The sequence below is a fragment of the Vigna unguiculata genome, chromosome 11 (genome assembly GCF_037176805.1).
Source record: "Vigna unguiculata cultivar grain cowpea cultivar isolate G323 ecotype 2 chromosome 11, ASM3717680v1, whole genome shotgun sequence".
NCBI classification, from domain to species: Eukaryota; Viridiplantae; Streptophyta; class Magnoliopsida; order Fabales; family Fabaceae; genus Vigna; species Vigna unguiculata.
The window spans coordinates 3,670,641-3,776,155 of NC_140802.1; the positions used below are offsets into that span (position 1 = coordinate 3,670,641).

Sequence of the window (105,515 nt, forward strand, 5' to 3'; positions counted from 1 at the left end):
TTAAAAAAGAGATCAAATCAAAACCTAATTGATTATTTAGAAAGATAATTGACTGAAAGAAAAACATTACTTTGGAATATATTGTGTTGACAATAATCAATTATCGTCATGATGATAATCAATTATTACACAGTATAATCTATTAAAATATTCTTGAAATATTTTATAAATCTTTTGAAAAAAAAATTCAAATCTTTTGAGGTGGTATATATAAGTTTTATTTTTATTTTTCCTGAACTTAAATTCACACCTTTTCTAGCACACACATAATACAAGATCGATAATATCATGTCCACTATTTTCAAAACGATCTAGCTAGAAAAAGTCGTTTTCTCAGTCAAAATTTCGTAATTGTTTATGCATCTATTTTATATTGTACTGGGTTGAGTAAGTTAGATGTTATGAAAATATGTTATGATGTTGTCTTGATTTGGAATTTTAAAAGAAATAGTAGCATGACATGACGGAGTATACCGCTGAGCGGTTTGGAATTTTGATGAACGGATTATGAGAAATTGAAGAAGAAAAGGACTAAAACTTACCTCAACCATTGTTTTCACACCCTCTTTTATTTTATGTTCATAGGTTACAATTTGTTGTCTCTTTCTAGTTTCAGTTTGTGCTGTTTTTCAATCTTTTAGAATGTTCTTCGTGTTTTTTAAAGCTAATATTATTATGTTTTAACCCTCGGTAGATTGATTTTAAGTTTGTTTGATTTCTTATAAATTTAAATTTAAATTTTTATAAAACAATTTACAATCTTTATAAAAATATTATTTTCTAAAAATGTCTCTTTCCAACAAGTTTTCACACTTTATGAATAGAGATGGCAAATAAACTCGTGCCCGTGGGTATCACCCGAACCCGTCCCCGTTTTGACGGGAAATCCCCGCTTTGACTGGGTATGGGTATGGGTATAGGTAATACCCAAAATTTTCAACTGGGAATGAGGATGGGGATGGGGATATATATATACCCGCCCAAATACCCGTCTCCGCTTAAATTACTAAACTATTTATAATTTATTAAATAATCTAAAAAATATATATAAATAAATAATATATTTACACATAAAATATAATATAATATAATATAATATAATATAATATAATATAATATAATATAATATAGTATATATACATATAAATAAAATATACTTTTATATATATATATATATATATATATATATATATATATATATATATATATATATATTTACACATATACATGTACTATAATATAATATAATATAATATAATATAATATAATATAATATACATATAATATATATACATAATAATATAATATAATATATATAATATATACGTATAAAACAAATTAATCATTTAACTAGTGAGATCTTTTATAAACAAATTTATAACATTACAAATTTATAAAAATTTAAAAGAAATATATATATATATATATATATATATATATATATATATATAAGCATAAAATATCTATGCATATACATATAATATATATACATAATAATATAATATATATTATTATATTTATATTATTATATAATATAATATATACTTAAAATAAATATATATCTATAAAAGTATATATATATATATATATATATATATATATATATATATATATATAAATAAAGATATCCACACATATAATATATATACATAGTAATAATAATATAATATATAATATAATATAATATATATAAATAATTATATATATATATATATATATATATATATATATATATATATATAAACATAAGATATCCACACATATAATATATATATACACATAGTAATATAATATATAATATAATATAATATAATATAATATATATATATATATATATATATATATATATATATAACATATTTCTCATTCTCTTTGTTTTTTGTTATATAACATATTGGCAATTGCTTCAGTTTTAGATCCAAGGTACAAGATGGACATGTTAGAATATTATTTTTATAAATTGTATGGTAATGATTTTGATCTGAAACTTAGTAGGATTCGTCAAATGTGCTATGATTTGGTTTTGGAATATCAATCAAAAAAGAATGAAACTTCTTCTTATAGAGCTACATCATTGGAGTTGGGAAAGGATGTTGATAATGATGCGAATGAATTTTTAGAGTTTATAGCAAAAAAAAAAAAAATCTAGAACTACAGTTATGAAAACAGAGTTGGATTATTACTTGGAAGAAGATAATTTGCCGGTTACACAAGAATTTGATATCCTATCATGGTGGAAAACAAATGGGTTAAAGTTTTCAACCCTTCAAGCAATTGCAAGGGATGTTTTAGCTATTCCAATAACAACTGTAGCTTCTGAATCTGCTTTTAGTACTGGTGGTCAGATATTAACTTCTCACCGTAGTCGACTTCATCATATTACTATAGAGGCTTTGATGTGTACAAGAAGTTGGATATGGAACTCAAACCATCTAGGTAAGTTACTCAAATTTTTATTAATATTTTTTGTTAGTATTTTTTGTGAATTCTCATCTAATATTCTACATTTGGTGTTTGTAGGTGTTAAAAAATTAAAAGGAAAAGATGTTCTCATGAGTGAAAATGAATCTGATGAAGAAGGTACATTATATTCTAGTAATTAAAATTTTCAATTTCAATTATTATATCATATCTAATTTTTCATTTTTTTTCTATGTGTAGGTGGATCGAATGCAAATGAAACCACTGATCATTTGTAAAATTAATAAATATTTTGGTTATTATAAAATTTTAGTAATGTGTAATTTTTTAGCTTTTATATAATTATTTGAATTTTATTTAGTTGTTATTTGATACTTTAATTTGAGATTTATACTATTATAATATTTTTCTTAATATTTGACATCATGAAAATCAAAAAGAGTATGTTATTTTAATATTGAATATTTTGATAGTATCATGATTCCGTTGGTGTGATTTTTAAATTTTTTTTATAAAAAATATTTAATTGATATATGAAACAATAAAAAAATGGGTATGGGTATGGGTATGGGTATAAGAAAATACCCGTTACCCGGTGGGGATGGGGATGGGTCAAAAGTTGTATACCCGTTGGGTTTGGGGATGGGGATGGGAATGAATTTTTATTATGAGGATGGGGATGGGATCATGATACCCGTACCCGCCCCGCCCCGTTGCCATCCCTATTTATGAATAAATTCAATTATATATATATATATATATATATTAAAAGAAAAAAAAACGTATTAAGGCTTTAACTTTTATCCTCCTCACACAAATTCCGTCATTATTTTAATATAATAAGGAATTTTGGTTTTAGTATATGTAAGATATTTATTGATTTGTTATTTTTATAATATGTTGAACCTTGCTAAATAAATTTTAGCTAGCTCGAGAAATATAAAAGACGAAAGAATCATGACGGATTCAACACTGCCACTGTATAAATAAAAAGAATAACTAAAACGAAGAAAGAAGAAATTGTAATTAAGTTGAGAAAAACAAAAATGTAAAATAGAGATTGAAACTTCAATTCGTGTAAAGAGTCAACAAGAGCTATTGATTGAAGTTAAGCCATTGTGAAGAAAATATAGAAGTTTCTTGGGTTTCTTTATTCATAAAGAAAGAAAGCCACCGAAATAGACTAATTCACTAAAGGAAAATGATATTTTGTCATTATGATTCACTAAAGTATGTGGAAATTTCGTTCAAGTACAACAAAAAAGCAACTAAAGCTATACGGTCCACATGTTATCAAAGCCACGTTGTACTGTCGGAAACAATCAACAGCTGCTGCTTCCTCGCCGTCACTCCTTTACTGAAGTAAGCACTTCAAATTTTCACAATCCTTTCTTTTCTTTGATTTGGCCACTTTCCTTCCAATCATGCCAGTCCTTGAAACTCTTGGTGGTGCTCTTTTTGGTGCTGTTCTTCAAGTTCTATTTGCCAAGGTGGATTCTCATCAAGTTCTGGGCTACTTTCGTGGGAGAGATCTCGTTGAGAAGCTGCTGAAAGAGTTGAAGTGGAAGTTGATGGACGTCAATGCCGTGATTGATGATGCAGAACAAAAGCAGTTTAGTAATTCATTGGTCAAAGAATGGGTTGATGAGGTTAGGGACGCGTTGTATGATGCAGAGGATCTGTTGGAGCAAATAGATTATGAATTCTCCAAAACTGAGTTGAAAGCTGACTTCCAGACCAGTGCTAGCAAGGTACGCAGTTTTGAATCTGAGATGGAAAAAGTCCTAGAGAAACTAGAATCTCTTTGGAAAAGAAAGATTGTTCAAGATATCGAAGTTTCCAGTGGTGTTAGATCTGGGTTGGGTAACAAATTGTGGGAGAAAAAAGTTGAATCAACATCGTTGGTCGCTGAAGAGGTTATCTATGGAAGAGATGAGGACAAAGAAATGATATTTAGTTGGCTGACATCTAACCCCAATGATAATAAGCTGTCAATACTTTCTATAGTGGGTATGGGTGGGATGGGTAAGACCACACTAGCTCAACATATATTTAATGACCCAAAGATTAAGGAAGCTCGATTTGATGAAAAGGTTTGGGTTTGGGTTTCTGATGATTTTGATGTTTTGAAAGTATCAAAAGCAATTATTAGGGCTTTCACTAAATCAAAAGATGATAGTGAAGACCTGGAAATGGTTCATGGAAAATTGAAAGAAAAGTTGACTGGAAGGAAGTTTCTCCTCGTTCTGGATGATGTCTGGAACGAAGACAGAGACCAATGGAAATCATTGCAAACTCCTCTTAAGTATGGGGCTAAGGGAAGTAAAATTCTTGTCACAACACGCAGTAGCAAAGTAGCTTCTACCATGGAGTCAAACACTATACACCAACTAAAGCAATTACGAGAAAATCACAGTTGGAAAGTTTTTGCTAAACATGCAGTGCAAGATGATAACTCTAAGTTGAATTCTAAGATGAAGGAGATTGGCATGAAGATAGTTGAAAAGTGCAAAGGATTGCCTCTAGCCCTTGAAACGGTAGGATCTCTTTTACACTCAAAGTCAACTGTTTCAGATTGGGAAGGTGTATTCAGAAGCAACATATGGTATAGTAAAATCATTCCCACTTTGTTGTTGAGCTATTACCATCTCCCTTCTCATCTCAAGAGATGTTTCGCTTATTGTGCGTTATTCCCCAAAAACTATGAGTTTGAGAAGGAGAGCTTAATTCTGCTATGGATGGCTCAAAATTTTCTACATTGCTCTCAACAAAGTAAGTCTCAAGAAGTAGGTGAACAATACTTCAATGATCTGTTATCAAGGTCATTCTTTGAACAGTCAATTATATCTAATGAAACACGTTTTGTCATGCACGACTTTGTTAATGATTTGGCCAAATATGTTTCTGGTGAAGTGTGTTTCAGGTTGGGAGTTGATAAAACAGAACGAGTACCAAAGACAACCCGTCACTTTTCAACTATGGAGGATCCTTTTGAATATCGTGAGTTTAGGAGTTTATCCGATGCTAAAGGGCTACGGACATTTTTGACCATACATGGGTATTGTAGGATGTCAATACAAGATTTGATCTCCAACTTTAAGTTCTTGCGAGTCTTATCTTTGTCTTTCTGTCGTAACATAGAAGAGGTGCCTGACACTGTCGACAATCTTATACATCTTCGTTTATTAGACCTCTCAGGTACCAAAATAGAGAGACTTCCTGACACAACGTGCTCACTCTGTAACTTGAAAGTGTTAAAGCTGAACAATTGTTTATATTTGGTAGAGTTGCCATCGACTTTGCATGAACTCACCAATTTGCGCCTCCTTGAACTTATGGGAACTACTTTAAGAAAGGTTCCACTGCTTTTAGGAGAATTGAAGAATCTTCAACTATGGATGGGTAGTTTTGAGGTTGGCAACAATGTTAGTGAGTTCAACATTCAACAGCTAGAAGAACTTGATCTTCATGGAGAGCTCTCAATTAAAAATATTGAAAATATTGTGAATCCCTGTGATGCCTTGGTAGCGGATTTGAAGAATAAAACACATCTTGTAGGGCTACATTTAGAGCGGGATTTGAAGCGGAACATTGACGATTCAATAAAAGAAAGAGAAGTACTTGAGAATCTTCAACCTTCCAAACATTTGGAGAAGTTGAAAATCGATGGCTATTGTGGTACAGAATTTCCCAATTGGTTATCTGATAATTCCCTCTCAAATGTTGTGTCCTTAGTCTTGATGCGTTGTAAACATTGCCTATGGTTGCCTTCCCTTGGACATTTTACATTTCTTAAGGACTTGACAATTGACGGCCTTGATTCAATAGGAAGGATAGATGCTGATTTTTATGGGAATAGTGGTTCTGTATCTGCATGCTTGGAAACATTGAGCTTTACTGATATGAAGGAATGGGAAGAATGGCATTGCATACCAGGTGCTTTTCCAAATCTTCAAAGACTTACTGTGAAGAATTGCCCCAAGCTGAAAGGGCACTTGCCAGAGCAACTTTCTCATTTAATGGAACTAACTATTAAGCATTGCGACCAACTTGTGGGTTGGATTCCAAGGGCTGTAGAAATTGAAGATGTGAAGATGGAGCCATCATCAGTTGATATGATTGGGTCAGGCTTATCTGATACACCTCTTGAATACTTGATTATTACTTCTTGTCCGAGCATGAATATTCCCATAAACCATTGCTACCATTTCCTTGTAGAATTGGAGATCAGACATGGCTGTGACTCTCTCAAGACCTTCCCTCTAGATTTGTTCCCAAAACTCCGCAAGCTTATATTAGAAGAGTGTTGTAACCTACAAGTTATACCGCAGGAGCATCCTCATAGTCATTTGAAGCTTTTGGAAATTATAAAATGCTCTGAATTTGAATCATTTTCCAATGAAGGACTATTTGCACCTCAGCTAGAGTCCTTTCGGATTGTGGGACTGGAGAAATTGAAATCAATGCCTAAACGCATGTCTTCCCTACTTCCATCACTTAATAACTTGTTCATATTTGACTGTCCAGAAGTGGAGTTTTCTGAGGGATGTTTGCCATCAAATCTAAATGTGATGTTTCTCTTGAATTGCTTCAAACTTGTTGCCTCACTAAAGGGGGCTTGGGGAACCAACCCTTCACTAAAATCCTTGTATATTCATAAGGTGGATTTGGAGTGTTTTCCGGATGAAGGTTTGCTCCCACCCTCTCTTACTAAGCTAAGCATAGATAATTGTCCAAATCTTAAGAAACTGGACTACAAGGGTCTCTGTCACCTCTCCTCTCTTCAGAGATTGAGTCTTTATAATTGTCCAATACTCCAATGCTTGCCAGAGGAGGGCCTGCCCGAATCCATTTCAGAACTCGAAATTAAAGACTGTCCGTTGCTCAAATAGCCCTGCAACAAACAAGAAGGTGAAGACCGACAAAAAAATTGCTTACATTAAAACCATATGGGTTGATAACGAAAGTAAACATAAAAGACGAAGTAGAAGTTGGAAAATACTAAAGCACCAATTCTCATAAGCTTACATTGTCGACAGGTACCAATTCTCCACATTGTCTTTGAAGCATTTGAAATACGATCTTGTCTAGTGCAAATATTTTAGTCTCGAGTTCACCACTTTTTTCATACGCAATAACTGTTTGTCTTTTTAATGTCTTATTGTAGATATTCTCTTTTGAAGTTGGATGAGGATGCTTATGTTTAGTACATTCTTAAAGTCTTACAATCTGCATTGCTGTCATCTAATTACTGAACACTGTTTCTATGGAATTAGCTTGAAAGAGTAGTCAATCAAGAGCATTCAAGATTTTAAAATTGTTTGGACATAAGAGATCGTAGGATTTAAACTCACACTTGAATTCTTAACACAAGATCCACCATCTTGGTGAAAATCGATGTTGTCATGGACACTAACATGCTACAGCAAGTTGATCATGTTGTTCACGATTAAGGGAGGTGACGCTAATGATGTTGTTATGAGCATCTTCGGTTCGGTTGTTGAATTTTAATGGTGGAGGAGACCCATCCAAGAAGTGCATGAATAAGTTAGAAACAAATTTTGTTATTTTTTTAGTTTTTAGTTTTCACAGAGTTTTACATAATTCTGTATGTATTCTATTGACTATCAAATCCAATAAAAATAAGATTTACCAAAACTAAGATAAAAAGGGATTCTTGATGTAAAGCAGCGGAAGAAGAAGACATGAAAAAAGAGAAAAAAAAGAAGAGAACATCTTTATATAGCAAGAAGAAACTCTATATACTGAAAGAAGAGATAAAACCACCGTTTAGACAGAACAATAGCATGAGTATGCAGAAACAGAGTATACAGTTACACTAATCACGTAACATGAGTCATAAGATTCTAATAACTATGTTCCTGCTATTAAGCTTTGTTGGACCATTTTCTCATTAAAATTTAATTTTAAGCAGTAATTTACCAATAAATCAGGACCATTTTGTCGTTAAGCTATAATATCATTCAGGAATGAATTTGTATTTTTCACAGATTCGGGCACTAAAACGGAAAATTTTTTTTTCGTTTTTTAAAAGACTAAATTGATTGAAATTAAAGGACCAAATTGATGATTTACCAGCAAGAAAAAAAATAAAGGGATAGAATAGAACAATGAATGGAATAAAAATGAAATTATTAGAAATATTATGTTAGAAAGGATATTTTGGGTCTTTTCAATTTAGTATTTTATATTACACAGGGCTAACAATAAGCAAACTGTACAAAACTCTTTGGCATTCTCTCCTTCACACTTCACCGTCCTTCACACTTCACCGCTCCCCAGCAACCCCACTTCTCCGGTGAGTGCATCTGCATTTTTCATTTTTCTTTATCTTTTATTTTTTGTTTCATTTTCTGACAGAAGTCGTCATGATGTATGACGATTTCACTTTTTCAATATTGAAGTGGTTATGAATCATGATTTCACTTCACTTTTTCAGAATTGTAGTTTTTATGAATCAAGATTTCTCTTCACTTTTTAAGTATTGAAGTTTTTATGAATCACAATTTCACTTTTTTCTCTTTTGACTTACTGATTTACGTAATTTTTGTGGGCAAATATGTCCCACTCATGTAAAAAAAAAGGCAAAGGATTAAATACACATAATTGTGCAATTTTAGATTCCATGCCATTATTTACTCATAACCTGACCCCAAAATTGACTAACACCTCCAAATTTGCTTAAATATATATTAAAACGAGCAAAAGCGAGGAGGTAAAACGACAAACAACTTTGAATGCATATATCTTTTGCATTTGATTATGCAAACTTTTTAAATTTCAATAACTCTATCTTATATTTTTATATTTTTCTAGATTGTTCTAAAATTTTCATTTTTCTTTAATATTTATAGAAACGAGCATGTGTTTAAAATTGTTTATAAGCAGAAATTAATATTATTTGCTTTTTATTGGAAGTGATTTTATTTTAGTTTTAAATTGATTTTGAAACTAAACACAAATTATTTTGTATTGAAAAATCAATTATACGTTAATATGATGCACCACCAAACACACATTGTCGTTTCAACAAAATCAATTACTAATTACATGAACAATTCATTACACACGCGGAGAACATTTGAATGCACAAATCACCATATTAACTGTAATGAAGCTGGCGTGGGGAGTTAATCACTTGATAATTACAAACTTTATGAAAGTTAATTAGGGGACCAAATAAGACAGAAAATATTTATCAAGGACGAATATAGACGACAAAAATGAAAAGCCAAACACAAAATTAGGTAATTTATGCAATTTTCACGAAGAAAAAATCAATTAGTACAGATGCCGGAACCAACGGATTATAGATTTAGAAATACAAAAAGTACCGAAAAGTCAAATTAAAAATTAACACGCGAATTTGAATTTATCTGATATCGGTACTTAGAAATTGCATGTTGGTGATGTTGTTCTTGACGAGTGACCATTTTTTTTTAAAGTAAAACACCCAACACCTTTTCTTTTACAGAATATCTATGTTCAATTCAAACACTTTCATTAGAAAAATGTTCTAACAACATAAGAATGCTCCCTTCAGTAATCAAACAGTTACTCGCGTGTCGGATAAGTTAATTAGTTTAATTAGGCTAATTCAAACTTTATAAAGGTCTTGTTCCATACAATATTAATGACTTTTCTTATTTACAAATATATTTAAAAAATTGATTATTTTAATAACATTACGGTGACTTCAGTTATAAATTACACTAACCCTTTTCAATCGGTTTTAAAAAAATATTAAAACGTGAAATAATTGTTGTAAAAGTTAACATAAATCCGAAAAATTCTTAGCTCTAGGATAGTTATATTTTAAATAATTTTTTACTTCGTTAGATTTTATTTTAAATTCTTTTAATCTTTTAAATTTAAACCTATCTTTTAATTTCTTTAATTTGAAACTAATTATTTTTCTTTTGAAAGAAAAAATAAACATGTTAACATGAATTTCATGACAATTTACAACTAGACATATAAAAGCTAAATCTAAAACAGTTATTAAAAAATTAGAGGGAAAAGAAAACAAGCTTATCTACTATATATCTAAGAAATCTTTAGTATAGGTAAATTACTGAATTGGACATCTTAACTAACTGACACGTGTCTGAAATCGAGGGTATTTTGGTCTTTTGGATAATTTTTTTTTTCAGCTGAAGCTTTAATTGTTGATTGATGGTTGCTGACAGACGGAAGCTTCTGCATGAAGGCATTGCATTTGGCGGAGGTATTTGAATTTTTCTTCTTGCGTTAGGTTTGTTCAGAAACATATTGTGCTACTTTTTTCTTCTTCTTCAACATTTCATTGGATCTTCTTTCTTCTTCTTCATAGCAACGTAAGTTTCATTTTTTTTTTTGGTTGTTTATTTTCGTTGGTTGATGTTTGTTTCTTCTTCTTCTTCTTCTTCTTATTTTGCTTTCTTTTGCTTTCTTCTTCTTCTCCAGTTTATTTATATATCTTTGTGATTATTGTTGTTCAAAGTTTGCAGAACCTGTTTTGTTGTTCATACCGACGTAAGTTATAATTTTTTTTTGCCTTTTTTTTGTTGGTTGATGGTTGCTTCTTCTTCTTTTTCTTCTTATGCTTTCTTCTGCTTTCTTCTTCTTCTGCTGTTTATTTGATTTTTTTTTTGTTGTTGAAGGTTTGCAGAAGCATTTTAGTTCTTCATACCAACGTAAGCTTCCTTCTTGCTTTTTATTTTTATTTTTTTTTTCTTACGTTCGCTTTGTTCTAACACATTTTTACTTTATTTTTTCTTCTTCTTCGAGTGCATTGCATGTTCTTTGTTCTTCTTCATCTTTCTTCTTCTTCGTACCAAGAGTTATTTAAGTTATAAATTGTTTTGTTCGTCTTTTTATTTTCGTTGTATTTATTTTTTTATCGTTTTTTTTTTGTTGTTCTTCATTTTTTTTTGTTGTTCTTCGTACAACTTTGATTTTATGTTCTTCTTCTTTTTGGTTCATGTGTTTTTGTTATTTTTAAGTTGTATTTTTTTTTGTTGTAAAGCAGTTGACCTGTTATTTTTATGTATTAGATGGCAAGGAAATTTGATATGATCAAGGATATTGATGGAAAAAGGGAGACTTTGAAACTTGCTGTCCGAATTGTGGATCTGTGGTTTGTTGAGTCATGGGATTCAAAACGAAATATGGAGATGATTCTGACAGATCAAAAGGTAATGTATGATTGTATTGTCATTGTATCAGTGTATTTTGTATGTGTATGTATTTGATGGTTATGGATGGTTATGGTGGTCAGGGTGATGTTATCCCTGCTATGATTAAGAAGGAAGACATTGCTACGTGGGAAGACAAGCTAAAGGAAGGAGAAAGTTATATAATGCATAACTTCAAAATTCTCAACAACAGAGCTCAATATAGAGTTTGCGACCACCCTTATAAGCTATTGTTTATTGGAGCTACATCTGTTCGACGACAACCAATTGCCAGTATTCCTGCAAAAGTTTGGAAGTTCAAGAGTATAAAGGATATCATTGATGGAAAGTATTCTGCAGATTTGTTGGTTGGTAAGTTTTTCTCCTTGATTTATATTTGTTTTCTATTTTTTTGTTGTCTTTACTTACTGTTTTGTTTTTCCATTTTAGATGTCATTGGTGTGGTGGATAATGTGGAGGAGAAACCAAGTTCCAAAAATGTTGTGTTTGACCTAAAGGACTTGAGGTTCAATTGTTTGTTTTGAATTGTAATGGTGTTTTGAATGTCACAGATTAAGTTGATTATTTCATTTTAATGGTGTTTTGAATTTGTTTTTTTTTTTTGTATATTGTAGTGGTGCGTCAATCTGTTGTACTCTTTGGGATTCATATTGTTTGCGTTTGGTTAGTTATTGGAGGGATAGTCGTGAAACACCTTATCCGGCTATTATTCTTACTCAGGCAAAGATAAAGGCTGCCTCAGGTTTCATTGTATTTCGAGATGTTTGTTATATTGATTAGTCTACGTTAAATGGAAATTTATTTAAATTATTTTGTATATAGGTCCATGGCCGGTGTCATTGTCTAATTGTTGGAATGGATCGAAGTTGTTTATGGGAGATGATGTATCAGAACTGATTGAATTTAGGAAGGAATTTGCAAAGTAATAGTTTTATATAACGACTATCTTATTCTATAACTCTTTGTATTTCATAAGTACTAACTAATGTTTATTGTGTAGAACTACTGCTCATGAAACTTTCGAGGAGGGAAGCCAATATAGTGGATCATCCCAGATTAGTCATGTTGATAGGTTTATGTATAAAACTGTTGTTAAGAGTGTTTCACAGATCCTGACTGTGATAGAGGTAGTTTCGATTTTGTATACTTTTATAATCGATTTTTGTTATTATTAACCCTTCTTTTATTGTTGTAGGAGATTTCATGTGTTACTGTTGCACATACACTTAAATTTAACTTAGGAAATGATGGATGGAGTTACTTGGTTTGTAACTTATGCGCAAAAAGAACATATGAAGTTGGTTCTTTTAAGTGTTTGAATTGTGATGGTTATAATGAGTATCCAAAAATGAGGTTAGTAATAGTTGTATTGTCAAATTATGTTATTTGTCATTGAATATATGTTTTCAGATACAAGCATCTTATTTTTGATTAAATATATGTTTTCAGGTACAAGCTTGAAATTCAAGTGACTGATGGAAAAAAGGTTGCTAACTTCATGCTTTGGGACCAAGACTGCATCAATTTAATTGGTCTTTCTGCTGGTGACTTGCGAAAGAAAATGATCAAGGTTGTATATTTTTTCTTTTCCATTAATAATATAATAATGGCATAATAATACTCATTTGATTTCATCTTTGTTTTTTAAAATATATTAGGATGGTGAGGAGGATCCTAAGTGTTTTCCACAGGATCTAGACGTTCTTTTGGGTTGTACTTTGGCTTTCAAGGTCAAACCACAAGGAAATAACCGACCTGCTTCAGTAATGAGAGTTTCAACTGATCGTGAAATCATAGGACATATTAGTAGTCTTCTTGGACAAACTGAGGTCGTTATTTTAATCTTTGTGTACTGATTATGTGATGTATTTTGAGATGGAACTAAAGAAATCAAATTTTGCAGGTAATGGAAATTGTTGAAGCTAAGGAAAATTGTTCTGATCAATCAGAGCTTCGTAAGGACAAGTCGATAGTAAGTACTTATTAAATTGGTTGGTTTTATTAATTCCCATTTTCATGTATTATATGTTTTAATGTATATTGAGTTATGCAGGCAATTGAGGTTGGGAAACGTACGAGTGCCAGTGAATCTGATGTCCATACTCATACTGGGAGTTCTTTAGTAAGTATTTTAACGTAGGTATGATTTGTGGTGTAATCAAAATTTATAATTTTAAATGTTAAATTTTGCAGGCATTGGAACTTGCTGAATGTGGTGATAATGCAGCATGTGACTTATCTGCTGATACTGATAGTTCATTAGTAAGTATATAAGTACATAGATTTAGTGTCTTAATTTTACTGGACAGTTTAAAGATGTAATTTGACTAAACATATGATTCATTGCAGATGTGCCTTTCCAGGACTGATGATCTTGATCCGGATGTTGTTTTATGTGTGACGCCCAGAAAAGATCTTTACGCTACTAGTGACAATGAAGACATGCAGTATATTCCAGAAAATTTCATGGATTTTGATCTTTTGGAGGACCTGCCATTAGCCCAATTGTCAGCTACAAAGACAATGAAGATTATCAAGAAGGAGAAATGATATTTAATTTATGAAAGCTATGGAAATTATTGTAATTAATGTTGCTTAAGACTTTATGTTAGTTTCCTTAGAAATGTTTTGGGTCCTTCAAAGGATGCATTCGTGTTTCCTGTTTTGATAAATTGTACTGGGGAAACCTTCTTTGGTTTTTTAAAGAGTTTTGGTTGTGCTTACGTTGAACAAAGTTTGAACACTTTTCGTATATTAATATTAAACACTAAGGTCTATTATAAAAAAAATTGTAACCGTCCAGAGGTTTATGTATTTATAGTCAGAATTCAAAATTTTATGCATTGTTTTAAGTATACTACCATAATGAGAATTAAGGAAGACTACCATGACAACGTGTTATTAATATTCTTTTAAGTATGCTAGCATGATACGCGTTGATACATGTTCATTTTGTTACAATCGAACCTATGCATTCAGTTTAACATTTTCATATATTTTTTATAATATTATCTGGATTGATTAGACATGCATTTAATAAAGATACGTTAAAGTTTATAGAGTAGTAGGATATCATAATTCATTCAAGCAATGATCAAACCCGCATTTATTAAAGCCAAAGACGTGCAATAGTTAATGTTGATGGTACGATATTGTATTCTATTAAACTAGTACATTTGGTAATTGTTTCCTGCGCTACAAGCAATGTGCATGTAACTGTATAAAGCTGGCAGATTAGACACATTAGGATGAAAAGACTTGCATTTAAGAACCCGAAATCATGCTTCGCATTGACATGACTTTATAGTGGTGCTCATTTTGGCGGTAAAAATTTCACGAGTCATCTATCCAGTATCATTCAACTGCGAAAATCTTTAGATTAGTTTATGTTAACACAACCTTTAATGGTTAAGTAGATGAGAATTTGGTAAATCAAGTGTGTTCTAAAGGGTTAAAGCACAGCTTACTATTATTATTCATTAATTGGAATTGTTTCATTTATCTGTTCACAAAGCAGTATTATGAACTATATCTGTAATGTTTTCAAAATTTCGTGTAGAAGTTTTTCTATGATCTTCAAATATAACCTTTATATATTATGCAAATGTTGTTATTTCCGGAATAATTATCATTGTGTGTTGTGTTTAATGTAGAATGATGGCCGATGAAAATAGAATCTGCAGTTCAAGTGCAAGAATAAAAAGAAAACTCATAATGCAGGAGAAGAGGATGAAAGCTACATACAAGAATCAGAAGCGCGTTCAAAATAAAATGCCAGATTGTACCCCATTAGCAGATGTGACAACTTATTTTGTTAATCAAGATACGTTGCATATGGAATCACAACTTGGATCTTCTGATATTAGATTCAGGAATGTTCAAAGAAATGTTACACGCTCACGAAAGAAGCCTCAAAGTTTGCTTGACAAGTTTGAAGGCACTGTGAATAATATGACTAACATAAGTCAAGGGAACATACCAAGTCAATCATTTGTATTGGAAGATGTTCATGAACTAGAATCATATTCAGATGAGTCTGAATCGCTTGGTCAAACAATAGAAGGTAATCTTATTTTGAAATGAAATTAATAGTTAATCATTATTACTGATATGTTGATCATAATTAATTAAGCAGTCATTGATGAAGTAGATGATAGGAACCATCAAAGCATGGAGACTAATGCAAGATAAGTAATCTACGAAGTTTTTTATCAACATAATTGTTACGATATATGAGAACTTCAACTAATAATTATATTAATTTCCAAATTGTATGCAGATATAGGAGATCCGATCTATGTTTGTCAGCATTGCAATGCATATATGTGGTATCAAGAACGCATTGGCAAATCTCATCATATGATTAATCCGAACTTTCAACTATGTTGCTCAAATGGAAAAGTTGAATTGCCAATGTTGAAAAAACCCCCGGATGAGCTAAGTCAACTTTTATTTCAATCAGATTCAAAACAGAGCAGAAGTTATCAGAAGAATATCAGAACATACAACATGATGTTTGCATTTACATCACCTGGAGCAAAAATTGACAATAAATACAACAATGGAGGTGGTCCACCAAATTTGAGAATCCAAGGACAATCATGCCACAGAATTGGGAGTCTTCTTCCACCAATTGGACAACAGCCAAAGTTTGCTCAATTATATATTTATGATACTGAAAACGAGATACACAACAGAATTCAATCTCTAAGGTACAATTCATTCGTCTAAACAATTGTTATTATATTATGTAGCATGTTTGTATGGATCTGCTGAAACAATTGCCATATATGAATGTAGGAACAACAATGATATTGATGCTGAAATTGTTAGAACATTGACAAACATGCTAGATAAGTACAATGTCCATGCTAAATCTTTTCGTATGGCAAGGGACAAATATGCGGAGTAGCCATGTCATGATCTTAAATTGAAACTTATTGCTGATAGGCAAAACGATAGACGTATATACAACATCCCCACCGTTTCAGAGGTTGCTGCATTAATAGTAGGAGATGTTGACACTGTCCTAGGGATATTATTATGGAAAGCAGAACAGGAAAATTACAAAGAATAAACGAGTTGCACACAAGCTACTTGGGATATCAGTATCCGCTGCTGTTTCCCTATGGTGAAGATGGATATAGGCATGATAGTAGTCATCGTGATTCTTTGGCACTCAAACGTAACCGCTTAACAATTAGGGAATGGTTTTGTTTCAGAATTCAAACCCGACAATGTGAGCCAATGACCATTCTTAGATCAAGAAGATTATTCCAACAATTTGTTGTAGATGGATATACAATGATTGAGTCTAAAAGACTATCATTCATCAGAAACAATCAGTCCAAGCTGAGGGTTGAGAAATATAGTAACCTCTGCCAACCAAGCAATGAGAGCTACACAGAAGCTTCATAGAAAGGAAAACGTTTTGTGCTTCCATCTAGCTTTGTCGGTGGTAGGAGATTTATGGATCAATTATATTTTGATGGGATGGCAATATGTGGTCATGTAGGATTCCCATATCTTTTTGTAACTTTTACTTGCAATCCAAAATGGCCAGAGATTTGCAGAATATTGAACCCTTTAAAATTAACTCCTTCAGATAGGCCAGATATCATTGCAAGAGTTTTCAGAATCAAATTTGACCAACTATTGTCAGATTTAACAAAGAAGAACATATTGGGAAGGGTCATAGCATGTCTGTATACTTCATATACTTACTATTTATTTGTTTCATTTAATTGATTATTCTAATCATGTAACTGATGTATGATTGCAGACATGTATAGTATTGAATTCCAGAAACGTGGTTTGCCACATGCTCATTTGTTGTTATTTTTGCATCCATCAAGCAAGTACCCGACAGCCACGAATATTGACAAAGTAATCTCAGCTGAAATACCATGTGCCAAAGAAGATACAGAATTGTATAACTGCGTAAAAGAACATATGATTCACGGCCCATGTGGAATGTCTAAGATATCATCTCCATGCATGAAAAATGGATCATGTTCTCGATTTTATCCAAAGAAATTTGAAGATACTACAACAATTTCAGAAGATGGTTTTCCTCATTATCGCAGAAGAAACAATGGTCTTAGCATTGTGAAGAATGATATTGCACTAGACAATCGATTTGTGGTTCCTTACAATCCTACAATATTAGTCAAATATCAGGCTCATGTCAATGTAGAATGGTGCAACCGTTCTAATTCAATCAACTACTTATTTAAGTACATCAATAAGGGTTATGATAGAATTACTGCTGCCATTGTCTCTAATGAGAACCAAAGTTTTTTAACTGATATTCCAAGGGATGAAATCAAACAATATATTGATTGTAGATATATTTCTCCATGCGAAGCATGTTGGAGAATATTTTCATTTCCAATTCATGGAAGAAATCCAGCTGTTGAACGATTGTTTTTTCATCTACCAGGCGAGCAATCAGTGTACTTCAAGGATGATGATGACATTGATGATATCATGGCAAAACCGACAGTTAGGGAGTCCATGTTCACCAGTTGGATGGACTGCAACAAGAAATATTCAGATGCAAGGGAACTTACATATCCACAATTTTTTTCTAAGTATGTGTATAATAAGAATCAAAGGTGTTGGAAACCAAGGAAAAAGGGAAATACCATTGGAAGACTTATTTGGGTTCCCCCAGCAACTGGTGAACTTTTCTACCTAAGAAGGATGCTAACAATTGTTAAAGGTCCAATATCCTACATAGATTTGAGAACTGTTGAAAGCATAACTTATCCTACATTTAGAGAAGCATGTGAAGCTTCTGGATTTTTGGCAGATGATAGAGAATACATCGAAGCTATCAAGAAAGCCAATGAATGGGGATCTGGAAACTTCTTGAGGAGATTATTCGTAACTATGCTCATGTCAAATAGTATCAACAAACCTGAGGAGGTTTGGAAGAAAACATGGGAAATGTTTTCTGATGGAATTGTATATAATGAAAGAATTATTGCACGAAATCCAGGTGAAATAGTTTTTAACAATATTAATGTCAATTTTGAATATGAAACTATGTTAACTCATGTTATTTGTTGCAGCCCTCATCCTGAATTTTGAACTATTGAAAAATTTGACTTTGATTGAAATTGAGAAGCTTTTACAGAACAATAGGAGATCATTAAAGGAATTTCCGTCCATGCCTTATCCTAATGATTTTGCAGTAAATTACTGTGGCAACCGATTAGTGTATGCTGAACTTGATTATAACAAGGATGATGAACTACGTATCTTTGAATCAAATTTTAGCAGTATGACAGGTAAGTCATTTATTCCTAATATTTTTCCAACACAAGTCATTGCTATTTATCTAAATTATTATTGATATGCAGATGAACAAAGACATGTTTTCCAAAAGATTATAAATGCGGTGCATGATGAAAAAGGGGGCATGTTCTTTTTATATGGATATGGAGGAACTGGGAAAACATTTATGTGGAACACATTATCTTCTGCTCTTCGTTCTGAAGGAAAAATAGTTCTAACAGTTGCATCAAGTGGTATAGCGTCTTTGTTATTGCCTGGAGGTAGAACAACTCATTCAAAATTTAAAATTCCAGTTCCAACACTTGAACACTCTGTCTGCAACATTACAAAAGGTAGTGAACTATCAGATTTGATGAAATTGGCAAACCTCATAATTTGGGATGAAGCACCAATGGCACACAAGTTTTGTTTTGAGGCACTAGATCGAACTTTAAAAGATATCATGAAAGAACACAACAAATCAGATTTCGTTTTTGGTGGCAAAGTAATAGTATTTGGAGGGGATTTTAGACAAATTCTTCCTATTATCCCTCGAGGAAGCAGGTCTGATATTGTTCATGCAACAATCAACTCAAGCTATCTTTGGGAGCATTGCCAAATTCTAAACTTGACAAAAAACATGCGACTGTTACAGCAGGGATTGCACAGCTCTATTGTTGCTGAAATTGAAGAGTTTTCTTCCTGGATAATAAAAATTGGTGATGGTTCACTGAATGAACCTAATGACGGCTTAGTAGATATAGAAATCCCTCCAGAATTTCTAATCAAAAACTACAAAGACCCTATCCAAGCTATAATCAATAGCACTTATCCACAACTACACCAAAAATTCAATGATGAGATGTTTTTGATATCACGAGCTATTCTAGCCAGTCGAATTGAAACAGTGGATGAAATCAATAAATCTGTTCTGGATTCTATTCCAGGTGATGCTTAACTCATACTTATCATTTTTTCATACATCTGTCATATTTTATACGTCTAACAACTGTTACTCATAAAATTTAGGTGAAGTAAAAGAGTACCTCAGCGCAGACTATATTGATTCTTCAGATACCATGGACGTTGATGTATATGAAGGTATTACACCAGAGTTTTTAAATTCATTGAGGACATCGGGGTTACCAAATCATATTATAAAACTCAAAGTTGGGACCCCAATAATGCTTTTGAGAAATTTAGATCAATCTGAAGGGCTCTGTAATGGAAGTAGATTAGTAGTTACCAGACTAGCAAAGCATGTAATTAGTGCAAAAATTATAACTGGGAAAAACAAAGGAATAGAAGTTTACATCCCGCGTATGTCTATGTCTCCTTCTCAGTCACCATGGCCATTCAAGATGATTAGAAGACAATTCCCAATCATGCTATCTTATGCTATGACCATAAACAAATCTCAAGGTCAGTCTTTAGATTGTGTTGGATTGTATCTGCCTACACCAGTTTTCAGTCATGGTCAGTTATATGTTGCAACTTCCAGAGTTAAAAGCAAGTCTGGATTAAAGATTTTGATCCATGACACCGACAATAAGCCTTTGACTGCTACCACAAATGTAGTTTTTGAAGAAGTTTTCAACAATGTGTAATGAACGATTACATACCTGATCTTTTTTTGGCTAGCCATACATATGTCGAATAGTTACAGAGTAAGAATGCTTAACAGATATTCTTAAATATGATGTGTTGGCGTAATGTATAAGTTTATTGTCATAATAACTTGCAGTAATAAATGAATATGTGGTACTTTTATCTTATTCCTTGCATTTATCATGTCTGAACTGACAATTACATTATGGTAAATTCGTATTGGCCATAGTGCATTAAATATGCAAACTGCCATTGACCAACAACAAAACAAGAATTAATTATGTGCGCAGATAATATTCTGAAATAACTGCTAGGTTCATATAGCAACTCCTTATATAGAGTATTGTCTTGCAGCCATATAATTAGCCCAATTGATTCAGTATGTCTTACTTGACACACCACCTTAAATATGTAGTTAACCTCCCACAATTGTCAGTTTAATCATGTATTTAACCCCAACAAGACCTTGCAACGTCATACCAGCAGCCCAAGTAATACTGAATATTTAACTAAACACACTACCTTAATTATCAAACGCACCTCCCAGAACTCTGACATTATTAATCAAATATGCTGATGCAAATGAAGATCCGTTTTCTTTTATTAACAACTATCCATACTATATTAAATACATCAAATTTTGGACATTACATTTATTTATAAAATTGACTTTTTTAACATAAATAAGTAATATTATATAGAAACGAATATAGACATTATTTTGTTTTTTTATTAACGTAATATTAGAGTAAGAGTTATATTGTTATTTATGTTATTTATGAGTAGCAGTTATGAAAGTAAATAATGTTATTTATAAAATGATATTACCAATAAGAATACTAAGGTTTAAATATACTGTTATTAATTAACAAATAATTTCATATTTGGTAAAAACACTTTACATTTATTCAAAGTTTTCGCTAATTTGAATTTATATTAATTTAAATTTTAAACTTAATCAAAATATGAAGATAACGAAAGTTGAAACTTGGTATAATAATCCTAAGAGACGTGTACATATTTATCATTAAGTAGATATAGTCAATATAATAGTCAATATAAATAAGCAGTTTTATATCAACATTCCAAAATACATTAATGTTGATATATTAAATATGTAACATAAACTTAAACTATATATTCCAAAATTCATAAAAACGAAACTTAAACTAAGTGTTTGTAGGATGTACGTAATACTTTGACAGACAAAATATTCAAAGCATTACAATAACCTAATTCTTCAATATATGGATTACGCCCTTTTCTTCATCCTCCACAACAAATCTTATCTGATCACCAACAGCCAATCTGTTTTCTTTGCAAAACTTCTTCCAACCACAGGTCAAGTAACACTCATACGAACTTCTGCCCGTCCAACGTATCTTACAGTCCCAGAATTGAGATTGGTCATTCGTCAATCTGTAGCTCTTGCGACCCTTGATCAAGCATTCTTTTGCAAATTTGGAATCCAGATACTACATTCGAAAAAACATGTTAATGCATCATAGATAGGAATTCAAGTATGAAAGCAGGATTATATATATCTGTCTTACCAAAGAAGATGCTTTAACATCATAATTGCTTAATACTTTCTCAAAATCAAGAGCAGCAACTGGAACTTGGGTGTTTGCAGCACTGCCCGAATTTCTGTTATAATCCATTTCTACTCCTTCAGCCGAGAATATCCTATGAAGAAATACATTGTTTCCTACATAGTTTAAATGTAAGTAACACGGACCAGTCAACCCATAATATGGAATGTACCTACTAAAACCAAACAGGACCATCCTCAAATTCTCATCTTTATCGACATATATTTCAAACATCTTTGACAGGGGATCATACAACTTGATCGCGTAATGAAACGCAAGTTTATCCCGACAGAATATTTGAAAGTAATCTGGGACAGTAATCAACATCTAAGACAACAATCAAGACATGAACTATATTAGAATCAATGCCATAGAAATGCAACTGTAAATGTAATAACAATGGATTAATATAGCATACCGTCGTTGGGATAAACTGCACCCTAAACGCTTGGAAAAACCTTATTGAAGACAAAGGGTTACAACCAAGAGAAGTCTTTGCTGTACCAGGGTAGTCAAACTCCTTCCAGTCCAGATCAAAAAGCCTTATACGAAAAAATCGGTCTCCACAGTAAACAGTACACACATAATAAACATCGTTGACGTTATAAAAAGACCGAATGCTCTGGACACCACGAAACTGTCTCTGACCCAAAAGACCCTCCTCAAACTCTATATTTATGGTATTTCCTTTCGGATCGCTAAAGAAGTTGGTCCCCAGCAGTAGCATTTTACCCCATTGCTCATAAAAACCAACTTCGAACTCCAGACATTCCTAACATACACGAAAGCAGTAGCATTCATAAAAATGAAAACTTTCAACACAAATTTCTACAAATACTTCAACCACAACACCATCGTACAAAAAAACATTAACTTTACGCCAGAACCTAGGTATTCCTATCCAAAAAACGAAACTTTAAATAAACGAACGAAATAATGCACCAACCTCTGCGGGCTCCATGACAGTAACTGAGTTTTGGTAAAAGTTTGTGAAGCTCATGGCCTTTGATGAAGACATTTTAACGTTTGGAGGCTGCTGCAACTGCGACAGGGATAATGGATTCTTTCTTCTTTTCTGACCAAACACAGGGATGATGGTTTCTTTCTTCTTTCTGACCAAACACACGCACACTGATCCAACTTACCATTTAAAGCCGCAAAACGTTACAACTGAACGAAACAAAACCCCCTGACGAAACCAATCAACGTGCAAAAAAAATATCCCCACGACAAGACATGTAATAAGTTGGTTTTGCCGCCATCTTTTCGTATTCTGAGAGATATATTACATTTATTTTAATGATATTAAATTAGTAGTAAAAACGTTTACCATACCACTTTAATAATCTACTGGTAGGTTTAAACAAGAAACCAAAACACAAAACACAAAACAATTCACCAACATTGACCTTAAATTCAAATGAATTGTCAAATTAATAATTGAATAAGAGAATAATATTACAAATATAACAACACTAATATATAACTGTAATTAATTGTAGGAAATTATTTCAAAATTATATTTATTTAAAGAATATAATTATTACATATTGTTTATAACCATGTAAATATAAATATTAATTTCTTTTTAAAAAATAACTTTTAAATCTAACAAGAAAATCCAAAACAAATAAATTAACACCTGTTTTTTACTCTTTAATCTTCACCAAAACTCTAAACTTATTAGCACAAACAACATTCTATAATTAAATTTCTAAAAAAATTAAACTGAGATTTCGTAATTCAAACAAAATAACAATCTATATCATCACAAATAAATTATTCCAAATTACTCAAAAACATATAACATAGAACACATAATATATATCAATAATTAATTATACGTAAATGTATAATTACGTAATCATTAGATGAATTTGTTGTTTAAATATTTTAAAATTCACAACTAAACATCTATAACTTTTAAATGAAATTATTGATTTATTGATAATAATATTAAATCCGTTTTCTAAACAAAAATATTTAAAAACAAAAACACGACGGGTCTCATGCTAGTTCTATCAAAAGATCAACAACATATCCACATCAAATCATAAAATAATAAACAAATAATAATAAGCAACCTATGTCACTTGCAAATTGACATGTAAATTAGTCCTACATTGTCTCACCATAATCCTCTTCACTTTCTCAACCCTCCATGAAAATGCTTCTCTGATGAAGCACCAAAACTTCATGGGGATCAAAACAGAAATGTTGAAGAACCCTGTTAGGGTTAGTCTTAGCTTCATGCTCCTCCTTTTCATCACAACAAGTAGTGCTCAAGCACCAATTTACATGAACAGTTTTTGTGACAACTCAACACTTGTTAGCTCTTCATACAAAGCCAACGTTGACACCCTTTTCTCATGGCTAACCACAGACTCATACGAAAGCGATGGATACAACTACACCTCTGTAAATAGCAACAACCACAACAATGATGATGCTGTTTATGGATTGTACAGTTGCAGATACGACATCACAGGGTATTTTTGCAAGTTCTGCATCACCACTGCTGCGAATGAACTCTCTCGAAGGTGTTCCAACAGTGTAGGAGCTATCATATGGTATGACATATGCATCATCCGTTACACAAACCAAAGCTTCAGTGGCAAAGTTAGTTTATCGCCAATATGGAATACTACCGGAACCAGAAAAATCAAGGTAATGTTTCAGTATGGAACATGAAAACTCAGATATGTGGTATTTTAGTTAGCTTAAAAATCAAAATTTTATCCTGAGATTTGATCCAAACACAGGACTCATCAGAAGTTAAGAAAACTGAGGATTCTATGGAGAGTTTGATTAGAAAAGCAACGGTGGAGACGAAGAAGTTTTGGGCAGTGGATGAGTTTGATTGGGTTGAGAATGAGAAAAGATATGGTTGGGTGCAGTGTGACAGAGGTATTAAAAATGATCAGTGTGGTGAGTGCTTGCATGCATTGTTAGACATATTTCCACAGTGTTGTTCTACAAATGTACAGTGGGCAATTTTTGGTCCAAGTTGTAGCATCAGGATGGATGATCAAAATCTCTACCCGAATTCAGGTTAGGGTTTATAATTTTGATTCTCTGTTAAAATTTTGGTGTTATCTTTCTCGTCTTTAAGATTAGTTGATATGAATTTAGGTTTCTTCGAAATACTTTGATTTATACAGATTTTGAAAACATATCATAAAGACAAGAAAAAAGTCAGGAGAGAAACTGGATTTGATCATGTATTTTGAATTTTTTTTTTTAGCTAAAAGTAATTTAAAAAAGATAAAAACTATCTTTGAGTACATTTCACGTTTTATACTATTGTAGGCAACGGAGGTAAGTCAAGAAAGTTGATAATTTCTTTTAGTGTGTTGGGATCTGTAGCTCTACTATGTTTGAGTGTCTACTGCTTCTGGTACAGAAAAAGAGTCAGAAAAGGTAATTTTCTGCAATAACACTTGCTTGGTTTTTAAAATAGATTGCTTCCACATACTCAAATATGAACTCAGAAACTTGTCATTGTAGATGCGATGATGTTTGATGAGGAATCATTGAATGGAGATCTACCTACAATCCCATTAACCGCAGTTCTACATTGTACTAATAACTTTTCAGAAGCATCTAAGTTAGGGGAAGGTGGATTTGGCCCTGTTTACAAGGTATTAATGATTTGGACTTTGTAATATAGATTCTTTATATTTGGCATATTTCTATATATTCTAATTTGTTGCAAACTTTTATCAGGGAATTCTACCAGATGGAAGACAAATCGCAGTGAAAAGGCTCTCACAATTTTCTGGTCAGGGCTCACAGGAGTTCAGAAATGAAGTAATGTTTATAGCTAAATTGCAACATCGTAACCTTGTGAGACTTTTGGGGTGCTGTTTGGAGGAAAATGAGAAGATGCTTGTATATGAGTATATGTGTAATGCAAGCCTTGACTCTCACCTCTTTGGTGGTATGTTTTGCAGATACTTTTACTGAATAACATTTTTCATGAGTTTTTGTAGTTTTTTCTGCATTTTCTGAGCTCCATATTAATCATGGCCTATGGAAACCAATCAAGTAGAGGTGCTATTGGCTTTAAAGTTTTGATGTCAAACTGAATACATTGTTAAGTTAACTTTGATATGTAGTTTGTCTCTAGAATAAGAGCAAGAAATCAAGATCATAATAATAACAATACCAGAGAAAGTTGTGGGGCTAAGTTCATTTCTATTCATAATGTGAAACTGAATTCAAGTTATCTTAATGTAATTAAAAAATCATAAGATATCCTTAAGCAACCTCTTGAAAGTGGTTCAGTCATTAATTGTTTTTTTCTTTGCTTGCTGCTGTTTCTTTTCTTCTTTTTGAGATATCTTCTTTGTCTTGATGCTGTCAGATGAAGAGAAGAGAAAGCAACTTGATTGGAAACTAAGATTAAGCATTATCAATGGAATAGCAAAAGGTATTTTATATCTTCACGAGGACTCTCGACTCAGAGTAATTCACAGAGATCTCAAAGCTAGCAATGTTCTATTAGACAGTGAGATGAATCCCAAGATATCAGATTTTGGATTGGCCAGGGCATTTGAAATAGGACAGAACCAAGCAAAGACTAAACGAGTAGTGGGCACCTAGTGAGTTCTACTAATACCTACCATTGCTTTAAATAGTAGGATTTTTCTGATGCAGTTTTAACCACTTAACCATTTGAAAAATGAGATTTTTATTATGTATTTACTGTTCAATGTATAAGAGGAATAACAAAGTTGTATTGGTTCGCTGCAGTGGATACATGGCTCCAGAGTATGCTATGGAAGGATTATTTTCCGTGAAATCAGATGTTTTCGGCTTTGGAGTTATTGTGCTAGAAATCATTTGTGGAAGAAAGAACAGTGGATTCCATCTATCAGAACATGGTCAAAGTCTTCTTTTATATGTGAGTTTTCTCTCCTATTGTTCATGGATTCATCGAACCATACTAAGTAGAGCATAACAACACTCACAAATCAAAATTACATGCAGGCTTGGAACATATGGAGTGGGGGAAATTGTTTGGAATTGATGGACACAGCACTGATAAAATCCTTCATAGCCAGTGAAGTTGTCAAGTGCTTACACGTTGGTTTGCTTTGTGTTCAACAAGATTTAGCAGATAGACCAACCATGTCTACGGTTGTTCTAATGCTAGGAAGTGACACAATGGCCCTTCCAAAACCCAACCACCCTGCTTTTTCTGTTGGAAAATTGACCTCTAAAGAAAAATCAACTTTAAGAAGTTCCAACAATCTTTCTATTAATGATGTAACATTCTCAACCGTTTCAGCAAGATAATAGGGAGTGTTTTCCGTTATTGAAGAGTATTTATTCATTCCATTTAAACCCATAACATTAATAACAGACAAATTTGTAATATATTGTTAATTACTTTTGTTTGTCACTTAGGAATGCCAATTATTTGATGGTCTTACCAATTTGGTATATGTTTTTTTTTTTTTTCTTTCCCTTTCATTTCTCCTTCTTTTACCTAATGAAATTAACTACTTAAACATACATCATATGACAAAATTGAGTATATCATCACATGACAGAACCGAGTATATCATCATGATCACAATTAGGCACAGATTCACTTTGAACTAATTTAGGCACATGGATCCTAGAGCCACTAAAAAGCCAGTAAAATAGGGCAAAAAGTGAAGTTATCACGTTTGCAATTATGATCAAGCATATATGTAAACTTGACTCTACTGGTGCTTTTCGATTTTTCAAACAAATAAAGAATTGAGTGAAATATTTAAAGAGAAGACAAAGAATTTTAGAAAAAAGAGATCTTTTTATACGATGATTTGTTAAAAAATAAACTCGATTAATAAAAAATTTATTTATAATTTAAAATTTTATTAACAAAATAATTGAGCGTCGTTCTTAAAAAAAAATTATTATTCTTGAATTATTGTAGAGTAATGCTATCTTGACATCATAAAAATGTAAGAAACCATTTGACACAACTAATGTGTCAATTTTATTGTTTTTTAATGAAGCTCTAGTTTGCATCAAATTAAAAAGCTATAGGCGATTACTTGGGCTTTTAAGTTATCCGGTGATATAACTAAATTTGGCATATCAATTGCAATCAATTTTGTATGATAAAACATGTTTGAATGAGTTTGGTGTTTTTTGTGTTTCCGCAGAATTTTCTAGTGTATTAGTTGATTGTTTTTATATTTCAATATGTTGAATCATACTGCATGAACAAATTAATCTATTGTTTTTGCTTTTCAATCAATTAAAATGTTCTTGTAGCCCCCCTCCCCCTATATTGCTAGTTTCGAGTTTTTCAGAATATCTTATATGTTCTCCTTGTATCTTTGGAAACTTACAAAACACACTACGAATAAGCTCTTAAGAGGATTGAATATACACTCTCAGGAAGTCTATTTTGTTCATATTTTCATCATCATTTACAACTCAAATCACCATATTAACTATAATGAAGGAGTGTAGAGAGTTAATCACTTGGTAATGAGAAACGTATTGAAAGTTAGTTAGGACCAAATAAAAAATAGAAAATATTTGTCAAGAACAAATATTAGGAGTGACAAAACAGACATGCCCCGCTTGTTTTGACCTGGTCCACCTTGGTCCATCAAAAACAGGTTAGACTGAACTAGCCCGCCACAGAAAATCGGGTTAAGAATTGCAACCCGGCTCGTCACAGGTTAGGTTGGCGCATGCCACTTTTTTTTTATTTATAAAAATTGTTTGTATATATACTTATAAATTAATATTTAAAATATTTTAATTATATAAATATTTTTTAAGCTTTTAATTAATTAATTAATATTTTTTATTGAATAAATTAAAACAATGTTATATTTATATATTAAATTACTTTATTATAACTAATAATTAAAACTTTATTGTAAGTGTTAATGATTTAAATTATAATAATATTGTATATTTACCTCTATAAAAAAATATAATATAAAAAATCAACCCTTTTAATTTAAAAATAAAAAATTAAAGTAAAGTCAAATTTGAATTTTGAAGTACAAAAGTACCACAAAGTCATTATAAATAAACACGCGAATTTGAATTATCTGATCGGTGCTTAGAAAATGCATGTTGGTGATGTTTTTCTTGACGAGTGACAATTTCTTTTTAAAGGAAAACATACAATACCTTTTCTTCTTACAAAACATGAATGTTCAATTCAAACACTTTCATTAGAAAAATGTACTCACCACATAAGAATGTTCATTCAATCAAACAGTGCTCGCGTGTCGGACAAGTTAATTAGTTTAATTAGCCTAATTCAAACTTGAAAGGACTTTTGCATACAATAGTAACGACTTGTATTATTTAAAAACTTAATAAAATTTGTTATTGTAATAACATTACACTGACTTCAATTATAAATTACACCTGTCCCTTTTAAGTTTAAAAAAATATTAAAAAGTTTATCTTTATAAAACTAATTGTCAAAAGTCAACATAAATCCGAAAACTTCTTAGGAGTAGAGACTTATATTTTAAGTGTCTTCTTACTTCATTAATTTTATTTAAATTTTTTATCTTTTAAATTTAAACTTGTCATTCTATTTTCTTTAATTCCACAAAAAAAATATGTAAAGGTATTTCATTATAAGATCATAAAATCGAAATAATTTATCATATAACTAAGAATTTACAAACAAAATATTTAGCAGTGGTTGAGACAGAGAAACAAAAACTAAAACAATGTTTTTCAAATTTAGAGAAAAAAAAATACAAGCTTATCCTATCAAAAGATCAAGAACATATCCACATTAAATAATATAAATAAATAATAATAAAATAAAGATAAGCAACGTTATGTCACATGCAAATTGACTTGTAAATTAATCTTACCATAGTCTCACCATATATAATCGACTTAACTTTCTCAACCCTCCATGAAAATGCTTCTCTGATGAAGCACCAAAACTTCATGGGGATCACAACAGAAATGTTGAAGAACCCTATTAGGGTTAGTCTTAGCTTCATGCTCCTCCTTTTCATCACAACAAGTGCTCAAGCACCAATTTACATGAACAGTCATTGTGAGAACTCAACACTTGTTAGCTCTTCATACAAAGCCAACGTTGACACCCTTCTCTCATGGCTATCCACAGACTCATACAAAGGCGATGGATACAACTACACCTCTGTCAATAACAACAACCACAACAATGATGATGCTGTTTATGGATTGTACAGCTGCAGATTCGACATGACAGGGTACTTTTGCCAGTTCTGCGTCACCACTGCTGCGAATGAACTCTCTCGAAGGTGTTCCAACAGTGTAGGAGCTATCATATGGTATGACATATGCATCATCCGTTACTCAAACCAAAGTTTCAGTGGCAAAGTTATTTTATCTCCAATATGGAAGACTACCGGAACCACAAAAATCAAGGTATTTTTTCATTATGAAATATGGAAACTTATGAGATATGGTTAATATCTTCTGAAATACGGTTAATATCTTTTCTCGTTTATTACGTTTATGATTTTCTATTTTTCTATGTATTGAATATTTTTATATATTCGTTGCCTCCTTTTTGTAAATATAAAAATTCTTATTCTGGTACTTTCAATAAAGTATTTTTCTTATAATTTTCTATTATTTGTGTTTTATCAAACACTAACATGGTATCAGACACTAACATGATATCAGATGAAAAATACCTTTTGACATTACTTTTTCTTCCTCGTTTCTCTCCTAACAAGTTTTGCTTCTTCTTACCATTTATTTCTTCATCTTGGAGAAAATGATGCACTTAATGATATGTTTGTTTTTGTATATCTCTTTCTTGTTGATAATAATTATCAACAATAAAAAATAATATTCTCCAAGTTCTCGGCCTTCTCAAAGTTCTCGGACCAATCTCTTCTGTTCTCGAATCAACCTTTCTATTTCTCCTTCTCAAATCAATTCTCGAACTAATCTCTCCTATTTTCGGCCTTCTCAAGTTCTCAGTCTTTTCAAATTCTCGATCTTCTCAACTTCTCAATCTTTTCAAGCTCTCGACCTCCTCAAGTTCTCGGCCTTCACCTTTTCAAGTTGCTATTTCCAAATTGGTCTTTTCAATCCATACGCCCAGCTTGAGGCCGATGATAAAGATATGGTTAATATCTTTTGAGATACGGTTAATATCTTTTGTCACTTATTGCATTTATGATTTTCTATTTTTATGTATTTTTTGTTTTCTGTTTTTCTATGAGTTGAATATTTTTATATATTTGATGTCTGTTTTTTGTAAATATAAAAGCTTTCATTCTCATATTTTTAATAAAATATTTCTCTTCTAATTTTCTCTTACTTATGTTTTATCAAACACTAACATGATATAAAACACTAACAAATGAACTCTTTCAAAGTTGTTCCAACGGTGTAAGAGCCATCATATGGTATGACATATGCATCATCCGTTACTCAAACCAAAGTTTTAGTGGCAAAGTTATTTTATCTCCAATATGGAATACTACTGAACCAGAAAAATCAAGGTATTTTTTCACTATGAAATATGGAAACTCAGATAGCTTAAGGTAGATGGGTTTTTTTGTACATGACATCATTATGAAATATGCAAGGGCTTTTGAGGTTAAGAAGTTTGATTAATCACTTTCAGAAGTTTCGTTTACTTTTGACTATATGTTTCTTTATCAGTAAATTTCGAATTTAAAACTTTGAATAAGAGATTGAAGGATAGTTTCAATTCCTCAAATGATATAAACTATTATCGTTAGGGTTAAAAATTGATCTAAAATAAGCAAAGTGTACTTTATATAGTTTATGATTGAATAACAATATATAACTTGTTTACATTTTATTTACCTACATTCATTACAAGAGAAAAAATAGAATTATAGACCAATAAAATTTGTTGGTAATTATTCATATGTGTTAATAAATCAAAATTATTAATGATTTATTGATGGTTAAAAATCTGTTTATTGACAAATAGAGAAATTCATTAATAATCACTAACAAGCAAAATTCATAGGTAATTATTTGTCGGTAATTACATACGACTAAAATTCATTGATAATTATCTATCCGTAAGTATTTGTTGGAAATAACGTAATTTGATTGTCTTCTTCCTTTTGCTCTTCTTTTTTTTTTTTCTTTTCTGTTTCTTATTTTTCTTCATCCTCTTCTACTCCTCATTTTTCTCCTTCTTCTCCATTGTTTCATATGTCATCCTACTGCCACGTGACCCCTCGAGTCCTTATATCATCCATGTCCCTTATCAATAAGTGCTCGTAGACAAATATCTATCTGTAAGTTATTGACAAAAATGTTTGTCAATAATATAAATTGTAATCTACCGATGGACAATGTCGATGATTTTTACCGTTGGTAGTTATAATCACAAGTTACCAGTGAATTTGTTCTTTTGATAATACTAATTCTTATTTCGTAAAGGATCTTTTCGACAAATTTGGTATCAATAGAAGTATCTGTGAGTATATTAAAGTGTTAAATTCGTTGGAAATTTTTTTCCATAAATTTAAGTTTACTAATGGATTCATTGTCATGTAATAAGGTTTACTGCTGGAAAAATGTGTATCTTTTCATTCATCAAGACAACAATATATATATACACATTTACAAGGAACTGTTACCCTATTAAGGCCAACAGAATTGCAGCCACTAATCATGCCCCTAATTAGGCTAAATAATTAGACTAAAAATATCTCACAATATTTACACTCCTAGTATAGAAGAAATGATATCTCCTAAATATAATGGCTAACGACAATGATAATAAATAAGCATAATGACAATATCTCAATAATCTCAATATCCCCCCTCAAGTTGGAGCATGGAGATCTCGAATGCCTAACTTGCGAAGGAGGAACTCAAATTGTGTTTTTCCCAAGGCCTTTGTAAAAATGTCTGCTAGTTGTACCGTTGTTGGAACGTATGAGGGACAAATGATGCCAGCCGTCACCGCATTACGGACAAAATGACAATCAGCTTCAATATGTTTCGTTCTTTCATGAAAAACAGGATTTTGAGCTATATGTAATGCTGATTGACTATCACAATACAATCGCATCCCTGTAGAATGACTGACTCCCAAATCACCAAGTAACTGTTTGAGCCATTTTAACTCACATGTAGTTGCCGCCATAGAGCGATATTCAGCCTCTGCAGAAGAGCGAGAGACGGTTGATTGTTTCTTAGTTTTCCAGGACACGGGAGAAAGACCAAGAAGCACCACCCAGCCAGTCAAAGAACGTCTTGTAAGTGGGCAGCCCGCCCAATCCGAATCACACCATCCCTCTAGGTTCAGTTTACTATCAGACCGTAGTAGAATACCCTGCCCCGGATGTTTCTTCAAATATCTAATAACCCTTAAGGCTGCCTCCCAATGCTCTTCACGAGGTTGCTGCATAAACTGAGACAAAATGTGTACAGAGTAAGCAAGATCAGGTCTAGTGACAGACAAATAAATTAATCTTCCAATAAGTCGCCGATAGGGTTCCGGATCTACAAGCGGAGTACCAGAAGCCAAGGCTAGCTTATGGTGTTGTTCCATTGGAAAATCCGCCGGCTTGGCACCTAATAAACCAGCATCTTCAATGATTTCCAACGCATATTTTCGCTGGCAAAGATAAAACCCTTCGGGATTACGAGCAACTTCCAGCCCCAAAAAATACTTTAAGACGCCCAAGTCCTTCATATGAAAACAAGCACTTAAGTAAGCTTTAAAAATTTTCATGGCTGAAATATCATTCCCTGCAATAATTAAGTCATCCACATAGGCCAGAACATAGAGATGTATTTCGCCCCTGTGCAATGTAAATAAGGAGTAATCGGAATAAGATTGAACAAATCCATAACGCTTCAATGCCGTGGCCAACTTAGCAAACCAACAACGAGGAGCTTGTTTCAAGCCATACAATGACTTTTTCAACCTGCAAACCAAATTCGGGTCAGTGTTTGTAAATCCTGGAGGAACTTTCATGTACACCTCCTCAACCAAGTCACCATGGAGAAACGCGTTATGCACATCCATTTGATGTACTTCCCACTTTTTAATTGCCGCCACTGCCAAGAAAGTACGGACAGTCACCATTTTTGCCACCGGTGCAAATGTTTCATCATAGTCTATTCCCTCTCTCTGATGATGTCCGAATATAACAAGTCTGGCTTTCAAACGTTCTATGCTCCCATCTGAGTGATATTTTATTTTGTATACCCATTTACTTCCGAGTGCTTTCTTTCCGGGAGGGAGTTTCTGCAGCACCCATGTCTCATTCTCTTCCAAGGCTCGTATCTCGTTGGCCATTGCAGCGCGCCAACCAGAATCCTTTACGGCTTCCTTAAAATTCTTAGGTTCTTTCCCTGCTGTCACAGCTGCAACAAAATTTCGATGTCTAGCAGAAAATCGTTCACAATTGACAAAGTAAGTAATAGGGTAAGGAGTACCTGAGGCATGTTGTTGAGCAGGTGAACTTTCCGAGGACTTTACTTTTCGAGTGATATGAGTGACAAAATCCTTATATCTTGTCGATGGGATTTTGTTTCGCATCCCCCTTCCCATGTCTGTCTCCATATTGTCTTCCTCGGTCGCCACAGCCTCTTGCACCACCACAACTTCAGCCCCATCAACTCCGTGTGGAGATACTACCTCGCCATCCATACCACTCATACTTACATCCTCATCAGTTAACATAGTAGGTCCATCACAACTTCCACACAATCCCCCGTGGGGCTGTGACTGCTCTTCTTGCACCCCCTTGGATGCACCCCCTGGTGTAGGTAATGCAGCGGAAGTCTCCCATCCAATATCATCAACAACATGCTCAATATCATAAGTAATAGGAGGAGTATAAAGAGTGTTGTGTGGTGACACAGCAAACGGAAATGCATGTTCATAAAATTTCACGTCTCGAGAGACAAAGTATTCGTGGGATTCCAAATCATACAATTTCCAACCCTTTTTTCCATAGGGGTACCCCACAAATATACACTTGCGACTGCGACTTGCAAATTTATCCCCGTCACGGCGTTGATGATGCGCATAACATAAGCAACCAAAAACTCTCATGTTATCAAATTTAGGAGCTTTACCAAATAATTTTTCATAAGGTGTGAGATAATTAAGGACATTGGATGGGGTGCGATTAATTAAATAACATGCCGCTAACACACATTCACCCCAAAATTGTATGGATAAATTACCTTGAAATCGGAGCGCTCGTGCCACATTCATAATATGTTGATGTTTGCGTTCAACCCTCCCATTTTGTTGTGGAGTGCCCACACATGATGTTTCAAACACAATCCCATGCTTTAAAGAAAAATCACGCAAACAATGAAATTCGGTGCCATTGTCACTGCGTATTTTCTTGATTTTCTTATCAAATTGTCTATCAACAAAAGCAACAAAGTTCATAAACATAGACTCAACTTCATTTTTATTGCGTAACAAATAAATCCAAACTGCACGCGAATAATCATCAACAATTGTCAAGTAATATTGTGCCCCACATGATGAAGGAGTGCGATAAGGTCCCCATAAATCACAATGGACTAATTCAAACAGGCTACTGGCATTGTGCTCACTTAATGAAAAATGATCCCTATGCTGTTTAGCGCGTGGACAGACATCACAGATTGTGTTATTATTGCTTCGATAAAATTGGCTTACATGAGGAATGAATTTTAACACTTTTTCTGACGGATGACCCAAACGGTGATGCCACAAATCTATTGAGGAATCTCTGAATGTCAATGCATGAACCTTCGGAACACCCCGAAAAAAGTAAAGTCCATCAGTCCGTTCACCCGCTCCAATCAACATCCTCGTCCTCCGGTCCTGGATTACGCACAATGCATTAGTAAATTGAACTATACAATTGGAGGCATCTATTAATTGAGAGACAGAAATTAAGTTGCAATTTAATTGAGGCACAAAGAGAACATTATCAAGCTGCAAACCACCATCCAAAATCACACTACCCTCCTTCGTAGCAGTGGCATCTTTCCCATCCGGCAATCCCACCGGTATGTTTGTAATCTTTTTCACATTTATTAGACAAGATAAATTGCCTGTCACATGATGAGAGGCTCCCGTGTCAATAATCCAAGAAATTTTATTCATACCGTGAAGGCGATCCTTGGTTTTGGGAATATTCAAAGCGTCAAGAAGTTGTTGCCACTGTGCTGGAGTGATGCCTGATATTCCTGTTGACTCACCTAAGTTCGGTAGTGCATGAGACGGCCCACCTTTAGCACCGTAGCTATTGGTACCTGCTGTGGCTTTGTGGGCATGTACAGATGTGTTGTTTGTGCCCCTACCACGTCCTCCAGAACGGCTTGCTCCTTTCATTGGTCCATGACGACCCTGTCCACGACCACCCCGAGGACGGTCTCCCCACCAGTCGGGGAACCCATGAAGCTGAAAACACGAGCTTGCATCGTGGCCTTCTCTGTTGCAGTGAGTACAAAATTTGTCAGAATTGTCCACACGGTTAGATTTACCCCGTGCATCAGGTGTAACTCGAAAAGCCATGACATTGTCACTGTTCAGATGAGGTGAAGACTGTTCCCGCAGCAGCCTTTCATCCTGTATGACTCGCTGATAGGCTTGATCAATGGTTGGTAATGGATCTTGAGAAAGCAAATTTGAGCGTATCGTTGCATAAACACCATCTAGACCAATAAGAAAATGATGCAGGTAGTCTGCCGCACTTAAATCAGCCACTTGTTGGGCAATATTACACGTACATTGTCCACATTCGCAAGTCGGCTTTTTGACATAAGTCATAAGTTCATCCCATAAACGAGATAGACGACCAAAGTAGGCGGATACCTCTTCCCCTTTGCCTTGCTTGCATTCTCCCAAAGATGTCTTTAATTGGCATATACGAGTCCCGTTCACAACGCAAAAACGCTGCTTGAGATGTGTCCACAAGGATTGCGCATCATCATAATAGGAAAGAGTAGAGCGTAGTGATGGCTCGATAGTGTTGAGCAACCACGCTATGAGCATCGAATGCACTGCGATCCAGTCCTCCATTTTCTCAGGTGTGGTTGGTTTTGGGACTTTCCCTTCGACAAATCCGTATTTTCTCTTCGCTTGCAATGAGGTGCGAATTGCCCTCGCCCATTCATCATAATTCGGACCACGTAATTGAATTGGTGTAATCACGTTGCCTGGACTGTCACTGGGGCCTAGGAAAAATATCAAGTCGACTTTCTTCTCGCTATGTTTCTCGCCATTACCATTATTCTCAGCCATAATCTCTTATGGTACTGTAAGAAAAATGGTATTTTAATGCTCCCTAGGATTTTCCCTTGCTCTGATACCATAATAAGGTTTACTGCTGGAAAAATGTGTATCTTTTCATTCATCAAGACAACAATATATATATACACATTTACAAGGAACTGTTACCCTATTAAGGCCAACAGAATTGCAGCCACTAATCATGCCCCTAATTAGGCTAAATAATTAGACTAAAAATATCTCACAATATTTACACTCCTAGTATAGAAGAAATGATATCTCCTAAATATAATGGCTAACGACAATGATAATAAATAAGCATAATGACAATATCTCAATAATCTCAATATCATGAGTGATAATGTCATTAATTAAGAAAAATTTTGTAGAGTTCGACATTATAAATTACTTACAATTTTTACTGGTAGATGTTATCAAGAATCTATTACTGATGAATATTTCGTTGGTAATAAAAATTTTAGTTTATCGATGATTATTATCATCAAATCCATTACTAACGAATTCATTTTGTTACAAAATTTTTTGATAAATTTTGTATTAATAAAGATTTTTATGAATGAAATTCTATCAATAATTGAATATTTTCTTGTAATATTTCAGTCATTTACTTATATGTGTATGTCATTTGATGTGTTATTATAGTTAATTCATTTTTATTTGAGATTTCTTTAATTATTTTTGTTTTTTTTAAATATTCTCCGATAAAATTGTCATCATTAAAAAAAAGCTTTGATTAGGACTTTGTTTTACAATGTGATCAACTATTATTTTTAAGAAAGATATACTAAGAACTAACAAACTAATACGGGTTTATGATTCAATGACAATAAAACTTTTCGTACTGAAGCTGGTCTAGTCTTTTGAATTTTCTCTAAATTTAACATCCAAACCAATAATTTTTATGTGTGGTATTTTAGTTCACTTAAAAATCAAATTTCTATCTTAAATTTGGAGCCAAACACAGGACTCATCTGAAATTAAGAAAGCTGAGGATTCCATGAAGAGTTTGGTTAGAAAAGCAACTGTAGAGACGAAGACATTTTGGGCAGTGGATGAGTTTGATTGGGTTGAGAATGAGAAAAGATATGGTTGGGTGCAGTGTGACAGAGGTACTAAAAATGATCAGTGTGGTGAGTGTTTGCATGCATTGTTAGACATATTTCCACAGTGTTGTTCCACAAATGTACAGTGGGCAATTTTTGGTCCAAGCTGTGGCATGAGGATGGATGATCAGAAATTCTACCAGAGTTCAGGTAAGGGTTTATTTGGAATTATTTGTATAAGTATTGATATGAAAAATAAATAAATTGTTGTTTTATGAGCTAAAATTAATTTATACAAGATCAAAACTACCTTTTAAAAAAAAAATATATGACTGAAACTTCTTCACATTTAGAGTTTTCCATTATATATATGAGGCTACACATAATTATAAAACGATTCTTTAAAGCATTAGAGGAAAAAATAGCATTTATATCTTTTTAGTATAATTTAGTCTTAATTTTGGTCTAGATTATCTGTTAAAAGTATTTTTTATTTATGAGTAGGAACAGATATAATTAAATAGGGCAATAGATTATCCAAACTTATATACATAATAAATACATGTAAAAAAAACAAAGAAAACTATTCAGGTTAACAAAAACAAAACATAGTGTAGGTATACTATAGTTAATACATTTTCATTATGCCTTCAAGGTGTTTGGTAAAATGTGTAAATAAGAGGAACTTTAAAATGATCGAAGAAATGCTTAAAGAAGAGTAGCTTTAGAATATTATATTTACAAATTTGTTATTATGTTCTGGAATGCATTTTTGCGGGTTCCAATCTCTAAAAGGAATCAAGCTATATGAAAACTAATCCAGTTTAGTATTATTGACAACCTGCAATTCAAAAGTTGTTCAATTTTGTGATTGTTATCAATGAAATTGTGCTTGTGTGGGTTTACAACTATGAGACGAACTAGTTTAGGTGAAGTGTATCACATCTGTTTTGTAGATACTTTCTAAATTATTCTGTAGTAAGGTATTCAGAGGGTTTCTTTTTGTGATCCAGCAATGTACGCACCCCTGTATCTTTGTTCTGTATATTTGCTATCTAGTTGATGTGATATAAGTTACGACAAAAGAATGGATTTTGCCAATATTGTGATTATATTTTCAGATGTATCATGTTTGAAGTAGCACCTTCAATATTAATTTCATCATCTGTCTATTTCAGGTTTAGGTAAGAACCAATCTTGATAGAATTATACTGCATGTGTTAGCATTATGCATTATTGTTAGATTCCCTTTTCTGTTTCCGTATTGTGCTTGTAGCCAATTATTGGCATCAGCACTTGTGCATAAAAACGTTCTATGGAAGGAATACATATCAGAGAGAAGCATTTTCTATAGAATTTTAGTGTAGAGAAGATAGGATTATTTATTAGTGTTGTTATCTGTAGCCTTCAAGCATGTCATTGGAATTTATCAATTTTTAGAGATGTTTATGTACATATTCCCTTATGGAATGCAAGATAAGCGTACTTTAGAAATCATTTACTGAGAAGCAACTCATCACTGTAGCTTTTACTCTGTGTTAAGAACATTCTTAGTGTTTAGATTTAGAGAGAATTCTCATTCTATTGAATTGAGAAGAAGTTATGTATACAGAAAGAAAGACAGGGCTATATATAGCTCTGTAAAAACTGCCTAGCGGAAAGAGAAAAAAAAAACTGCACTTGAAGAAAATAACTGCAATAACAGCAAGTTTAACTGTTACTAACCAAAACAGAAAATTCAAGAGAAAATATCTAGCAATAACAATACCCATAAAATGTGACACTGAGACTATATTTCTTCTCTTCCATTGCTATACCTAATCTGCAAACCTATCAGATTTACTTTTGTTGCTGTTATAATAATCATAAGCACTTTATTCTGGCTTTGAGTATATTTATCTTTTCTTTTTATTAGCAGAATGTGAATCTGACTTACATGTAAACTGTTAATAATATAATTATTTATGTTTTATACTGTTGTAGGCAATGAAAGTACTAGTAAGTCAAGAAAGTTGATCATTTCCTGTGTGTCGGGGTCTGTAGCTCTACTATGCTTCGGTGTCTACTGCTTCTGGTACAGGAAAAGAGTCAGAAAAGGCAATTTGCTACAATAACACTTGGTTGACTTTTTAAAATAGATTGCTTTAACATACTCAAATATGGACTCAAAAACTTGTCATTGTAGATAAGATGATATTTGAAGAGGAAACATTGAATGGAGATCTGCCTTCTATCCCATTAATCGCAGTTCTACATAGTACTAATAACTTTTCAGAAGCATCTAAATTAGGGGAAGGTGGATTTGGCCCTGTTTACAAGGTATTAATGATTTGGAATTTGTAACATAGATTCTTTACACTTGGCATATTTCTATATATTCTAATTTGTTGCAAACTTTTATCAGGGAATTCTACCAGATGGAAGACAAATTGCAGTGAAAAGGCTCTCGCAATTTTCTGGTCAGGGCTCACAGGAGTTCAGGAATGAAGTAATGTTTATAGCTAAATTGCAACATCGTAACCTTGTGAGACTTTTGGGGTGCTGCTTGGAGCAAAATGAGAAGATACTTATATACGAGTATATGTGTAATGCGAGCCTCGACTTTCACCTCTTTGGTGGTATGTTTTCCAGATAGTTTTAGTGAATAACATTTTTCATTAGTGTGGAACTTATTGAATATCATTGTTTAGCTAATATATCATATAGTAGATGATTTTAGTATCTAGTTCTTCTACTTTGAAACTGGGTCAAATAAATAAACACTCTCCCTTTTTTTTTCTCCTTCCATGCTAAGTCTAATAATTACTATTTGGTTTTTGCTGAGTCTAAAAGTATTTCGTTTCTTTGCGTACTGCTTTTTCTGTTCTTGAGACACCTTTTTTGTCTTGCTGTTGTCAGATGATGAGAAGAGAAAACAACTTGATTGGAAACTAAGATTAGGCATTGTCAATGGAATAGCAAAAGGTATTTTATATCTTCATGAGGATTCTCGACTCAAAGTGATTCATAGAGATCTCAAAGCTAGCAATGTTCTATTAGACAGTGAGATGAATCCCAAGATATCAGATTTTGGATTGGCAAGGGCCTTTGAAATAGGACAGAACCAAGCAAAGACTAAACGAGTAGTGGGCACCTAGTGAGTTCTACTAATACCTACCATTGCTTTAAATAATAGGATTTTTCTGATTCAGTTAACCACTTAAACATTTGAAAAATGGGATTTTTGTGATGTATCAATTGTTTAATGTATAAGAGGAATAACAAAGTTGTATTACTTTCCTGCAGTGGATACATGGCGCCAGAGTATGCTATGGATGGATTATTTTCCGTGAAATCAGATGTTTTCAGCTTTGGAGTTATTGTACTAGAAATCATTTGTGGAAGAAAGAACAGTGGATTCCATCTATCAGAACATGGTCAAAGTCTTCTTTTATATGTGAGTTTTCTCTCCTATTGTTGAAGGAATCATTGAACCATACTAAATAGAGCTTAATAACATTCACAAAACACAATTACGTGCAGGCTTGGAACATATGGTGTGCAGGAAAATATTTGGAATTGATGGATCCAGCACTGATAAAATCCTTCACAGCCAGTGAAGTTGTGAAGTGCTTACACATTGGTTTGCTGTGTGTTCAACAAGATTTAGCAGATAGACCAACCATGTCTACGGTTGTTCTAATGCTAGGAAGTGACACAATGGCCCTTCCAAAACCAAACCACCCTGCATTTTCTATTGGAAAATTGACCTCTAACGAAGCATCAACTTTAAGAAGTTCTGACAATCTTTCTATTAATGATGTAACATTCTCAAGCGTTTTAGCAAGATAATAGGGAGTGTTTTCCGTTATTGAGGAGTATGTATTCATTCCATTTAAAACCATAACATTAATAACACAGACACATAACGTATCCTTAATTACCTTTTGCTTGTCACTTAGGAATACCATTTATTTGATGACATGTTATCAAGGTCTTCACGAAGTGAACATGTCATGGTCTTACTAATTTAGTATCTGCCTTTTTTTTTTCCTTCCCCATTCCTTTTTCCTTTTCATTTTTTTTACCTAATGAAATAACTACCTACACATACATAATATTAGAACCGAGTATATCACTATGATCATAACTAAATATAAATTCACTTTAAATTATTTTGAGGCACATGAGGCACATGGATCCTAGAGTACATGCACCTCAAAACGCTTAAATCCTTCTAAAATAGTATAAAAAGTGATCTTATCATTTTTCAATTTTGATCAAGCATATATGTAAAGTTCTTTAGTGTGAAAGTTTTAGAGAGTTGGTAATTTATTATGAAATGAAACTATTAACAATAATTCTATTTATATATTGACTTTTTATTAATAAAATAATCAAATGTTATTTTTAAAGCAATTGTTACTCTTAAACTATTATTTTGGTCTTACACATGTTAACTTAGTTAAAACATTTTAACATGAATTAAACTCATACTTCATCAAATTAATGTAAAATAAAAAACACTTAAATAATGTGAATTGAACTAACTTTATGTTAATAGAAATATTTGAGTTTCCTTTGTAGTTTTATTTAAATAGACACTAGAATTGATTAAGCAATAATAATAATAATAATAATAATAATAATAATAATAATAATAATAATTATTATTATTATTATTATTATTATTAAAATTATTGATATTATTATTATTACTATTAAAATAATAATAATTATTATTATTATTATTGTTGTTGTTATTATTATTATACATTTTTTTACATTACGTCAAAATTATCAATAAACAGCATCTTCTAGGGGTACCTTATGATGCACCGATACTTCAACTTGGATCACATATCTGTATCTGACACATACCGTATCTGATATTTTAGGATACTTTATCGATACTTATCAATGAAGTATCTAATTTATAAAATTGTAGTAAAGAAAATCTTTGAATAATGACTCTAGTGACAAAAAATAATTAGTCATTGTACAGTGACCAAATTGACAGTTAAAATGGTTTCAAAAAATTATAATTAGTCTCTAAATTGATAATTATAATAGTTTCAATTAGGAATTGGTTTCTAAATTAACTACTAGGTTTTGGCCACTAAAATATTTGGTTTATAATTTAGAAATTTGGATTCACACAATGACATCATATAATTATTATATTTTTTAATAATTATTATACAATTTTCAATATTCATATATCATGTATCTATCTTATTATTAAATATATCTATGTATCGAATAGGTGTCATATCTGATACATGTACGGTATCTATGCATCATAGAAAGTACGTAATCAAATTAGTGCTCTAAATAAAAACACACAAAACCAAAAGACAACATTTCATAAAATAAACACAATAAAAATGACTACACATAGCACTTTGTCACTAAGGCGGTATTTATATTTGATTTATATTTTTTAAAAATTGATAATTTTAGGTAAACTAATAGAGAACTTTTGTAGATTTAAGTGTAAGTAAACAAGAGTTGTCTCTTAAACAAAGCTCCATTTTACCGACCCCGCCCAATCCATTTTTGACGTACTATACATAGGTCGGGAGTAAATTGATCGAATTGATCTATTTTACCATTCCTGACAAGCCAATCCAGCTCGGTATTTGATGGCCTTATCACTTGCAAATAACACAAACGCTTCCTATCAGCAGAAGTTCTATTATACTTTTCAAAACTTAAGGATTTAGCGTTGTTATGTATTTCTCTTGGCATGAACAAACTCATTTAGCTATTGCCACAAAAGAATAATTAAGAGTTTATTTAGTGGGTGTTTGCTTATGTGTTTTACAATGGACCTTTTTCATCTGTCTAATTGATACATCTTATAAGAGATTTGATAGTACAAAACTTAGATAAAGTTTCGTTTTACTGATCTTGGTTATGCAAACCTTTGTAAGAAACCAATATCTAAGTTTTGCCCATTTGAAAATATTGAGTTAAAGAAATTTAGGAGAAGAACCATGCAGTGAAAACAGGAAATCGCCTTTGGGAACATAGTGTTATGGTCTAAGTGCACTAACATAAAAAGTCCTTATAACGTCTGTTGTTTTCAGTATTTTACGTTTGCAAAAATACTAATATTATATATGGTAACATTAAAATTAACGTTAACGGTCTGAAAAAAAAAATTAACGTTACCTAACGTTAGAAAATAAAAGATTATTATATATATATATATATATAATATTATATTAATAACTAATGATAATATAATATTATTAAATTAATAAATAAAATAAAATAATTTGTTTTTAAAGTAAATTGAAATAAATAGAAAAATAATTGTTAGTGATTTAAAAGAAATAACTATTAAAATAATTTTATGAAAGATATGTAAAAATAAATGTTGATTTATAAAAAGTAAATAAATAATAATTATGTAAAGTATAAATTAAAAATAAATAATCGTTGAAAAAAAAATTCTCTGATATCTGATGATAACATAATATATAACTTTAGATATTTATTATTTTTTTGTTATATTTTATTAAAATTTTTATTTCTTCTCTATTGTAGGGTCACAGTCTGACACATGGATTTTGAATTTCGAAATCTAATGCCAAATCTCAACTTCAACGTCGTTTCTCCTCATCGTTCCAAATCTCTTTCGTTCGTCATTTGTCCTCATCTTCTCCGCACGCCGCCACTCCATTGTTTCCTAGCCTCCGTCGTGGATCTGCTCAGTGCCGCCGCTGATCAGCTTCCTGCCGCTGATGTGTTCTTCACCGCCTCTGATGTGTTCTTCACCGTCCCTGACGTGTTCTTCACCGCCGCTGGTCTGGCACAGCAGCAAACTAGGTTAGCGGCTTTTTATATTTTAAAATATATTTTATATTTCTCGGCCCCTCATGTGCTCTTCACCGCCGCTCTGTACTGAACTGTGAAAAATAAGAAACTTAGCACTCTCGAGCTAAGGACCTCGTTGTTGCAACCTGTGTGTTTTCAATGTTTTGGTAGGATTGCACACATTAACAACCCTCTGTGTCTGTTTCCAATGTCCCAACTGGAAATTAAGTAAACTAGCTGGTTGTTAATAATGTCTACAATATCGTTGTTGCAAAGTGACGTTATTCTCCTCATTCTGCTTCTGAAATGAATTGGAAAAAGACAAGGGTGATTTCAAAAGCACACAATAGCCATGGATGGTGAATTTTGAAAATTACGCCAAGTATGGGAAGTTCTTATAGAAGATCATTGCTTGGAGGAGGTGTTTCTGAAAGCACTCTCATTTTTTATGAAAATTATAAAAAAGTTTTTACTGTTGATGCTGTCCTATTGGTCTCTCTCATTCCTTGTACCTTGATGGTTGATAGGATGTTTTGGGTAAATCAATCCAGTTAGTTTTTGACAAAATTCCTTCTCCAATTCATGAAAAAAATTTTGAATCAAACAGGGGTGAATCTTCTCTTATGTATAATGAAACATACCATTAGAGTAAAGTAAATTATTGGATTGGATGTAAGCATGTTTCTGTGATGAATACGATTGAGACTAAAGGTAATTTTTCCGTTAGCTAGATTTGTGTCACAAGAAAGTGAGGCAAGAAGTGTCTTCGTGTAGAATAGTAAAAGGGCCCGAGATTGTTTAATCTGTGGCAAGTTGCCTACAGTACACTTCATTCCAATGAGGCTAGACAAAAGTGGAGTAGTTGCTCCCCACTATGCATTTTAATAACATAAGAGTGAAAAAACACTTAAACCGGTCAATTTAAGGCAGAAAAAGTTTCAGATTAGAAGAAACACTTAGATACTGTACTTGAAATTGTAGGACGGGTAGATTGAAACAGAAACTCATCGGATGTAATATATTTACATTGTCTTCCACTTTTACTTAGTAGACCAATCCTTTTCAAGCTCACTATGATCTTTAAATTTCTTATGAGTTGAACCATAAGACATATAAAGCTTTTAGAGTCTGATCCGTTTAATCTAATCCAAAGCTTGCTATCCGCAAGCTTCCCCTTGGATTTTTGTGTTTGTTTGCTTCTACTTGCTGGTTTTGCAGTGACTCTGCTGCACAACCGAATAAAAGTGGCATGGTGCCACCTCCAAAGCAACCAAGCAACACTACCTAATTTCAATGGTGTCTGTTCTGTGTAGAATAAATAACAACTGTATCACTATTTTCTCTTGAGAGTCCATTAGTTATATTTATGGTTTCATGTTTTCCATTTATAAATGTCTGAAAGTGCAAATACTGTTACATCTTAATCGATAAAATGTTGGTAACTTGTTATAATTTTACACTGCACATAATTTTTTTCAAAACATTATTATAAATTATTATATTATTTATTGCGTATCTTAATATTTACTTTTATTAATTTATGCAATATATGTAATAAACTTTCTTCTCTAATTATTTTGTTTGAATTTTAATCCTTTTTTTTTCTATGTTTTGATAGGTTTTTTGACATTTTAATGAGAAAACCAAAGTCATGGACAAGATTTGGATGTATCAACCAAGATCTTTTGGCCGGTACTTAGATGGTTTAAACAAGTTTCTCGACTTTGCATTTAGTAATGCAACAAAAGGTGATCAAATTTCATGTTTGTACAAGAATTGTAACAAGTGTAGTTAGAGTAATCGAGCAGAAGTGTATGAACACTTAATTTTGATTGCAGGGAACAAATAATCTTGATTTGATTAAATATATAAATAATCTTCGTAATGTTTTGTATCTTGATTGCAGGGAACAAAGGGCAAATGGGAACGTTGTTGGACTAGTGAGTTTGGGCATGAGATCTCTAGTAGCTTTGCGTATCATGTAAATCTCAGTGCGAAAGGATATCGTTCTCTAATATATAGGTGAAATTGTTTTGAAAAGTAATATATGTAGTTTCATATACTTTGTTTTGAAAAGTTATATATATTTTTGTGTTTGAAGATTGTGAAGGATGTTTGGTGTTTTGTAGGCAGTGAAGATCATGATGCAGTTGTTCCTTTCATGTTGACTCAAGCATGGATCAGAGCTCTGAATTACTCCATTGTACAAGATTGGAGGCCATGGCGCTTCTAAAAGACCAAGTTGCAGGGTGAGAATCAAACATTAGCGTTAATTAATATGATAAATGGTTACTGATTTTAGATGCAAAACTATATAGCAGGTCGGTCTTTAATATGAATTCGTATGTTTGAGATTAAAGATTAGGGAGATTTGAGGCTAGTGTAAGTTGGAAAATTTTATATTTTCAATTTAAAATATTAAAATAATTTTATTTATATATTATTTATCTTATTGATTTTTATTCATTTTCAATTTATTTTAAGTTTTAATAATTTATTTTTTAGGTGTGAATTTCTTGACATTAATAGACCCACTTTCTTGTTTTGAGTGAAATAATCTTTTAATCAAAAAAGAGAACTCTTACTAAGGGTGATGATGTACAACATTTTATCTTATCTAATCCTAGTATAGATATCTATCAAAAAAAACCGAAAAGAATATATAGAAACACACATGCATACTCTCTTCCTACAATTGTTGTATTATGCATTTTTGAAGGGCCGACTTTTAATAAAAATCTATTTGTGTATTTATGCATACATGTTCTGATAATACTTTACACCAACCACCTGTATAGTATGATATATCCTAAATATAACCAAGAGTGAAGTTATGAGTTTGGTGAAATTAATATTGTATACACTTAAAAAGCAATCTTTACTTCTTTTTTTTTATTGTAAACAGTATTTACTATTATACTAACGGAAAAAAAAGTTATAGAAAAGGTGATACACCTTTTTTTTTTTTTTTCCTCTCACGGTAAATTAAAATGAAATCCAAACCTTTCCACCCTATTAGAGTGTTTTACTTCATATAAAGAACATATCATCTCGCTAATATTTGTGAATAATTTGTATTCCACGCAGATACACAAGAACATACTCAAATCAAATGACATTTGCAACTGTAATAGCAGCATCCATTTTTGATATTTTAACTGTTCTTTCCTTATATTACAATGTTACATGAAATTTAAATAAAATTAATAGAATTATATTTTTCTTATTAAGATTGTATTTTTTTGTTATATTAAAAATAAAATATATAAATATTTATTCTACTAAACCAAATATTTATCTATTATAAGTTATTAATCATATCATAATTGCTTATAGGGTTGAGCACACACAGCACTTGAGTACAAGCCTGATGAAGGTTATGCCATATTTCGCAGGTGGATAGCTAGTAAGCCTTTGTAACTCAACCATAATAAATGTGTCGAGATGTAATATAGTTATCACGAATAAAATATGTTTGTGGCAAGTAGTCAAGGTATCATTTTAAATAGGCATATGTGGCAAACAGTAAAGGTATCATTTTTTTGTTATCATTGATATATTTTTTCTAGCTGTTTCTGAATTGCTATAATGTTAATTCAAATATGTTTTGGCTGGGTTACTTTATTACTTTGTATTTGTTTGTAATTGTAATTTGTTGAGAACATCTTTTTTAATTGTGGCATATTTTATTGTTGATGCCTAGCATGTCATGATGCTAATTAGCTACTTGTTTGTGTCCTATAAAAGGGTCCTAAATATTGGATTTACATGGTATTGTGGTGGCTGTCTAAAACTTACAAATCTAATATGGATGTATTGTGTTCTTTTAGAAAACTTACTATATTAAGATCTTTATTATTCTTTAATCACTTTCAGTCAATAAGAAACCTGAGCATTTAAATTTAACTAGAAAGAGGGAAAGGTTGGTTTACACATGTTTTTTTTTTCTTTTGTTGCATTTATAACTTTTTATTTGTATATCTGTCACATTTTGCCGATGCTAACCTTGTTTTGTGAAATCTGTTTTGTGAAATCTCTTTTTCTTCCAAGTAAATGACATCTCCTAGTCAAGATGATGATCTTCCTCCTGAGGAAGCAAACCGGAAGAAAGGTGTAGTGATTATGAGGAAAATTATTCGAGCTAGAAGTGAAGGTAAAAATTTAAATGAAATGTACATATTTTATGCTTTGGTATCTTAGATATGTTACTTTCTTGAAAATTAATATGTACTTATTCATATATTATTATGCTTCACGGAATGCCAAAGGTCAACCAATTGAACACGGAGACACAAAATTGATTAGTTATCTTGGATCCATTGTTCAATCTAATGTTCCTATAATGTGTGATAATTAGAAAGATTCGACTTTGAGTTCCTATAAGGACATTTTTCGGAATGATATACAAGTAAAATATACTAATTATATTTACTTATGTCAAAAGTGTGTGTTATGGTTAGCATACTTCTTCTAATATATTATTTTTTGACAACTAACTTTTAATGTTGGTACATCTTTCCACATTATGTATTAAAGGTGGAACGTAAGTTGCTTATGAATTTTAGAACTAACTTTGCTAATACTTATCTAAAGGATGAGAATGAAAATTATTTAGATCATCCTCTTACTCAACTTTGTGATAAGTATACATCAATGATTAGTGAAGATATTTGAAGAAAGTTTGTTGCAAAACGTATGAATACAAGTTTCTAGGTAATCTATAATATTCAAATACAACCTATTTATTCTTTAATTCCTCTACTTATAATTTGTTTACTATCTTTTTATATAGAAAAAACCCTAAAAAATAAGGAAAAAGTATTACACTCTAATTGTCATTATAGGGGCTAAAGTAACATGTATGCACGCCTAGAACAAAAAATGGCAAGTCTATATATAAATAAATAATATACAACTTGTTGATATTGATTTCTAACTAGTATGATTGTTTTTTTTTAAGAATTAGATAAAGAAATTGGGATCAAATGTTAGTAGTGTTTTGTGTCAAGAATTGTGGAAGCATGCTCGTGTGAGCAAGGTCGGGCAAAATGAAAATTAAGATGTTCAACAAGTTTGGAACAAATGTGTAAGTAATATATAATAATTATATATGTGTGTATGATATGAGAATAAGTGTGATAGTTTTTATTATTTTAGGTAATATTATCACAAACTATACATTCAAAAGAGATGAGTAATGCTTATTTAGACATTCTTGCTCAAGCATTGTCTCCTAGAGTATGTTGGTCATTATGTCTCTTAGAGTATGTTGGTCGTGTTAGGGCAATGAAATTTGGAATTAATCACAAATTATTTTCCACCCAAAAAGCATTATACATACTAAGAAGCTCAAATGAAACATATGACAAAAATGAATGGTATAGATAGAGATTAATATTATTTCACTTTAGAAAAATGACACATCAAATAATATATAACAATTTGATATTGGTGTCAATAGTGACAAAAAGAATTGCACAATTTCATCAAATAGTTTTATTGAGGTAATTAACTTTTCTACATAAACTTCAATATTAGTTTAATTTGATTATTTTAAATTTGTTATAACTTTTCATATTTACTCACATTAGATTTTCTCTTATAATTAGATTTTAAATATTAGATTTAATATTAGTGTAACTTGCTTACTTTAAATTTGTAATAACTCTTTACATTCAGTTTAAATATTTTATCTTAAAATTATATTTTATAGCGTAGGGGTTCTCAAGTTATAAATTATTTGTATCATCACCAGTACTTTGCTTTGCTTGGTTGGCCGTAGGAAATTGCATAAAAGTGATACATTGCATGGTAGATCTATATGTAATGATGAACATGTAAAAGTTAGTCTAGATATTCTTGTGGAGCCAAATGTGTTGTTGCATATACCTAATGTTGATGATGACACAATGACAATAGAAACAATAGATACATTTTCTTTGTCCAATCAATCTAGTACATGTTGATATGATATGTTTATAATATTAATTCATAATTATTTATGAAAATATTTTATCTTATATAACTTGTTTAATTGACAATGTTTTAGGATTTCACTCTATCTAAAAAGAAAAAAAAAACAATAATACAAATGAATATATGACTCCTAAAAGAAAATGCCAAGGAAAAATGGCTATTCAACATAGTGCTTGTAAAGTGATTCATCCCAATCTTTTTGAATGGTGCAACTATTGTCTTCATACATGAAATTAAAGCATACAAAGTTATTTTTCCCAATACAAAATGGAAAAAAAAAAGCATATTTGGACTAGATGAACAATAAGAAATCATTAATGCATGAATTAGTGGAGAAATTATTGAGTATGCATGGCTAAGTACAACTATAATTTTTACATATATTAGGTACAATATACTATTTATTAATAACTTTAATCTTTGATTAATAGCTATAATGATATTAGTTTTATAGAACAACTAATTTTCTTCCATAACATACTTATATCAAACTTTTATTAAGTCAAATCATAAAGAATTCTTCTTTTCGTCACCTCAAATAATAACACAACTAAGAACGTAAGAGAGAATGCAAAAATTACTCGGTATTTTTTTGATAATGGGGTGGTGGAAAGTTTGTTGATAATGGGTTGACTAATAAGTTTCTTTATCAATCACCCCATTATGAACTAAAATACTAACTAATTTTTGCATTTTCTCTTTCATTGATAGTTCATGTTTGGGTGATAAAAAGAACTCTTTATGATTTGGCTTAATGAAAGTTTGGTATAGGTACCTTATGAAAGGAAAATTAGTTGTTCTATATTAGTAATATCATAAGGGCTACTAATCAAATATAAGCTAATGATAAAAAGTATTATATTGTACCTTATATATATAAAAATTGTAGTTGCACCTAGTCATGCTTAATTAATAACTTCTCCCAAGATAACTAATGAATTTTGTCCCACTGGGTTCAATTGGTTGACTATTTGCATTCCATGAAACCTAATAATTTGAATAAGTTCATGTGTAAACCAACATTTTCCTCTTTCTAGTCAAATTTAAATGCTTATGTTTCTTATTGACACAAAATGATGGATTTGTCCAAATCCCTTCATCATGGTCATCTCTCCTATACAAGATATCATCTTTTATTGGATCATCATATGATATCTCATACAAAAGACTGTCATTGTGTAAAATATACAATTGAGCTTGTTCCTAATCTTTCCTTGACATGGTCACTATTGTATTTCCGGTAATCACTTCTCGGGTGGTTCTAGCCAAGTGTTGAGATTTGGAAGTCCTATAAAATTTAAAATAATAATGTTTATGATTGTTAAATGAAAGTAAAAAAAGTGACGGTGTCATACTATTATGGTCCCACTTCATATGCCCTTTATAATATTTTAAACATGAAGCATAAAATAAAAAAAGGGGGTGGAAGTAAAATTTCAATGTGCATGTACTCATTTAAAGTTCAAATGACTCTAAGCCAAATTTTAGTTTGTCCCTTGTACTAGGATTTTCATAGTATTTACAGGGGATCCGTCGACTTGGGCTTTCTATAGAAATAAATTAGATATTTTGTCCTGAGTCGTATGATCGGAGTAACTATTTTACAGGGTAGCATGTAAATTTATGTTTTAAGTTCATTATGCCTTTAAGGTGTTTGGTAAAATGTTTATATAAGACGAACTTTAAAGAAGAGTAACTTTAGAATACATTGATCAGTGGTTTTTATTCTTTATGTATATGTATAGAAATAATAATATTTTGGTAGATTCTTGAGATGTGAGTGGATTTATTACATTGATTTTGTATTATTTGATACTTAAACTGTCGGGTTATATATGCACTCAGGTCATGTCTGAGTGTAGGTTTGCTCAGGTTTTTCTTCGAGATATTTACAAATTTGTTATTATGTTCTGGAATGCATTTTTCTGGAGCTTCCAATCTCGAAAAAGAAACAAGCCTAAGAAAACTAATCCAGTTTAGTATTATTGAGAACCTGCAATGCAAAAGTTGATGTAGGGTTGTTGTAGGTTTAAAGTTTTTAAAATTAGAAGGCTCTGGATAACTAGGTGACTTCCTTGTTCTGGTGGAAACAGTTGTCTTGTATGTTTATTAGAAGTTAAAACCATAGTTGATTTCAGTGCGACTGTCTCCTATATTAAGAATGTTCTTAGATATGCCATTATCTAACTTAACTTTACCTTTTTGGAAGATCTTAACTTCTTTGCAACCTCACATTATTTTTGTTGTGGAAAGACCTTCCATGGTTGTGCTTTACTTTCAAAATCTTCAATATCAGAGTATTCAGTTTCACATATATGACAAATCAATGTCTTTAACTTCAATTTCATTGTCTTCATCACCTTGAACATGTGATAGTCTTCCCAATTTACTATCTATCACCTTTTCCTTTCCCTTTCCCTTTTTCTTTTCAATTTTTTTGGCTTATTGAAATTAACTACTAGTTCATCTACATCAATAAAGCCATCATCACTTGCTATAGGTCTCTGCTCCTCACTGTCATCAAACACAACAGGGTTGTCTTCATCCTCCTCATCACTGCTACCTTTTCTAACTATTTCATCCTCATCACTATTAGCCTCTCCAACTACTTCAACACCTCCCACATTTAAAATAACACCATTTGGATTTCTATTCTTCATAGAAAAACTTGAACTTTGCATTTTCTAATAAATATATGAACTAAATTGATATTCAGATAATTACTTGACATGTGTTATCATACTGACTTGACGCGTGACATGTGTTATAAATAATTTTTAAAAATAAAATTAAAAATAAATAAAAAAATAAAGAGCTGACACATGACACATGTTAACGTTGTACTAACGAATTAGATTTAATTGTTATGTATTTTAAAAAATATGGATTTAATTGAGACTAAAAAAATTTGAATATTTATTTAAAATTTTAATATAAAAACATAAATCAATGAAGTATTTAGAAAGTAAAAATAAAAGCAAATAGATCATTTCATAATTCTATGTGAAAGGTATGGAGTTGCACGAAGAAACTGCTTATACTTCCAAAGAAAAAAAAGAGACAGAAAAAAGACATGTTTAAAAAATAATACTATTTTAATTCTTCAACGAACGGTCCACCCATATATCCACAAAAAATTTTAAACACCACACAACAAACACACACATGACACAAACATTAAATCAAGTAAATAATAAACTTACATAAAATAGTTAAAGTTTTACTCACTTGGACCACCATAGTGGGTGGACCCCAATATAAAAAAATAAAAGATAAATTAAAAGTATTTAATTTTTGCCGTGAAAATAAATTTTTTTATATTTAATTTTTTTAAAACATGAATGTATACAGTTATTTTAGTTTAATTATGTTAAAATTTTTGACATGTTAAACTCGTTTTTCTCAAATATTAAAATGAGAATATATTAAACAGTGTAAACAATTTAAATACTAATATAAAATATATATGATAAATCAAATAAATTTAACGTATTTAAATTAAAAAGACTATCTATTTATTTTTAAAATTCAAAAATTGAAATATATCAAAATTTTGAATTTCAATTTTACTCTCAACTAAAACATACTTGACAAAACAAAATTATGAGAAATCAAGTACAGAATTTGATAATTTATTTGAGGATAAAAAATTATTTAAACTTCTCCAAATAAAAAAGTCCGTAAATTTATTTTGTAGACCAAAACTAAAAGACACTATAATTTAGTCGGAAAAAGTTATTTTGATGAATGTTAATTACAAGGGCTGTGAATTTAGAAATACAAAACGTACCAAAAAGGTCAAATTAGAACAACACGCGAATTTGACTCATCTGATCGGTGCTTAGAAAAATGTGTGTTGCTGATATTTTTTACTTGACCAGTGCAAATTTGTTAAAGTAAACGCCCAATAGTCTCTCTTCCTTTTAAGCTACAATCCAACACAGCATTCAAATCAAACACTCTCATTAGGAAAATGTAAATGCATCACACATGAAGAATGATCCATTCAATAATCAAGCCGTTGGTCGCGTGTCAGATAAGTTAATTAATTTAATTACACTAATTCAAACTTGACAAGTCTTGTTTACACACAATAATACAAAAGTTTATTATTTTAATACCACTACACTGACTTCAACTATAAATTAAACTGATCCTTACGAATCGTTTGAAAAGTACTACATAGTCTATCTTTATACAAATGTTTGTTCCAAATGTTAGGATAACAATGTTTTATAAAATCCCAAAACTCTTCGGTGTTATATTTTTATTAAAAAAAATATTTTTTAACAATTAAATTTTGACAACTTTCTTTTATAATTTAAGATGGTATTTTTTAACTAATTTTTCATTTTCTTATATTCTAAATTCACTTAAAAGATATCACCTCGTATTGTAAGAAAAAGTTGCCAAAATATTATTATCCTCTTAATATCTCTAATTGTTAAAAAACAAAGGATTAAATATGTTTTTGGTCCTTTAACTTTCCGTCAATTTTGGAATTAGTCCATTTCAAAACTTTGGACCAATTTAGTCATTCATCTTTTAAAATACGTGAATTTAGTTCTTTTAATCAAATTTTGTTGGATTTATTTGATGTTTTGTACGCATCTTAGAATTGTATTTGAGTTGTTTATGCTATTTGACACATTTTTGCTTTAATGTTAAGATCAAATATTATTATGAAACGTATTTGAAATGTCAAATAAATTTAACAAAATTTGATTAAAAATTTACGTATATCAAAAGATGACAGACTAAATTGATTCAAAGTTTTAAAATTAACTAATTTCAAAATTCACTAAAAGTTAAGGACAAAAAACTTATCACATCAAAAGATTAACAACGTATTCAAATAAAATAATAATATAATAATAATAATCAACTAATGTCATTAGCAAATTGACTTGTAAATTAATCATACCACTGTCTCACCTTCACTTTATGAACCTTGTCCACAGAAGTCTTCATGATATAACCAAACTAATATAACAGATATATAATAATATATAACAGTTTTTCTGCTATATATCAGTTCTTGCTTTTTCTTACACTTCTCTGATACAGCACCAAAGCTTGATGAGGATCAAAACAGAGACATTCACGAGCCCTATTAGGGTTAGTCTTAGTTTCACGTTCCTCCTTTTCACCACAGCAAGTGGTCAACCACCGATTTACATGTACAATTTTTGTGAGAATTCAACTCTTGTTAGCTCTTCATACAGAAACAACGTTGAAAGCCTTCTCTCATGGGTAACCACAGACTCATTCAAAAGCGATGGATACAACTTCACCACCGTAAATAGCAACAGCCACAACAATGATGATGATGTCTATGGGTTGTACAGCTGCAGATACGACATGACAGGGTATTTTTGCCAGTTCTGCATCACCACTGCTGCCAGTGAACTCTCTCGGAGGTGTCCCAACGCTGTAAGAGCTATCATATGGTATGATATATGCATCATCCGTTACTCAAACCAAAGTTTCAATGCCAAAGTTAGTTTAACCCCAACATGGAATATTACAGGACCCAGAATAATCAAGGTAATTTTTCAGTATAAGGAATATGAAAATTCAGATAGCTTAAGATAGATGGTTTTTTTTTTTTTTTTTTTTTTCTAAACATGATTATTGTGTAGTATACAAGGGTTTTTAAGGTAAAGAAGTCTGATTAATCACTTTTCTATATAAAAGCTTTTTTTTTTTCTTTTAATACTACTAAAAAAATATCACATTTTCTGTTAATTTTGTTTTAAAAATTCTTTTGTAGAAAATATTTGTAAATTGTTATGAAAAAAAATTTGCAGAAAATTGCTGTCAATTTTTTTTTTAAATATTTTGTATAAAACAGTTTTCATAACAAATTTTGTAAGCAATATTTACGAATTTTATAATTTTTTAAAAAATATTTTGTATAAAACAGTTTTCACAACAAATTTTGTAAATAATACTTACGAATTTTATAATTTTGTAGGAAATAATACTCACGAAAAAATTACTTGCTAATTAAGATTTTTAACAAAATTAACAGGAAAAAATCTTCTTACAAATTTTTTTAACAAATTTGCAAGAAAAATTTCATGTTATATAATAATTTTTAGTAATGTAAATGTAATTGTGTTTCTTTATCTGCATAGTTCAAAGTCTGAAGTTTTTTGGCTTTTTAGAAATCCTTTATATTTTTTAACATTTTGAGGTTGTGATATTTTAATTCACTTAAAAATCAAATTTGTATCTTAAATGTGTGCATCCAAATACAGCATTCATCCGAATCTAGGAAAGCTGTGGATTCTATGAATGATTTGATATGGAAAGCAACGGTAGAGACGAAGAAGTTTTGGGCAGTGGAAGAGTTTGATTGGGTTGAGAATGAGAAAAGATATGGTTGGGTGCAGTGTGATAGGGATATTAAAAATGATGAATGTGGTGATTGTCTGCATGCATTATTAGACATATTTCCAGATTGTTGTTCAACACATGCACAGTGGGCAATTTTTGGTCCAAGTTGTGGCATCAGGATGGATGATGAGAAGTTCTACCAGACTTCAGGTTAGGGTTTATTTTCAATTTTGTTATATTGTTTAAAACTATCTTTTAGAAAGAAATAAGGTAGACATTTAGATTTTAATTTTGGTCTTTTAGGTTATTTGTGTAAAGTGATCCCAAAGGAAAAACACTAATTTTATTTTAGTTTTAGGAGAAATTATATATCTAACTGTAATATTTTAGCTAGTTCATGGAATATGATAAATTTTTATTTTATATATCTACAATTGGTAATAACAAATTAATAATTTAAAATTTAAAATTTATATTATAATTAAAATTCATAAAAAATATTTGTTTTTATAAAAATTAAATTTAAAATTTATGTTAAATAATTATTCTCATATAAGATTTTATTTGTGTGTGTACTATACAAAGAGAATTGGTTGTTGCAATGTTTTGGTAGAATCTTGGGATGTGAGTGGATTTATTACAGAAGATATTATGTGCGTAGTTCGAAACTCAAACAGATTGGTAATGAAGAGGGTAACCTTGATTACCTTTTATATGTCACGGCTGATTCTAATGTTTTATTCCTTACTAATATATGGTTTTTCCTTTAATGTAATGGACAGATTAAACTTGACGCACCAAATCTTATAGCTTGTGCGTTGATGGAACTGATATGTCGTGAATAATTTTTTTTTTCTATTATGTTAATTCTTTTCATTAATGAGTTCATCTTCATTGGTGTCCTTTAATAATATTTGGAAGTGTAATATGAATTCTTTTTATGCCATAATTAATTCTTTTTATAGCTGTCCTGTTTATTTGGACTCTGTTGAATGTATATGGCAGTTAAATTGTGAAGTAGAACTTTTGATAATGTATATTTATCTTTTCTTTCTATTTGCAGAATATGAATCTGAATAATGTGTAAAAGATTAAAAATATATCTGTTCATCTTTTATACCATACCAGGCAATGGAGGTTCTACTAAGTCAAGAAACTTGATCATTTCCTTTAGTGTGTTGGGGTCTGTAGTTCTACTATGCTTCAGTGTCTACTGTTTCTGGTACAGGAAAAGAGTAAGAAGAGGTAATTTGCTGCACTAAGTAACATTTGCTTGATTTTTTAAAAAGATTGCTTTGAGGTACTCAAATATGAACTCAAAAACTTGTCATTGTAGATAAGATGATGTTTGATGAGGAAAAATTGAATGGAGATCTGCCTATAATCCCATTAATCGCAGTTCTGCATAGTACTAATAACTTTTCAGAAGAATCTAAATTAGGGGAAGGTGGATTTGGCCCTGTATACAAGGTATTAATGATTTTTATGACAGACTCTTTTTACATTTGGCATTTTTCTATGTATTCTCATTTGTTGAAACTTTTTTCAGGGAATTCTACCAGATGGAAGGCAAATTGCAGTGAAAAGGCTCTCAAAATTTTCTGGTCAGGGCTCACAGGAGTTCAAGAATGAAGTAATGTTTATAGCCAAATTGCAACATCGTAACCTCGTGAGACTTTTGGGATGCTGCTTAGAGGAAAATGAGAATATACTTGTATATGAGTATATGTGTAATGCAAGCCTTGACTCTCATCTCTTTGGTGGTATGTTTTACATATAGTTTTAGTGAATAACATTTTTCATGAGTTTTTGTAGTTTTTACTGCATTTTCTTAGCTCCAAATTAATCATGGTCTATGGAAATTAATCAAGTCGGGGGCTATTGGCTTTAAATTGTTAATGTGGAACTGAGTACAGTGTATATTATTTTATTTGTTAGCTTATAAGACATCTGCTATATGATTTTTGTAACTGGTGTTTTCTTAAGACTAAGAGCAAGAACTCATGATGATAATAATACCAGAGAAAGTTATGGGGTAAAGTTCATTTCTATTCATTAGGTGAAACTGAATTCAGGTTATCTTACTGTAATCAATAATGATAAGATTTCCTAAGGGGAAATAGGGAACCTCTTGAAAATGGTTGATATAAATAGTAATTCTGTTGTTTTTCCTTCCATGCTATGTCCAATAATAACTATTTTGGTATTTGCTGAGCTCTTAAGTTTTTTTTTTTCTCTTTGCATGCTGCTCTTTCTTTTTTGAGATATCTTATTTTTCTTGATGTTGTCAGGCATGGAGAAGAGAAAGCAACTTGATTGGAAACTAAGATTAAGCATTATCAATGGAATAGCAAAAGGTATTTTATATCTTCATGAAGACTCTCGACTCAAAGTAATTCACAGAGATCTCAAAGGTAGCAATGTTCTATTAGACCATGAGATGAATCCCAAAATATCAGATTTTGGATTGGCCAGGGCCTTTGAAATAGGACAGAACCAAGCAAATACAAAACGAGTAGTGGGCACCTAGTGAGTTCTACTAATACCTACCACTGCTTCAAATAATAGGATTTTTCTGATGCAGTTTTAACCTCTTAACCATTTGAAAAATGAGATTTTTGTTATGTATTGATCATTCAATGTATAAGAGGAGTAACAAAGTTGTATTGCTTCCCTGCAGTGGATACATGGCTCCGGAGTATGCCATGGAAGGATTATTTTCCGTGAAATCTGATGTTTTCAGCTTTGGAGTTATTGTCCTAGAAATCATTTGTGGAAGAAAGAACAGTGGATTCCATCGATCAGAACATGGCCAAAGTCTTCTTTTATATGTGAGTTTTCTCTCATATTGATCCATGAGTTAATGAACCATACTAACTAGTGCTTAACACCATTAACAAATCACAATTACATGCAGGCTTGGAACATATGGTGTGAAGGAAGATGTTTGGAATTGATGGATCCAGCACTGATAAAATCCTTCATAGCCAGTGACGTTGTGAAGTGCATACACGTTGGTTTGCTTTGTGTTCAACAAGATGCAGCAGATAGACCAACCATGTCTACGGTTGTTCTGATGCTAGGAAGTGACACAATGACCCTTCCAAAACCCAATCACCCTGCATATTCTGTTGGAAGATTGACCTCTGATGATGCATCAACTTCAAGAAGTTCCAAGAATCTTTCTATTAATGATGTAACATTCTCAACCGTTTTAGCAAGATAATAGGGAATATTTTCCGTTAGTCAGGAGTATGTATTCATTGTATTTAAGACCAGAGCACTTGATGTTTTTAAGACGAGAGAAACTGTGACATTAAGAATATTGATCATAAAAGGAGTAGGTTATGCATATAAGATAGAAAAAAATGTTCATTTCATCATTCCTTTACATGGTCCTGAGGTTGATCCTTTATAAAATCAATCTTGAATTCTTATAACTCAACATATAAAACAAAAATTGCACTGACATGACCATTATGATGCACAGATATTTCAAATTAAGTTACGTATTCGTGTTCGACACGCATTTGTGTCTGATACTCTAGAATACTTTCTCGATACTTATCAATGAAGTATCTAATGTATGAAATCGTAATAAATTACAAGAAAATCTTTGAATAATGACCAATTTTAGTGACAAGAAATAATTAGTCACTATAAGGACCAATTTAGGTACCAATTTATAAACTAAACATATTATTGTCAACTAAAATAGTTCAAAAAATTATAATTGATCTCTAAATTGGTAACTAAGATAGTTTCTCTTATAAATTGGTTACTAACATTAACTACCAAGGTTTTAATTTGGATTCACACAATAACAATATATATTTATTATGTTTTTAATAATTATTGTACACTTTTCAATATTCATATATTATATATTTATTATGTATCATATCCTATTATTTTAAAAATAAATGTATCGAAGTATCGGATACGTGTCGTATCCGATACACGTCGTATCCGATACACGTATCATATCCGTGCATCATAATCGTTAGCTATTAAAATGCCTTGTGGAGCAATATTTATATTTTAGAAATTTTAATTTAATATTACACGTGTTGTTTCCATGGTGTTGTGTCTAATTAAGTTATTGAGTTGGATGGATAGTGTTAAGAGATTTTTGCGTATGCATGTTTGAACTAGTTTCTTGGTAAACCTCTTCTAAGAAAAATGAATAAATTATCTTCCTTATAAATTAAAAATAATTTATGTATGTTATATTTAACTTAATATTCAAATTTAAAAAAATTAAGTTATATGATTAAACTTTTACAAATTGACATATGTGTAAAATATTTCTAATTTATGAAAAGTTATTTTACTTTTTTTCCTCAATCTTTTACTCCGAATTATAGAAGAGTTTCTTCAAACAATTTTTCAAGTTCAAATCCTAAACGTGGCTAAATATCCAAAACCAAAGTTTTGTTGTTAATAATGATCCTATTATGCTCAAACAAGATTAACTTTCATAAAAATACATATATAGTAGCTTTATTATATCAGTTTATCCTCACGCTATGTTTGGATAAAAAAAATTTAGGTCACTTATGTCAATCAAAATAATAGTTATAGGTTGAAAAGGACCTCAATCAATTTCAAAGGATTTTCTTTAGGAACTTCAAAAAAAAAATCTTGATAAATTTTAACCAAAAAACATATGACTAAAATAACTTACAAAATAATATATATTATTTAATTGTTAAATTATTTTAATATCGAAATGATTTTTTGCCTTGGTAATAACTGAAATAAAAAATTAAAATTTTATAAATTTAAATTATCTCATTCAAACAAAATATTTAGAATTTTAATCTTTTCAGAATTATTAAAATTCCCATCCAATAAAAGGGGTAAGAGTTTTTGCAAATATTGTATTAAAGTTGAACTGAGTTTTGTTTTTTTCTCTCCTTTTTCATGTTTCTTTTCTTATTTATTTGTTCTAGATGTGAGTCTTTCAGGGCGAAGAAATTGCCTCTGCACGTTATTTAGGATCAAAAACAGTTTAGTTAGAAATATGGCCATTTCTTCCTGTACCTCCTTTTTTTTCCTTCTGCACCTCCATAAAATATCTCAATAAACAAAATGAAAAATATTAAAAGTTGTTAATGTGTGTGACTCTTATATTATATCCAACTCAAAATCTTTAAAAATATAGTTTTTTATCATAAAAAATAAATTTATTAAATAACAACAATTAAGTTATCCCAACTCATACACATAGTAATATGTAGAAAAATAAAATAAACGTAGTAATATAACTCATCTCCTCTATTCTGAAAAAAAAAAAAATCTTATTGTCATGGTATCAGACATCAATCTCATTAAGACTAAACTTTATATTTTAATTTATATTCTACAACAATCCAATAACATATTCAGATCTAGACTCTACATATGTGTATTAGTGGAAGGGTCTCTATTATTTTTGGTTCCATCCCACATCTTTAGAAGATGATGTATTTGCGGGTTTTTTCTTTCTTTTCTTCATGTCACTAAATATTCTCATTTTTATGTAATGTGATACTTTAAAACTTTAAAATAATAGGTATATTGGTCACTCTCAATTTTTCTTCAACTGATCCATTTTGTTTGATGGGTAACTTCATATTTACATCTATATTGTCATAAGTAGCATTCAGATATGCTTGAAATATTTTCTAATCATAATTAAGTTTCAACAATAATATACATTAATATTTGATGAAATAAGTTGTTGCAAATTAATAAAAAAAGAACAGAAATACTATTTATGGTAGTGTGTTTAAGTTTTGTCCAACATATGAATAAGGAAAAGTGAATAACACCCCCACCTTCTCTCGTGGATTTCAGAGTAATAGAATAGTAGAGTTGGAGTATTTACAAATTGGCCGCCACACGTTGAACCAATTAGAAAAGCTTTTATATTAATATAATTTTCATATTTAAGCTAGTGCATAGTTTTGAAATTTCTCTTGAAAGAAAAAATCACAGTTGACTTTCCTTACATTCTTTTTGGTATATGATGAAACCAGATCGCACTTTCTGTATCATTTTTTTTTTCATAATCAAATGCACTGCTGGCTACATGTTCGAGCCAGCTGTTGACTTTCCTCACAGTTGACTTTCCTTATATTCTGTTTGGTATGATGAAACCAGTTCGCACTTTCTGTCATTTTCATGAAACAAGAAAATTCCTTGCGTCACTCAAAAACTTAGCAACTATTCCATGATGGTGACACAAACATGCATTGGTTTCTTCTTATTGCTAAGTTGGGGAACACTAGTTAGAAAGGCACAAACACAGATATTTGTGGGAAGTAATTGCCAAAACACCTCCCAAGAGCCTCTCAGCAGTGCATACCAAGCCAATCTTGATAAGATCCTCGCATGGATGCCTTCTGATGCAGCCACAAGCAGAGGCTATAACCACACCAGAATAGGCATCAACACTCCAGTGTATGGCCAATATGATTGCCGTGGTGATGTTGCTGAAAGCTTTTGCCATTTCTGTGTCTCCCTCGCAGCCAGAGAAGCCCCTAAACGCTGCCCCAATAGGGTTTCTGCTGTAGTGTGGTATGAGTACTGCATGCTAAGGTACTCTAATGAGAGCTTTTTTGGGAAAATTCTCACACACCCGACATGGCATGGGTTTGGACCAAAAAATGTATCCAACATGGAAGAGGTTCGTAGAGGTGAAGGTTTTGTGAAAAGTATGATCACTAAAGCAACTAAGGAAACCAACCAGTTGTACTATTTGGGTGGCTTCAATTTGAGTTCCACTCAGAAAAGGTATGGCATGGTGCACTGTGGCAGAGATCTCTCAAATGAAGGGTGCAGACAGTGTTTGGAGTTTTTATTAGCACAAATTCACAAATGTTGCGAGCAAAAAATAGGATGGTTTATTTGGTCTGGAACTTGTATGATAAGGTATGATGATCAAATGTTCTACCGTCTTAGCAACCAAACATCTTCACTTTCTCCGTCAAATGATGAAAAAGGTGAATCTAAACACTGTAAATTTGTAATAATACTTTTTTGTCTATTTTTTACGTAAGATTACAAAGATCGGTTATTCTCCTTTTAATATTGTCACAGATAAACAAAGGGCTTATAGGAGGTCAAAAATCTTAATCATTAGCAGCAGTGTTATGGGGTCAGTACTAATTCTATGTTTGAGCGTTTATTGCATCTGGTACAGGAGAAGAGTTAGAAAAGGTAGTTTCCTGCTATTACGCATGCCATAATTTGTATGAAAACTTGTTTAAAAGGCTATTTTGTTCAAATATGAACTCACAAACTTCTCTTTGTAGATGGGTTTCGTCTATCTTCGTTTCACAAAATTCAAACAGAGGATTCATGGACCACAGACCTTCCTATAATCCCATTAACCACAATTCTGCAGAGCACTGATAACTTTTCAGAAGCATGTAAATTAGGGGAAGGAGGATTTGGCACTGTTTACAAGGTTTTAATGACTTGAATTTATGATATAGATTTTTTCTCCTTTTCAGCTTTTATTTATTGCAAACTTTTATCAGGGAGTTCTAGCAGATGGAACTCAAATTGCAGTCAAAAGGCTCTCAAAGTTTTCAGGTCAAGGCTCGGAGGAGTTTAATAACGAAGTCCTGTTCATAGCTAACTTGCAACATCGCAATCTGGTTAGACTTTTGGCATGTTGCTTGGACGAAAATGAAAACATACTAGTATATGAGTATTTGCCGAATAAAAGTTTAGACTTTCACCTCTTTGGTATGTTTTCTCACGATTTCAGTGCTCAATTGTTTTTCTGCAATTTTTAGTTGAAAATTAGTCTTGGCTAACAAGTGAAGTGGTGCTACTATGAGCTCTGAAGTTGTTTTCTTCTTTCATAACAAGAAACTAAGTTATCTTTAGGAAAAGCTAAATAGTTATTTGGTATCTGCTATATCTATACCCAAATATGTTTTCCTGTTCCAATCACTTCAGTGTCCTTGTTTTGTCAGATGATGAGAAGAGAAAGCAGTTTGATTGGAAACTAAGATTAAGGATTATCAATGGAATAGCAAGAGGTATTTTATATCTTCATGAGGATTCTAGAGTCACAGTAATTCATAGAGATCTCAAAGCTAGCAATGTTCTATTAGACCATGACATGAATCCCAAAATATCGGATTTTGGATTGGCAAGGGCATTTGAAATAGGACAGAAGCAGGCAAATACAAAACGAGTAATGGGCACTTAGTGAGTTCTACCCATTCCTAACATTTCTTTCAATAGTAGGATTTTTCTAATGCAATTAGAAGTTATTTGAAAAATGAAATTCCTGTTATATTCTGTATAAGGAACTGAAAAAGTTGTGTTGATTTCCTTTAGTGGATACATGGCTCTGTTAGGAATCCAAGTGTGATTCTAAGTCCCACATTGGCTAGAAATGAGAAAGTAGAGCACTATATAAGAATAAAGACCCATAAACCCATTGCCTTAAGGTTTTGGGTTGAGAGTGGTGTCAGTGTCTTATGTGGTTAGGCTCAGATCTCATTGGTGTTGTTCTCCCCAGTGAAACCCCCTCCTTGTAAAACCTAACAAGTGGTATCAGAGCCGATGGTTAAAATCGGTTCAGACGAGTGCATGTCCCTGTATCGAAAGTCTTCCTGGCAAAGAGTTCCAGGTAAGCGTGTCCCGTTAAGATGAACGGCGGTACGAGAAGGGGTACTCGTGGTTGGGAATGCTTCCGCTGGAGGGGGAGTGTACCAATGTGGTTGAAGGGACTCACCCTTGAGGGGGAGATTGTTAGGAATCCAAGTGTGATTCTAAGTCCCACATTGGCTAGAAATGAGAAAGTAGAGCACTATATAAGAATAAAGACCCATAAACCCATTGCCTTAAGGTTTTGGGTTGAGAGTGGTGTCAGTGTCTTATGTGGTTAGGCTCAGATCTCATTGGTGTTGTTCTCCCCAGTGAAACCCCCTCCTTGTAAAACCTAACAAGTGGTATCAGAGCCTGGTTGGGCTATATTTACTTGCTTGAATGATGGAGGCAAATGCAAAGATGGTTGCTTTGAATGGTACAAATTATCATTTGTGGAAGGGCAAGATGAAAGATTTATTATTTGTCAAGAAATTGCATCTTCCGGTCTTTGCTACACAGAAGCCAGATTCTATGTCTGAAGAAGAATGGGACTTTGAGCACCAACAGGTATGTGGTTTTATTCGGCAATATGTTGAAGATAATGTTTATAATCATATTGCTAATGAGACACATGCCAGAGCTTTGTGGGAGAAGATTGAGTCTTTGTATGCTTCTAAGTCGGGCAATAATAAATTGTATTTGTTAAATTGCTTGATGAATTTGAGGTACAGGGAGAATTCTTCTATTTCTGATCACTTAAATGAGTTTCAAGGGCTCCTAGATCAATTGTCAGGAATGGGCATAAAGTTTGATGACGAAGTTATGGGATTATGGTTGCTTAATACTCTACCAGAGTCTTGGGAGGTATTTCGGGTTTCAATTACGAACTCTGCCTCGAATGGTGTTGTTTCTTTTCAGATGGCAAAGAGCGGTGCTCTTAATGAAGAGATGAGAAGGAAGGCACATGGTTCTTCATCTCAGTCTGAGATGCTTGTTACAGAAGCTAGGGGGAGAAGTCAGAAAAAGGAACATAAAGGTGGTAGAGAGAAGAGTAGGAGCAAGTCCAAGTCAAGATACAAGAATTTAGAGTGCCATTTTTGTCATAAAACTGGACACATTCAGAAATACTGTTTTAAGTGGAAAAAGGAGAACAAAGACAAGAAGGGCAAACAGAGAGAGAATGATCATGATGATGATGATCGTGTCACTACTGCTACAGATGGTGATCTTGTTCTTCTTCGTGACTTTGAGTCCGTTAATCTTGTATCTGATGAGAGCATGTGGATTATTGATAGTGGTGCTACACTGCATGTTACACCTAGGAAGGAGTTCTTCACATCTTACACTTCTGGTGATTTTGGAGTGTTGAAGATGGGTAATGATGGTGAGTCTAAAGTGATTGGTGTTGGTGATGTTTGCCTGCAAACCAACATGGGAGTGCAGTTGTTGCTTAAAGGAGTCAAACATGCTCCGGATGTCCGTTTTAATTTAATCTCTGTGCAGTTGCTTGATGATTGTGGTTATGACAATCACTTTGGTTCTAGTAAATGGAAGCTCACTAAAGGTAACTTGGTTATGGCCAGAGGGGAGAAACAATCTAAATTGTATTGGACTAAAGCTTTGGTTGCTAAAGACAGTGTGAATGCTATGTATATGGAGGCATCTTTGTGGCACCGGAGGCTTGGTCATATAAGTGAGAAAGGGCTTAACTGCTTAGCTAAAAAGGATGTGCTTATGGGATTGAGAAATGCAGAATTGGAGAAATGTTCTCATTGCATGGCTGGTAAACAAACCAGAGTATCTTTTAAGAAGCATCCACCCTCAAGGAAGTCAGAATTACTTGAATTGGTGCATTCTGACGTTTGTGGCCCATTAAAGGTAAAGTCATTTAGTGGTGCAGTTTACTTTGTTACTTTTATTGATGATTGTTCCAGGAAGCTATGGGTCTATGCTCTTCAGCGGAAAGGTCAAGTACTTGAAAAGTTCAAGGAATTTCATGCTATGGTTGAGAGGCAATCAGGCAAGAAGCTGAAATGCATCCGTAGTGATAATGGTGGTGAGTACCGTGGACCTTTTGATGTTTATTGCAGGCAGCATGGTATTAGACACGAGAAGACTCCTCCTAAAACTCCTCAGTTGAATGGTCTAGCGGAGAGGATGAACAGGACCTTGGCTGAAAGGGTTACATGTATGCTTTCAGAAGCAAAGTTGCCTAAGCACTTTTGGGGAGAGGCATTGCTTGCAGCTGTGCATGTTATTAATCTCAGTCCCGCAGTTGCTTTGAATACTGAGGTGCCAGACAAAATTTGGTTTGGTAAGAATGTTAGCTATGATCATTTGCGTGTCTTTGGTTGCAGGGCATTTGTTCATGTTCCTAAGGATGAAAGATCCAAGTTAGATAAAAAGACAAGGCAATGTATCTTTATTGGCTATGGTGAGGATGAATTTGGCTACAGGTTTTATGATCCTGTTGAGAAGAAGCTTGTTAGAAGTCGTGATGTACAATTCATGGAAGACCAGACCATTGAAGACATTGATAAGGTGGAGAAGACCACACCCGAGAAAGATAGTAATCTCACTGATGGTAATCCGATGAGGTTGCCCGCTCACAATTTGGAGAATGTTGAAACGGAAGCTCAAGACAATGAGCAACATGGTGATGTTGATGATCAACAGTTTGGAAGTGGAGTAGAGGTTCCAATTGATGATGCTCAAGAGGAACATGATGATGATGACGATCTTGGTGATATACCTGAATCACCTCAAGTCCAACTCAGGAGGTCTAATAGACAAAAACAACCTTCTACAAGGTATTCCTGTGATGAGTACATAACCTTGACTGACGGTGGAGAACCTGAGTGTTTTGAAGAGGCTTTGGATAGTGAAGAGAAGAAACAGTGGCTGGATGCAATGCAAGATGAGATGAAATCTTTGCATGATAATCACACTTACGACTTGGTGAAATTGCCTAAGGGCAAAAGGGCATTGGAAACTAGGTGGATTTTCAGGGTGAAACAAGATTCAAATTCTACACTTCCAAGGTACAAGGCCAGATTAGTGGTGAAAGGTTTCAGACAGAAAAAGGGTGTTGATTTCAATGAGATTTTCTCACCTGTGGTGAAAATGTCATCCATCAGAACTGTGCTAAGTTTAGCTGCTACTCTTGATTTGGAGGTTGAGCAGATGGATGTGAAGACAGCTTTCCTTCATGGTAATTTGGAGGAAGAGATATACATGAAGCAACCTGATGGTTTTCTTGTTAAAGGCAAGGAAGAATATGTGTGTAGACTAAGGAAGAGTCTATACGGTTTGAAGCAGGCTCCAAGGCAGTGGTATAAGAAGTTTGAGTCTTTTATGTGTGAGCAGGGTTACATGAAGACTACTTCTGATCATTGTGTCTTTGTTAAAAGTTTTTCTAATGATGACTTTATTATCCTGTTATTATATGTTGATGACATGCTTATTGTTGGAAAAGATATTTCCAAAATTGACAGGTTAAAGAAGACACTTGGCGAGTCTTTTGCCATGAAAGACTTGGGAGCTGCTAAAAGGATTCTTGGCATACATATCTCACGTGATAGGAGAGAAAAGAAGATTTATCTATCACAAGAGCAATACATTAGGAAGGTGTTGCAGAGATTCCAGATGGAAAATGCTAAAGCTGTGAGTACTCCTCTTGCTACTCATTTTAAACTGAGTGTTAAACAGAGTCCTTCAAATGAAGTTGAGAAGACCAATATGAGTAGAGTTCCTTATGCATCTGCGGTGGGCAGTTTGATGTATGCGATGGTGTGTACAAGACCAGATATTGCACATGCTGTTGGTACAGTTAGTCGATTTTTGTCAAACCCAGGTAGAGAGCATTGGAATGCTGTGAAATGGATTTTGAGGTATCTTCATGGTACAGTTGATATGAAGCTTTGTTTTGGAGGTGATAAACCTACTTTGATGGGTTACTCAGACTCAGATTTGGCTGGGGATATTGATTCCAGAAAGTCCACTTCGGGCTATTTGATAAAGTTTGCAGGGGGAGCTGTGGCTTGGCAATCAAGACTACAAAGGTGTGTAGCGTTGTCTACTACAGAAGCAGAGTTCATTGCTATTACTGAAGCATGCAAGGAGGTGTTATGGTTGAAGAAATTCTTGCAGGAGCTTGGTTTTAGGCAAGATAACTATTCATTGTTTGTTGATAGCCAAAGTGCTATCCATCTTGGTAAGAATCCAACTTTTCATTCTAGATCCAAACATATTGATGTGAGGTATCATTGGATACGTGATGCTTTGGATGCTAAGTTGTTGGAGTTGAAAAAGGTTCATACAGATGATAATGGTGCTGATATGATGACTAAAGCATTGCCAAGAGGAAAGTTTGAAGTTTGTTGTGAGATCGCCGGTTTGGCGGTTATCTCCACATAGTTGTGAGGGGGAGATTTGTTGGGTATTGGGCTCCCTTCCTATGTGGAGAAAAGGCCCAAAATTTGAGAAGCCCATGTCTCACTTAAACCTAGTGGAGAGGAGGCTATAAAATAAAGAGAGAGGCAGAACAATAGAGTCAGAATACACTGAAAGCCCTAACACATAGAGGGAGAGGTAGAGGGAAAATTCTGTTCACGTTTTTCATAGAGCTGTCGCAGTAAATTCGGCGCTGCGGATTCGTTCACCGTTGGATCGGGCTGAAATTTTTACAGCAGGTTCGGAACTCATTGCTCTTCATTCTGACCGGTCGGATCTTTGATACGAGGTCTGAGTTGGGAGATATTAATTTCGCACTGCAGCAGTGATTTGTAGAGGTTTTCCTCTCTTGTTCTTCTCTATTTGAAAGCTTTGTTGCTTTGTTATTTGGTTGGGTGTTGGCACTAATCTGTGCTATTGATTAAGACTCTTTTGTACTCTTGTTGATCATAGTGAAGCTATTTCTTTGGTCTGGACGACTCGTGGTTTTTACCCTTGATTTGAGGGGTTTTCCACGTTAAAAATCTTGGTGCCTTTATTTGTGCTTTTGGTGGTTTATTATTGCTGCTCTTTGATTATTGCTCCTCATAGATTCTTGCAAGTTAGGGGAAATTATATCCGCTGCATTCTCTGGTATATTGTTTGTTATTGTTTTCCCCATCAGGCTCCAGAGTATGTTATGCAAGGAGTGTTTTCAGTGAAATCTGATGTTTTCAGCTTTGGAGTTCTTGTTCTAGAGATCATTTATGGGAGAAAGAACAGTGGATTGTCAGAACATGGTCAAACTCTTCTTTTATATGTGAGTCTTTCACCCTTATTGGTCATCAAATTATTCAACAAATCTTAATAAGTTTAACATTGTTCATAAAATTGCACATACTTGCAGGCTTGGAGAACATGGAGCGCAGGAAAATGTTTGGAAATGATTGATCCAATGCTTGAAAATTCCTTCATAGGCAGTGAAGTTGAGAGGTGTATACACATTGGTTTGTTGTGTGTTCAAGAAGATGCTAAGGATAGACCAACAATGTCTCATCTGGTTTTAATGCTGGCAAGTGATACAATGGTTCTTCCAAAACCCAAACACCCTGCATTTTCAGTTGGAATAGTCGCCTCTGAAGAAGTGTACACATCAAAAAGTTCCAAGGATGTTTCTAAAAATGATCTAACAGTCTCTATTTCTTTGCCAAGGTGAAGAACTATTGCATAAAGGATTTGCCAATTCGCAAATGTGACAAAGTAAAGTTGTATTTATCATTCATTTATAAATAAATTATCTATTAAATTTATATATATATATATATATATATATATGCAAAATAATGATAATGTGGATATTTAGTATATGTGTATATTTATATTTAAAATCCTCCTGATGAATTAAAGTTTTAGTTAAAAAAAAAATCATAAAGAAATGTAAATACACTGTATATACAATTATACGCTGTTTTTAGATGAGTAGTGAAAAAAGATTAATACATATAATATAACTGCATAATAGGTGCATTACAATATGCACGTTTAAACAATTAAGTTATGTGATTAAACTTCTACAAAATATATATAAAATAATCTTAACTTATTAAAATTTATTTTATATTTTTGTTCTTCACTCCTAGTTATAAAAGAGTTTCTTCAAACACATTTACTATATCTATATATTCCTTCTAGTATCAAACTTTGATCAATAAGATTCATTTTATGTTTTCCTTTTCACACTTCACATCTTCCACCGCATATCTCTAAACCTCACAGTTGGATTATATTTGTCAAGAATTTTTTTCTCTGACATCACAAAATGACAATCAAAATAATAATATAGTTGATATTAATTGAAAGAGACCTCAATCAATGTCAAGAGTGTTTTTTATTTCACTTCCATAATTTTTCATGCACATCTCTTCATTTTTAAATTTAATTTTTTTTTATTTTAAAAGTATTGAAATGTATAATTCAGAAATATTCTTAGGTACATGATCCAGAAAATAAAAAATTATATTTTGAATTACACGTAAAATAAAAAATACATTTTAAATTATAATTCAAATATAAATTTTACATTCCACATTTTAAATTATACAGTCCGAAACATGAAATAAAATAAAATACATTTCTACGATTTTAAATATATCAAATCAAATCAAGGAATAGGAGAAGAACCTCAAAGATGCGGAGACAAAGAAGGAGATGAATGAGAATGCTCTCGGAGGAGGAGGTGGAGGAAGGACTTCCATGAAGGTGGAATCAGAACCTTTAGAATTCATCATATACCTTTGGATTTCAGACATGAGAGTCAATTTTTACAGCAAAGGAATGAACGATTGTGCTTACTAAGATAGTTGATCGAAAACTTACCATTTCTTCTTTTCGGAAATAAATAGAACACGCATTCCGCTTAGTGTAAATGAATAAAACGTCCTTGCATCTGAGATGAAAGACCGCTCAATCACAATCTCGCATTGAGAGAAGAAGATGGAGTTAGAGGAAGAAGAAGGAGCGCCAATGAATGTGAAGGGGCAGTGGAACAAAAGGGAGAGAAAGGCGCAATGCTAGAGGAGGAAGAAGTTAGAGATAACAACACAAGAACAAAATTGTTTTTTCACTTTACCTGTGGGGGGCAGCTAGAAATTATGGAGGTGTAGGAAGCATTGGCCCAATGCTAATGAACTTTATATGAACTTCAACAAAAATTGTCTTGATAAATTTTAACTAAAAAATAGTCTTACCTAACATTAACTCAAAAAAATTAAAAAAATGATATTTTGCAATTATTAAATTATGTTAATCTTAAAATATTTTTTTATGTTTGGTAATAATCGAAATATTTTGGGTTAAATATATCTTTATCTTTCAATTTTCAGTAAAAAATTGAAATTAATTTCTCTTTAAAATTATTAAAATTTCCTTCCAATAAAAAAATACGAGTTTTATTTGAATTTCGGATTGTTCATCTGTTACTTTGTGAGAGAAGCATGAATTTAAGAATCCTTAGGAGTATTCTCTCTTCTTCATTTTTTTATTAATAATGAGTTTACCTAAGTTTTGTTTTTTCTCTTCTGCGTTCTATCTACCGTAGAATTGTTAATTGAAGTAGACTTGACTTGAATTTTTCTAGGGTTTATAAGTCATTTACAGTGTTGTCAATTTTGAATCAGTGTCTATAATGATTGAACACGCAATCCAACGTGATTTGCTTCTACCTACGGATAAATATCGTAATATTTGATTTTAAAAGAATGGTTGCAATAATATTTGATTTTAAAAGAATGGTTGCAAGAATATTATTTAAGGAATATTTGTTGTACAATATTATAAATTAAGAAATTGTATGACTTGACCCATTTTAAATCCTCTTAAAATGTATTGTACATAAATTTTGATGCACTATTTTTCTATTATATTCGTAGAAGACACATTCCAACTTCTACAAACAATAGAAATTTAAATTATCCTTTTGGCTTTCAGAAAAAAGATGTTTTAAATTAAAAAAAAAACTTATTTGTTATAAATGAGATTTTTATTTTATATATTATACTAAATATTATTATGTACTTTTGACATCTCAATTACAGACATTGCAAAGCAAAAAAAAAAAAATATTTTCACTTTCAAAATTTTATTAATAAAGGGAAAAGAAAGATATCAAAAACCACGAGCCAAACCAAATTCATATAATAAACAATTAAAAAATTCTAAATATGGGTAGTTGAAATTTGTTACGAAAAAAAAATTAATGAGTAATTTGGTCTCTACATTTAGATATTTAATTTGTTTATTTATTTTTACTTGAACCATTTTTTGTTACCTAAAATTAGTGTTATGCTAAATTTGAGTTAACAATGGTTTGAAAGGTGATAATGTATTAGTTAATAGAAGGTTTAATTAAAAATTTAATCTTTTTTTTTCTGATCCAAGTCTAAATATATTTTTTGTTTTACATGGAGATAATGTATTTATTTTTTCATCATTGTCGTCCTGTATAAATTTAAGAAACGAATTCAAAAGTCACAATTAGGTTTATGTGTACATCTCCGATGATATAGAAGATAAAAACGAATATATTAAATTTATGATCTCAAATTTGAAGAAGTAAAAAATCTTTGGTTGAAAAGATCTCCATGGAATTGTGTTGTTCGAGAATAAGAATTGTAAAGGGAGAAGAGAGTGTGGACTAATACTTGGTCATTTTCTAACGATGTTAATACTGATGTTAATACTGATTTCACAAAAATAATTATATCGACTCTATTTAAGCAATATAAAGACTTAATTAAAATATAAAGAGCAGATAATATCGTTCGTAATTAACAAAAAAATGCACTTAATTAAGTTAAAAACAAATATAAAAACTTAAATAAATCGAGTATCCAAATACATATACTACATACAAGAGAAAAAAAAATCAAATTGTAATCTCTACGGCAATTCTATATTTGGACATTTTAGGATTTTTTATGTTTTGAGTTTTCACACATCTATCGTGTAAATCACTACAATTTCTTATTCTTTTTATTATAGTGTAGATTTTTCTAATTAAAAACATAATTAAAAATTATAAAAAAACTCAATTTTATTGATCTCTCTTAATCATTTGAGAAGTCAAAAAGATAAGAAAATGACAAGTCTTTTTCAGTTTTCTGAAATTAGACCAAATTAGACAAACCTTCAGCTAGAAAAAGACAAAACAATTTTACATTATTATTCTATATATCATTTCTAGTAATAAATGCAGAACCTGATCAACAGCATTTTCTTTTTGTAACAAATTTTGAGAAGAAAAAAAGTGCGAAACTGTCTAATATCTTTTACATTACCATTCAAGAAAAATTTGTCATATATAATGAAGATATTAGTTTCTTACAAAAAAATAATTATCAAAAGTCATAGATATCATATTCCGTAACCAGATGAAAATAAAAATAAAAATAAATTGCCGTGGCATGACCGGTAACTTATTAAAATGCCTTGTGGAGCAATATTATATTTTAGAAATTTTAATTTAATATTACTCATGTCCTTTTCCATGGTGCTGTGTCTAATTCCGAGACTAAGTCGGAGACTAATTCCGAATTTGAAAACTTTTAGAGAATAAAATAATATTTTGTGTCATATACATAAATATGCATGCATTGGGTAAAGGTTATTGCAGTGTTATATATGAGAGATTTTTGCATGAGGTATGCATGTTCGAACTAGTTCCTTCGTAAGCATCTTCTAAGAAAGAAAAATAAATTACCTTCTTTAGAAATTTAAAATAATTTATGTATAAGTTACTCTTCTATATTTAACTTAATATTCACATTAACAAAATTAAGTTATATGATTAAACTTTTACAAATTAACATATGTATGAAATGATTTTAGTTTATGAAAAGTTATTTTTTATTTTTTCATTTTTTTCATTCCTAGTTATAGAAGAGTTTCTTCAAACAAATTTTCAAGTTCAAATCCTAAACGTGGCTAAATATTCCAAACCAAAGTTTTGTTATCAATAATGATCCTATTATACTCCAAGTGACTAACTTTCACAAAAATACACTAACGTAACACAGGCGCTATCACGTCTATGTGTATGTATTTTTTAAATATATATGAAATTATATTATATGTGATAATATTATAATGTTATTAAGTTAATATATATATTAAAATTATATTTATTAAAAATAAAGTGAAATATATCAAAACAGATAAAAGAATAACCATTGATAAATAAAGAAAAAGAGAAGAAGCAGATACATCTGATTTTATAAAATTTTTGTAAAAGTAATGATCAATTTTTAAAAATTCAATAAATTATTATATTTAAAGGATAAAATCGGTATTTTAAAAAATGAACACAAAAAGGAGAATCTTCTTTATATATTGTTATAGATATAGAACAAGTTCTTATTAGATTATCCTCACGCTACGTTTGGATAAAGAATTTTTAGGTGAACATTAATCTGTATAATGTTTTTCTTTTCTCATTGGTGTTACGTTAGGTTTTTCATATTTTCCAAGGATTATATTTTAGTTAATGTTATCCAGGTTTTCCTTACTTACACGTATATTTAAATTATCTGTTGGTCTATATTTTCAAGGATTTTTTTGTTGACATCACTTAATAATAGTTATAGCTGATATTAATTAAAAAGGACCTTAATCAATGTCAATCGATTTCTTTTAGGAACTTCAACCAAAAAATCTTGATAAATTTTAACTAAAAATTATAGTTTAACGTGAACTAAAAAAGCATACAAAATTATCAATATTTTTTAATTGTTAAATTATTTTAATATTAAAGTAATTTTTTGCATTTGGTAATAGCTGAGATAAAAAATTAAAATTTTATAAATTTAAATTATCTCATTCAAACAAAGCATTTAAAATTTTAATACTTTTCAAATTAATAAAAAAGGTAAGAGTTTTCAAAATATTGTAGATTTGAATTTCGGATTGTTCATTTGTTACTTTGTGAAGGAGAAGCATGGAATTTAAGAATCGTTAGGAGTATTTAAGAATCCATCATATCTTATAACATTCCTAATAACATATCCAAAGAAGGTCCTGCATATATGTATTCGAATAGAGCACTGTTCTCTTTTTTTTTTCCATTCCACATCTTTAGATAATGGTGTATTTGTCGATTTTTTGTTTTTCTTTTATGTCACTAAATCTTCTCATTTTTAGTGATACTTGTAATCATAATTGATGTTTCACCTCAATAGTATAAATTAATATTTAATAAAATAAGTTGTTTGCAAATTACTGTAATAAATTGTTGTAAGTGATATCAATTGTCTTGTGATAAAGATTAAATGGACTCATCACAATCAAATAGTAGTGTTTGAACTGTTATATTTTTAAATAAAAAGAGTTACATTCTGACTGATAGCTATAACTTTTGGTTTAATGATTATCGCTCTATTCTAAGAATCAGTATCCTAACAATTAATATTTAAGTTTTTAATTTTATATTAATATATAGTTGAATATCTATGTTAGTGCACAGTTTTGAAATTCCTCCTGAAAGAACAAATCATAGTTGACTTTCCTTACATTGTTTGGTATGATGAAACCAGTTCGCACTTTCTGTGTCCTTTTTGTTTTCATAAAACAAGAAAATTCGTTGTGTCACTCAAAAACTTAGCAACTACTCCATGATGGTAACACAAACATGCTTTGGTTTCTTCTTATTGCTGAGTTGGGGAACATCAGTTACAAAGGCACAAACACAGAGATTTATAGGAAGTAATTGCCAAAACACCACCCAAGAGCCTCTCAGCAGTGCATACCAAGCAAATCTCGATAAGATCCTCGCATGGATGTCCTCTGATGCAGCCACGAGCAGAGGCTATAACCACACCAGCATAGGCATCAAAACCCGTGTGTATGGCCAATATGAATGCCGTGGTGATGTTGTTGAAAGCTTTTGCCAATTCTGTGTCTCCTTCGCAGCCAGAGAAGCCCCTAACCGCTGCCCCAATAAGGTTTCTGCTATAGTGTGGTATGAGTACTGCATGCTAAGGTACTCTAATGAGAGCTTTTTTGGGAAGATTCTCACACACCCCACATGGCATGGGTTTGGACCAAAGAATGTATCCAACATGGAAGAGGTTCGTAGAGGTGAAGAGTTTGTGAAAAGTTTGATCAGAAAAGCAACTCAGGAAACGAACCAGTTGTACTGTTTGGGTGGGTTCAATTTGAGTTCCACTCAGAGCAGGTATGGCATGGTGCACTGCGGTAGAGATCTCTCAAATGAAGCGTGCAGACAGTGTTTGGAGGCTTTATTAGCACAAATTCATGTATGTTGTGAACAAAAAATAGGATGGTTTATTTGGTCTGGAACTTGTGTGATAAGGTATGATGATCAAATGTTCTACCGTCTTAGCAACCAAACATCTTCACGTGCTCCGTCAAATGATGAAACAGGTGAATCAGATAAACAAAGGAGTTATAGGAGGTCAAATATCTTAATCATAAGCATCAGTGTGATGGGGTCAATAATTCTATGTTTGAGCGTATATCGCTTCTGGTACAGGAGAAGAGTTAGAAAAGGTAGTTTCCTGCTATTACTCATGCCATAATTTGTATGAAAACTTGTTTATAAGGCTATTTTGTTCAAACATGAACTCACAAACCTCTCTTTGTAGATGGGTTTCGTCTATCTTCATTTCACAAAATTCAAACAGAGGAATTATGGACCACAGACCTACCTATAATCCCATTAACCACAATTCTGCAGAGTACTGATAACTTTTCAGAAGCATGTAAATTAGGAGAAGGAGGATTTGGCACTGTTTACAAGGTTTCAGTGACTTGAATTTATGATATAGTTTTTTTTTTTTTTTCTTTTTATCAGCTTTTATTTATTGCAAACTTTATCAGGGAATTCTAGAAGATGGAACACAAATTGCAGTCAAAAGGCTCTCAAAATTTTCAGGTCAAGGCTCGGAGGAGTTTAATAACGAAATACTGTTCATAGCTAATTTGCAACATCGCAATCTTGTGAGACTTTTGGCATGCTGCTTGGACCAAAATGAAAACATACTAGTATACGAGTATTTGCCGAATAAGAGTTTAGACTTTCACCTCTTTGGTATGTTTTCTAACGACTGCAATGCTCAATTTTTACTGCAATTTCTTCTCAGCATTTTCTTGGTACAAAATTAGTCTTGGCTAACAAGTCAAGTTGCGCTACCATGAGCTCTGAAGTACTCTTTTTCTTTCATAACAAGAAACTAAGTTATTTTTATGGGGAAAACCAAAATAATTATTTTGTTATCTTTTCCCTATGCTAAGGGAAAATTTGGTGTCTGCTATATCTATGCTCTAAGATGTTTTGCTGTTCAAATCTCTTCACTGTCCTTGTTTTTGTCAGATGATGAGAAGAGAAAGCAGTTTGATTGGAAACTACGATTAAGGGTTATCAATGGAATAGCAAGAGGTATTTTATACCTTCATGAGGATTCTAGAGTCACAGTAATTCATAGAGATCTCAAAGCAAGCAATGTTCTATTAGACCATGACATGAATCCCAAAATATCAGATTTTGGATTGGCAAGAGCATTTGAAATAGGACAGAAGCAGGCAAATACAAAACGAGTAATGGGCACTTAGTGAGTTCTACCCATTCCTAACATTTCTTTCAATAATAGGATTTTTCTAATGCAATTCTGAACACTAAGATATTTGAAAAATGAAATTTCTGTTACATTCTAATGAGATTCCTGCTATATTTTGTTTGAGGAACTAAAGAATTTCTTTTGATTTCCTTTAGTGGATACATGGCTCCAGAGTATGTTATGAAAGGTGTGTTTTCAGTGAAATCTGATGTTTTCAGCTTTGGAGTTCTTGTTCTAGAGATCATTTATGGGAGAAAGAGCAGTGGATTGCATATGTCAGAACATGGTCAGAATCTTCTTTCATATGTGAGTCTTTCACCCCTATTGGTCCTCAAATTCTTCAACAAATCTTAATAAGTTTAACAGTTTTCACAAAATGGCATATACTTGCAGGCTTGGAGAACTTGGGGTGCAGGAAAATGTTTGGAAATGATTGATCCAATGCTGGACAAATCCTTCATAGGCAGTGAAGTTGAGAGGTGCATACACATTGGTTTGTTGTGTGTTCAAGAAGCTGCAAAAGATAGACCAACAATGTCTCATGTGGTTTTAATGCTGGCAAGTGATACAATGATTCTTCCAAAACCCAAGCACCCTGCATTTTCAATTGGAATAATGGCCTCAGAGGAAGTGTATACATCAAAAAGTTGTAAGAATGTTTCCAATAATGATCTAACTGTTACTACTTCTTTACCAAGGTGATAAACCATTGCATAAAGGATTTGCCAGTTCTGAATTAATGTGACAAAGTTGTATTTATCATTGATTTATATATAAATTATCTATTAAATTTATGCATTTATTATTGAAAATTGATCTGACTGATTTTTGCATTGTCAATTAATAAAAAATTGCTTGTTTGTATGATAGTATCTTTCAGATCTAGAGCGAGCAGTAAGAATTTATAATAAACATTACTGTGTATATATGTTAAACATAATTTATTTAGAAAAATATCTTATTAATTATATTTCCAGAAAAAATAATTGTATTACTCAAGTTTTGTGACACATTGACTCCTCTCCCAAAAAGTCACTGATCAAAATATCAAATTTTAAAATAAAATTTAAAATTAAATAAGATTTCAAGGAATAAAATATAATAAGGAAGCAAAATCAATTAAAATATAAAATCACGACTTCTCAATTCGTTTGTTAATATATTTTTAATTATACATTTGATTTAATTTTTAAAATATTACTGCTAAAATTATTAAAAATGACATTTATGACTTATGAATATATGAAACATATTTGCTTTCATCATTTTTTATGTAAACTATTTTGAAAAAAAAAATGGAGTACATCATCATCGTATACTCCACCAAAGCAATATATAACAGACACACGTTAGTAATTTAATAATTATAGTTTCAAAGATTTACAATATCATCAACTTCAATGTTATTGTTTGAAATTTCTACAAATAATATACCATTCATCGATTAATGTGTTTAAAATTAGTGTCAATGTTGACTATCTAGTGTGAACGAGAGTATATAAAATTCACTTCCACCAACCACCATTAATATGGAAAACTGAGAGCTTCTACCTTGGGACTTGCGAGGTATTATCCTTTCCTGTACGATGGATATGGATGAATGTTTTTTTAGAGAATAATATGATCATCAGAATTTATTCTATTTATAATAGACATCATAAATTTATATTCTATTTCAATCGATCCTTCGATACTTTATCAGTTTTAGATAAAGAATGTAAAATGCCTTTTTTCTTTTAATCTGGACAGTTTCACACATTCTTATAATTTGGTCATATAAGAAATCAAATAAAAATGCATCACATGTATAAGGATCAAATTAACAATGTCTGAGACGTATAGGAACAACATTATTCTAAAATATTTTGTATTTTGTCTTCGTTTTCCTTCAGGTGAGAATGGTTCTTTTATCTATAAGAAAAACTGCATACGTTCCTGATGTCAGAAGAGCTTCCAGATACAAACTCAAAGTCAACCAGTCGTAATTTTAACAAGGCTTGCCCTCAATTATTGACGGATTAGTTGAAATTTTATACGAGTTGAATTTCAAATTTGAAATTTCAGTTCATCTTATTTAATATTTGTTGCTAAAGAATAGAAAACTGAGAATGAATAACACATGAAACTCATGGTTTGAAATGCATTACTTGTAATATGTTTCAACCATTGTAGCCAATAACATAATTAAGCAAGTACTTCATGATAGGAACACAGGGAAAGGTGAGATCAATATGCTTTACTTTCTTGTTATTACTGAGTTTCAGATCATTCATTACAAAGGCCAAAGCACAGTCATCCCTGGGAAGTAACTGCGAAAACACCACCCAACAGACTTTAAGCAGTGCATACCAAACCAACCTTGATAGAATCCTAACCTGGATGTCCTCTGATGCAGCCACAAGCCATGGTTATAACCACACCACCATAGGCACCAATAGCTCTGTGTATGGCCTCTATGATTGTGGTGGTGACGTGGTTGGATACTTCTGTCAATTTTGTATTTCCACTGCTGTAAGAGAAGCCCCTCAGCTCTGCTCCAAGAGGGTGTCTGCTGTGGTGTGGAATGATTACTGCGTTATAAGGTACTCAAATGAGGACTTCTTTGGAAAAGCTATTACATCCCCAATACGGCATACTCTTGGAACAAAAAACATATCCAACACGACAGAGATTCAGATAAATGAGGAATTTTTGAAAAGTATGATCAGAAAAGCTACTAATGAAACCAACCAGTTGTACTATAAAGATGGCTTCAATTTGAGTGCCACTGAGAGTAGGTATGGCGTGGTGCAATGCACCAGAGATCTCACAAATGAAGGATGCAGGCAGTGTTTGGAGGACATGCTGGCTGAAGTTCAAAAATGTTGTGAACAAAAAATAGCATGGATGGTTTGGACTGGAAGTTGTATGATAAAGTATGATGACTATATGTTCTACCTTCTTGCCAACCAAACACCTTCAGCTCCAGCCCCCAATCTGCAAACAGGTGAATCTGAATCCTATTATAGTGCTTTGGTGAAGCAAGTTTTGAAAAAGATTGTTTATCTTTTATAGGAATACATCAGTTTTTAAAATGTTAGTTTTGTTAATATAATATAACCTATCTCTCCCTCTGCCTTCCACTTTTACCATCTAACCAAGCTTATATCTACATCTTCTATATTGTCACAGATAAACAGGGGGTTAATAACAGGACAAGAATATTGATCATTATCTTCAGTGTGATCGGGGCAATAATTGTACTATGTTTCAGCTTATATTGCTTCTGGTACAGGAAAAGTGTGAGAAAAGCTAATTATAAAGAAGAAACGAGGGATGGAGTTAGAGAAGGTAATTCGCTCATAGCATAGATTCCTTGATTTATATGATAGCTAATTTCTCAGATATGAACTCACTAACTTCTCTTGTAGAAGAGCTACCTCTACCTTCCTTTCATAAAAATCAATCGGAGGAAACATGGAAAACAGATCTGCCTAGAATCTCATTTGTCACAATTCTACAGAGTACTGATAACTTTTCAGTAGCATCTAAATTAGGGGAAGGTGGATTCGGCCCTGTTTACAAGGTAATAATGATTTTGAGTTTTAGATATAGATTTCTTATTTTTACTAACTTCTATTTATTGTAAACTTTTCTCAGGGAAATCTACCTGATGGAAGAGAAATTGCAGTCAAAAGACTGTCAAAATTTTCTGGTCAAGGCTCTGAGGAGTTCAATAATGAAGTAATGTTTATAGCTAAATTGAGGCATCGCAATCTTGTAAGACTTTTGGCATGTTGCTTAGAGGAAAACGAAAAGATACTCATATATGAGTATTTGCCGAATAAAAGTCTCGACTTTCACTTATTTGGTATGTTTTCACATAACCCCAGCAGTGCTGCTTTCACTTAATTTGTTCTTCAGCATTCGCCATTACAAAAATTAGTATTGGTCAAAAATAAAGTGGGGAAACTATGGGACTTTAATGTCGTTATTCTGGAATGTATATGGTACTAATATAGTTTCAAAATAAGAACATGAGGACACGATCATAATACCTAAGACAATCATGCCACGTTTTCTTTTCATTCATCTTTACGTTAAACCATAACCAGTTATATCCTGTAATAAATATTCATGTTATAAGTCATCTTTAAAGGGAAAATGATACATTATTTTTTTTTCCCATCCTATGGCTAAATCATAGCATTTGATGAGTTTGCTATTTTTTTTTGGCCTCACTAACTGTTTTTTTTGTTCAAACCTATTATTGTTTTGTCAGATGTTGAGAGAAGAAAACAATTCGACTGGAAACTAAGATTAAGCATTATCAATGGAATAGCAAGAGGTATTTTATACCTTCATGAGGACTCTCAACTGAGAGTAATTCACAGAGATCTCAAAGCCAGCAACGTTCTACTAGACCATGACATGAATCCCAAAATATCAGATTTTGGATTGGCAAGGGCATTCGAAGTAGGACAGAACCAGGCAAATACAAAACGAGTAATGGGCACTTTGTGAGTTCTACTTATAACAAATACTTTGAAAACAAATAGGTTTATCAATGCATATTTTAGTACTTTATTATTCTGAACTGGAATTCTTTGCTATATGTTCCATGACTCGAGATAACAACAAAGCTCTATTGATTTTTATCAGTGGATACATGGCTCCTGAATATGCTATGGATGGACTATTTTCAGTGAAATCTGATATTTTCAGTTTTGGAGTTCTTGTTCTAGAAATCATTTGCGGGAGAAAAAACGGTGGATTCTACATGTCAGATGGTCAAACTCTCCTTGTATACGTAAGTATCACTTTAATTTGGTCAAGAAATTATTTAACAAGGCTACGATAACTAAGGCTTATGAGTATTCAAAAACTACAAATCCTTGTGTAGGCTTGGAGAACATGGTCTGAAGGAAAATGTTTGGAAATGATGGATCCAATGCTGGAAAAATCCTTTATAGGAAGTGAAGTAGAGAGGTGCATACAGATTGGTTTGTTGTGTGTTCAAGAAGATCCAAGAGATAGACCAAGCATGTCCGATGTTGTGGTAATGCTGGCGAGTGACACAGTGGCCATTCCAAAACCCAAGCACCCAGCATTTTCAATTGGAAGGATGGCCTCAGAGGAAGTCTCTACATCAAAAAGTTCCAAGAATTTTTCCATTAATGATATAACATCCTCGATTACTTTACCTAGGTAATTTCATGAATGCACAATGGATTTGTATATATCTCTTCGAAAGCGACAGATAAAGTTGTATTTATAATTGATTTGAATCAAATTATTTATTAATTTATCTACTCAGATTAACATTGAATGTACCCATACTTTTTACTTTAGAATATAGTTCAATCTCCAATATAAAAATCTTCCTTTTGTTGAGTTAGAATATAGATCAATTTCCAAGAAAAAACTGCACAGACAAAAACAAAACAAAATGAGCCCTTATATGTCCACCGCATGCCACTAAAGCTCGTAAAACTAAATTATCATCACAAAGCCAAAATACCTAAAATTGCTTGTGTGAGAAAGCCATCCCAAGTAACATGCAAGTCTCTGTCTAAGCCAGAACAAGCAGCACCCTGTGTTTCTGCAACAAGAAATCAAGCCTGACGGAGCCTTCAGTTGTCTTATTAGTAGATTTATTTATTACACTCTGTTAATCTGGAAGCTGAATGATTGGTAGCACGCTAACATGGGTAAGGCAATTGGCAACACAACAACGAGTAAACTACAAAGCTAGTGTACATTGCTGAAGCAGCAAAGTCTGGAAAATTTTCATAAACAAGCAAATATCCGTAAAAGTTCAAGTGGGAATTGATAGCCAAATATATGTATCAGCTAAAATGTGTTTGATAAGAACAAATAGCCTCAAACTCACAGAATTTGCCACAATAACTCATTAACAAACTATTTACAAAACCGACTATGCAAATAGACTCACACGAGCAAATAATGATCTAAAGACTGCGCATGCCACAATTTTCAGGTGCACAAAACCTTTATCATACATTCCGTAACAGAGGTGTCAATTTGGCCTAGTCCATAGGGTTTGGCCCTGGCCCAGGTGGGCTAGGGCCAAAAAAGCCCATATTGAAAAAAAGCCCCCAACAAAGAAGCCCACAAGGCCAAAAACCATACAAAAGCCCTGTGGACCAGGGCCAACCCATGAGCTTTCATCTTCCACATGAAAAATATATTATTTTTTAAAATATATTACTATCTGTGGGACAGGCCCAACGAACCGAACAACCACGACGACCCAAATAGGTCGAACGACCCGGACATGCCTGTCGACCTCGAAAAGAACGACGACTCGAACGAGCCCGACGACCCAGACGGGCCATACGAGCTAGACGGGCCCAATGACCCGAACGGGCTCGACGACTTGAACAGGCCCGACGACACATACGAGCCCGACGACCCGTAAGGGCCCAACGACCTAAACGGGCCCAACAACCTGGATGAGCTCGACGACCCAGATGAGCTCGAGGACCTGTACAGGCCCGACAACTAGGATGGGCCCGATGACCCGGATGAGCCGGACGACCTGTACAGGCCCGACAACTAGGACGGGCACGACAACCCAGATGGGCCCGACAACCCGGACGGACTCGACGACCCGGACATGACCAATAACCCAGATGGGCACGACGGCCCAGACAGGCCATATGACCTAGACGGGCTCGACGAATCGGACGGGGCCAACGATCCGAACAGACCCGACAACCCGGACGGGCCCGACAATCAAGACAGGCCTGACTACCCGAACGGGTCCAATGACAAACCGGCCCGACAACCCGGACAGGTTCGACGACCTGAACGGGCCCAACAATCCGGACAAGTCCGACGACTCAGATTGGCACGACGATCGAGACGAGCCCGTCCACCCGAACGGGCTCGATGATCCAGGCAAGCCTAACGACTCGACTGAGCCCGACGACCAGGATGGGCCCGATGACCCGAATCATCCAATGACCCAAACAGGCCCGATGATCCGGACAGGCCCAATGACACGAACAGGCCCGACAACCAGGACAAGACCGACTACCCGGACGTGTCTGACGACTCGGATGGGCCTGATAATTCAGGCAGGCCCAACAACCCGCTTAGGCCTGTCCATGTCGTCAGGCCTGTCCATGTCGTCAAGCCCGTCCGGGTCAGTGGGCCCATTCGGGTCACCGGGCCCATCCGGGTCGTCGGGCTTGTTCGAGTCGTTTGGCTAGTCTGGATCATCGAGCCCGTTTGGGTAGAAGGGCTCGTTCGGGTTGTCGGTCCGTCCAGGTCATCGGGCTTGTCTGGATTTTCGTGCTCGTTTAGGTCGTCGAGTCTTTTCGGGTTTTCAGGCCCGTTCAGTTCGTCGAGCCTGTATGTTTCGTAGGGCCGTCTGGGTCGTCGGGCTCGTTTGAGTCGTCAGGCTCGTTCGAGTCCTTGGGCCTGTCTGGATCATCGGGCCATTCCGAGTCATTGGGCCTGTTTGGGTCGTCAGGCCCGTCTGGGTCGTCGGGTCCGTTCGGGTCATCGGGCCCGTCCTTGTCATCAGGCCTGCCCAGGTCATCGCGCCCGTCTGGGTCGTTGAGCACGTTCGTGTCGATGGGACTGTTCGGGTCGTCAGGCCCGTTAGGATCGTTGGGCTCGTCTGGATCGTTGGGCCCGTCTGGGTCGTAGGGCTCGTCCCGGTTGTCGGGCTCGTTCGGGTTGTCGGGCCCGTCTGTGTTGTCGGGCATGTCCGGGTTGTCAGGCCCATCCTGGTCGTCTAGCCCATCTTGGTTGTCGGGCCCGTCCTGATCATTGGGCTCGTCCGGGTCATCGAGCCTTTCCGAGTCATCGTGCCCATTCAGGTCGCTGGACTTGATCTTTGACTCTGGCTTAATGTAGTATTATTTGGGGGGCTAACCCACCTTAGCCTTAGCCCTAACCCACTAGAGAGGGGGCTTTGGGGGCTGGGACTTTTTTTTGGCCCCCTCATTTGGGGACCCTCTAAAAGGTGCTTTATGAAGAGTGGGCCAGGACTGGCCCATGGGCTAGGGGCCAAATTAACACCTTTATTCCGTAAACATCCTCATATCTCTTACGGGGATTTTCACAAACAGGTCGTAGCCACCTGAACTCAGATTTGTTTGATTGCAATTGCGACATAGGTGCATATTCCTTTGCTAAGAAAATGAATAACATTAACTAAGAAAGAAATAAATAAATAAATCAAAACAACAAATGTAGATAAAACAAAAAGCTATACATGCATAAATACCTGAAATGTTTTTCAGAAAAGTGTTTAGAATTTGATAATGAATTGAAAGGCAATGATGCAGCGAAGAGTAAAAAAAAAAACATATGTTTAAATATAAAATGATAGCTTTAACATATGCAATTCGTTCTAAGGACTACAACTAACTAAAAGAAAGGAGAAGTAGATTTCCAGTGGGATGTGGAGCAAGTGTTGCCGACAAAGCTATAGGAATAGTTTCGTTAATAATGCCGACCGTCAAAAAAGTTCGTAATCGTGGATATTATAGATAAAACTTACGACGGAAAAAATATAAATATTATAAAGTAGAAGTGTTTTTTATATATATATATATGTTAACAAGACGAGTATCATAATATATGTATATGTGTGCGGTATTTATATGTTCTTTTATAGTTTTTGTTAAAATATTAAAAAAAGTAATTCTAAAAGCCAGCAACTTATTAAAAAGTGTATACTCTTAAATAAGTTTGTTACCATCAAAACATATAGAATTAATTTTAAGTACATAAAGTTTTCTTGAATCATACTAATACGTAGAATTAATGAGAAAAAACTAATAGTAAAACACCATCTTTGTGGTTCAATATATATATGCTTGCAATATTTTCTAATCATACTGAAGTTTCATCTCAATAATACTTTGATGAAATAAGTTGTCTGCAAATTACTGAAATTAGACAACACAAATATTATTTATGGTAGTGTATTTAAGTTTTGTCCAAAATATGAATAAGGAAAAGTGAATAACACCCCACCTTCTCTCGTGGATTTCATAGTATAGTAGAGTTGGAGTATTTACAAATTTTGTCATCGCTCGCCACACGTTGAACCAATTAGAAAAGAAGATTTGAGAAGGAAAAGAAAGGAAAGGAAAGGAAGGAGAAGGAAAGTATAGTTTAATATTTAAGCTTTTACTTTTACATTAACATATAGTTTAATATATAAGCCAGTGCGTAGTTTATAAATTTCTCTTGAAAGAAAAAATCACTGTTCAATTTCCTTACATATATGGTTTGGTATGAAACCAGTTCGCACTTTCTGTTTCATAAAACAAGGAAGTCGTGTGTCACTCAAAAACCTGAGCAACTACTCCATGATGGCAACTCAAACATGCTTTGTTTTCTTGCTATTGCTAAATTGGGGAACAGTAGTTACAAAGGCACAAACACAGATATATCTGGGAAGCAGTTGCCAAAACACCTCTCAAGAGCCTCTCAGCAGTGCATACCAGACCAATCTTGATAAGATCCTCACATGGATGTCCTCTGATGCAGCCACAAGCAAAGGCTATAACCACACCAGAATAGGCATCACCACCCCTGTGTATGGCCTCTATGAATGCCGTGGTGATGTTATCGGACACTTTTGTCAATTCTGTGTCTCCTTCGCAGCCAGAGAAGCCCCTAAACGCTGCCCCAATAGGGTATCTGCTATGGTGTGGTATGAGTACTGCATTCTAAGGTACTCTAATGAGAGCTTCTTTGGGAAAATTCTCACACACCCCACATGGCATGGGTTTGGAACAAAAAATATATCCAACATGGCAGAGGTTCAAAGAGGTGAAGGTTTTGTGAAAAGTTTGATCAGAAAAGCAACTAAGGATACCAACCAGTTGTACTATTTGGGTGGCTTCAATTTGAGTTCCACTCAGAAAAGATATGGCATGGTGCACTGCTGTAGAGATCTCTCAAAAGAAGGGTGCAGACAGTGTTTGGAGGCTTTATTAGCACAAGTTCATATATGTTGTGTACAAAAAATAGGATGGTTTATTTGGTCTGGAACTTGTATGATAAGGTATGATGATCAAATGTTTTACCTTCTTAACAACCAAACATCTTCAATTCCTGCGTCAAATCAGGAAACAGGTGAATCTCAAGACAATAAATTTGTATTTATAACTGTTTTGTAAGATTAGAAAGATTGGTTATTATTCTTTTAATATTGTCACAGATAAACAAAGGGGTTATAGGAGGTCAAAAATCGTAATCATTAGCATCAGTGTGATGGGGTCAATAGTTCTGCTATTTTTGAGCGTATATCACTTCTGGTACAGGAGAAGAGTTAGAAAAGGTAGTTTCCTGCTATTACACATGCCATTTATAAAAACTTGTTAATAAGGCTAGTTTTTCCAAATATGAACTCAGTAACCTCTCTTTGTAGATGGGTTTCGTCTATCTTCATTTCACAAAATTCAAACAGAGGAGTCATGGACCACAGACCTGCCTATAATCCCATTAACCACAATTCTGCAGAGTACTGATAGCTTTTCAGAAGCATGTAAATTAGGAGAAGGAGGATTTGGCACTGTTTACAAGGTTTTAGTGACTTGAATTAGTGATGTAGATTTTTTGCTTTTTATCAACTTGTATTTATTGCCAAGTTTTGTCAGGGAATTCTAGCAAATGGAACACAAATTGCAGTCAAAAGGCTCTCAAAGTTTTCAGGTCAAGGCTCGGAGGAGTTTAATAACGAAGTTCTGTTCATAGCTAATTTGCAACATCGCAATCTTGTGAGACTTTTGGCATGCTGCTTGGACCAAAATGAAAACATACTAGTATATGAGTATTTGCCGAATAAAAGTTTAGACTTTCACCTCTTTGGTATGTTTTCTCAGGATTTCAGTGCTCAATTGTTTTTCTGCAATTTTTTCTCGGCAATTTTTAGTTGAAAATTAGTCTTGGCTAACAAGTGAAGTGGTGCTACTATGAACTCTGAAGTTGTTTTCTTCTTTCATAACAAGAAACTAAGTTATCTTTAAGGGGGAAAAGCTAAATAGTTACTTGGTATCTGCTATATCTATACCCAAATATGTTTTCCTGTTCCAATCACTTCAGTGTCCTTGTTTTGTCAGATGATGAGAAGAGAAAACAGTTTGATTGGAAACTAAGATTAAGGATTATCAATGGAATAGCAAGAGGTATTTTATACCTTCATGAGGACTCTAGAGTCACAGTAATTCATAGAGATCTCAAAGCTAGCAATGTTCTGTTAGATCATGATATGAATCCAAAAATATCAGATTTTGGATTGGCAAGGGCATTTGAAATAGGACAGAACCAGGCGAACACAAAACGAGTAATGGGGACTTAGTGAGTTCTACCCATTCCTAACATTTCTTTCAAAAATAGGATTTTTCTAATGCAATTTTAAACACTAAGCTCTTTGAAAAAAGAAATTGCTGTTATATTTTGGTAAAGGAACTAAAGAAGTTGTGTTGATTTTCTTTAGTGGATACATGGCTCCGGAGTATGTTATGCAAGGAGTGTTTTCAGTGAAATCTGATGTTTTCAGCTTTGGAGTTCTTGTTCTAGAGATCATTTATGGGAGAAAGAACAATGGATTGTTTATGTCAGAAAATGGTCAAACTCTTCTTTTACATGTGAGTCTTTCACTCCTATTGTTGATCAAACTATTCACCAAATCTAAATAAGTATAACAATGTTCACAAATTACAAATACTTGCAGGCTTGGAGAACATGGGGTGCAGGAAAATGTTTGGAAGTGATTGATCCAATGCTTGAAAAATCCTTCTTAGGAAGTGAAGTTGAGAGGTGTATACACATTGGTTTGTTGTGTGTTCAAGAAGCTGCAAAAGATAGACCAACAATGTCTCATGTGGTTTTAATGCTGGCAAGTGATACAATGGTTCTTCCAAAACCCAAGCACCCTGCATTTTCAATTGGAATAATGGCCTCAGAGGAAGTGTATACATCAAAAAGTTCCAAGAATGTTTCCAATAATGATCTAACGATCTCTATTTCTTTACCTAGATGAACAATTGCACAAAGGATTTGCAGTCCTCAAATGTGACAAAGTAAAGTTGTATTTATCATTGATTTATATGTAAATTATCTATCAAATTTATGCACTTATCATTGAAAATTTGTCTGAGTGATGATTTTTACATTGTCAATCAATAAAAAATGGCGTATTTGTATGATAGTATCTTTCAGATCTAGTGTCAGATATCACAAGTAATTTATAATAAACATTACTATGTTTATATGTTAAACAAAGTTTTTCAGAAAATATCTTATTAATTATGTTTGTTAAGAAAATAAGGGTTAAATATGTTTTTGGCCTTTAATTTTCGGTGGAAAATAGAAATAGTCACTCATCGAAACTTTGGACTAATTTAATCCCTCAACTTTGGAAATGTGTGTATTTAGTTCTTTTAATCAATTTTTTTTTAAAGTTATTTGACGTTTTAAACACATTTCATAGTAGTATTTGAGTTGTTTACTTCATTTAACTCATTTTCGCCTCAATGTTTAGTTATAAACACGTTTAAAACATCAAATAAACTTAACAAAATTTGGTTAAAAGAACTAAATTGGTCAAAAGTATTGAATAGGGACTAATTCCAATTTTCACTATAAGTTAAAGGATCAAAAACATATTTAAACAAAAAAAATAATGGTACTAAGTTCTGAGACACAGTCTCCTGTCCCTCGAAGTCTCTGGTCAAAGTATCAAATTCAATCTGAAATAAAGTTTTCGTCGTACTTTTCTTTCTTCAGTTTCTAATATCTTATCTTATAAAATATACCAGATTTTATCAAATTCTAATTAAACTTCGAGTCCTAGACTTGTAAAATGTTTTTTTTTTTTTTTGTAAAAGACTTCTAATATTATTGAAATACTAACCAGAAAATTGAATGTAGACTAAAGTATATATTTTTTAATTTCAAATAACAGTTGCTGCCAATCTTAAATGTAGGAGAAATAACTACATATTTGAATAACTTGTAATACTCTCTCATATTAATGCAGAATTGAATAAAATTTTAAAGAATAAAATATAACAAGGAAGAAAAATCAATTAAAATATAAATTCATGACTTCTGAATTCTTTTTTAGCTAGCAGTACTGTTAATATATTTTTAATTATAAATTTGATTCTATTTTTAAAATATTACTGTTAAATTTATTAAAAATGATAGTTGAGTTTATGAAGATATATATGAAACATATTACTTTCATCACTTTTTACGTAAACTATTTAAAAAAAAATGGAGTATATCATCATATACACCACCTAAACAATATATCACAGACGCAAGTTATTAATTTAATAATTATATATTTTCGAACATTTAGAACATTAGATCAACTTCAATGTTATTGTTTGAAATGTCTACAAATAATATACCATTCATCGATTAATGTATTTAAAATTAGTGTCAAGTCAACCAACGGTGTCATTGTTGACTATCTTGTTTGAATAAGAGTATATAAAATTTCACTTCCACACCAACCACCATTAATATGGAAAACTAAGCGCTTCTACCTTGGAACTTGTGAGGTAATATCCTTTCTTCAAATGGTACAATGGATATGGATGGATGCTTTTTAGAGAATGATCAGTAAACTTTATTCTATTTATAAATAGACATCATAAATTTAAATTGTATTAAATGAGACCAACTACTGACTCTGGTGGGTCTTTCGAGAAAGAATCATCAAAAATACAACACTAATAAGACATGGGTTGAACTGCACATAAGAGATTGACATCACTTTCGAGCCAAAGTCTTATGTGTCTCTATTCTTATACGATTGTCAACTTTTTCATTTTTACTTGGTATGGAACTTAGACTCAGTTGAATTTTCATCACAATCCATGCTTAATACCTTATCAGTTTTATAAATAAATGAACTTAAGAGTGTAAGAGCTTGTTTTTTTAATTTGGATAGTACAACACATTCTTAATTTTGTCATATAACGGATCAAATAAAAATGCATTACATGATACGTATAGGAACAACATTATTCTAAAATACTTTGTATTTTCTCTTCGTTTTCCTTCAGGTGAGAATGGTTCCTTTATCTATAAGCAAAACTGCATACGTTCCTGATGTCAGAAGGGCTTCCTGATACAAACTCAAAGTCAACCAGTCGTAATGTTAACAAGGCTTGCCCTCAATTATTGACGGGCTAGTTGACATTTTATACGTGTTGAATTTCAAATTTGAAGTTTTAGTTCATCTTAATTGATATATTGTTAAAGAATAGTAAGCAGAGTATGAATAACACATGAAACTCATGGTTTGAAATGCATTACTTTATCTATGTTTCAATCATTGTGGCAAATAACAAAATTAAGCAAGCACTTCATGATAGGAACACAGGGAAAGGTGAGATCAATATGCTTTAGTTTCTTGTTATTACTGAGCTTCAAATCATTCAGTACAAAGGCCAAAGCACAGTCCCTGGGAAGTAACTGCGAAAACACCACTCAACAGACTCTCACCGGTGCATACCAAACCAACCTTGATAATATCCTAACATGGATGTCCTCGGATGCAGGCACAAGCAATGGTTATAACCACACCACCATAGGCACCAATAGCTCTGTGTATGGCCTTTATGATTGTGGTGGTGATGCGGTTGGATACTTTTGTCAATTTTGTATTTCCACTGCTGCAAGAGAAGCCCCTCAGCTCTGCTCCAATAGGGAGTCTGCTGTGGTGTGGAATGATTACTGCATTTTAAGGTACTCAAATGAGGACTTCTTTGGGAAAGCTATGACATACCCAATATGGCATACTCTTGGAACAAAAAACATATCCAACACCACAGAGATTCAGATAGCTGAGGATTTTGTGAGAAGTTTGATCGGAAAGGCTACTAATGAAACCCACCAGTTGTACTATAAGGATGGCTTCAATTTGAGTGCCACTGAGAGTAGGTATGGCGTGGTGCAATGCACCAGAGATCTCACAAATGAAGGGTGCAGACAGTGTTTGGAGGACATACTGACTGAAGTTCCCAAATGTTGTGAACAAAAAGTAACATGGATGGTTTGGTCTGGAAGTTGTTTGATAAGGTATGATGATCATATGTTCTACCTTCTTGCCAACCAACCACCTTCAGCTCCCGCACCCAATCAGAAAACAGGTGAATTTGAATCCTGTTATATTACTTCTGTTATTAACTTTGTGAAAGAACTTTGAAAAATTGACTATTCATCTTTAATAGTAAATATTAGTTGTTAAAATGTTAGTTTTGGTAATATAACCTATCTCTCCCTCTGCCTTACACTTTTGCAATCTAACCAGCCTTATACCCACATGCATCTTCCATATTGTCACAGATAAACAAGGGGTTAATAACAGGACAAGAATATTGATCATTATCTTCAGTGTGATCGGGGCAATAATTGTACTATGTTTCAGCCTATATTGCATCTGGTACAGGAAAAGGGTGAGAAAAGCTAATTATAAAGAAAATACGAGGGATGGAGTTAGAGAAGGTAATTTCCTCAGAGTACAGATTCCTAGATTTATATGATAGCTAATTTATCCCAGTCAAATAAGACTCTTCTGCTCAGCTATGAACTCACAAACTTCTCTTGTAGAAGAGCTTCCTCTACCTTCATTTCATAAAATTCAATCGGAGGAAACGTGGAACACAGACCTGCCTAGAATTCCATTTATCACAATTTTACAGAGTACTGATAACTTTTCAGTAGCATCTAAATTAGGGGAAGGTGGATTCGGCCCTGTTTATAAGGTAGTAACGATTTGGAGTTTTGGATATAAATTTCTTATTTTTACTAACTTCTATTTGTTGTAAGCTTTTCTCAGGGAAATCTACCTGATGGAAGGCAAATTGCAGTCAAAAGACTCTCAAAATTTTCTGGTCAAGGCTCAGAGGAGTTCAATAATGAAGTAATGTTTATAGCCAAATTGAGGCATCGCAACCTTGTAAGACTTTTGGCATGTTGCTTAGAGGAAAATGAAAAGATACTCGTATATGAGTATTTGCCGAATAAAAGTCTCGACTTTCACTTATTTGGTATGTTTTCACATAACCCCAGCAGTGCTGCTTTCACTGCATTTTTTCCTCAGCATTCGGTATTACAAAAAATAGTATTGGTTCCCAAATAAAGTGTAGGGACTTTAATGTAGTTTTCCTGCAATGTATATGGTACTATTGTAATTTCAAAATAAGAACATGAGGACACGATCATAATACCTAAGACAATCATGCCACGTTTTCCTTTCATTAATCTTTACATTAAACCAAAACCAGTTATATCATTAATAAATATTCATGTTATAAGTCATCTTGAAGGGGAAAATGATACATTATTCTGGTTTTTTTTTCCAATCCTATGGCTAAATCTTAGCATTTGATGTATTTGCCAATTGTTTTGCGTCACTAACTGTTTCTTCTTTTTTTTTCTTTCAAATCTCTGTCCTGTAATTGTTTTGTCAGATGTTGAGAGAAGAAAACAATTCAATTGGAAACTAAGGTTAAGCATTATCCATGGAATAGCAAGAGGAATTTTATACCTTCACGAGGACTCTCAACTCAGAGTAATTCATAGAGATCTCAAAGCCAGCAACGTTCTACTAGACCTTGACATGAATCCCAAAATATCAGATTTTGGATTGGCAAGGGCATTCGAAGTAGGACAGAACCAGGCAAATACAAAACGAGTAATGGGCACTTTGTGAGTTCTACTAATAACAAATACTTCGAAAACAAATAGGTTTATCAATGCATATTTTAGTACTTTATTATTCTGAACTGGAATTCTTTGCTATATGTTCCATGACTCGAGATAATAACAAAGCTCTATTGATTTCTATCAGTGGATACATGGCTCCTGAATATGCTATGGATGGACTATTTTCAGTGAAATCTGATATTTTCAGTTTTGGAGTTCTTGTTCTAGAAATCATTTGCGGGAGAAAGAACGGTGGATTCTACATGTCAGATGGTCAAACTCTCCTTGTATACGTAAGTCTCACTCTAATGTGGTCAAGAGATTATTCAACAATGCTAAGATAACTAAGGCTTATGAGTATTAAAAAACTACAAATCCTTGTGCAGGCTTGGAGAACATGGTCTGAAGGAAAATGTTTGGAAATGATGGATCCAATGCTGGAAAAGTCCTTTATAGGCAGTGAAGTAGAGAGGTGCATACAGATTGGTTTGTTGTGTGTTCAGGAAGATGCAAGAGATAGACCAACCATGTCGGATGTTCTTGTAATGCTGGCGAGTGACACAGTGGTCATTCCAAAACCCAAGCACCCAGCATTTTCAATCGGAAGGCTGGCCTCAGAGGAAGTCTCTACATCAAAAAGTTCCAAGAATTTTTCCGTTAATGATATAACATTCTCGATTAGTTTACCGAGGTAATTTCATGAATGAACAATGGATTTGTATATATCTCTTCGAAGCGACAGATAAAGTTGTATTTATAATGATTTGAATCAAATTATTTATTAATTTATCTACATTAACATTGAATGTACCTATACTTTTTATTTTAGAATATAGTTCAATCTCAAATATAAAAATCTTTTCTTTTGTTGAGTTAGAATATAGATCAATTTCCAAGAAAAAACTGCACAGACAAAAACAAAACAAAAATGAAACCTTATTTGTCCAGTCCACCGCATGCACCTAAAATTGCTTGTGTGAGAAAGCCATCCCAAGTAACCATGCAAGTCTCTGTCTAAGCCAGAACAAGCAGCACCCTGTGTTTCTGCAACAAGAAATCAAGCCTGACTGAGCCATCAGTTTTCTTATTAGTAGATTTATTTATTACACTCTGTCAATCTGGAAGCTGAATGATTGGTAGCACGCTAACATGGGTAAGGCAATTGGCAACACAACAACGAGTAAACTACAAAGCTAGTGTACATTCCTGAAGCAGCAAAGTCTGGAAAATTTTCATAAACAAGCAAATATCCGTAAAAGTTCAAGTGGGAATTGGTAGCCAAATATATGCATCAGCTAAAATGTGTTTGATAAGAACAAATAGCCTCAAACTCACAGAATTTGCCACAATAACCAATTAACGAACTATTTACCAAACCGACTATGCAAATTGACTCGCACGAGCAAATAATGCTCTAAACACTGCGTATCCCACAATTTTCAGGCGCACAAAACCTTTATCATACATGCCGTAAACATCCCCATATCTCTTCCGGGGATTTTCACAAACAGGTCGTAGCCACCGGAACTCAGATTTGTTTGATTGCAACACAGGTGCATATTCCTTTGCTAAGAAAATGGATAACATTAACTAAGCAAAAAAAATAAATATAAAAACAACAAATGCAGAGAAAAAAAAAAGAAGAAGCAATACATGATATATACCTGAAATTTTTTTCGGAAAAGTGTTTAGAATTTGATAATGAATTGAAAGGCAATGATACAGCGAAGAGAAAACAAAAACAATATGTTTAAATAGAAAATGATAGCTTTAACGTATGCAATTCGTTGGAAGGACTACAACTAACTAGATAGTTAAAAGAAAGGAGAAGTAGATTTCCGAGGAGAAGTGGAGCAAGTGTTGATGCTAAAAGCTATAGGAATAGTTCCCTTAATAATGACGACCAGAGACTGTAAAAAAGATTCGTAACCGTGAATATTTACATATAAAACCTCTGTAATGGATAAAAAATAAATATTATAAATAGAGACCGATACGGCTATTATGGAATTTAAGATCAAAACTCCACCTTTTTCTTCCAGGGAAGGGGAAAAACCTCCTCAACCACAAATGTCTCCCAAAAAATTCTCTACTTTATTCATAATGAAAATCATATATATGGGCAAGGAAAGGGACAACATTGAGTAATATCTAAAAGCAAATCAAATAAATCTCAAATAACATAATCATTTTGTAATCCTTAAATTTCAGAGGGGTCTCACAGTTTCTAGATAGATTTCTTTTTAGCTTTGGCTTGACTTTTCCAATTGTGTCCTCCATTTCACTTGGGTTGGGCTCTATTTCTTCATCACCTGAATTATGGCCCATAACATCCTTTTTTTCCTGCACAAACACCTTGTCCTCAAGGTGTAATTTTAGATAAGCAGATTGAAGCTCTTGGACATCTTTCCATGTGTGGCATCCTTTGGAAAGAGACCGTCCCAAGGTATACTACAAGAAAATTATATATTATCTACGAAAAATTATCTACAAAATTATTTTCGTAGATAATTTTATTTTATCTATAAAAAATGTTCATAGATAATACTAACGTTCATAGATAACAAAAAATGTTAATTTATCTACAAAAATTTTGTAGGTAAGTACATTGGATTTTGACAAAAAAATTTCCTATGAAATATTATATATTATCTATGCGCATAGTTTCACATGTAAGAATTACATAATCTGTTATCTACGCTGAGATTTCGTGGATATCATAGAATTAAAAGAATTAAATAAATGTTTGCCAAAATTTGTATGGTTCACTTCGTGAGACTGAATGAAACAAAAACTTTCCACCCTGAGAGCGACATTCCCTCACACCTAACACACATAAAGAATTATCATCCACTGCCACTATAGCCAAGGGTCGAACAATAGGTTGAGTAGTGGTGGTGCAAGGAGGTAATGATAAAGGAGTCGTGCTAGTGAAAGGTTTCAGCAGAGAAGCATGAAAAATATGGTGAAGTTTAGTTGTAGGTGATAGAGCAAGGTGAAAAGCTACATCTCCAATACACTCTATGATTTCAAAGGGCCCATAATAACGCTTAGAAAGTTTTTGTACTCGTGGTCCTGATAATGAATATTGTCGGTATGGACAAAGCTTGACCATCACGTGATCACCAAGCTTGAATGAGGCAGGAATGTGCTTCTGGTCAGCAACATACTTCACCACCTCTTTGGCCTTTAACAACTTTGCTCGTAATTTGTTCAAAATTTCATCACGACAAGCCAATTCAGCATCAACAACTTCAAGCTTTGAGTTTCCCATGCAATAACTAGGAACGGTAAAAGGAGGCTTGCAAAACATAACCTTAAAAGGAGAAAGCCCGTGGATGAATGAATAGAGGTTTTAAAACACCACTCTACCCATAAGAGAAACTTGCCCCCACGAAGTTGGTTTGCAATGAGCAAAGGACCACAAATATTGTTGAAGCAGATTATTGAGGATTCCGGTTTGGCCATCACTTTGGGGATGGTAAGTCGTGGACATCTTTAGCTTAGTGCCCTTGAGACAAAATAGTTCTTGCCAAAAGCCGCTCATGAAAATGACATCTTTATATGAGATAATGCTTTTCGACATATGCAACGTACAAACCATATTAGCAAACAATTTAGCGACCATGAAAGCGGTATAGCTGGAAGGAAACATACCAAAATGCCTTGCTTTGGAGAACCTATCAACAACTAAAATGGTAGTATGACCCTTGTAAGGTGGCAGTCTAACAATAAAATCAAGAGCAATGTCTTCCCATATGCCATTAGGAATGGGATTGGGTTGCAAAAGACCATAAGGAGCGTGATTCGAAGCCTTCATCTCTTGACAAGTAATGCAAGATTTTACATAAGCCACAACCTCCTTTTTTATCCTAGGCTCATGGAAATTCTCATAGAGCCGCTGACATGTTTTATGAAACCCAAAATGGCCTCCCAAAGGGTTGTTATGGTACTCTTCAAGCAATAGGGACTTAAAGGTAGTGTCGTCACCAATATATATTTTTCCTTTATACAATAGCAAACCCTCTATAATGGAAAACCCTTCATGAGAAGTGTGGTCAACAAAAATGTCAGAGTATAATTGCTTCAGTTGGGCATTAGAATCATAAGAAGCCTTAAGCTTGTGAACAAATTCATAATGAGGGACAATAAGGGCAATAAGGAAACCTTTGTCAAACTGACGAGACAAGGCATCAACAGTACAATTAGAGGAGCCAGGTTTGTATTTTATCTCATAATCAAACCCCAATAATTTGCACAAATAATGTTGTTGCTTCGGAGTTTGGATCACCTGTGTCAAAAGTTCTTTTAAGCTCTTTTGATATGTAAAAATGATAAACTTGCGGCCCAGTAAATAATGTCACCATTTTTTAACAACTTCAACAATGGTGTGTAATTCCCGGACGTATGTAGAAACATTTCGCATCCTATCACAATTTCTTGTTGTGAAAACAAATTGGATGACCCTACTGCAAGAGTACAACACCCATGCCCCTTCTAGATGCATAAGTTTCTAATTGAAAAAGGAACTCAAAGTTAGGCAAGGCAAGAATAGGGGCTTCAGTCATGGCTTTCTTCAAGTCATCAAAGGCTTGTTGCTCCACAAGAGTCCAATGAAAGGTTTCCTTCTTCAATAAATCAGTCAGAGGTGAAGCAATTGCAGCATATCCTTTTATAAAGCAGTGGTAGTATCCTGTCAAACTGAAGAACCTATGCAGTTATTTCTCACAACGAGGAACTGGCCACTCTTGCATTGCCAAAATCTTGTCATTCTCCGGTTCCACACCCTGTTCCGTAATGATATGGCCTAGATAGACAACACTATTTTTTGTGCAAAAACGCACTTTGATCTTTTAAGAAATAATTTGTTATCCTATAAGTATTGAAAAACAAGTTCTAAATGGCTTATGTGTTCATGTAAACTTTTACTGTAAACTAAGATATCATCAAAGAAAACAATAAGAAATTTACGAAGATGAGGACAAAATAACTCATGCATAGTGCTCTGAAAAGTCAAAGGAGCATTGCATAGTCCAAATGACATAACAATAAACTCATAGTGGCCTTCATGAGTTCGAAAGGCAGTTTTGTAAGACTTCCCTGGAAACATACGGATCTGGTGATTACCGGAACGAAGATCAAGCTTAGAAAACCACTTAGCACCAAACAATTAATTGAGAAGTTCATCCACAGTAGGGAGGGGAAAGCGATCCATGTTCATGACTGCATTCAACGTGCGATAGTCCACATAAAATCGCCATGTTTCGTCTTTCTTACACACGAGCAATGCTAAGGAAGAAAAAGGGCTCAAAATCTTCTGGATTACACTGTAACATCTCTTCAACCTATTTATCAATATCTTATTTCTGAAATTGTGAGTATCAATAAGGTCACACATTGACGGGATTAGTTCCTTCCAATAGTGGAATTTTGTGATCAGTAGTTCGTGGGGGAGAAAGCTTCTCCGAAACTTCAAAAGTAGTGGAATAATGATGAAGCAGAGCCTCAATTTCTAGGAGAAGAGACTTTGTTTTTCCATCCTCAAGAGACAAAGGTTGGGCCTAAATATGATAATATTCACTAATTGAATGAGTGGCTTGAAGTCATTTAAGGTTTTGGAATGAAATTTCATGGGCTTTAGGCCTAGGAATTCCTTGGAGCTGCACTACCTGGCCCTCTCTTTTGAACCTCATAATTAACTTATCAAAATCAGTAAATATTGGACATAGACTTTTCAACCACTGCACTCCCAAAACTAAATCAACACTAGTTATGGGCAAGACAAAGGTCTTTAGTGAACAAGTGAGGCTAAATGTGGATTTGTACCTCTTTACACAACTTGGACCATTGTAGCTCCTCCCCATTACCCACTTGAACAGAGAAACCTTGGGCTAGGATAACGTCGAGATTTAAAAACTTCAACAATCATTCCTGCAAAAAATTGTGTGTACTCCCACTATCTATTAAAATGGACAATTGGGCCTTGCCAATCCGGTCCAATACACGTAGCGTTTGGGGAACCAAATGGCCCATGAGGGCACGAAGGCTAATTTGGGCTAGGGAAGAATCAAATTAGTTTCCGGGTTCGGTTATGGTTGGATTCACGTCAGATAATAACTATTGAAACTCCTCATCAACCCTTGATGGAGGTTATGGAGCTAGGAGAACCATGTACTCACGTCTGCAACAATGACCTCTAACATACTTATCATCGCAGTAATAGTACAAGCGTTTTTCATGTCTGGCTTGAAGTTCTTCGGCAATCATGTTCTTGAGAATTGGGGAACAATTGGTAGTAGCAAAGTTGGTTGTGTGAGATTGGGAGAAAGGGTTTGTGTTCTGGTTTAGGGTGGTTTTCTATGGGGTGTTAAGGATGGAGGCTGAGGTGTATATGTTTGGGATTTGGATTCCGATTGGGCGTCTTCGAATTTTGCCTCGTAAATCATGGCCAAATCAATAGCATCGATGAATGTCGCCAGTTGACGAGAGCACACCTCCCGCTGCAAATCAGGTTAAAGCTTAGAGATGAAACAACTGATGTAGAAACTCACAGAGAGATCAGTGATTTGAATAGTGAGAGCCTCAAATTGTTGTTGCTACTCACAAATCAAAGAAGTTTGGGTGAGTTTAAACAATGCACCAGCAGGATCCTCAAATCATGATGGGGCAAAGCGAGATTGAATGGCCTTAAGTAGTGCATCCCAATCCTTAATTTGATTATTCGCCACCATCCATTGATACCAGTTAAGCGCTTCCCCTTCCACGTAATAGCTAGCAATATGTGTTCTTTCTGTTGTTGGTGTTTGGTGATACTAATACTGCGTGATCTTGAAGATCCCTTCAAAGGGTTGTTCCCATCAAAATGAGGTATCTCTAATTTCATATAGTATTTGGTTGCATGTGTGGAAGAAGGTGAACCAGGATTTTCGAGTTTGCTTTCCAAGAGCATGAACCGGTCCTCTAAGCTCTAGTATTCCCGTTGTAAGGTAAGATGGTTTTCAATCAGTTTAGAAAGCTGAGTGTCATTGGAAGAAGCAGTAGAGGAAGTCATGGTTAACTCTCAATGAAAGCACCAATGATATGGCTGTTATGGAATTTAATAGCAAAACTCACCTTTCTTCGAGGGAAGGGAAGAAACCTCCACAACCACAAGTGTCTCCCAAAAAATTCTCTGCTTTATTCATAATGAAAACCATATATATGGGCAAGGAAAGAGACAACATTGAGTAATTTCTAAAATAGCAGAACAAATAAATCTCAACAGAATAAAGCAAATCCTAACATAATCAATTCATTTTGCAATCCTTAAATTTCAGAGAGGCTTGACAGTTTCTAGAAGGATTTATTTTCAACTTTGCTTTGTATTTTCCAATTGTGTCCTCCACTTCACTTGGGGTGGGCTCTATTTCCTCATCACCCGAATTATGGCCCATAGTAGATACTTGTGGGTAACAAGTATCACTATTAGAAATTCTCAAATTACATGGAATTTTTCTTGCAAATTTGTTAAAAAAATTTACAAGAAAAGACTTTTTTCTGTCATTTTCTCTAAGAATTTTAATTGGCAGGTAATTTCTTCGTGGGTAATTAATTCCTACAAAATTATAAAATTTACAAGTATTTCCTACAAAATTTGTTGCGAAAAATGTTTTATAAAAAATATTTTGCAAGTAAATTAGTAGCAATTTCTTGCAAATTTTTTTTTATAACAAAATTTGTAAGTATTTCTCACGAAAAAAATTTTAAAACAAAATTGACAGAAAATATGAGTTTTTTTAGTGGTGTATGGATATTTTTTATTATCACATATAAAAATGAGATAATGGTGACAAAGTAATAAAAAAATGAGAATTCTTCCTTTACAATAGAGTTGGAGTGTCATATAACAAGAAACTTTTTGTAACATATAAAACATATATAAATGTTGAATAGTGCAATCAATTCACGTCAATAAAGTATCTCTTCAAGTATGTGAACGAATGTCGTGACCACGTGACAACACGAATCTAGAAAGGAAAATGAGGCCTTTGGAAACATCGTAAGTTTTGACATTAACAAAAAGAAAAGGGTTAAATATGTTTTTAGTCCTTAACTTTAAGTCAATTTTGAAATTTTAGACCAATTTAGTCTTTCATATTTCGAAATGCGTGGATTTAGTCATTTTAATCAAATTTTGTTAAATTTATTTGACATTTCAAGCTTGTTTCATAATAGTATTTGACTTAACATTAAAATAAAAATGTGTCCAACTTAATAAACAACTCAAATATAATCCTAAAATGCGTACGAAACATCAAATAAACTTAACAAAATTTGATTAAAAAGACTAAATTCACGTATTTCGAAAGATGAAAGACTAAATTGGTCCAAAGTTTCGAAATGGACTAATTCCAAAATTCACTTAAAGTTAAAGAACTAAAAACATATTTAACCCAAAATAAAACGAGACCTCAAGCTAGATGCTCTAATTTGGATGATGAAGAAGTAAAGAAAGTCCAATAATGGGTGCTTAGAATTTGAGATGAACCATTGTAAAACCAAATGATGGAAACATTAATATTAAAATTCCAAATGATTTACTAATATAGGATATTGTTGATCCAATCACTTTAATTGTGGATATACTTATCCTTCATTATTACAAAACATCATGGTGATATACTTATCTTTCTTCCTATCTAGAACTATTTTAGCTCCAACAAAAGATGTTGTACTCAACTTGAATTAATATATGTTGTTGTCATTAGTTTTTGGAGAAGAAATAACATACCAAATTTTGAGAGGTCGTGTACAAAAAATATTCATGGTGATATTCACTGTTAATAAATTAATTCATTTGAACTTCAATAATGCCTTAAAAGTTTAAAATTTGTGCCATACTGATGTTGTTGACAAACATTTATTAGTGTCCAAGTTTGTGCAATAGTATTCAAAGCAAACCACATTTTTAGAAAAAATGTGGACCCAAAGTATTCATTCCTACATTGTCTCATTCATTGACTTCATCAGAAAATATTCATTTTTTAAGTTCTACAGAAGAGAGTTTTCAGCTGGTGTATAGTTTGCAATGACTCAACAAAAAGTCAAGTTCAATCTTTGAAACATGTCAAAATGTCCAAAGTTTATCTTCTCCC

General features: G+C 32.9%; 11 protein-coding genes, 2 long non-coding RNA genes and 1 pseudogene across 25 annotated transcripts; 12 read left to right on the top strand and 2 right to left on the bottom strand.

Moving 5' to 3' along the window:
* The first annotated feature begins 3,620 nt into the window (after positions 1 to 3,620).
* Positions 3,621 to 8,079, top strand: LOC114169497 (putative disease resistance RPP13-like protein 1). 2 transcript variants are annotated; one of them, XM_085669150.1, is made up of 3 exons: positions 3,621 to 5,193; positions 5,335 to 7,460; positions 7,589 to 8,079. In XM_085669150.1, exons 1-2 carry the CDS (start codon positions 3,846 to 3,848, stop codon positions 7,311 to 7,313), a joined length of 3,327 nt encoding a protein of 1,108 aa, XP_085525276.1. In that variant the 5' UTR covers positions 3,621 to 3,845; the 3' UTR covers positions 7,314 to 7,460; positions 7,589 to 8,079. The 2 variants fall into 2 exon arrangements, with proteins under 2 accessions (XP_085525276.1, XP_085525275.1); XM_085669149.1 differs by having other exon boundaries at positions 3,622 to 7,460.
* A 2,991-nt stretch (positions 8,080 to 11,070) lies between these two features.
* On the top strand, positions 11,071 to 12,544 carry LOC146880860 (uncharacterized). Its single transcript, XM_085668903.1, has 5 exons — positions 11,071 to 11,117; positions 11,478 to 11,618; positions 11,702 to 12,123; positions 12,233 to 12,360; positions 12,441 to 12,544. Exons 2-5 carry the CDS (start codon positions 11,478 to 11,480, stop codon positions 12,542 to 12,544), a joined length of 795 nt encoding a protein of 264 aa, XP_085525029.1. The 5' UTR covers positions 11,071 to 11,117.
* Positions 12,545 to 12,811: 267 nt separating this feature from the next.
* On the top strand, positions 12,812 to 13,328 carry LOC146880861 (uncharacterized). Its single transcript, XR_014986353.1, has 3 exons — positions 12,812 to 12,971; positions 13,068 to 13,188; positions 13,277 to 13,328. It is a non-coding gene; the product is annotated as an uncharacterized LOC146880861 (long non-coding RNA).
* A 2,004-nt stretch (positions 13,329 to 15,332) lies between these two features.
* Positions 15,333 to 20,506, top strand: LOC146880862 (uncharacterized; annotated as a pseudogene).
* A 3,781-nt stretch (positions 20,507 to 24,287) lies between these two features.
* LOC114169498 (cysteine-rich receptor-like protein kinase 25) lies at positions 24,288 to 27,516 on the top strand. Its single transcript, XM_085669450.1, has 8 exons — positions 24,288 to 24,766; positions 24,862 to 25,150; positions 25,409 to 25,519; positions 25,607 to 25,740; positions 25,826 to 26,039; positions 26,466 to 26,703; positions 26,855 to 27,005; positions 27,092 to 27,516. The coding sequence occupies exons 1-8, from the start codon at positions 24,296 to 24,298 to the stop codon at positions 27,398 to 27,400; spliced, it is 1,917 nt and encodes a 638-aa protein (XP_085525576.1). The 5' UTR covers positions 24,288 to 24,295; the 3' UTR covers positions 27,401 to 27,516.
* A 2,507-nt stretch (positions 27,517 to 30,023) lies between these two features.
* LOC114170456 (cysteine-rich receptor-like protein kinase 25) lies at positions 30,024 to 42,323 on the top strand. The gene is made up of 8 exons (XM_028055932.2): positions 30,024 to 30,505; positions 38,323 to 38,611; positions 40,385 to 40,498; positions 40,587 to 40,720; positions 40,806 to 41,019; positions 41,300 to 41,537; positions 41,687 to 41,837; positions 41,924 to 42,323. Exons 1-8 carry the CDS (start codon positions 30,038 to 30,040, stop codon positions 42,230 to 42,232), a joined length of 1,917 nt encoding a protein of 638 aa, XP_027911733.2. The 5' UTR covers positions 30,024 to 30,037; the 3' UTR covers positions 42,233 to 42,323.
* Positions 42,324 to 44,944: 2,621 nt separating this feature from the next.
* Positions 44,945 to 61,169, top strand: LOC114169340 (cysteine-rich receptor-like protein kinase 10). Of its 6 annotated transcripts, XM_085668924.1 has the most exons (14): positions 44,946 to 45,217; positions 46,824 to 46,953; positions 47,112 to 47,227; positions 47,335 to 47,454; positions 48,542 to 49,358; positions 56,249 to 56,299; positions 56,407 to 56,728; positions 57,445 to 57,733; positions 58,652 to 58,768; positions 58,860 to 58,993; positions 59,073 to 59,286; positions 59,815 to 60,052; positions 60,204 to 60,354; positions 60,441 to 61,165. In XM_085668924.1, exons 7-14 carry the CDS (start codon positions 56,543 to 56,545, stop codon positions 60,747 to 60,749), a joined length of 1,638 nt encoding a protein of 545 aa, XP_085525050.1. In that variant the 5' UTR covers positions 44,946 to 45,217; positions 46,824 to 46,953; positions 47,112 to 47,227; positions 47,335 to 47,454; positions 48,542 to 49,358; positions 56,249 to 56,299; positions 56,407 to 56,542; the 3' UTR covers positions 60,750 to 61,165. The 6 variants fall into 6 exon arrangements, with proteins under 6 accessions (XP_085525047.1, XP_085525045.1, XP_085525046.1 ...); XM_085668921.1 differs by having other exon boundaries at positions 44,945 to 45,217; positions 47,112 to 47,245; positions 56,249 to 56,728; positions 60,441 to 61,169; XM_085668919.1 differs by having other exon boundaries at positions 44,945 to 45,217; positions 56,249 to 56,728; positions 60,441 to 61,169.
* A 2,464-nt stretch (positions 61,170 to 63,633) lies between these two features.
* LOC114169339 (cysteine-rich receptor-like protein kinase 10) lies at positions 63,634 to 71,872 on the top strand. The gene is made up of 8 exons (XM_085669510.1): positions 63,634 to 64,512; positions 64,610 to 64,729; positions 64,825 to 64,979; positions 65,053 to 65,263; positions 65,497 to 65,734; positions 65,867 to 65,876; positions 71,238 to 71,372; positions 71,460 to 71,872. The coding sequence occupies exons 1-8, from the start codon at positions 63,741 to 63,743 to the stop codon at positions 71,766 to 71,768; spliced, it is 1,950 nt and encodes a 649-aa protein (XP_085525636.1). The 5' UTR covers positions 63,634 to 63,740; the 3' UTR covers positions 71,769 to 71,872.
* Positions 71,443 to 73,195, bottom strand: LOC114169341 (uncharacterized). Of its 2 annotated transcripts, XR_003600908.2 has the most exons (3): positions 72,929 to 73,179; positions 72,734 to 72,844; positions 71,443 to 71,661 (listed from the first exon to the last, which is right to left on the bottom strand). It is a non-coding gene; the product is annotated as an uncharacterized LOC114169341 (long non-coding RNA). The 2 variants fall into 2 exon arrangements; XR_014986670.1 differs by lacking the exon at positions 71,443 to 71,661 and having other exon boundaries at positions 72,586 to 72,844; positions 72,929 to 73,195.
* Positions 73,196 to 77,603: 4,408 nt separating this feature from the next.
* Positions 77,604 to 80,416, top strand: LOC114169338 (cysteine-rich receptor-like protein kinase 10). Its single transcript, XM_085668719.1, has 6 exons — positions 77,604 to 78,613; positions 78,709 to 78,863; positions 78,944 to 79,154; positions 79,437 to 79,674; positions 79,836 to 79,986; positions 80,074 to 80,416. Exons 1-6 carry the CDS (start codon positions 77,716 to 77,718, stop codon positions 80,380 to 80,382), a joined length of 1,962 nt encoding a protein of 653 aa, XP_085524845.1. The 5' UTR covers positions 77,604 to 77,715; the 3' UTR covers positions 80,383 to 80,416.
* Positions 80,417 to 81,793: 1,377 nt separating this feature from the next.
* Positions 81,794 to 88,145, bottom strand: LOC114169342 (uncharacterized). The gene is made up of 3 exons (XM_085668777.1): positions 85,181 to 88,145; positions 84,657 to 84,803; positions 81,794 to 82,679 (listed from the first exon to the last, which is right to left on the bottom strand). Exon 1 carries the CDS (start codon positions 87,396 to 87,398, stop codon positions 87,024 to 87,026), a length of 375 nt encoding a protein of 124 aa, XP_085524903.1. The 5' UTR covers positions 87,399 to 88,145; the 3' UTR covers positions 81,794 to 82,679; positions 84,657 to 84,803; positions 85,181 to 87,023.
* On the top strand, positions 81,880 to 84,975 carry LOC114169336 (cysteine-rich receptor-like protein kinase 25). Of its 3 annotated transcripts, none has more exons than XM_085668775.1 (7): positions 81,880 to 82,666; positions 82,852 to 83,010; positions 83,064 to 83,245; positions 83,320 to 83,530; positions 83,942 to 84,179; positions 84,322 to 84,469; positions 84,563 to 84,975. In XM_085668775.1, the coding sequence occupies exons 1-7, from the start codon at positions 81,880 to 81,882 to the stop codon at positions 84,869 to 84,871; spliced, it is 2,034 nt and encodes a 677-aa protein (XP_085524901.1). In that variant the 3' UTR covers positions 84,872 to 84,975. The 3 variants fall into 3 exon arrangements, with proteins under 3 accessions (XP_085524901.1, XP_027910253.2, XP_027910254.2); XM_028054452.2 differs by having other exon boundaries at positions 83,091 to 83,245; XM_028054453.2 differs by having other exon boundaries at positions 83,094 to 83,245.
* A 764-nt stretch (positions 88,146 to 88,909) lies between the features above and the next one.
* Positions 88,910 to 91,803, top strand: LOC114169337 (cysteine-rich receptor-like protein kinase 10). Of its 2 annotated transcripts, none has more exons than XM_085668774.1 (7): positions 88,910 to 89,787; positions 89,873 to 89,992; positions 90,083 to 90,237; positions 90,312 to 90,522; positions 90,774 to 91,011; positions 91,214 to 91,301; positions 91,388 to 91,803. In XM_085668774.1, exons 1-7 carry the CDS (start codon positions 88,941 to 88,943, stop codon positions 91,694 to 91,696), a joined length of 1,968 nt encoding a protein of 655 aa, XP_085524900.1. In that variant the 5' UTR covers positions 88,910 to 88,940; the 3' UTR covers positions 91,697 to 91,803. The 2 variants fall into 2 exon arrangements, with proteins under 2 accessions (XP_085524900.1, XP_027910256.2); XM_028054455.2 differs by having other exon boundaries at positions 88,912 to 89,787; positions 91,151 to 91,301.
* Positions 91,804 to 93,803: 2,000 nt separating this feature from the next.
* Positions 93,804 to 97,191, top strand: LOC146880863 (cysteine-rich receptor-like protein kinase 10). Of its 3 annotated transcripts, none has more exons than XM_085668773.1 (7): positions 93,804 to 94,789; positions 94,995 to 95,178; positions 95,284 to 95,438; positions 95,513 to 95,723; positions 96,147 to 96,384; positions 96,527 to 96,674; positions 96,768 to 97,191. In XM_085668773.1, exons 1-7 carry the CDS (start codon positions 93,995 to 93,997, stop codon positions 97,074 to 97,076), a joined length of 2,040 nt encoding a protein of 679 aa, XP_085524899.1. In that variant the 5' UTR covers positions 93,804 to 93,994; the 3' UTR covers positions 97,077 to 97,191. The 3 variants fall into 3 exon arrangements, with proteins under 3 accessions (XP_085524899.1, XP_085524898.1, XP_085524897.1); XM_085668772.1 differs by having other exon boundaries at positions 93,807 to 94,823; positions 95,020 to 95,178; positions 95,287 to 95,438; XM_085668771.1 differs by having other exon boundaries at positions 93,808 to 94,823; positions 95,020 to 95,178.
* Positions 97,192 to 105,515: the final 8,324 nt, after the last annotated feature.

Excerpts from the sequence above, each read along its gene's own strand:
- LOC114169497 (XM_085669149.1), top strand. The coding sequence starts at position 3,846 with ATGCCAGTCCTTGAAACTCTTGGTGGTGCTCTTTTTGGTGCTGTTCTT.
- LOC146880860 (XM_085668903.1), top strand. The coding sequence starts at position 11,478 with ATGGCAAGGAAATTTGATATGATCAAGGATATTGATGGAAAAAGGGAG. Across the intron at positions 11,619-11,701 it reads TGATTCTGACAGATCAAAAG|GGTGATGTTATCCCTGCTAT; the intron begins GTAATGTATGAT and ends TATGGTGGTCAG. Across the intron at positions 12,361-12,440 it reads AAAGATAAAGGCTGCCTCAG|GTCCATGGCCGGTGTCATTG; the intron begins GTTTCATTGTAT and ends TTTTGTATATAG.
- LOC114169498 (XM_085669450.1), top strand. The coding sequence starts at position 24,296 with ATGGGGATCAAAACAGAAATGTTGAAGAACCCTGTTAGGGTTAGTCTT. Across the intron at positions 25,151-25,408 it reads AAATCTCTACCCGAATTCAG|GCAACGGAGGTAAGTCAAGA; the intron begins GTTAGGGTTTAT and ends ATACTATTGTAG. Across the intron at positions 25,741-25,825 it reads GATTTGGCCCTGTTTACAAG|GGAATTCTACCAGATGGAAG; the intron begins GTATTAATGATT and ends AACTTTTATCAG.
- LOC114170456 (XM_028055932.2), top strand. The coding sequence starts at position 30,038 with ATGGGGATCACAACAGAAATGTTGAAGAACCCTATTAGGGTTAGTCTT. Across the intron at positions 40,721-40,805 it reads GATTTGGCCCTGTTTACAAG|GGAATTCTACCAGATGGAAG; the intron begins GTATTAATGATT and ends AACTTTTATCAG. Across the intron at positions 41,020-41,299 it reads CGACTTTCACCTCTTTGGTG|ATGATGAGAAGAGAAAACAA; the intron begins GTATGTTTTCCA and ends TGCTGTTGTCAG.
- LOC114169340 (XM_085668921.1), top strand. The coding sequence starts at position 56,261 with ATGAGGATCAAAACAGAGACATTCACGAGCCCTATTAGGGTTAGTCTT. Across the intron at positions 57,734-58,651 it reads GAAGTTCTACCAGACTTCAG|GCAATGGAGGTTCTACTAAG; the intron begins GTTAGGGTTTAT and ends ATACCATACCAG. Across the intron at positions 58,769-58,859 it reads CAGGAAAAGAGTAAGAAGAG|ATAAGATGATGTTTGATGAG; the intron begins GTAATTTGCTGC and ends TTGTCATTGTAG.
- LOC114169339 (XM_085669510.1), top strand. The coding sequence starts at position 63,741 with ATGATGGTGACACAAACATGCATTGGTTTCTTCTTATTGCTAAGTTGG. Across the intron at positions 64,513-64,609 it reads TCCGTCAAATGATGAAAAAG|ATAAACAAAGGGCTTATAGG; the intron begins GTGAATCTAAAC and ends ATATTGTCACAG. Across the intron at positions 64,730-64,824 it reads CAGGAGAAGAGTTAGAAAAG|ATGGGTTTCGTCTATCTTCG; the intron begins GTAGTTTCCTGC and ends TTCTCTTTGTAG.
- LOC114169338 (XM_085668719.1), top strand. The coding sequence starts at position 77,716 with ATGATGGTAACACAAACATGCTTTGGTTTCTTCTTATTGCTGAGTTGG. Across the intron at positions 78,614-78,708 it reads CAGGAGAAGAGTTAGAAAAG|ATGGGTTTCGTCTATCTTCA; the intron begins GTAGTTTCCTGC and ends CTCTCTTTGTAG. Across the intron at positions 78,864-78,943 it reads GATTTGGCACTGTTTACAAG|GGAATTCTAGAAGATGGAAC; the intron begins GTTTCAGTGACT and ends AAACTTTATCAG.
- LOC114169336 (XM_085668775.1), top strand. The coding sequence starts at position 81,880 with ATGATAGGAACACAGGGAAAGGTGAGATCAATATGCTTTACTTTCTTG. Across the intron at positions 82,667-82,851 it reads AGCCCCCAATCTGCAAACAG|ATAAACAGGGGGTTAATAAC; the intron begins GTGAATCTGAAT and ends ATATTGTCACAG. Across the intron at positions 83,246-83,319 it reads GATTCGGCCCTGTTTACAAG|GGAAATCTACCTGATGGAAG; the intron begins GTAATAATGATT and ends AACTTTTCTCAG.
- LOC114169342 (XM_085668777.1), bottom strand. The coding sequence starts at position 87,398 with ATGCCCGACAACACAGACGGGCCCGACAACCCGAACGAGCCCGACAAC.
- LOC114169337 (XM_028054455.2), top strand. The coding sequence starts at position 88,941 with ATGAAACCAGTTCGCACTTTCTGTTTCATAAAACAAGGAAGTCGTGTG. Across the intron at positions 89,993-90,082 it reads CAGGAGAAGAGTTAGAAAAG|ATGGGTTTCGTCTATCTTCA; the intron begins GTAGTTTCCTGC and ends CTCTCTTTGTAG. Across the intron at positions 90,238-90,311 it reads GATTTGGCACTGTTTACAAG|GGAATTCTAGCAAATGGAAC; the intron begins GTTTTAGTGACT and ends AAGTTTTGTCAG.
- LOC146880863 (XM_085668771.1), top strand. The coding sequence starts at position 93,995 with ATGTTTCAATCATTGTGGCAAATAACAAAATTAAGCAAGCACTTCATG. Across the intron at positions 94,824-95,019 it reads CGCACCCAATCAGAAAACAG|ATAAACAAGGGGTTAATAAC; the intron begins GTGAATTTGAAT and ends ATATTGTCACAG. Across the intron at positions 95,179-95,283 it reads GAGGGATGGAGTTAGAGAAG|AAGAGCTTCCTCTACCTTCA; the intron begins GTAATTTCCTCA and ends CTTCTCTTGTAG.